The sequence below is a fragment of the Erpetoichthys calabaricus genome, chromosome 8 (assembly GCF_900747795.2).
Source record: "Erpetoichthys calabaricus chromosome 8, fErpCal1.3, whole genome shotgun sequence".
In the NCBI taxonomy this organism is placed as follows: domain Eukaryota; kingdom Metazoa; phylum Chordata; class Cladistia; order Polypteriformes; family Polypteridae; genus Erpetoichthys; species Erpetoichthys calabaricus.
Window position 1 is genome coordinate 158999775 of NC_041401.2, and position 144179 is coordinate 159143953.

The 144179-nt window shown below is 38.8% G+C and overlaps 1 protein-coding gene across 3 annotated transcripts; it reads left to right on the forward strand.

Moving 5' to 3' along the window:
- Positions 1–16608: 16608 nt before the first annotated feature.
- sf3b1 (splicing factor 3b, subunit 1) lies at positions 16609–100980 on the forward strand. 3 transcript variants are annotated; one of them, XM_051931048.1, is made up of 25 exons: positions 16609–16704; positions 33896–34068; positions 35549–35650; positions 36281–36395; positions 39226–39309; positions 48721–48899; positions 63024–63264; positions 66871–67083; positions 68302–68423; positions 69008–69205; positions 69312–69413; positions 70793–70972; positions 71206–71292; positions 71466–71736; positions 73413–73558; positions 75562–75708; positions 75893–76018; positions 76154–76375; positions 76789–76971; positions 77947–78058; positions 88161–88281; positions 93546–93677; positions 95359–95631; positions 99545–99761; positions 100463–100980. In XM_051931048.1, exons 1-25 carry the CDS (start codon positions 16677–16679, stop codon positions 100619–100621), a joined length of 3933 nt encoding a protein of 1310 aa, XP_051787008.1. In that variant the 5' UTR covers positions 16609–16676; the 3' UTR covers positions 100622–100980. The 3 variants fall into 3 exon arrangements, with proteins under 3 accessions (XP_051787008.1, XP_051787010.1, XP_051787009.1); XM_051931049.1 differs by lacking the exons at positions 16609–16704; positions 33896–34068; positions 35549–35650; positions 36281–36395 and adding an exon at positions 36412–38902; XM_051931050.1 differs by lacking the exons at positions 48721–48899; positions 63024–63264; positions 66871–67083; ... (15 more) ...; positions 99545–99761; positions 100463–100980 and having other exon boundaries at positions 38061–39305.
- Positions 100981–144179: the final 43199 nt, after the last annotated feature.

A 144179-nucleotide genomic window follows, 5' to 3' on the forward strand; every position in this document is an offset into this window, starting at 1 on the left:
CTCTCATACACACACGTGCACACACACACAATGTGGTTACTTAAATATATACAAGATAGGATCTAAAATCCATGGAACAGAACTGTCTTACATAGATTTTTCTGTGTGTTGCCACTCTGTAATTTGAGAATTCAGTCTGGCAATATGGTGCAGCCTTAGTTTGTGGAAGACAGACACAACTAAAGACATGAGCATAAAATGATGGTTGTCAATTTCAAACTGTGTTTCCTCAATGAGCTCCTTGAGAAAAAACACATCATCTGAACCAATCTCAGCCCGAACAAACTGATTGATCAAATATACACTGATAGCTTGCCCTAATGTCGACTGTCGGATAACACGCTCAGCTACTTTGACCACCTTGACTGTATCCTCAGAAGAAATCATCACACCTCTTTTGTTTTTTTAATGTGAGCAAGTGGTAGCTTTGATCATATGATGCCGGGACAGCATCTGTTACCAAACTAGCACGGCACACATCACAGGACAGCTTTCTCAAAATCCTGTCTAAGGGCTACCTCCCACTGCTTCCTGAGGTGGATTTCTTTGGGAAACATTCAAAGTTTGAGAAATGTTAACAGCTAACAACAATCTACATAGTTAGTGACTAAATACGTTTAGCCAAAACGTTGTTTGGAGGCTCACTTGAGCACTTAAGGGAATAGCTTTGCTAGCTCAGCCTAGCGTAGCTAAAGTTAAGATTATAAAACAGGATTTTCTAATGGCCAAATATTACCAAAACAAATGTTCAGCTTTACCTATGAAATGTAATTCCTGTGATCTGATTTGGAGCGTACAGCGGTTTGTACAATCCCAAGCAGCACATGCGTGAGGTATCTTTATCCATTACTTCCATCCACAGCAGTGCCACTCGCAATATGGCGGCGACATTGACGTACGATGCTTCTGGTAATGAGGTGTCTAGTAATTCTATGTCTATGCCTGATAACACTCAACTGCAACTCTACAGAGGCATCTTACGTGTTTGGAAAATGGAAATTGCAGTGGCACAACGACATCCACCCCTTTACAATACCCCTTAAACATCACAGTTAATCTCTTTCATTAGATATGGGTGTATGCCAACTTTGCCAGTTCTTTTGACCTGCGGGCACCTAAGTTGGGACCGGCAAAACTTAACTGCTATGTATCAACAACATATGGCTTTCTATTACTGTTGAAAAAGTAACTGCTTTGCACAAAGAATGTGAATAAGTAGTTGTCTGGAAGCGAATAAGTAGCCAAGCGAATAAGGAGCTGCGAATAGCAGCCAACTTTAGCGTCCTTACTCTGTTGTCGTATTTAGTTTTTAAATAATGATGTCATGTATTTTTGTTACTTTTCACAAGTGTAGAAGAAGAATGTTCTCCTCAGCACCATGTATTTTGTGTGTTTAGTAAATTAGAATTTTTATAATAACTATTTTTCTAACTTGCCAGTAAGAGACGCTTTGGCTTATGAACTAACAAAAATATGTTATTCCAGGGTTCAGGAGAAATAGTGTCCACATGAATAAAATCTAAGCTGTTTCTTGTTTTCCCTTTCTCAGAGTGAATGTTTCAGGGACAAGGTCACAAGGCTGCAGAAAGTACATGTAGTTTATGCAAAGGCGTCTCTCCTGTGCTTAGCTTTGAAAACACAGATAATGCTTAGCTCAACAGACATATTGTTTAACTTTACTGTTTTGATAAGGATGTTCTTTCTGTCTTATTAATCATGAGATGCTGAAGTATAAAAAACCCCTCCTGGCTTTTGATCAGGGTTCAATTGAGCTTTGCGGCAACAAGTTATGCTCTTTTGAATCTCTACTTACTGTGACTCCGAATGAATAAACAAGAGAATTGAGAAAAAACATTATCTGCCTGCTTTTCAGTGTGCCTTTTTTGTCCACACAAGTTTATTTAATTTCACAAAATGTCCAATAATGAAACTACATTATATTATCAATCTGTTGATTTTCACTTGACTTATTGTGCTTATTTTTGTAAGCTACAGGGGCAAAGTTAACTAAACTAATATTTTGTAAACTGGCAACTTAAGAAGGGGTTTAAGAAACGCGCGAAAATGTAATTTGTACATTATGTTCAGTACTCGATAAGATGTATTATTTTCGTGAAATGCACCCCAGCATGGTGTTGATTTTTGAAATCGGCCTCAATCCCACTAGAATTTAATACTGCTCCTGGCCATGAGCATCGCTAGCTTTAACACTTAGCCCTCTGTACCGATAGTCATCCATCCATCCATTCTCTTCCGCTTATCCGAGGTCGGGTCGTGGGGGCAGCAGCTTGAGCAGAAATGCCCAGACTTCCCTCTCCCCGGCCACTACATCTAGCTCTTCTGGGGGAATCCCGAGGCGTTCCCAGGCCAGCCGAGAGACATAGTCCCTCCAGCGTGTCCTGGGTCTTCCCCTGGGCCTCCTCCCGGTTAGACATGCCCGGAACACCTCACCAGGGAGGCGTCCAGGAGGCATCCTGATCAGATGCTCGAGCCACCTCATCTGACTCCTCTCGATGCGGAGGAACAGCGGCTCTACTCTGAGCCCCTCCCGGATGACTGAGCTTCACCTTTTTCACCACGACAAACCGATGCAGAGCCCGTATTACTGCGGATGCCGCACCGATCCGCCTGTCGATCTCACGCTCCATTCTTCCCTCACTCGTGAACAAGATCCCGGGATACTTGAACTCCTCCACTTGGGGCAGGATCTCGCTACCAACCCTGAGAGGGCACTCCACCCTTTTCCGGCTGAGGACCATGGTCTCGGATTTGGAGGTGCTGATTCCCATCCCAGCCGCTTCACACTCAGCTGCGAACCGATCCAGAGAGAGCTGAAGATCACGGCCTGATGAAGCAAACAGGACAACATCATCTGCAAAAAGCAGTGACCCAATCCTGAGTCCACCAAACCGGACCCCCTCAACGCCCTGGCTGCGCCTAGAAATTCTGTCCATAAAAGTTATGAACAGAATTGGTGACAAAGCAGCCCTGGCAGAGTCCAACTCTTACTGGAAACGGGTTTGACTTACTGCCGGCAATGCGGACCATGCTCTGGCACTGATCGTACAGGGACCGAACAGCCCTTATCAGGGAGTCCGGTACCCCATACTCTCGGAGTATCCCCCACAGGATTCCCCGAGGGACACGGTCGAATGCCTTTTCCAAGTCCACAAAACACATGTAGACTGGTTGGGCAAACTCCCATGCACCCTCCAGGACCCTGCTAAGGGTGCAGAGCTGGTCCACTGTTCCGCGACCAGGACAAAAACCACACTGTTCCTCCTGAGTTCCTCCGAGGCTCGACTATCCGATGGACCCTCCTCTCCAGAACCCCTTAATAGACTTTTCCAGGGAGGCTGAGGAGTGTGATCCCTCTGTAGTTGGAACACACCCTCCGGTCCCCCTTCTTAAAGAGGGGGACCACCACCCTGGTCTACCAATCCAGAGGCACTGTCCCTGATGTCCATGCGATGTTGCAGAGACGTGTCAACCAAGACAGCTCTACAACATCCAGAGCCTTGAGGAACTCCAGGTGTATCTCATCCACCCCTGGGGCCCTGCCACCAAGGAGTTTTTTGACCACCTCAGTGACCTCAGTCCCAGAGATGGGGGAGCCCACCTCCGAGTCCCCAGGCTCTGCTTCCTCATTGGAAGGCATGTTAGTGGGATTGAGGAGGTCTTCGAAGTACTCCCCCCACCGACCCACAACGTCCCGAGTCGAGGTCAGCAGCGCACCATCCCCACCATATACAGTGTTGACACTGCACTGCTTCCCCCTCCTGAGACGCCGGACAGTGGACCAGAATCTCCTCGAAGCCGTCCGAAAGTCGTTCTCCATGGCCTCCCCAAACTCCTCCCACGCCCGAGTTTTTGCCTCAGCAACCACCAAAGCCGCATTCCGCTTGGCTTGCCGGTACCTATCAGCTGCCTCCAGAGTTCCACAGGACAAAAGGGTCCTGTAGGACTCCTTCTTCAGCTTGACGGCATCCCTCACCGCTGGTGTCCACCAACAGGTTCGGGGATTGCCGCCACGACAGTCACGGACCACCTTAAGGCCATAGCTCCGGTCAGCCACCTCAACAATAGAGGCACGGAACATGTCCCATTCAGATTCAATGTCCCCCACCTCCCTCGGGATGTGGTCGAAGTTCTGCCGGAGGTGGGAGTTGAAGCTACTTCTGACAGGGGGCTCTGCCAGACACAGACCCTTACAACATGTTTGGGCCTACCAGGCCTGACTGGCATTCTCGCCCACCATCGAAGCCAACTCACCACCAGGTGGTGATCAGTTGACAGCTCCGCCCCTCTCTTCACTCGAGTGTCCAAGACATGTGGCCGCAAGTCCGACGACACGACCACAAAGTCGATCATCGAACTGAGGCCTAGGGTGTCCTGGTGCCAAGTGCACATATAAACACCCCTATGCTTGAACATGGTGTTCGTTATGGACAATCTGTGACGAGCACAGAAGTCCAATAACAAAACACCACTCGGGTTCAGATCGGGTGGGCCATTCATCCCAATCACGCCCTTCCAGGTCTCACTGTCATTGCCCACGTGAGCATTGAAGTCTCCCAGCAGTACGAAGGAGCCCCCAGAAAGTATGCCCTCTAGCACCCCCTCCAGGGACTCCAAAAAGGGTGGGTACTCCAAACTGCTGTTCGGTGCATATGCACAAACAACAATTAGGACCCGTCCCCCCACCCGAAGGCGGAGGGAGGCTACCCTCTCGTCCACTGGGGTAAACCCCAATGAACAGGCTCCAAGTCGGGGCGCAATAAATATACCCACACCCGCTCGGCGCCTCTCACCGGTGGCAACTCCAGAGTGGTAGAGAGTCCAGCCCCTCTCAAGGAGATTGGTTCCAGAATCCAAGCTGTGCGTCGAGGTGAGTCCGACTATATCTAGCCGGAACCTCTCGACCTCACGCACTAGCTCAGGCTCCTTCCCCTTCAGAGAAGTGACATTCCATGTCCCAAGAGCCAGCTTCTGTAGCCGAGGATCAGACCGCCATGGTCTCCGCCCAACTCACACTGCACCCGTCCTCCTTGGCCCCTCCCATAGGTGGTGGGCCCATGGGAAGGGGGACCCACGTTGCCATTTCGGGCTGTGCCCGGCCAAGTCCCATGGGTGCAGGCCCAGCCACCAGGCGCTCGCCATCAAGCCACACTTCCAGGCCTGGCTCCAGAAGGGGGCCCCGGTGACCCGTGTCCGGGCAAGGGAAAACGCCGCCCAAAGTTTTCATTCATCATAGAAGGTTTGTTTAACCGCTCTTTGTCTCATCGCTCACCTAGGGCCAATTTGCCTTGGGTGGCCCTACCAGGAGCATAAAGCCCCAGACAACAGAGCTCCTAGGATCATTGGGACACGCAAACCCCTCCACCACGATAAGGTGGGGGTTAAAGGAGGGGACCGATAGTCATACAATTATATTTGTTAGATGTGGAAAAGCGTGCCCCCTTGAGGTTTCACACAGTTAAGTTTCCACATAGGTGTTCGCGCATTCGTCCATGCAAGTCAGAATGTAGAAGGGTGCAAGGGGATATGTCGATCTGTCATCCCGACAAAATTCCATCCCGTTTCACCTCGCATTTTTATGGGCCTGCAAAATGTTCAGTACTGCTTCCGATCGCAATCCCGCTACCCTCTTTAAAGCACTTGAACTTGGCACATAGCATAAAGCCTGGCTTATACTGCGGCACAAAGCACAAGCACAACACATTTATACTTGTTGTGACCCATTTGATCGGCAAATTGAATTGAGAGCCTCTTTGTGAATTTGTGAATAAGTGACAGTTTAGTCAATGTCGCATAACAATGTTAAAGCAGATGATGTGAGTGTTTGCTGACGGAAGAAAAGTTGTGCCTTGTTTTACTGACTTTAAGAGGATGGAATATCATTCAAAAAAGATTTGATATTTGGTTAGGTGAAATTTATTTTTGAGTGGAAGAATATTTGGTAACACTTTAGGTACTGCAAAAATAATTTCATTACTCATTTATTTTTATCAAACAAGACCTTAATAAACACTGTTTTGGGTCTTCATAACACTTACAAAGCATAATTTATTCATCTCTGTAATGTGACCTACTAACAGAACTTCACTTTGGAGTGGTCTGTCACTGAGACACACTTCATTTGATATTACATATTTAGTGTAAGACCTGTGCATCCATCCTTCATATTAACAAAGAATTTTACCATCATGTAAATATGCCACACCGAACAGAGATGAATAACCAATGATGTCCAAAAGACGCCTTTGTTATGGTCTTGTTACATAAGAGTAAATGAATAATAGATAATTTTTGCAATACATAACTAAAGTGTTACTGAAGAACTTTATCCAAAGCTGAGGGGTTGTCAAGATTGGTGCATACAGCAATGGTTTTAGATGTCCTAAAACCAATAATTAAGTAGGCTAAAAGGATGATGTATGATTTCATTTGAAAAAAAAGCCTCATTATTTGAACAAATTTATCCCATGTAATTCATATAGTCAAGATGGACTGAATACATTTGATTTTGAAACTTTTAATACCATATTTATGATTAGATGGATTCAGAACTAGATTAAATAAAAAGACAAATTATGGTAACTTATCCCAAAATCTTGTTTCTCAAAAAAGTGTGTGGCATTGAATTTCTCCTCAGGTTCAATTTTGATGTTAACAAATTCCTCATTTACATATCTTACTTCCATAGGCAAATCTTGATTTCCTGGTTGATTGCAATGAAACAAAATTTGTCCTTACAAAGATATTGGATACACAAATAAAACACTTTTTTTTAGCAACTGGTTTAAAAGTGAAAATTTCTCCATAGCACAATTGTTTCATAATGATGACTATCAACTTACCTATTCAGAATTTTAAGAGAAATATGGACTTCCAATATCAACTAAAGAATATGCAATTACATTTGGCACCATACCTTATGGACTTATTAAATTATTACAAAATGTAACCATTTATTGTGGATTTAAAGCTAAATGTTGATTTTAGTCTGATGGTGGAAGGTATGACCTCTTCTTCTTCTTTCAACTGCTCCCGTTTGGAGTTGCCACAATGGATCATCTCTTTCCATATCTTCCTGTCCTCTGCATCTTGTCCTGTTACACCAATCACCTGTATGTCCTCTCCTTTTCCCAATATATCCAGTATCTCTCCTTTGCACATGTCCAAAGCAATGCAATCTTGTGTCTCTGACTTAAAGACAAAAATTACGAAATATACAATCTCCTCAGGAAAAAACTTCTGGCTTTCTCAGTTTCAAGATATTAATTGGAATGAAACCTGTAATATCTCAAGAATGTATTATATTACCAATAAAAATCAAGAGGTTTCTCTTAAAAATATTCATTGTATTTAAACTTTTAACCAGGTGCTAGTATGATCTTAAAAATATATTGACTTAACTGGTGTATTTTGTAACTTTGAGAAAGAAAGTATTATTGCTTTATTTTCTGGATGTATTTACAATGCGTTTGGTGTGCTCTTCAGTCTTTCTTTAAGATGACTACTGGTGTTAATATATCATTAAAGGATAAAGATGTTTTGCTCTTTTATAATGGCAAAGTGGAATATAAAAATTGGTATATTGACATGGAGACTGAGACATATTGAGCACATGGAACGGAAGTGAAGCAACTAAGAGTATTTGTGTTTTCTGTGGAGTGAGAGTTAATTTAAAAAAATATTTTGCTTCTAAAAACTTTGTGTTTTTGGTTGCTGCTAAGGAGGTGTGCTGGAATTTTTAAAGCTTTTTTCCCCTTTAGATGAGGTTTTTGCTTTTTTTTCACCTACACAGAAGCAAAAGCAGCTGAGTGTTTGGGGGACCATTTGGAATTGTTTCTTATACTTGTACTTATTCTTGTTATTTGTATTCAAACTAGCATTGCCAAGGGGACAGTATGCAGCAGTAGGTGTCACAGGCATCTCTGCAAGAAATAACTAGCATCATAGTGATGAATAGTTAGTTATAAGTAACAGAAACAATGATTCCTTAGTGGCAAAAAAAGGCAACGGCTGACTTTAAAGTGATAAAGACAAGGGCTCAGTGTCACATAGGCAGGTGGCCAGTGTTAAGATACCGGTCAGGCACAAGGTAAAGGGTGCACACTGTCCAGGGGTATTAACCCCAGGGATGAGTATAACATAGAGGGATACACATTTTATAGGAAGGATAGAGAGAACAGAAAAGGAGGTGGGGTTGGTGTTTATGTCAAACAGAATTTAAATGCAAGTCCTTTGCAGTTGGACAATAAGCCCTATCTTATTGAGGACATGTAACTTCGCCTGGATAGCATTTGGAATGAGGTCTTATTTTAGGAGTGTGTTATAGTCCAACTAATGCAGACAGTAATTTCAATGCATATCTTTATAGTAATATTAAAATATCAAGTTTACTGGAGGATATTATAGTCATGGTGGACTTTAACTACCTAACTGTTAACTGGGATAACATTGCAAATAGCACAGCATGAAAACAGGAGTTATTAGAAGTAATCAGTGACTGTTTTTTAACACATTATGTTAAAACATCAATGCGGGTTGAAGCCTGTCTTGATTTGGTACTTTGTAATAATCAGGAGATAACTGAAGGTGTATAGTTGATTGAACCATTAGGCTCAAGTGACCATTATATAATACAGTTCTCAGTATTTTGGAAGAGCACAAATGCAAAAATTAAAACTGTTAAGTTTAACTTTGGTAGGGCAAATTTTGAGCATATGTAGCAAAGTCTAAAGAGGAATCATAGGGTGTATGAGAACATGAGGGAAACCATTAAGAAACCATTAAGAAGGATATTAGTGAGGCTAAAAGGCAGTATGAGAGGAATATAGCAGATAAGGCAAAAGATGACCCAAAGAGATCTTTTCAGTATTTAAGTAGTAAAAGAACAGTCAAGGAGGAGGAGAAGTGAATTAGGAATAGTAAAGGGGAATTAAAAAATACAGACAATGAAATAGCAGATGCTCAAAATTTGTATTTTTCTGAGGTTTTCACATGTGAGAAAGTACAGTATATAACCTCTCAGTGGTAAAAAGGACTACCAAGGATGTACTGAGGGATTTGGAAATTGAAGAGGGAGAAGTACTGCTGAGATTAAATAATCTGAAAACAAACAAATTTCCAGGACCAGACAATATTTACCCTGAAGTTCTTGAGGTTAGTGAGTACATATAATAAAGTATCTATCTATCTATCTATCTATCTATCTATCTATCTATCTATCTATCTATCTATCTATCTATCTATCTATCTATCTATCTATCTATCTATCTATCTATCTATCTATCTATCTATCTATAAACCCTTGAAGCATATTTTAGGAAGTCACTGTGCACTGTGGAAATTCTGATGAACTGGAAAATGGCAAATATTATTCTGTTAAATAAAAAGGGCAGATCCAAGAAACTTCAGGCCAGTAATCTTAACATGCATCACAGGAAAATTAAAGGAAGGAATTATTAAGGATAAGATTGAGCAACACATGGCAAGAGCAGGAATTTTACTGAACTGCCAGCATGGGCTCAGAAGTGGGTGATCATGTTTTACCAACATGCTGGAATTCTATGAGGAAGCAACAAAAGGGTATGATCAAAGTGGACCATATGATATTATTTATCTGGACTTTCAGAAAGCATTTGACAAGGTAACACATGAGAGGTTGGGTATCAAACTAAAAGAAGTGGGAGTTCGGGGTGATGTTTGTAGATGAGTGTAATATTGGCTCAGACACAGGAAGCAGAGGGTTGTTGTGTGAGGAACCTCATCAGAATTGGCTGATGTTAAGAGTGTTGTGCCACAAGGGTCTGTGTCAGGGCCGCTGCTATTTTTAAGATATATAAATAATTTGGATAGGAATATACAGTAAATAACAAGCTGGTTATGTCTGCAGATGATACCATGATAGGTGCATTGTCAGATAATCTGTAATCCATTGAATCATTACAGAGGGACTTGGACTGCATACAGGCTTGGGATTATTTGTGGCAGATGAAATGTAATGTCAGTAAATGAAAGTATTACATGTAGGAAGTAAAATTGTTAGGTTTGAATACACAATGGGAGGTCTGAAAATAAAATCGAAAATGTACACTTTATGAGAAGGATTTAGGAGTTGTAATGGACTCTACATTATCAACTTCTAGACACTGTTCAGAAGCTATTACGATAGCTAACAGAATGTTAGGTTATATAGCATGATGAGTAGAGTACAAGTCCAAGGAGGTTATGCTATAGCTTTACAATGCACTGGTGAGGCCTCATCTGGAGAACTGTGTACAGTTTTGATCTCCAGGCTTTAAAAAGTACATAGCAGCACTAGAAAAGGTCCAGAGAAGAGTAACTAGGCTGATTCCAAATGAATAAAAGTATTCTGAAATATAAGTAAAAATAAACAAAGCTGCATGAAATGTTAGCATAAATAAATAAATGTGTCACAAAATATTTGATTTATATTTTTGATATTTCTTTAATTTTGTCAGTAATATTCTTTCAACTGCATCATGAAATATGGCTTAAAATAAATCTGTCACTTTTCACTTCTCAAAGTTGACAAGGTGGGCTCTAGCACATATTGTGTTTGGTTGGTGATCTGACTTCTGTAGTTTGCTCATGCCTAATTCATTGTGTCTGTATGGGAGATGGAAGTAAATGAGACAGCGCACAAATTAATTAGAAAAATGCTTACTACTGCTGATGAAATGGATTCTGCTGAAGTTATCATACATTTCAGAGAGAAAATTGAAGATTTATCAGAAGAAATAACAATGTTGACTGCCCTTTTAGACTATGATATTGATTAAACTATTTTTTAAAACATCAAAGAACTGGTGGAAAAGACTAGACTACACACCAGTTCAGGTGACAAAGTTACCTGCCCTGGATGCCCATCCTTTGACATTCCAACTGAGTAAAAAAAAACAGTTACTTTTATGCAGTTTAAAAGTACTGCATAAAAAATGTCATGACACATTTATTTATTTATTTGTGCTCACACTTCATGACATTTTTATTTATTTATGCACACATTTCATGCAGTTTTTATGTATTTGTGCATTTATTTATTCATTTAATTTTGTCCATAATATTCCTCCATAGAAAAATGCTTTGTCAATAAATAAATAAAAACAAACAATAAAATAAATAAATAAGCAAACTATTGTAAAGCATTGAATCTCAACTTCAATTTATTTGCACCTTTTAATGTTATTTGTGTGTAACATTTAGAAAATATTCCTATATTTTCACAGTTTTTATGTTTTACATTTTTTAATTGGAATTTTTCAGAATATTACATTGAGGCGGAGAGGTGGCTCTGAGGCTAGGGATCTGCACTGGCAATTGGTAGGTTGCCGGTTCGAATCCCGTAAATGCCAAAAAGGGACTCTGCTCTGTTGGGCCCTTAAGCAAGGCCCTTAACCTGCAATTGCTGAGGGCTTTGAGTAGTGAGAAAAGCGCTATATAAGTGCAAAGAATTATTATATTATATTTACTAAAAATAAAAAATCTCTCTATTATAAAAAAAATATCTTGGAAGGGAGACAAGGGAGATGAGACATGATCTTCTCAGAAGACAATTTGACAACCCGCAAGAGACACTTTTAACGTCACGTCAGACAAGGCAGTGAGACATTTAAAACAAGTTCACGGACATCTAACCTAGCAGTTGTTGGAACACATGATACATACGTGATGGACAGGTTGACAGACAAGATTAGACAGGAATCCCTGTGGACTATGCTGTTTGCTGATGACATTGTGATCTGTAGCGATAGTAGGGAACAGGTTGAGGAGACCCTAGAGAGGTGAAGATATGCTCTAGAGAGGAGAGGAATGAAGGTCAGCAGGAACAAGACAGAATACATGTGTGTGAATGAAAAGGAGGTCAGTGGAATGGTGAGGATGCAAGGAGTAGCGTTGGCAAAGGTGGATGAGTTTAAATACTTGGGATCAACAGTACAGAGTAATGGGGATTGTGGAAGAGAGGTGAAAAAGAGAGAGTAGGCATGGTGGAATGGGTGGAGAAGAGTGTCAGGAGTGATTTGTGACAGATGGCTATCAGCAAGAGTGAAAGGGAAGGTCTACAGGACGGTAGTGAGACCAGCTATGTTCTATGGTTTGGTGACAGTGGCACTGACCAGAAATCAGGAATCAGAGCTGGAGGTAGAAGAGTTAAAGATGCTAAGATTTGCATTGGGTGTGACAAGGATGGATAGGATTAGAAATGAGTACATTAGAGGGTCAGCTCAAGTTGGATGGTTGGGAGACACAGTCAGGGAGGCGAGATTGCGTTGGTTTGAATATGTGCAGAGGAGAGATGCTGAGTATATTGGGAGAAGGATGCTAAAGATAGAGCTGCCAGGGAAGAGGAAATGAGGAAGGCCTAAGAGAAGGTTTATGGATGTGGTGAGAGAGGACATGCAGGTGATGTGTGTAACAGAACAAGATGCAGAGGACAGAAAGATATGGAAGAAGATGATCCGCTGTGGCGACCCCTAACGGGAGCAGCCAAAAAAAGAAGACAGAAGAAGACTAATTAAACATTGATGTCATTACAAAGTAAATACTTTATGTGAAAGCCTAACATTTAGTGTCCTTATCAAGGAGATATGATGACTTAAATGTGCAGTCCATTTAGTCTGCAGCTAGAGCTACAGTCCTCAGTATGTAAAGGTTGAGAATCCCTGGTTTATTGGGTGCATTAGCAGAAAAAGGAAAAGGTCTAGAAATGTAGCCAATGTGTCTGAAACTGCTTGATTGTTTTTTTCTTGGAAAGAATTAAACCTCACAACCATGTGGATTTAACATTAGCAGAGAATAATTGGCTAGGCCATGTCTGAGAGGAAGGCTAATATGGCAATCTTAAGTGCAAGCAACAAAACACAGAAACAAAAATCCAACATTAGTGATTTATGGATCAGTTAGAAAGTAAATAAGGGATGTAACTATTCAGCAAGGGTCTTCATTTTACAAAGAAGCTGTTTTTTCCTTTGCCTTTTTTCTGTTTCTTGTTCTGCAGATTTGTACATTATACTGCTTTATGCAGGCAACTAAAAAATAGTGTGCTTTGCCTTATTCTGTTGATTTGCTATATTTGGACTGGCAAAACTGACTGAGATCTTTTAGAGCACAGATCTCAGATGACCCTGCACTCTTAAAAATAATGGTTCTTTATTGGCATTTTATGGTTCTTTACTGGGTTGTGTGGTTCCTCGTGGAACCATTGCTTGATGATTGCTTGAAAGTACCATTTCATTCTGGAGAGGGTTCTTTGCATATGAAGTTGGACCTCTGTGCTTTAAAAAAATCTTATATGTAGAAAAAAACAATAAATAAAGGTGCTTTCTAGAAACATCATGTTCCCCTATGGCATCTCTCTGAAGAACCACTCTGGCACCTTTATTTTTAAGAGTATATACTTGGACCCACAGAGCTTATACTTAAAAAGTATGACTACATTTTTTGAGAAATTTGATTAAATGCCGAAAGAATAAGTAGACACTTCTGATATTTATTGCTATACAACAGAAAATTCCCTGGCTAGCAGTAGATAGATAGATAGATAGATAGATAGATAGATAGATAGATAGATAGATAGATAGATAGATAGATAGATACTTTATTAATTCCAATGGGAAATTCACATTTTCCAGCAGCAGCATACTGATACAATAAATAATATTAAATTAAAGAATGATAGTAATGCAGGTGAAAAAAAGACAATAACTTTGTATAATGTTAAATGTTAACGTTTACCCCCCTGGGTGGAATTGAAGAGTCGCATAGTTTGGGGGAGGAACGATCTCCTCAATCTGTCAGTGGAGCAGGACAGTGACAGCAGTCTGTCGCTGAAGCTGCTGTTCTGTCTGGAGATGATACTATTTAGTGGATGCAGTGGATTCTCCATAATTGATAGGAGCCTGCTGAGCGTCCTTCGCTCTGCCACAGATGTGAAACTGTCTAGCTCCGTGCCTACAATAGAGCCTGCCTTCCTCACCAGTTTGTCTAGGCGTGAGGCGTCTTTCCTCTTAATGCTGCCTCCCCAGCACACCACCGCGTAGAAGAGGGCGCTCGCCACAACTGTCTGATAGAACATCTGCAGCATCTTATTGCAGATGTTGAAGGACGCCAGCCTTCTAAGGAAGTATAGTCGGCTCTGTCCTTTCTTGCACAGCGCATCAGTATTGGCAGTCCAGTCTAATTTATCATCCAGCTGCACTCCCAGATATTTATAGGTCTGCACCATCTGCACACAGTCACCTCTGATGATCACGGGGTCAATGAGGGGTCTGGGCCTCCTAAAATCCACCACCAGCTCCTTGGTTTTGCTGGTGTTCAGTTGTAGGTGGTTTGAGTCGCACCATTTAACAAAGTCATTGATTAGGTCCCTGTACTCATCCTCCAGCCCATTCCTGATGCAGCCCACGATAGCAGTGTCATCAGCGAACTTTTGCACATGGCAGGACTCCGAGTTGTATTGGAAGTCCGATGTATATAGGCTGAACAGGACCGGAGAAAGTACAGTCCCTTGTGGCGCTCCTGTGTTGCTGACCACAATGTCAGACGTGCAGTTCCCAAGACGCACATACTGAGGTCTGTCTTTAAGATAGTCCACGATCCATGCCACTAGGTATGAATCTAATCTCATCTCTGTCAGCTTGTCCCTAAGGAGCAGAGGTTGGATTGTGCTGAAGGCGCTAGAGAAGTCTAGAAACATAATTCTTACAGCATCACTGCCTCTGTCCAAGTGAGAGAGGGATCGGTGTAGCATATAGATGATGACATCCTCCGCTCCCACCTTCTCCTGATATGCAAACTGCAGAGGGTCAAGGGCGTGTTGAACCTGTGGCCTAAGGTGGTGAAGCAGCAGCCTCTCCATGGTCATCATCACATGTGATGTCAGAGCGACAGGCCGAAAGTCATTCAGCTCACTAGGATGTGATACCTTTGGGACTGGGGTGATACAAGATGTTTTCCAAAGCCTCGGGACTCTCCCCTGTTCCAGGCTCAGGTTGAAGATGCGCTGTAGAGGACCCCCCAGCTCCGATGCACAGACTTTCAGCAGTCGTGGCGATACTCCATCTGGACCGGCTGCTTTGCTGGCACGAAGTCTCCTCAGCTCTCTGCTCACTTGCGCTGTTGTAATTATGGGTGGGGATGTCTCTCCTATGCTGGTATCAGCAGAAGGATGTGTGGAAGGTGCAGTACTCTGAGGTGAGAGTGAGAGTGGGTTAGGGTGGTCAAACCTGTTAAAGAAGTTGTTCATTTGGTTTGCTCTCTTCACGTCTCTCTCGATGGTGGTACCCCGCTTCGAGCTGCAGCCAGTGATGATCTTCATCCCATCCCATACTTCCTTCATGCTGTTATTCTGCAACTTCTGCTCCAGGTTTCTCCTGTACTGCTCCTTCGCCGCCCTGAGCTGGACTCGGAGTTCCTTCTGCACATGCTTGAGCTCATGCTGATCACCGTCTTTAAAAGCCCTTTTCTTCTAGTTCAAAAGGCCCTTGATGTAATGCAACATCACAGGAAAGAAAATACTTTGTGACATCTGGTGAGAAAACACATAAGTTCTCTCTTGCCACCAAATGCTGCCATAACAAAGCCGGTGCCGTGGCAAGCCTCCAACCAAAGATGTATCTTCCATTTAAGACCTGAGAGACCATCCTTCAGCATTAAAGCATGGAGCTCTAAGTTTATGAGAAAAAAAAAAAAAATCACAAGTGATGTATCCAGTGATGTATCCACTACTTTCCACAATCATAGTGAATCGATTTTTTTTGTTTTGCCCTACATGTCGCATATTGCTGTACAATGTTACAAATAAACTTCAGTGTATGAACAATGCAAACTCTTAAAATATTTTTAACCTAAAGGAATTAACTATTAGTTAAAATCTACATGGGTGGTACGGTGGCGCAGTGGGTAGCACTGCTGCCTCGCAGTTAGGAGACCTGGGTTTGGTTCCCGGGTCCTACCTGCGTGGAGTTTGCATGTTCTCCCCGTGTCTGTGTGGGTTTCCTCCCACAGTCCAAAGACATGCAGATTAGGTGCATTGGCGATTCTAAATTGTCCCTAGTGTGTGCTTGGTGTGTCTGTGTGCCATGTGGTGAGCTGGAGCCCTGCCCTGGGTTTGTTTCCTGCCTTGCGCCCTGTGTTGGCTGGGATTGGCTCCAGCAGACCCCCGTGACCCTGTGTTCGGATTCAACGGGTTGGAAAATGGATGGATGGATGGATGGGTTGGATGATGGATAGATAAAATCTACATTTCTTTTGTTGCTTTATGGGGGGTAGACTATCACAGTATTGTCCGTTTTTGTCTTGCGTCTGATAAAGCCGTGGTGAGGCACCAATCTCCGCGACCCTGACCCTTAACTAATATTGAACGGTGTAGACAATAAATACATATATAGATAAAATATATGTTTTATAAATTATTCAATTATATATATATGTATATATATAAAAGCGGGTATCAAAAATATGTGGATTGATGGATGTATACTTTTTACAGGCTCCAAAGTAATCGGCCAATCTCCTTCACTGTAAACGTATCTCGTACGCATATCGAAGTGCGCGCACGCGCAAGGAAATTTCACAGTGAGCGGAAGTTTCGTGCTTCAGGCCTTCCGGTTAGGAGTGCGCCGTAGGCATCGAGACAGAAGAACATGGCGAAGATTGCCAAAACACACGAAGGTAGTAAAATGTTGTTAATATTTCTCTTTTGATTTTCAGTTTAATGACTTGGTGATAATAGCAACTCTTTAACAAAACAGCAATTTCGAAATCCTTGTTTGCATTTAAGTACTACTTGGTATTTGGCTGAGTCGACTTTGTTTCTTTATTGAAAGCAGATAATGGCGTCTAACATTGATCTCGAATGTTAATTATCCTTTGAACCGGGAGCGTTTGCAATATTTAACAGATATCTACCGCTTCTAGTGTATGTTCACCACAGAAATAAATTTTGATTAAAAGTAATTGTTCACTTTACATAATTATCCTCAAGGAGTGTATACATCAGGTGCGCACCTATTTATTGAGAGGGTAAATTTCGCAGGCACCACGGTGGCTTTACAACATACTACTGCTGTAATAAAAGCAATGTTTACAGTTGTAAGGCCTATTTGTAAGAACCTTAACATGGCTTTTATCTTTTGAACTTATTTTATCGATTGCTTTATTTCCTTTGACTGTAGATGTTTTCCGAGAAGGTTTTTAGATTTTTTTGTGGGATGTAGATCGGATATTTCCGAATAATAAATACAGTATATACAGTACATCTTTACAAAGGATGCAGAACGCCGTTTTTTAAACACTTGGATGTTGCAGTATTTTAAAATTCCAACAAGGTGGCTGTTTGTGATATACCAGAAACATAGTGTCTGGCAAAAGACGCTTTTATCACCGGTATTGGCCATTTAGGTGTTTTAAACAGCTCTGCATCACACACACACATATTTACTGTATAGAGAGAAGGAGTGGTATACGCATGATTGGGATTTTGGAGGAGAATGCAAGAGGTGTTTCTAAGAAAGTGGTGCTCCATTAAGGTTCAGGGCTGACTTCACGACCGTTTCAAGTATTCTGTAGTTTTGAGCCTAACACGTGCTGTGGCCGGATGCAGATTTCAACATGCATTTATGAAGTCCGAGGAACTATATATTGTTGGACTTTCTTGATGTGTTGTTTTTCCGTTAAGCATAGTGATGGTGATTACAAGAAATGTATTGCAGTTGAATCTCCAGATCATTTGGTCGATGTAGATATACAGTACTGTATTAATAGATTATATCTTGAACCTTTGAAGCCTGTGACAATGTTTTTGGTGGCACCTCATTATCAGCAGGCAAGGTTTTTTTTTGGGGGGGGGGTAAGGTCTCTTGTTGTGTATGGTTGTGTTACTTGCAAATTTCATGATGCAGGACTGGCTGTGCCAGGCTACATAGTCATGGATTAACAGGAAGAATAGTAGGGAACACAACATGATGTGCCTCTGAGGATCAGTGTGGAGCAAGTTGGTGCTGCCTGTTTGCACATGCATGTCTGTCATTTATGTGTAAGGTGGCTCTGAGCCTCTACCCTACGTCCGTTACAGTCAGACTAGATGGGATTATTGTATTAACAGCTGAACTTTAGTGTACAAGTAATACTTTGGCTAGGCAGATTTTATTATCCAGGTGTGCTAGAATGTTAGGAAGTGCAAGGAATGTGATATTTACTGACTTGTGTACAGCTATTAGACTTGATTTTGTAATACACAAAGGTACAGTCCAAACTGTTATCAAATACGACTTAAAATGTGGCCTTTCATCACAGTGGAAGCGAGTTCCTCTTGAAAGCGAGCGACTCTCCACTCTAGTGTTTAGATCTGGATGGTGTATGTGCCCAAAAAAGAAGTCTAACTGTATTCTTGTACCATTGCTCGCATACTAAAGTGTCAGCAGGCGTTTTTTGTGGCATTACACCTGTAATTTGTGAGCATGCCCTTGTCGATCAAACCGAGGAAGCTCTGCAGTTTACTTGTGACTTTACACTGTAGGAAGATAAGTACAGTAAATCAAGGTAAATAACATTCGATCTGGCTTTTATATAAGTACCATATAAATGTTGCTTATGTAAAGACCATCACAAACGGGAGTTTGCACAATATGTTGGTGAGCTCTGTAAGCCGTGCTGTTTCTTTGAAGTACAAGTGTGGGGCAGACTGACTGGCAGGATAATGCTGGACCTCGTCCTGCATCGAAACGATGCTATCTTTTGCCTTTACGTCTGGTGCAGCTGCGTTGTTCTTATATGTGGGTGGATGCTATTTGCGGCGAAGGCTTCTGTTCTTTCTCCGATCTGAGTTCAACTCTGTTATAGCTCGTCTTTTATTTGAAAACAGCAGTGTCAGATCAGGACGAGTGTGAACGCGACTGAGAGAATAAAAGTGAATTAAAAAAAATGCTAACCTTTACAAGTACCATACATTTACACCAGCTGTTACAGTCTCAAATCAAATGTATGTTTTTATTGTATAATAGTAACAATAAGAGCAGCTCACTACTCAAAATGTAAAGTTTGGGATGTGGGAAGGCTCGAACCCATGACCTTTTGAATAGGAGTCAGTAGTTCTTACAGCTGTTCTACCAAAGAAGTCATGACAACAAGCCACACTAACACGATTTCTTTTTCTTCGGTTATAGGCTTGAATAAAAGCACACTTTTTTTGTTATATTTGTACCTTTTGTGAAAGTGCTTATTTGATATTTGGACTTCAGTCTTCACACATTATACATTTCATGTCAAAATTTTGTCTTTAGTTCTAGAACAGGAAAAAAAAAACTGTGTTCAACATTTCTTGCATTTCCTGTCATCCTACACTTGCATAGATCTTTGTAGACACGGAACACAAGTGAAATGCATGTGTTCCAAATAACAATATGTTTTTTAGATATACCGATCTGGGTACCTGACTCCCTGATAAACAAGGCTTCTTTTGGGAGATGTTTTTGCCGTTTCTGCAGTGGTGGGGGTTGGTGTAGCAGGCTGCTTGGGCATATCAACCCATTTACACGACAAAAGACACTGAATGGAGATGTGCGAGCTGATTTAAGGTGGCCCGGATTTACGAGTTTTTTCGTAAGTTTTGGTAATTCTAGTGTTAAAATGTGAAATGTCACAATAGGAGATTACTGACCTCTAAAACATTTGTAACATATGATCATTGGCACATTATTGCAGCCGTCATGGAAAGGGAAATGGAATTTATTTGTTTCTGTTTTCAATACGCCTGGCTTAATAAGGATATTAACATAACTGCAAGATGTGCATGACCTCCATGAGTAGGATAAAGTTTGTCAAGGATATATTGAAGGTGAATTTAGCAACTTCAGCATATACTAAATGATAGTAGGTTCTGAAAATGAAAGGTCGAGTGCATGATATACTATTTGGTGAGCACTATCTCTTCAATTTTTTGCCTGGCAAATAATGAGTAACTATACAAAATTCATTTAAAAGTGAGTCATGGTTTATTTGAGTTAAATTTTTGTAGGCTATTTGGGAACACAATACTTGTGCATTAGATTAATTATATGGAATGATTTATTTACTACTTGTCTAAACCGATTTATTTCTCTTAGTGATAATGTAATTTATGCAAAAAATAATTATTGCATTCGAACTTAAGTTAAACATAAATCAACCGCTGTAAGATTTTGTTTATGTGAGTGCAATGTGCTGAATGTCATGAACCACAACTATGATGAAAATGCTTGCATAGGCAATAAACAGTCTAAACCTGCAGGAAATATCAGTGACTGATTTTTTTCTCTTTCACTCATGTTAATATAGGGAAAAGTTTTTCCACCAGTGGTGGAAGCAGCACACTCTACCAGTTACAGTATCTATTGAAGCATTCTAGGAGTTTATTTGCTGATTGTGCACATTTTAATCATTATAAAACAGCAGACTGTTTAAATTATCTTCACTGAAATTTCACTTGTGTTCATCAGAGAGCTTAATTTTATTAGTTTTTGTTCCTGACAGCATTTTGACATGAACAAGTTTTGAGTAGAATTTAGGCTATACATTACCATATTAGTATTGGTAGGCAATACCTGTATAATATTGTTTTTATTGTAGGTACACTGGACAGTAGATGTGCACAAAGAATTAGATTTTCCGCTTGATTTGTTTGAGTTCTGGGTGTTCACATTTATTTAATATCTTTTTTCAAGTTACAGTGTATCAGTGATGAGCAGTGTGCCACTTTCTATTTAGTGTTACAGAAAGCTGTATGAAAGGTACAAGAGGGAGAGCAGACTCTTCTTACCAACATCGATGGGCTCATGCTGTCAACTTTTGACCTCTCAGTCCATCTGTTTCAGTGAAGTTAAAGAAGTAGAAAGAGTGGATTATCCAGCATTGGGGTTCAAAGAAATCTGTGCCTCTTCCTCTTTTCCATCACACACCTACTTAGTGCTGCAGTCATTACACAACAGCGGTGTCTAGTGGTGGGACATTTATTAGGAGATTGTGACATTAGGGTGACCATACATCTTCTGTTTCCTGTACATGTCCTCTTTTTGATTCTTAAAATATGAGTCTGGCTGGGTTTTATGGTATTCCTAAAGTTGTCTGTGATTGTGTTTTTCATTACTCAGGCTGTGTAAACAAACATAGGCCAACATATTTTGTTTCATATACTGTACAGTATGTTGTGACTGTTGCAGAGGACATTGTGATGTTTCAGAGTTATGAATCATAATAGATCAATGTGCATTTGCCTTGATAAAGGAGATCTTCTCTGAATCCGAAATAGACCGAAAATTTTCCTTGTGCTTGCAGCAAAAGAGAAGCAATAATTAATGGATTTATTGTGTTTAGTTGCAAGAGCTCTTAAAGCACTTGAACATACATCTTACTGTGATGCTGCAATTGATTGTAACAGTTAAGAACGTAAAAAAAAAAAGTTAATTTTGAAAGAACAGTTTTTCCCTTTTGTCATATGGAAGAGAAATATTAATCCTGAAACTTTAAAAATGTAATAAGTTTTTGAAGAACCAAGAAATACAAATTAAAATACATTTGCGATTAGAAAGATTAATAATAACATTTATGTCTTTGGCTAGATTCTTGACCACAAAATGTCTCCCAGTTTTTGCTTATATAATATATATTGTCACGCTTGGGTCACAGAATTGCACAAAAAACAGAGGAGGCTGAAGAGACTGGAATTTTATTCAAACACTGCAAACAAACATTTGTCTCTTTAAAAGGTTTTAAACGTGCTCCTTGACAGGATAGAGCTGACACTTCCGTTTCTCAATTAAAAGTAAGCACAGGTATCTTCTTCTTCGAAGGAGTATGTGTCAGGAGCAGGAAAAGTCTGAGAGAGAGAGAAGGAGAAGCAAATCAATCAATTTCAAACTGACAGAAGCCCGTACAAGCTTTTTAAGTAAGCAGAGTACCGCGTGAGAGGCATATTATGCGACAGAGCCGCCAGAAAGGTAAGGAGGAATGTGAAGGTAGTCTGTCAACGTTTTTCAGGGGTTTTCCCAGCAGCGTCTGTAACCTCTGGAGGTGCGATCAGTTCCGCAGCTCACTATATATATATATATATATATATATATATATATATATATATATATATATATAGTACTGTACAAAAGTTTTAGGTAGGTGAGAAAAAATGCTGTAAACAAAGAGTGCTTTCAGAAATATAAATAATGATTGTTTATTGTTATCAATTTACAAAATGCAAAGTGAGCAAACAAAAGAAAAATCTAAATCAAATCAATATTTGGTGTTACTACCTTTTGCCTTCAAACCAGCATCAATTCTTATAGATACACTTGCACAAAGTCAGAGATTTTGTAGGATTATAGTCAGGTGTATTATCAACCAGTTATACCAAACAGGTGCTAATGATCATCAATGTCACACGTAGGTTGAAACACAGTCATTAACTGAAACAGAAACAGCTGTGTAGGAGGCTTAAAACTGGGTGAGGAACAGCCAAACTCTGCTACCAAGGTGAGGTTGTGGAAGACAGTTTCATGTCATAGCAAGATTGAGCACAGCAACAAAACACAAGGTAGTTATACTACATCAGCAAGGTCTCTCCCAGACAAAGATTTCAAAGCAGACTGGGGTTTCAAGGTGTGCTGTTCAAGCTCTTTTGAAGAAGCACAAAAAACGGGCAACGTTGAGGATCGTAGACGCAGTGGTCAGCCAAGGAAACTTAGTGCAGCAGATGAAAGACACATCAAGCTTATTACCCTTCGAAATCGGAAGATGTCTAGCAGTGCCATCAGCTTAGAACTGGCAGAAACCAGTGGGACCCAGGTACACCCATCTATTGTCCGGAGAAGTCTGGCCAGAAGTGGTCTTCATGGAAGAGCTGCAGCCAAAAAGCCATACCTCCGACGTGGAAACAAGGCTAAGTGACTCAAGTATGCATGAAAACATAGGAACTGGGGTGCAGAAAAATGGCATCAGGTCCTCTGGACTGAGGATTCAAAATTTGAAATATTTGGTTGTAGCAGAAGGCAGTTTTTTCGTCGAAGGGCTGGAGAGCGGTACAATAATGAGTGTCTGCAGGCAATAGTGAAGCATGGTGGAGGTTCCTTGAACGTTTGGGGCTGTATTTCTGCAAATGGAGTTGGAGATTTGGTCAGGATTAATGGTGTTCTCAATGCTGAGAGATACAGGCAGATACTTATCCATCATGCAATACCATCAGGGAGGCGTATGATTGGCCCCAAATGTATTCTGCAGCAGGACAACGACCCCAAACATACAGCCAAAGTCATTAAGGACTATCTTCGGCATAAAGAAGAACAAGAAGTCCTGGAAGTGATAGTATGGCCCCCACAGAGCCCTGATCTCAACATCATTAAGTGTGTCTGGGATTACATGAAGAGACAGAAGGATGTGAGGAAGTCTACATTCACAGAAGATCTGTGGTTAGTTCTCCAAGATGTTTGGAACAACCTACTAGCCGAGTTCCTTCAAAAACTGTGTGCAAGTGTACCTAGAAGAATTGATGCTGTTTTGAAGGCAAAGGGTGGTCACACCAAATATTGATTTGATTTAGATTTTTCTTTTGTTCATTCACTGCATTTTGTTGATTGATGAAAATAAATGATTAACAGTTCCATTTTTGAAAGCATTCTTTGTTTACAGCATTTTTTCACACCTGCCTAAAACTTTTGCACAGTACTGTATATACAAGTATAAATAAATTTCTCAATCTTAAAAAAAAAAAAAAAAATGCAAGGTCCACTTTATCTTGCCTCCTTCCACCTGCAATGAACATAAAAACCTATTTCCTAGCTGTGATTCTTTTTCTTCACCAAGGTCCAGAAGATTAATGTCCCAGCCAATTGTTCATTTAAGCTGAAGTATTACGTGTTTACATATTTAACAAAAAACTTGTGCTAAATTATGGATTGTTGATCATTTATTTGGATAAACTTATAAAAAAAATACTTTTATTGGCGATGCAAAAACAGAATGCAGGTAACTTGACTTGTTTTTTTAAATCTCATTGTTTTCTTGTCAGTCTGTGTAAAATTGTATGTCAGCTGAGATGGCTAAAATAAGTGTAAATTCATTTGTGATGTGTGCAGGTTGGGTGTCCTGTGAAGGTGATCAATCTTTGACTATGATGCAGACATGTTAACCATGGAGGCACGCCAACTTTGGTTATATGTACAGGCAGTCCCCAGTTTACATACGAATTAGGGACTGTAGGTTTGTACTTAAGTTGAATTTGTATGTAAGTCGGAACAGGTACATTATTTTAACAAATGCTATTGTTGACCGACTGTAACCAAGTGCTCTGCCAATTAATGATGGAGTTTCACCTCTTTCTGACCTTTTTATTATTTTTACTTTATTTTCAAAGGTGATGGTTTTTCTCTTCTTTACTATATCATCAGCACTTGCATCAGATTTGTGTTTCAGAGACATTGTTGAAGGGTGAAGACAGAAGGTTAAGACGAGCTCTTCTGCACAGCACTGTACAGCTATCACAGCAGGAAGGCACCAGTCGTCAACACGTCTGATGTATAGGGTGGTCCAGATCTAATTATGCAATTTTCATTACGCTATAACTTATTCAGTTTATTACATAGAAAATCACCCGAAAAATCGCAGACCATCGAGAATTGTGCAAATTGACGACATGGAGAATCGTCTTCGCTCCAAGCTGGAATCGTCCCTGCATAAATCAATGTCATCCAGACGATCTGGATCTGCATAATTAGATCTGGACCACCCTGTACTGACAAGAGACAACTTCCTGCTATGTGCATAACAGTACAAGCAGGCTTGCAATTGAGAATGAATGGGGGCAGCGAGGGGCGGTTCATCACCAGCCCACCTCATATTCACCTCCACTACAGTATGCTGCCTGCAGCATACGCAACACCATCGCCCCCATTCAACACGCAGCCATCCGAGGCACACTGCAATGCTACCCCCTGCTGCCCCGTTCAGCCACAACTGGATCACCGCTTGCAGCATTACCAGCCGCACACCTAGAACAAACGGGGCAGCCGTGTGTGGTGGGCGGGCAGTGAAACCGCTTGCCGCCGGGAGCCACCCGAAGGACACTACACTGTGCGAGCAGCGAAATCTCAATTTCTTAGTTCTGGCGCCGCCGAGAGTGGCAGCCTTTTCAGCAGCTCTGTGTATGACTGTATGTGTACTTTTGTACTTTTATTTTTCTATTTTTATTTATTGATCACTTGTGAATTTCCCCTTGGGATTAATAAAGTATCCTATCTATCTATCTAGCTATCTAGCTAGCTAGCTAGCTCCCCTCCAGCCACCACTTACAGCGTCCGCAGGCCGAAGATGACGGAGTGCCAGTTACTGAGGCGCATGTGTCGCAGCTGCGGCCCCGTTCGTATGTCGTAGGTTGGATGTCCGTAACTTGGGGACTACCTATAGTGTATGCTAGTCAATCATTCCAAAATGTACATTAAATACAAATAATTTAGAGAAAGAAGACAAACTAAAGAGAGGATAGCAAACCTGCATCATCATACACTGAAATGAAACTCTCCTGATATCTCTCCCCTCTTATAAAATTGAAGCATATTATTGTATGCTCTGAGCATGTGTGTCAACTTCTGTAGAGCTGCTTGATGAAACCTGCTGATTCTGTAGCATGTGAAGTAGAACATAATCTATAAATGCAACTTATTATTACTTGTGCTCTTCCAGTAATTAGGTAATACAAATTATTCTCACAGAGCTGTGTGTGCTGTAAACAACTAATAATTGAAATGATACTCAACGATTATTCACCCTCCATGATGATTTTTTCCCAGTTAAAATTGTTTCTGCACAATGCAGTGTAACGTCAAGCAAAATGACACTTTTTATTGATTAACTAAAAATATTTCAATATGCAATCTTTTGAGGCAGCACAAGCTTGCATATTGTAATCTTTCTAGTTAGCCAATAAAAAGGAATCATTTTGCTTGACTTCTCATTGCATCCATAATGGCTAACATGTACAACACCCTAGTATTTCTGCCCAATGAAAAAAAGTCCATCACACACTCACGAGTTATTTATTGGTATATTGTGGTTTGTTTGAAGTTAAAAAAACAGTGAAATATGGCTGAACTAACTGGAGATTCAAATGATGTAACTACAGTAATCAACTCAATTTCACACAATTCAAATGGATCATGAGTGTAAAAATAAGTTAAAAATGAGTTCTATTCTGCTTGTCTAGGCAACTCAATTTCAAAATGCATGGTGAATGCTCATGTTTTCACGATGCAGACAGGTTTGTTGATGATAATGACCCCAACTAGCCATCCAAAAGTTTGAAAAGACCACGATTAATATGCAAAAACAGCTATAAAATACCACAATGATGTATAGCATGGCTGGAGTACTTCTTCTTTCGGCTGCTCCCATTAGGGGTTGCCACAGAGGATCATCCAAAATTGTTGTCTGCATATTGATAGATGAAATTAGTTCAAGGTAAAACAACTGATCATCTAGTTTTGAATGTCACTTTGTTGCTTTTGAATGAGACTTTTTTTTTTCAATCTTTTTGATTTATATTCAGTTATTTTTCACAAATGTCACCTTGCAACAGATTCATACTGAAATGCGGCACTGACTGCAGTCTTTTTTTCATGTGCAGTCAGAAATCTGTTTTCGTTATTTATTTATTTGATATAAATAATGCAAGAATCTTGTGCTCTGAATCTGTGTGAACTTGATGCTTTGTACCTTTTATAAGAGAGAAGCATTATGGGAGGTACCAGAATTTGTGTTTTTTTTTTTTTTTCGTCCTTTGTCTCTTTTTTTCCTCTGTGGTTATGAATAGTGTGTGCAATTAGCAACCACATTTGAAACCAGCGGTCTCTCTTATTTGTGTCCCCATTTGAAATTGAAACAGTGTGGCTATATTAAAATGTTTTTGGTTAAATTAAACAGATGGCTCTTTATGGAGAGCCATGTGCATCGGGTTTAGTATTTTTATTTAACTTTTAGTATTTTTTCATTTGTTGGTCTTTGAGACAATAGTACATCATCTCTGCATACCAGGGCTTGAATTTCATGCGCGAGCAAAAGAGGGAATCTCTTCCAATCCCATACCCACAACCAACCCCCAAACTACACCTCCCTCCAATGTAAATTTAAGCATAGCATTTATAAAGAAAGAATGTTATTGACTACCTGATTTATCTTGACATGTGCATGTAAAAAATGCAATTAATAACGTTTTTAGTACATTAAGTGGAAAACAAGTACTGGTTAATTAAAATTAACACTAAAAATAAAAATTTAAAAAGTTTCAAGGTATTTTGGGGTATTTTTGTTTACAAAAACACTTTTTTGTCAAACTTGAGGATATTACACAAGCTAAGGATGCCTCACTTGAATAACTTATTTTCCAATTGAGGCTCAGTCAGTTCCTTGAATGGCAAGTGTATCTCATTAACTAAAGCTGGGCTCGGCCATCTATGATTATGTAGGCACTAGTGAGAAGAAAGCTATAAAGGCTTTGAGGCAATCCAGATCAGTGCCTAAGTACATTATGGTTCTGAACCTGTGCATTGTATGACTAAATATTTATGGTATTATTCACATAAAAGTAATAAGTATTAATTTGTGAAATCATACTTGAAACACAAATGTTCTGTAGCATTATGAAGCGGATTTGGAAGCAGTTGAAAATTATATGCAAGAGCATACACTGTATTATATATTATTATGCAAACATATATTGCACATACATTGTGTTTGCCCCCATCATGATGTCAGATTGGGCAGTAAGACTGGCCATACATGTCAATGTCTTGAAATGCCAAAAGGTCTGTGCCAGCCTTTAAACCATTTGTTACACACAGTCTGAGCTGCCTCATTCATCAGATTTTCAAGGACAAGGGATGCCATGCATGACCCCAAAAGCAAGCCTGAGTGTTTATGCATTGAATGTAACCACAGACATCTGTATTAAAATCATCTCAAAAACCAGGCCAGACTTGACAAATTTTGTAACAAATAGAGATGTTACAAAAACCATTACTTCGGTACCAAGGTTCCGAAAATGTAACTGTACCATCTTTTTTACAGTATTGGTTGTACTGTACTTTTGTGACTGCAAGTGAATTTCCCCTTGGGATTAATAAAGTATCTATCTATCTAAATTACTTTGAAAGGCACAATTAAACAGTACATGATAAAAACTGAGTAAAAAAGTACATATAAAAATTGCTCACAGTTTCGTTTTTACAGCACTGCATCAACACATGTTGAAAAGAAAAAGAGAAGAAGACCTGTCTGGAAATGCTTTGTGTTTGCATGGGAAATGTTTCATGCTTGTTATTTATTTAAACAAAAAAACAAGTAAACATGTAAAATACACACACACTGGCTTGTGTTAGTGCCACATTTACCCCATTATGGAATTCAGAAAATGATTTGTGCATGCTTAAAACGTGAAATAACATTACCATTTAAATGAGGTGTAATTGTTTAACTTTTATTCTCTTACATTTGTAAGAGGTGAAAAGATACCGAGAGTAATCACTTTTAATAGAACCCTGCAGTCTGGATAAATGAACAGAGGCTTTGTATTCATTCTCTGATTGTAATGAGCATTTTTACAAATGTCCTTCAGTTCAAGCTAGGGTTGTGCAACATTGGCACAAAAATATATCTCGTTATTTTCTGGGACTTGGACAATAATAGTAGACAGTATTTTGCATTTTTTAAAAATGTGTTTGTGAAAGCCTTCTTGATCTTGATAATAAGAAATTTTTTGTAGTTTACTAATGAGATAAATGGAAACAACCGTTCAAACAGGTCTTGTTTATTTACTTAAAACTGAAGTAAAATAACGCAAAAACATTAAAATCACCAAAGTGTTTCTGAGATCAAACAGTACAAGTATGAGTAAACCATTTCAAAGTGGTCTATAGGATTTACGCAAAAGACTAACAAAATGTTACAATGAGAGCATGTTAAACAGAGACAACTGTTAATAACAGCAAGATATAAATCCAAAGGGAATAAAATACTAATCATACATAATTGAACTATAGGGCATGAATATTATAGTCTGGATAAACTGCTTTGCTGTAATGTGAATTGTGCAGCATACAAGCAAGAACAAAAATCTAACATACTATACTATAGTGTAAAAATCCAGAGTTCAATCAAATATGGCACAGGAAAAACACTACAGCATTTGTAAACAAGTCCGGTCATATATTGCACAAAGATACAAAAAAAAAAAAAAAACCTGTAACATTTTAAAACCTATTACGAACTTCAAGTTCTGTGCAATATCAGATAATAAAAATAAAACATAAAATTCCACAGAGGAAACTTCAAGTTGTGTGTCAAGAAAGACCAGTCTCTTCATGGCATCTGGCTTCAGATCAGCACAGTTACATGTTACATCATTTCCTCCGGTGCTGTAAGTCCTCTCATAAGATTTGCTTGAGGCAGGGATGCACAGGTATTTTTTTGTTTTTGCAAGTTTCCCCAATTTGGGGAAATGTGCTTCTTGTGTTTTCCAGCAGTCAAATGAATTTACATCACACAATCAAGTAGCTTTTGATGTGTTTTTCAATGGCAATATGCAGGGACTCACCTCCTCTGAATTTTTTTTTTTTTTTTAATATAAGTATTCACCAAAAGACTTTTTTCCTTTGTGACATCACCTGCTCCAACTTATGCAGCTATAGGGGTAGGATGGAGCTGGCGAGGAGGTGGTTATCTGCAAGTGTTCTAAATAATGAAAGAAAAAATGTGCTTTAGAATTGAGGACCCCATGCCAAGACAGCTTGTGAAATAAAATGCATACAATAGGCATATTTTTCTTACGGAAATAAAAATAATCCTATCAAGCAAATTACATAATTTGTTTGAACAGATTAATAATTCATAGTTCAAACTTTTTTTTTTATATTATAAACCTGACTCCTTTGGGGCTCCGTACTAGATAAATTTTTCTTAAATTGCCTTTTACAGTGTGTATGTGTTTCTGCTTGTACCTTGAGTGATTTAGACTGGTCATGGACAGCTGACTCCTGAAGCTTTTTGTACTCTTCATATTCTGTGCAGTGGTTAGTTCGCAGATGGTTAGAGAAGTTAATTGTCAAGCTGTGTTTAACGGTAACCGATTTCTGATATAGTTTGCGGATTTCCATCTTTTGAGCAACATCAATCTTTTCAAAGCCAAACCACCTCCATGCGAGTGATGATGATCCACATTTTGCAATTAAGTCTAACAACATAGATTGTGTGCTGTCATTAAAACAATTAATACATTATTGTAGATGATACATATCACATACTAAATGTTAAAGCATCTGTCCAGGTTGATGTCGCAGGTCCTGGAGGAGGACCTTACACATGCCCATAATTACACATATGCCAAACATTCCATTGAGAAGTGGTCTGCTGTTCTTTTTTCCTATTTGATTGTCTGCCCCCCTCTTCAAAATTGACAAATAAAATTTCTCCAAACTCTGGTCTACATCATTTGCATTTCACACCCAAAAATAGCCTGCTAACTACCGCTGTGATGGTCCCAGCTAAATATAAGTGCTACTCAAAAGGGGGTTAATTACAAATTTCAAAATCCACTACATAATAAAACACTAAGGTCTATGTGTGTGTCCAGTCCCTCAGAACAGTCTGATTTGTCAAGTTTTGACTGTGTTGTGATTGGTCAGTTTGGCTTTGGTGATGTGATTGTGAAACTAAAGGAGTAGCATTAATGGATGGGAAGTATTAAAGTGGACAGGGTGCAAACAAGGCTCCCAGAAAAGACAGTTTGTGAAGCAGGCTTTATGGAATTGACAGAGGTAGATCACGTCAAAAGAACTTCAGAAGCTTTTTTTTTTCCCCTTTAGTCCTTTCAAAACTTTTTAAACTAAACTCCTGCATAACAAGACTCAGGCTTTACGGAATTGACCGAGGTAGATCCCATCAAAAGAGCTTCAGAAACTTTTTTTCCCCATTAATCCTTTAAAAAACTTTTTTAACTAAGTTCCTGCATAACCAGACTCATAGAAGTCTTTACTATATTAAAGTGTACTTTTATTATTAAACTATAGACGACAGGTGTTAATTGTTCATTTTTTAACCAAATGAAATTCTGTTGGCTTACTGTCCAGTGACCATAAAAATACTAAAATATAAGTAAAATTTTCTTAAAATGCATACTAATAAACTATGTACAAATACATTTATCCATAATACATATGGTGTAAAAACATAAAATGATTCTCGTAATTACAAGCTATCATGTTTAGTTTTTTCTATAATATACCTATCTGAAACACGCCTATCCATCTTACTAACTGAAGGTTGTAAACCGGATATGGGCGCATCGAGGCGCACTGCCGCACTGCACAGAAAACACAGAAACGAGAAGGTTGTAAACCGGATGTCACGCGCACTGCAACGAGCCCGCCACCTGTAAACTAGACTTGCTCTAATCCACTGTGCCAGTAATGTAGATCATAATGGTCATTCAGTTTGGCGACCGCCCCAGAGTCAAACGCAGCGGCGTCCACAGAGAAAACAAAAACAAGAGGATTCAGCTCATATGTGAATCACATTACACTATTACAGTACGGAATCCCCAGACGTCCAAACTACACGGCGTAAACCGGATATGGACGCAGGGTGCAGGGCTGAACTTGCTGTGCTCCACTCTGCCAGCAGTCGGTGTCAGCAAAGGCAACGGAATCACGTCTCCACAAAACGAGACCGCTTTACTACAGATATGCGTATGTAATTAAATATTTCCCCAGACGCACCCACCCTCCATGATATGTCATCCATCCAGATATCGGACGGCAACAGAAAGTTGCCATTCTTGGATTTCCGATTCGCTGGCGAATCGCGGGCTTACTAGTTGTTTACTAAGAAGCAGTTTCAAATTTGTCTTTTTTTCCCCAATTGAAAACGTAAGCTGCTGCATATAAAAGAAGCTCGCTATCCAGACTCAAATATTGTCCATTTTAATTGAAAAGACGTAATTAGAAGGTGTGAAGATGCTGAATGCAGCTCCAAGGGAACGTGGCCGCTCCTCTGAAACCCCCCTCTTAAACAGTGATTCAGTGGGAAACATACACAATTTTTTATCTCCTCTTTCCTAGATCAGCTGCAGGCTTGCTGCTGCTGCCATGCCACGTGAACTGCATCTCGCACAGGGCTTCAAACATTTAAAGGCCTGTACTGCAGCTGTCCTTTGGTCTCACTGCCTTGTCTATCTTCCCCAGGCATCCTCTGCTTTATTCTTTATGCTTTATTATGCTGTTTACGAATAAAGTTTCTGTTTCTTGAAAACCCTGAATAAATCTGTGCAACTGTGTGACCCAAGCATGACAAAGGTCTGAATGCATTTAAGTAGCTTTTCTTGCTGCTTGTAAGATGACTTCTATGATTCTTTTTTATTTCTCAGTTTTACTCCACTTTCTTCAATGTAAAGGTTAACATTACAGTCATCTCCTCCTCTCTTGTAAAAGAAGCCTTGACTTGCTTTGTTTACTTTACAGGAAGTTCACTGCAAAAAAAAAAAAGTTGGGAGTTGCATTAATTACCAGAATACGTCACATAAAGGGGCACTTCAACTAAATTACCATAAAGCAGGAGCTGAATCACAGACATGGGCGGCACGGTGGCGCAGTGGGTAGCGCTGCTGCCTCGCAGTTAGGAGACCTGGGGACCTGGGTTCGCTTCCCGGGTCCTCTCTGCGTGGAGTTTGCATGTTCTCCCCGTGTCTGCGTGGGTTTCCTCCGGGCGCTCCGGTTTCCTCCCACAGTCCAAAGACATGCAGGTTAGGTGGATTGGCGATTCTAAATTGGCCCTAGTGTGTACTTGGTGTGTGGGTGTGTTAGTGTGTGTCCTGCGGTGGGCTGGCACCCTGCCCGGGATTGGTTCCTGCCTTGTGCCCTGTGTTGGCTGGGATTGGCTCTTTTTTTTTGTGTGCCAGGGGCTTGTTGAATCGTCCTCTTTGTGTGTGTCCCGTCCGTTGCTTGTGTGGGGGTTGGAGGGTGTTTTGCTCGTGCAGCGCTGTGTGCATCGCCTGCGTTTGACTCCTTTTTTCTGTGCTCACTCCTTTTTTCTGTGGTCTTGTCCGCCTCTCGCGGCGCCTCATTTCTTGGTGCGCCTGCGCAGTACGTCTTTTTGCGGCTACGGCCCATGGCCGGATGTCCCTGCGTCCATCCGGTTTAGCATTCTCGGTTAGTAATATGGATTAGTATCCTGAAATAGCTGAACCATAACTAAAAGGTGTTATAAATTCCACATGGTGTGATTGAAATGTGTACAAATACCCTTAAAGTCTGCAATGTGCACTTTAATCATGTCTGAGTATTTGATCTGTATCCATACTGGTTTATGGGGGATTGGCCCTCTTCAAAGTCCAAGGATGCAATCGTAAACGGTTTTAGAGATGGGGTTTCTTTGTGATTGTTTGTTACCGAAGGTAACGGAGTGCTCCGTCCTGTCTCTTTTGCAACCAAGTTATGAACCTTTTTGAAGAAAACAAATGAGTTTAGATCTGTGAATTTGATCATGTAACAGCAGGGTCAATAATAATGATGACCACAAAATGTATATGTTTGGGCTCCTAGTAATATGATTATGCTGTTAAACAAGTCATGTTATGCCTTAGAGTTAAAATCTGTAGGCTATTTTATTGTATTGTTTTTACTGTAAATAGTGAATTAACTATATTTTTGACTTTGTAGGCCACAATATTTTCTGTGCCTAGTCCTAGCACTGATTATTTGTATTCTTATCATAGTCGACAAAGGTTGTCTTATAGAAGCATTTATGCTTATCTGTGTTTGATAAGTCGTTTCAGTCTACCCTATGCCTTTTTTCCCCCTAGACATTGAAGCTCAGATCCTTGAAATCCAGGGTAAAAAAGCAGCTCTCCAAGAAGGTGGAGATGGCGGAGTTGGTCTGGACTCTACAGGCTACTATGACCAAGAAATCTATGGGGGTAGTGACAGTCGATTTGCTGGCTATGTGACCTCAATTGCTGCAAATGAACAAGAGGATGTGAGTTTAAACACAAGTTTTTTTGGTTTTTTTTTAATACAGTGTGTAGTTAAAGATTGTTAATCTGGGTGAAGAGTTTATAAACATTTGACAATTTCATTATTGAAAACGGCATATAAAATTTTAATTTAGTATCAGCAACGGTACTGCCACTGTACTTAACCAGAATATTTATATAAGCATGAGATCTTGTGCAGGCAGTAAGATAGTCCATATTTTTAATATAATTTTTGATTGAAAAATATCAGTTGACATCCGTTGCATGTTTCATATCTACCTGGGATATTCAATTAGTGTTAAATTTCTGCACATTTTAATGCAGTACTTGTTCTTTTTTATGATGTTTTTGGTACTAGGGTTTTGTATCAGGTTAGCCATTATGAATGTAGTTAGAAGTCAAGCAAAATGACACCTTTTATTGGCTAACTAAAAAGATTACAATATGCTGGTTTTCGAGGCAACTCAGGCCCCTTTTTCATGTAAGATTACTCCGAGAAACATTTTAATGTAATTTTCAAACCGCTTAATTTTTCGCAGTATGTTAAATATTTGGTCTGTGTTCATTTTTTTAACATAGTACATTTTCAGTTTATAAATTTATAGCTCAATACACAATTACAGATATAATTAATAAAAAAAGGTAATCATCCATCCATTCATCCATCTGATATGGTGGAGGAAAAGTCTATGCTGGGCACAAAGCAGATACTTGTCCTGGATGGGATGGCAGTTGATTGCAGGGATCCATCAGTGAAGTTTAATTGGGCAACTCCTAAATTAACTTTTTTTTTTTTTAAATAAATGATCTAAACTTACCAGAGAGTATTTCTTGCTAATTTATGCTCTCTAGCTTTTGCAGAAATACTAAAGTTGTAATGCTATAAAAAGTACTGTTGTGCTCCTGTACTGTTGTAATTTCCCAGTTTGAATTCATAGTCACTCAGTGAGAGAATGATATAATTAAAAAAAAAAAAAATTTCCATACATGAAGCACGGCCATTTCTATAAACAGGTTTGTCAGCTTATTAATGAATAAATGGTACAAATGAACTGATTCCACTAAATAATGGGGTTGTTTTTAATTATTATATTGATTTTTGGTTTGCAAGCTACCTTTAACAAAAGTGGAAATATAAACACGGCCGAATGGAGGCATATTTAGGAGAGATCAGAGATCATGCATATTAAATATGAGACTGATAAGTAGACATTTTAATTTTCGCTTTTATGAACAGTGATTTAAGCTCTTCTGTTATACAATTCATCTCTGGAAACAAACGTCTTTAGGGCCAGTTTGCAGACATCAGTTATCTTTTAAATGATCTTTCTGACTTTATTTTTATAAATTTGTGTTTACAAATGGATTGATTGCAATGGTACTGTAATGGATAATTTATCAGAATATTTGGTCATTTTTATATTTCCCTGATGTATGTGTGTGTGTGATTTTTATAAATTCTTTTCATTTTCTTCTCAATAGGATGACGATGAAGACTCCTCTACTAGTTTACTGGGGCAGAAGAAACCGGGCTACCATGCTCCTGTGGCATTACTTAATGATATCCCTCAGTCATCAGAACAAGTAATAAGTTTTTTCCATTCTGTACAGTATAGGTTGAGTCTTGCAAGATGATAGGCTTGTGCTAGAATTGGTGTGTTGTATATTTAATCTCTCTGGTACTATTTTTGAGATTCATCCAAGTAAATATACATGACTATTGGTTTAATAGTCCTGAAAATCTGTAATTATGAATTGAAATGATAACCTCCACCTTTCATACTGACTTTTAAATATGTCTGTTTAAAAAAAATTGATGTTTTTCTTGTGTTCTGTTGATGCATACTTTTAAGATTCAGTTAGTGTAGAAAGCTGACTTATCTTTGATTATCATATTCATGGTATTAAGGAGTAACTATTGAAATTGTTTCAAAAGTTGGATGATCTACTGCATAAATTTACAGTTGCCAAATTGATAAGTGTGGAATCTTATGCCAGATTATTACTATAAGATAGCACACAGTGTGGTACAGAGTTATTTGCAATACTTTGTTGATATTTTGTCCTACTACATTGTGACTTTCAAAGTTGTTATGGCTTCTTTGTTTTCATTATAAGACTGATTCTTAGTACTCAGTTTTGACAAACGTATCTTTTCAGGTAAATTTTTAATCTGCTATTGTTAAATGTGCTACTCTTTTCTCTTGTCCACAGTATGATCCCTTTGCAGAGCACCGTCCACAGAAGATTGCTGAGCGTGAAGATGAGTACAAAGCCCGTCGACGGCAGATGATCATTTCACCTGAACGCCTCGATCCATTTGCAGATGGTAAATATGATCTCTAGCAAAAGTCTCCATACTTTTCTGTTTATAGCATTGGTCAAACCATCAGTGATCTGTCTTTGTCACTATGAACACTTTACTTAGTTCATTGACTGTATCCAGTGAGATTTGCACGTCTTGTATTAAAGGTAGTTCATTTAGTTGAAAGTCAAGATGATAATTGGGCAGATGCATGTGTTTTTAAAATAAACTGATATCTTTGCCATTGTAAATGTATAAACTTAGTTTTTGGGAAACTTGAATTCATTCTCTTTTTCAGTCAGGTCTAAGCTCTTGGAAAGGTATAGATGCAGTTCACAGTGGTAATAGACAGTTTTCCCCACTTTTATTTCGTGAAACTGCGATTCTAAATTTGTAGGTGCTGAGTATGTTAAGTGTTAACCATTTATTCTGCCGTAGGTTTTAAAGCTTGTTACAGGGAAAAATATACTTGTCTTATATTAATGTTTTCCCTATGGATATGTGCTGTCAGCTTGATGTATGTTTATTTAGTAAGGTTGATTTGCCTGTCATTTATACACAGGGCAACCTTTTGTACATGGTGGCTTTAAAGCCATGTATGGTGTCAAGTGTCTAGTTATACATGCCATTAAGGAAAACCCATATAGTTTGCGACTCGGGCCATTACTAAAATTTTGTGTTCTTAGCTGAAATCAGCTTATATCAAACATTTGAAATAGATTGCATGCAAACCTTACATAAATAGGCTGGAAGATCAGTCATATGTTTGGAGATGAAGGTGATTTTCATCTCTAGCTGTAAAAAATGCTGAGAAACTATGCATACTGCTGTATTACTTACTGATATAGCAGTTGAATCTTTTAATTTATATTGGCTTCTGTTATTTGTGCAATCAATCAAGTATTCATCAGGTACTAAATGTTGTTTAAAAATGTGGGAATTAAAAGTACATTTTTCCCTGTTTACCACTGATTTTCAAATTTGGAAACAATTTCCTACTACAGAACATTTTTGATGTAGTGGTGTTCTAGACTATGTTGGAACATTATGTTGCAGAATTTGTTTCCCTGAGCTTGTCTTGTAAATACAGTTGTAAAGAGCAGTTTGCAATGCTACTTTTCCATAGATTGTTAATTTCCCTCAGAAAGGTGAAGTTCAGCCTTTAGACTGTTACAGAATATGTACAAATTTGTCTCTCTCATTTAAATGTCAGTGAGAGGCAAGTTAGTTCATGCTGTGTTTTCTTAATGAAAAACGATTGAGATTTGTTTTTACTTTCCACCTTTTTACCTTCTTTTGACAGATATATTTTGTTATATCTGTAATAACTTACGCTAGTAGGTCATATAGTTGAAAGAAACATTCCTGTGTTCTGTTGATGACTTTTTAACATTCTAGTTGCATTAAAAAGAAATCGGCACCTGCAAAATGTTTTAAGTGGGTTCAAGGACTGTAAAACATTGCCTGACACAATTCTGTCATTCTAAAGGTTGAACAATGAAAGAAGTTGCAGTTGTATGCAGCCATATTCTTGAGCTCAGAGTAAGATCTATAAAACCTGCATGAAGCTGACTGGGTAATAATTATAGGAAACTCAATTCTGTAATACAAACAAGAACTGTAATACAAGCAATTGTGTACCACAATTCCACAGGCCCATACTAACTGTCCTTAATTTCTCTCCTACAGCAGTACTGCTATGCCAGTCCTGTCTGCATTCTTAAGGGTGCAGCTCAACACATCCTGTGTAGGTTATGGTGAACACAAAAACTTTCTTCCAAAGGAAGTGCTTTCCCAATTGTTAAGGGGCCACAGCTTTAGTGGCATGGTTTACAATGGTGTGTGTTGGGGGGTGGGGGTTGTGGGATGGATTGTTGACAACTTAATGTACATGCAGCAGCTACACATCTATCTTTGTAGCCCATCATTTTCTGTAGGAAAAGCCATTTAATAATGGCTTGTTTAGAAGTACCAACACACATAGTCATCAAGCAGATCTGACTTTTGAACCATCTGAAATATTTATGTATTTTCCAATAGACACTTAACACTTAGTTATAATTAACTCAGATGGTGTTTTTTTAAATAAATGTTTTCTTATATTTTAGTATTTATTGGATTAAAATAACTTTTGAGTATGCTTAATTTAACTTAATTGAACTTTTATGTTTAAATATTAAATCATCTGCTAAAAATATTTCCACTTCATACCCAGAAACATTTTAATTCTCTAAATCAATTTTTAATGCTTTAACTTATTTCTTTATACAGAAATGTATTTTTCATTACACTTCACTTAACTATATAGCTCAAAACTACTTTAAAGAAACCTCCCAGGAATATTTGAAGTGTTTACCTGTTTATGGATAAGACACTGAACGCATTTTCTTTAGTAACGTGATAGAAGGTATGCTGTGTTTTTGAGTTCAAACCCTTTCTAAAGTGTTACTAATGGTAAAGAGATAATTTTCTAGGCTGCTTTTCTGCCGGTTGAAGTCAGACACTGATGAAGGACACCAGGCTCAAAAAGTGTACGTATTCCGGAGAGCTCTGCCTAGGACTCCAGCGCAGATGATGGCTTTTACCTCTGTTTAACTACTCTAATACATGAACATTTGAATTGTACTTGTGTATTTAAATTTTTATTTTTATGAGACCAGATTTTTTTTTAACAAAGACAATTATTGTTAGTTTTAAGTCATGAGTTTTTAAGTAAATGTAAATATTAGTTAATTTAATGTACTAATATTTTACATCCTGCCAAGTGCTGCTTTAAAAGTCTTAAGATGTGATGTGATTTGGTCTTTGTGGCAGTACTGAGATTCCCCTGTTTTGTTCGTGCTCTTTTCCACAGGAGGGAAAACTCCAGATCCTAAACTTCAAGCCAGAACCTATATGGATGTCATGCGTGAACAGCACCTAACAAAGGAAGAGGCAAGTTTTTAAAAATTTACTTGCACTACACTTTGATGCAATACTCTAATTTCTTCATCCTACATCTTCATTGTATGTGTCTCTTGGGTTATTAGGAGTATCATGTAAGTGTGAATGATGCACTCGTCGCTTAACAATAATTAACTCCTCTTAAACAGCATATTTGTTAGAATGTCTAACATTTTGCCATTTTTATAGTTGAGTAGTCAGTTGATTAGTACTTTATCAGTTTATGAAATCTTACAAATTACAAGAGTTTTATTCACATGTTCAAAACAGACAAATTTATCCTTATCTTTCAAATAGCATAGCATATGTTTGTATACTGATAGCCATGTACAAGAATTATGTTTTTATGAAATTTTTAGCACCCATCACATTAAACTCATCAGATGTAATTTACTCCACAGCACATGTAGTAATAAAAACATTTTGCTAATTTATAATGCTTAATAACACACTTCCCACTTCCATTTGTGAAACAGGTAATTCTTCTGCATTTCTATACAGTCATGGTGTGTTTATATGCTATCAGACAGGCAGTAAGACCAAGTCTGCAAGTTGGAAATTCTATGTGAACATTCTAGTTGGACAGTTGGTGTAAACAGTGTAACCTAAATTCTCACAGTTGTGATGTTACGATCGCCTTTCACCTTAATTTGCCAGAAATGCTAGATTTGAATTGGTTAAATTGTATTTTGAGTGAAGTAATAAACATTTAATATGTTTAGTTTGGTCTTAATTTTCACAAAAAGTAGTTTATCTTGAATTGTTTTTTTACAGACTAATAAATCAACAGCGATCTCATGATTCTCCGAATAGTCAGACCAGAAATTCATATGAACACATTGAAATGGGAAGGTAAAACATCATAACTCAGAGCTTCACATACTCTAATAGCACGTGAACACAGCATCAGTCTTGCCATTCAGTCCATTTACACTTGGGGAGATCATGCAAACTAGGCAGAACCAGAGCAGGTAGCAATCAAACCTCAGGTCATGGTGCTGTGTAATAGAAACTGTAGTTTTGTGCTACCACACAGTTAACTTTGAAACATCTATATAAAATAACCTGATTAAAGCTAAATGTACAGTGCATCCGGAAAGTATTCACAGCGCATCACTTTTTCCACATTTTGTTATGTTACAGCCTTATTCCAAAATGGATTAAATTCATTTTTTTCCTCAGAATTCTGCACACAACACCCCATAATGACAACGTGAAAAAAGTTTACTTGAGGATTTTGCAAATTTATTAAAAATAAAAAAACTGAGAAATCACATGTACATAAGTATTCACAGCCTTTGCTCAATACTTTGTCGATGCACCTTTGACAGCAATTACAGCCTCAAGTCTTTTTGAATATGATGCCACAAGCTTGGCACACCTATCCTTGGCCAGTTTCGCCCATTCCTCTTTGCAGCACCTCTCAAGCTCCATCAGGTTGGATGGGAAGCGTCAGTGCACAGCCATTTTACGATCTCTCCAGAGATGTTCAATCGGATTGAAGTCTGGGCTCTGGCTGGGCCACTCAAGGACATTCACAGAGTTGTCCTGAAGCCACTCCTTTGATATCTTGGCTGTGTGTTTAGGGTCGTTGTCCTGCTGAAAGATGAACCGACGCCCCAGTCTGAGGTCAAGAGCGCTCTGGAGCAGGTTTTCATCCAGGATGTCTCTGTACATTGCTGCAGTCATCTTTCCCTTTATCCTGACTAGTCTCCCAGTTCCTGCCGCTGAAAAACATCCCCACAGCATGATGCTGCCACCACCATGCTTCACTGTAGGGATGGTGCCAGGTTTCCTCCAAACGTGACCCCTGGCATTCACACCAAAGAGCTCAATCTTTGTCTCATCAGACCAGAGAATTTTCTTTCTCATGGTCTGAAAGTCCTTCAGGTACCTTTTGGCAAACTCCAGGCGGGCTGCCATGTGCCTTTTACTAAGGAGTGGCTTCCATCTGGCCACTCTACCATTCAGGCCTGATTGGTGGCTTGCTGCAGAGATGGTTGTCCTTCTGGAAGGTTCTCCTCTCTCCACAGAGGACCTTTGGAGCTCTGACAGAGTGACCATCGGGTTCTTGGTCACCTCCCTGACTAAGGCCCTTCTCCCCTGATCGCTCAGTTTAGATGGCCAGCCAGCTCTAGGAAGAGTCCTGTTGGTTTCGAACTACTTCCACTTACAGATGATGGAGGCAATTGTGCTCTTTGGGACCTTCAAAGCATCAGAAATTTTTCTGTAACCTTCCCCAGATATGTGCCTCGAGACAATCCTGTCTCGGAGGTCTACAGACAATTCCTTTGACTTCATGCTTGGTTTGTGCTCTAACATGAACTGTCAACTGTGGGACCTTATATAGACAGGTGTGTGCCTTTCCAAATCATGTCCAATCAACTGAATTTACCACAGGTGGACTCCAATTAAGCTGCAGAAACATCTCAAGGATGAACAGGGGAAACAGGATGCACCTGAGCTCAATTTTGAGCTTCACGGCAAAGGCTGTGAATACTTATGTACATGTGCTTTCTCAATTTTTTTATTTTTAATAAATTTGCAAAAACCTCAAGTAAACTTTTCTCATGTTGTCATTATGGGGTGTTGTGTGTAGAATTCTGAGGAAAAAAATGAATTTAATGCATTTTGGAATAAGGCTGTAACATAACAAAATGTGGAAGAAGTGATGCGCTGTGAATACTTTCCGGATACACTGTATATGTGTAATATTGGCTCGGTTTATACCTTTTGATTCCATGGTTTGGATCTGTTTAACCTGGAACAGCAATGATACTGTCATTGCTAAATAAATTATTTTTATTTATTTGATAAGTTCATAAATGTTAATAAAACAGTAGTTAGCTACTGTGCCCTATCCGCAAAATAAGAAAATTGGGGATCTTTGTTCAGTCTGTGCTGATTTGATGACTAGGTGTTACTTTTTAATTGTTATGGCTATAATAATTATTATTAATGTGGGATTTAAGAAACAGACTTTTTTTAATTAGTGATATTTCAGGGCTTAACTCATCAGAAGAAAAGTCTCCGATATTTATAGCTACATACTATCATACGACTGTGGTGTAGTTTTTATATGCCGACTCCTCAAATTCCTAGTGTACAAAGGTTATGCTTCACTCTCCTATCTGAATATTCACTGAATTTGAAGCCATGGTGGTTAATCAAGGTGTTTAGTTCCTTTTTATTGAGGTTGGGTTAACGTTGTGATTTGTGGTTGATGCATTCTACAGAACAAGTTATCAAAAAGTGTTCAAGCTTTGCTGGTGGTTCTTGAAAGAAAACTGACTGATAGTTAAAAATGACCAATGAAATCCACAGAATAATCCAGCTAATGACAAGGAGTTGATGCTTGTTCTTTGTGGTGACAGCCAGCCAAGATAAAACAAAAAAAACTGAAAATTTTTAAGTGTAACAGTAATAGCTGTAACAAAAATGTAACTGAGTTAAGCACATTTTTTGTTTCAAATAATACTTGAGTAAAAGTAAAATTTTTTAGGGTGTTCTCACACTGGCAATATATTCTGTGCCTGAGTATGTTTGTCCGCATTTAACCCTGCAAAGTTTAGTTTGTTTGACTAGTGTGATCACTTTGTGCTCGGCCAACCGTACCTGGTCTGCTGCCTAAGCACAGAAAACAGACATGACGTCAATGATGCGACAAGTCAGATAGTGCAATTCTCATTTCATTCATTACCATTTGAGTTTAAAACAGGCTTTTATTCTCAAGTAAGAAAATCTGCAAATTCCTCCCTTAACATCATTTGTCTCCGTAAAAGTCTTGTATGTGCATCATGATTAACAGCAAAATGCTGCGCCACACACTCAATAAATCTGTAGAAGGGTAGAGAGTAGAGGTAGAGGGTAGTGCCCTACACTATTCCAAAATAACCACAAAATAAGTAAAATCATTTTGACATGCATGTTGTTACTCCGTGTTCGGATCTTGTTTTGGCGTTACCCGAAGTCGCATGGTCATGATGAAAGCGTGCCCCTGCCCAGAATATTAAGCACAGTGTGAGTGCAGGCCACTAAACCAAAATTGTCAAACAAAACTGCTTGTTTAATATGCTTTTGTTATATCACTAAGCCAAATATCCTCCATCCTCCCCCAGTACAATAGCAAAACCTTCTTTTGTAAGGTAATTTATTTCTCATTGATATTGTTTTTAGTGCCATTTGAAGTGGATGCTGACACAGATGCCTACTTCAACCCCATGCATAGTTTTAGAATAGTCATAAACAATGGGGCTCTGCCCCCTGCTCGCTTCGCTCGCCTACCCCCATTTTGAACGCGTGCCCGCTGGGCAGCCACGTGTGAGGATGACGCACGTTTAATACGGAGCGTTCACCCGTGTCACTCTGGGGCCCCCCACTGTTAATACGGAGCTCCGTCTGTACTATTATGCGTTGCATTGTGGACTACTGCGGACCCCGTAGTGTTTCCCGTTTCAGTTTGTATCTCGGTCAGTTGAGCTTATGTTTTTGAAGCTTTTGAATTCCGGTCTTCATTATCTGTAACCTGCTGTCCATGTGTTTGGCCCCCTCGTTTAACCTGTTTATGACGTTTTACTTTGCTTTCTACTCTGTCTTTCATTTCTGATCTCGCTTTATTCTGCTTTTGTTTCAGTGACACCTGGTCCGTGGTGAATATATTTTCCCTTTTTCGAGTACTAATTTTCATTTGTTTGCGATAATGTGATGTTTATCGTACTGTTAATAATGCATCACTGTAATGTGATTCACCTATGCTGTATAGTTTGGACGTGTGAGGATGACGTATGTTTAATACGGAGCGTTAGCCCGTGTCACTCTGGGTCTCCCCACTGTTACTACGAAGCTCTTTCCGAACTATTATGCGGTGCATTGTGGAGCACTGCGGACTCTGTAGTGTTTCCCGTTTCACTTCGTATCTCATTTAGTCGAGCTCTTTCTTTTTGGAGCAGTGCCTGCCTGGTCTGCGGCATTTCAGACACACGCTGTAGGCGCCTGCTTTCATTAATTATATCCAGGCAGGCGCGTGTTTGTATCTCGGTCACTTGAGCTGTGTCGTGTTGAATCCGTGCCTGCTTTGCCTACGCAGTTTGAGACGCGCGTTGTAGGCGTCCACGTTCATTAGATCTGTCCACGCGGGCTCGGTGTCGAAGCTGTGTTAGTTGTTGAGCTGTTTGGTTTTGAAGCGGAGACAGTTTTGCTTCCGCGGTTTCAGACGCGTGTCCGTGTCATCTCGGGTTTGATGTATGAACCTTTGTGGACTCCGTAGTGTGTCCCGTTTCACTCTGGGGCGGGGCGTTGACTCCTCTTGTTTTACTATGTCTCCTCCTGCGCCTTCACCACGCATTAGTGCCACTCACAATATGGCGGCGACGCCTGCGCCTTCCGTATTATGTCGGTTTTTACCATGCTGTGTAGGCGCCTTTGACTTTTGTACTTTACCGCGCCTTCCGACGCACGATGTAGGCACCTGCACCTTCCGGGTCCGCCTCCGCTGTGTGGTGTGGACGTTTAATTGTCGTTGTTTCTGCCTTTATATTCTGTATCTCGGTGTGCATGTGTTTCGTGCCTAGGTTTTTTTGAAGCTGTTGCATTCCAGTTTTCATCATCTGTAACCCGCTCTCCATGTGTTCGTCCCCGTTCTTTAATCCCTTTATAAAGTTTTACTTTGTTTCCTACTCTGTGTTTTATTTCTGACCTCACTTTATCCTGCTTGTGGCATGTCAGACGGTTCGTAGTCTCTCTCGTTTTACTCTGGGGAGGGGGGCTTTGTTCTGTAACCTGCTCTCCATGTGTTTGTCCCTGTTCTTTAACCTCTTTATGACGTTGTACTTTGTTTCCTTCTCTGACGGTTCGTAGTCTCTCCCGTTTTGCTCTGGTGCTTTGGGGGTGGGGGGCTTTGTGTGGCACCTGCGCACGTACGTAGTCTCTCCCGTTTCACTCTGGGGGTGGGGGGCTTTGTGTGGCACATGCGCACTATGTCTTTTGCGTCCACGGGCAGGTCCCTGCGTCCATATCCGGTTTATCATTCTCGTTTAGTAATATGGATGACTTCTCTGGCAAAAGCTTTTGACATTCACGTCTGCTGGGGCTTTCTACTTACTCTAAAATGGAGGATGCTCCTTTGTGCCCCTAAAACACATTTAAAATAGCTGTGACATCAGGAGCCAGAAAAGAACGCAGAGGTTTTGATTGTGGTCACATAAGTCACTAAAATATTAAATTAAAAAATTACTGTAAGCATTCACAATTTACAGGAATGTGGATACTTAACATTTGGAAAGGTGTTCTGGTAGGAACACAGAGAAAAAACTAAGAATAAACAGTTAGGTTGTTTACTGTTTTGATTTTTATAAAAGATGTTTATGCCGATTTTTCCAAACATTGCTTCTAAAACCTATCAGTAGCCTACCATTGTGCTTGTAAGCACAAAAAGCTGTAAGCAGCATTTTTGGTGCCTGCAGTGGTTAAAGCAGCAAGTGATCACTTATGTCCACTATAAAGAGAGATATATACTAGATATGTGTATGTGAGTGTGTGTGTGTGTGTGTGTATATAATATAATATATACAGTGGGTACGGAAAGTATTCAGACCCCCTTCAATTTTTCACTCTTTGTCATATTGCAGCCATTTGCTAAAATCATTTAAATTAATTTTTTCCCTCATTAATGTACACACAGCACCCCATATTGACAGATAAAAAAAAGAATTTTTGAAATTGTTGCAGATTTATTAAAAAAGAAAAACTAAAATATCACATGGTCCTAAGTATTCAGACCCTTTGCTCAGTATTTAGTAGAAGCACCCTTTTGAGCTAATACAGCCATGAGTCTTCTTGGGAAAGATGCAACAAGTTTTTCACACCTGGATTTGGGGATCCTCTGCCATTCCTCCTTGCAGATCCTCTCCAGTTCTGTCAGGTTGGATGGTAAACGTTGGTGGACAGCCGTTTTTAGGTCTCTCCAGAGATGCTCAATTGGGCTTAAGTCAGGGCTCTGGCTGGGCCATTCAAGAACAGTCACAGAGTTGTTGTGAAGCCACTCCGTCGTTATTTTAGCTGTGTGCTTAGGGTCATTGTCTTGTTGGAAGGTAAACCTTCGGCCCAGTCTGAGGTCCTTAGCACTCTGTAGAAGGTTTTTGTCCAGGATATCCCTGTACTTGGCCGCATTCATCTTTCCCTCGATTGCAACCAGTCGTCCTGTCCCTGCAGCTGAAAAACACCCCCACAGCATGATGCTGCCACCGCCATGCTTCACTGTGGGGACTGTATTGGACAAGTGATGAGCAGTGCCTGGTTGTCTCCACACATACCTCAGTGCAAGACACATGACAGCCCGCATGGAGTTTGCTAAAAGACACCTGAAGGACTCTGAGATGGTGAGAAATAAGATTCTCTGGTCTGATGAGATCAAGATAGAACTTTTTGGCCTTAATTCTAAGCGGTAAGGGGGTCTGAATACTTTCCATACCCACTGTATATAGATATAGATATATAGATATATATAATATATATTGCATAGTTTTACTGTCAAATAAAGCAAAGAGTACGCGACATGTGTTTTGTCCTCATTTGGGCTCATCAGGTGTACACACTCTACTGCTCCCCTCTCGTGGAATCGAACCTTGGACATCAGCGTCAGAGACAAAGTTCCTTTACACTGCGCCACGGCGTGTAGTTCGTTTATTTGACAGCCTGTAGGTCCGAAGTAATTACATTCATTGCATTCGTAGTCTGAGTCTCGACGACCTGAATTGTGTGGGTGGTTACCTACCAGGTAACGCTTGTGGTTGGTCTGCCATTCGGCAGGCATCCGCCACGGTGCCCTCTTTCAGTTTTTCGAGAAGCAGATCATGGAATGTTGCATAGTTTTACTGTCAAATAAAGCAAAGAGTACGTGACACGTGTTTCGCCCTCATTTGGGCTCATCAGGTCAATGGCAGACCAACCACAAGCGTTACTTGGATGTTTGCTAAATGGCAGACCAACCACAAGCATTACCTGGTAGGTAACCACCCACACAATTCAGGTTGTCGAGACTCAGACTACGAATACAATGAATATATATATACACTAATCATTTAGCTGTTACAATAACGGGCGCTAGAACAGTAGTGCATAAACATTAGTAGGAACAGTCTATATTAAATGGCAAGGGACTCTGACCTCATTCTTTTTGTTGGTCGTATTTTTCTTTCTTTCAGCCTTTCTTTTGTTGTTGATTACTTGCTGAGCTGACCGTTCTTCGTGGGCTGCCACTGTGTATTGTGTGTCTTTAATTTTCTGTGACAGTAATACTGTCTTGTACGGCTCTACTCAATAAGGGCGCGCACAAAAAGGCAAGCTTCAAAAGGGTGACCTCACTTGAGCGCGGCGAATAAAGGCGTTCGTAGGTAATTTAGTTGAAATGGCTCTGGAATATGTGAAGAGCAACAAAGGTGCAGATCTTTATTTACGGGCACCTTTATTCGCTGCGCCCAATTGAGGTCGCCCTTTTGAGGCTCGCCTTTTTGTGCGCGCCCTTATTGAAGGATGCCTGTGCGTGCCCTTATTGAAGGATACCGTCTTGTACGTCCGCTGGCTTGTATGTCCGTAATATACCTTTAATTTTCTCTGGCGGTAATACAGGCGTGCGCATCAGTAATATGCCTTTAATCTCCTCTGACAGTAATACTGGCTTGTATGTGGCTGTAATATGCGTCACTGTATTGTGTACCTTTAATTTCCTCTCGCAGTAATACTGGTTTGTATTTCCGTAAAACGCCTCTAACTTTCTCTGACAGTAATATCGCGCATCGCACCGTGCCCCGCGCTTGCGCACTTCACCAGAAGACACCCACACACGGACACCTGGATGCACATAGGGATTTTATATATATATATATATATATATATATAGATATATATAGATAGATAATATATATATATATAGATATATATATAGATAGATAATATATATATATAGAAAGAGAGTTTGTGTGTGTGTGAGATAAATATTGTACTTGCCATACTGAGTGCCAAATCTGACCAAAAACTGCTATTTTTTAGTGTGCTGGGGTTTAGATACTAATTTTTTTTTATTTTTTAATTTCCTGAACTTTTATTTTTAATCTTGAGATCCTCTAAAATTTTAAATCGTATTTCTCTCACATCCCTCCCTGTGACCATGCAAATGTGGAAAAGCTATCAAGAGTGGGTAATTACACAGCTGCTGGTAGGAAAACATAAGCAAGTGTGACAAGACACAACAACGTTGACATCTGTTAAGCCTGACGAATGTATTTACAGTGTATTGATAAAGTGAATTTTATAGTGACCAAAAGTAAAAACAAAATGGTGTCATCGTTGCAAACTGTGTTTCTGATCCCGATCCAGCTTTAACATTTTATTTGTTTATTTTAACAGAAAGAAATACGTCAGCAACTGGCCGAAAAAGCTAAATCCGGTGATCTTAAAGCTGTTAATGGGTCAGCAGTATCCCAAGCCGCAGCAGCTAAACGCAAACGTCGATGGGATCAAACTGCTGAGCAGACACCTGGCAGTGCTAATGCTACTCCCAAAAAAGTGTCCAGTTGGGATCAGGCAGATGTGAGTTATGTTTAATTTTACTTATGGTTGAATCCAAGGGTAAGATGTCATGTGTGCATGTTCAGGGGTTTGTTTTTTGGGGGTTAGGGGGTTTGATGTAAATGATTTTACTGTTTAACTGTGATATCTTAGATTGTTAAATAATTACATTTTAAATTGTATTTGACAGTTGAAGTGTAGAACTTGGTTAGGAAATTATTTTTTAACACTTTTAGGATCACCTGCCGTGCTGCTGCCGTTAATCATGTGCGGTCATTGCACCAGTAGATGGAGTTTGTCCGCCGACAGGTTATTTTAGATAAATGTACTTTTCCAAATTTTGTTTGTTTTTTCACAATAGTGTAATTTTAGGGATGCTCCGATCAGGTGTGTTGTTTTTTAATGCCGATACAGATCAGATTTCACATTACTATATCAATTAATTCTGATACCAATTAATTTTTTTTCCCTCCTCTGTCCCTTTAAAAAAACGTTTTACACTAAGCTCCTGCATAACCAGACACAGAAGTGTTATGTACTATATTTAGTTGTTAACTTTAGTATTTTTATAATTAAACTGTAGACTACAGGTGTTAACTTTTCGTTTTCTGTTAATGAAATGAAATTATGTAGATGTATTGTTCAGTGACCATAAAAATTCTAAATTAAATAATTTTTTAAAAATACATACTTTAACTAAAACAATATGTACAAATAATATTTATCCAAAAAGGAAATGCTTTTCATTATTACAAGCTGTCATATTGTTTATTGTTTTTCTGTAATATACTTATCTGAAGTTAAAAAAAAAAAAAGTTTTCACCATATCTCTAACCCCCCCAAAAAATCAATACTTAAATGTAAATTAGGGAAGCTCATAACCACTCAATGAAAAAAAATATGGGATAACTGCTATCCTGTATGTACGAGAAAATAATCTGTATGTGCGGGATGTTTTCACGTACATATGAAATGAAGCTAGATCAATAAAATGACAAGAGTGTGCTTTGGGGATACCTAATTACAACTTTACCAAGGTCACAGCATGTCGGTTTGACCTCACTTTTATCTCTTGTAACATGACAATGTATAAAAGCATGTGTTTTTATTTATTAATGGAGTGTGGGATACTAAATGTTTACAGTTATCAGTTTGCACACTCATACTGAGCCGCTGAGGGGACAAGTTTGCACAAGTTATGAAAGAAATTCATATTTCCCATATTGATTGCTTGTGAAATTTACCCAATCCAATGCAGGTACACTAATTTAATTCTCTGGTAAACGGGGCACACTTGCTTATGTACACTGATGGCCTGTGATATTTAACATGGATTTTTTGGATTTCTATAAAGAGTTAAATCCAATTGAGCCTCTTCAGTTCTCACCATATTCTGACACGTTTTAACCTTGTTAAAAAGCCAAACTTGAATATATTAGTCAAATCTACTGGCCAGCCTGGCATACTGGGTCATCCGTCGCACTGTGCAAAGCAAACTAACATGTTTAAAGGGCACAACAGAGAGCTGAATCACATTAAGTTAAATTGCAGGTTATACTTACTTAGCCCAAACATAGGTACAATCGGGAAATGCATTGACTAACTTGGCCTGTTATAGTTTTTATGGTGATGCGGAAAAGAAGACACCTTCTTTCAGTTGAAAAATATATATATTTATTCTCACACCATTATTTGATATAGGCAATTAAGTGCTGTTTAAATGTAAATAAACATGCACTTGAAAGTTTTAATCACTTTAAATCATTAATTGCTCCAAAGATTTTTGCTGTTAAAATATACATTTACTTTTTTATACAGGTGTTTTTTTCTTCTGCATTTCAACTAGACATTCATAATTCCTGAGGTGTAATTATAAATATGGATTACCATTTTAATTAGTACTTGTGCTGTATGATGCACAGCAAGAAGTAATAAACACAATACAAATCTTTAAAAAAATCCTATTGTTTACTAAGCAGTAATTTCAAATTCATCTTTTTTTTTCCCTTGTTCTAATTAAAAGTGTAAACTGCTGCATTTTAAACAAGTTTGCTGTCCAAGCTCATGCAGTGTCCGTTGTAATTTAAAGGACAAAATTAAAGTCTGAATTCCTTAAGGTAGCTTTTCTTACTGTTTGTCTAGTTGCACAGGACAACTTCTGTGATTAATTTTCTTTAGTTTATTACTCCACATTCTTTTATGTAAAAGCTAATATACCCATTGCCTCTCGTTCACTTGTAAAACAAGCTTTCACTCTCTGCTCTTGTTTACACAGCAGGAAGTTTGCTGCAAAAGAAAGACACATGCTGACTCACCAGCCATAATACCTTTCGTAATGCAAAACTGTAACTAAATTGGCATAAAGCTTAGAAAAACCGGCTGAAAATATCGTTTTGTTTTGTGAACAGCCTTTTTATCAATCATCGATAGCCTTTTTTTTCTTTTTTTGTGAGAATTGGCCGATTCGTTTGGCTCTCATTTGATCATAGCATCCCTATGTATTCCAACTAATTAATTTTTCAAACCATTCCCTTTCCATGCTTACTGTCCAAACTAAGACGAGCAGTTTCTCATTTTAATTAAAGGACAAAATAAAAAGGTATGAATTAATTAAAGTAGCTTTTCTTGCCATTTGTCTAACAGCAAAGTGCGACTTCTCAGATTCCTTTTTGTCAGTGTGTTACTCCACTTTATATAATGTAAATGCAAATATTCTAATCATGTTTTGCTCATTGGTAAAACATGTAGCTCTTTGTTTACACTACCGGAACTTTGATCAACTCTTTTAGGGCTAATTTTTTTTTTTTTGTTTCTTTTCTCCCATGGCTGAATATTTTTCCAAAACTAACATTTTTTAAAAAAGAACACAAAGCAATTGTTTAACATATCAAATCAACAAAAAATATTTACTTTTGACAAATGTTACTGTCTTGCATGTTGTATGAGCCAGCATACTATATGATTTCACATACATATCACATACATTTTACACAGCAAAGTCTGATCTCACTCAAAGCAGCCGATTTCAGTCATTGCCACATTACACTGCGTAAAATATGTGTTGCTTTGGTGCCTACTTTTCAATTGTTTGTTGCTGCACTTTCTCACATATATTGTTAGTGTGTACTGTAGAGAGACCGTGTTGTCACCTCTTTTCGTCTTCATCCTGTCTGGCTTCAACTGTGAAGCCATGCATCTCCTGTTCACCCTGACAGTGCCACAAGCTCCAATTCCACTGCTCTGTAGCTCCTTGAACAATTCTGGGCATGTATAAAAATTGTCCAGATGTATACAACATGACCCAAATGTTCATAGCCCTGAAGCAGCTCCAGCACAACCTGACTTGTCAAGGGACAGTTCTCTCTTTGAAAGAAATACTTTCTTGTATATGTAATTACTTTCAGGCAGAAACCAATGTTTGTTTCTGCCAGTACAAAATTCTTTATGCCATACTTTATGGGCTTGTCTGGCATATATTTTCAGAAAAAAGGCACCCCTTTTATTTTATCATAGATTCATGCACAGACAAATCACGGCCAGGCTGATAAAATTGTTTTATGTTGATTCCACGATGTCAAGCAGGGGCTGAACTTTATGCATGGCGTTATAGCCTGGCTCACCCCTCGGGATTTGCTTCTGTTATTATAGAAGTGAATAAAACTTTGCAGCATCACGTACCTATCATCACGCTGCATAACCTATCCAAAGCCACAAGGGGACAAAGCACGTTTGGACCAATGCTCCCTGAAGTTATATCACCAGTTCTGTCCCATCTCTATTTGTAATGCCACAACGCCCTTCATCTCGTCTTTTGTTGTGGGTTTCCACTTTGAAAAACGAGAATGCGATGCAAGTGCAGCCCGTGATTCAAAAAATTGCTCTGCCTACCTGTTTGTCTCGTCTGACAGTAGCTGAACAGCAGCATCAGGAGAGAGCAGCCTGAAGTAGTCCAGCAGCTGGTGATCTGTCGTGTCCAACACCAAGCCATGCTGTCTTGTGAAGTCCAGTAGCCAGTTCGTCTCCCACGGGTCAATGTCTGGGTATTCCTCCTACGCGAACCTTGCCGTAGGTGCTTCGGCTGCGCGAATGCGCTCAGCTTGCAGCCGATCAGCTGGCGCGGCATCGGCTGGTGTCCGATTACCTGATGCCGGCTTCTCACTCTCTTGCTCGATCTCCTGATTACTGTCAATAAAATCCGATTCTGAAAAATCAGAGTCCGACTCAGCGATAATGCGCAAAACATCGTCTGCAAAGTGTTTTCTTTTCTGCACTCGCTTCGAAGACATGTCGATGCCATCTTGCTTTTGTTTTACATTTCGCAACTCACGCACACACAAGGATTAGTTGCCGAGTTAACGAGTCTAGAATTCCTCCAAGCACAGAGGGAATGCCTGTGACGTGACAGTGAGTTTTGTCGCCATTAACAGCTGATTGTCTCCCTCTATCCCTGGATGTCGACTTTTGTCGACATTCTCCCTCAACCCCTCCTGTCGACAAAAGTCGACATCCGCCCTAAAAGAGGTTTTTTTTTTTTTTTTTTTTTTAAAGACTAGTGCTGGCAGAATTACATTATTGCCAGTGTTAGATTTACATTTTGAAATGTACAATATGTTATATTAAGGGACTAAACTTCTTCACTCCTCAGTTACTTGAGCTGCCATGGCATGTATATGACAGTACCAAACATGTAGCACAACGTAAAGGTAATTTTCTCAGCCATTCGACGTAGAGGAAGCCAGAATATGTGCAGAAACACCATATGAAAGTAAACAAACACCATAGACAACTCGGTTGCAGTATGCCAACCTTGAAAATTCACACCAATTTGATCAGTTAAATGCCATGATGCTTTTATACTCCAAAAGTCAGGGTTGGGGCATATGGAATACTGGATAAGTGAACTCAGTGTTATGCCTACTAATTATATTGTGTTGTGTTGTGATTTTTTTTTTTTTTTTTAACCTTTTGCTGCATCATAGTACTGATATGTTATCCATTGTCCTTTGCGATCAGTAAACTATTTTTTTGAGAAAGAGTTTGGGTTACTTTGTGAAAATTAAACAGTTAAAGTTGTGACTTTATGTAAGATGAAGTCTGTGTTTTCTTCTTTGAGCTGTATATTTGTTTTCTTAAAATGCCCCTTGTGCACAATACACTGTAAAATAATATAATATTAAAACTTTTTGGTGTCAAATATTCTCCCAGTTCTTGGAAATATTCAGCAAAATGTTTGTAAAAAAATCCATATCGAGATAAATCATGATTATCGGAGAATGGGTTTATATTGATTTATATTTCTGTTCCGTGTTCCTCTAGTTTTGTTTAGCAGATATTTGTTGGATATAAAAGGCTCAGCACAAAAATATCTACCCTAAGTTCTTGTCAATAAGCCGCGGCTTATCTAAGGAAAAAAGTTGTGAAAATGAAAAAATAGAATATCGGCTTATACATAAGTCCGGCTTATACATCCATCGCGGGGGTTGCGTTCCAGAGCCACCCGCGAAATAAGAATATCCGCGAAGTAGAAACCATATGTTTATATGGTTATTTTTATATTGTCATGCTTGGGTCACAGATTTGCGCAGAAACACAGGAGGTTGTAGAGAGACAGGAACGTTATTCAAACACTGCAAACAAACATTTGTCTCTTTTTCAAAAGTTTAAACTGTGCTCCATGACAAGACAGAGATGACAGTTCTGTCTCACAATTAAAAGAATGCAAACATATCTTCCTTTTCAAAGGAGTGCAAAGCAAGCAGTCAAAAAAAAAATCAATAGGGTTTTTTGGCTTTTAAGTATGCGAAGCACCGCCAGTACAAAGCTGTTGAAGGCGGCAGCTCACACCCCCTCTGTCAGGAGCAGGAAGAGAGAGAGAGAGAGAGACAGAGAAAAAAAAATCAATACGTGCCCTTTGAGCTTTTAAGTATGCGAAGCTCCGTGCAGCATTTCTTTCAGGAAGCAGCTGCACACAGCCCCCCTGCTCACACCCCCCTACGTCAGCGCAAGAGAGAGAGAGAGAGAGAGAGAGAGAGAGAAAGTAAGCTGGATAGCTTCTCAGCCATCTGCCAATAGCGTCCCTTGTATGAAATCAACTGGGCAAACCAACTGAGGAAGCATGTACCAGAAATTAAAAGACCCATTGTCCGCAGAAATCCGCGATATATATTTAAATATGCTTACATATAAAATCACAATTTAAATGACCGCTACGCGCTCGTGTTGACTCGGCGACGCCCAGAGCAGAAAGAACGCGCTCCGGCCGCTCCAACCGCGCCATGCGGGGAGTGAGAGAGACGGCAATATCTCACACTCTCTCCCCCCTTAACCCTTTAACCGCCAACTCCCTAAATATTCCCCACGCCAGGCGAAATCTGAACAATTTTCGTTTTTTTACTTTTTTAATTTTTTTTTACATTTTTTACATTTATTCAAGCAGTATTGACCACTAAATGTTGTGCAAGTTGGCAGTGTATACACGAAATCTATAAATGTAACCTGAATTCTCAGCTAAGCAAAACATCTTGATACCAAACCGTGCCCTTTTCAATGGTAGATACTGTCGAAACTGTAAGCGGCCCTTCCATGACAATAAACTTTCATCAACTGCAACTGACGGTCCTGGCATGTAGGGCAACTGAAATGCTTCAAATAAATGATCAATCAAAGGACGTAGCTTGAACAAGTGGTCGCGGTTTGAATCTTTCTTATCTGGCTCGTTTCTGTTGTCATTCAAATGAAAGAATTTCAGCAGCAAAGAGAATCGGTTACGTGTCATGACAGCTGCAAAAATAGGTGTTGCATACATAGGATCTGTAGACCAGTACATCTCAATATCTGGTTTTCTGATTATTCCCATCAACATCAAAATCCCAATGAATTTTTTCATTTCGTTTTCATCAGTGTCAAACCAAGCACGAACACGGGAATGTGGAGGTAAATTGGGATTTTTCTCAATAAACTGTGCTGCATACAGATTTGTCTGATGAACAAAAAGTCTGATCAAATCAGGTGACACAAACAGCTCATAAAACTGCTCAGCAGTGTAATTGTTTACATCAACAATAAAGCCACACGTTCCCTCAAACGAATGCAGAAAAGGTAGTTCACCACGGGCAGCAGCCCAGCTGAGATGCTGGGGATACACCCACTCAGCGCCGTCATCCGATGCGTCTTCATTCACAGTATCATGCAGCGCACGTTGCTGCTCATCACTGTCGCTAAAATCTTCTTCAGAACTGCTACAATCATGATCAGAACTGTCCAAAATCGCCTGCAAAGCCTCACTTGAAGTCAGATTACGTTTCGCCATATTCACAGCTGTTACATGCGAATCACGTCACATGACCGGCCAAAACAGCCACAGACTTGTCGAAATACAACGTAGTAATAATACCCACGCCAAACCGTCAGTTATACTACTTGCCAGGCATTCATATAACCACAGGCAAATGTGCCGGATAATTCCGGCAGTATGGCGTTAGCAATAAAACAACGGTGCCGGATATATCCGGCAGAGGGCGGTTAAGGGGTTAAAGAAATTAAATGGGCGCGAGTGAGACCACTGACCTCCCTCCCTTCTATTAGTTATAGGTTATAGTACGTTCGGCTTATCCATGAGTCCGGCTTATCTATGATACGATTTTATTTTAAAAATTCGTATGATTTTTGGTCTCCGGCTAATACATGAGTCCGGCTTATAGACAAGAACTTAGGGTAATTATTTTCTGTGTACTGAATATGAATGTGCATATTGCTTTGATATTGTGCTGTCTTATTTTCATTTATTCTTTTGACATTTTTGAACCCTAAATTTAATCAGAGGATGAGTATTTGTATCTGAAATTTAACAGAAAAATAAAAATACGTTTAAGAACTTTCTCGTTGTATTAGTAAATTTTACTTTTCATTGATTAATGGATTATATCTGAAAAATCTACAGCATCCTTACTCAGTGTCTTGTGCCTGTAAGTTTATTTGTACTGGCAAAAATAACTGACTTCAGTATTCGGAAAACCACCTCTTGTTTCATCTATCTAGTAGACATCATTTGCTAATAATGGATCAGAAATCAGTTGATTTTAGATTTGTTTTAATTACCATCAGAAGATGCTTTACATAGCAGAAACTCGAATCATTCAAAGTTACATGTAAAAGATGTGTTTTTGCTATTTGCTTAATTGTTACCACAGTACACTGATCAGTCATCATTTGTAGCTGTCTAAAAGTCTGCTGATGTTGTACACATTTCTAAACTGTAATGTGCTGAATTTGGTTAGGATAATATTCATATACAAAGTGAAGAACAGCTTGATCATTTTTCAAAAATCTGTTTACATTAGTAAACAAAATTACTCGGCCTACACTTTGTTTTTACTAGAGCACAAAGTCTTCCAGCATTCTCCAATTTTTCAAAACATAGCTAGATAAGGTAATTAGTCCCTGGATTTGTGGTGTTAAATAAAAAAAAAAAATGTTCCAAATCATTGGACCCAATAGTATCCATGATTGAAACTTATATCAATGAGTATACGCATTATTCATCAAGTCCAGCACTTTTAGAGACTCTTACCCCTTCATCAGGGCGAGACAAACTGGGACCAAAAGATATACTTTGGATTCCTTATGTCTCATTAAAGTTTATACATTATACAATATGCATATATGCTGTGGATGGGATACTCACAATAAAGCGTTACCAACAGTTGAAAATTCTAAAACACTCCTAAGGCAAGTAGTCTTCATTTTTACTTCTAAAAGACACATGGCCTCTATTAAAACAGCACTAAAAAGAAAAATGTTCAGGTGTGCTAATAATCTCAAATTAATAGGCGTTTCTTAACTCTTTTAGGGCTAATTTTTTTTTTGTTTCTTTTCTCCCAGGGCTGAATATTTTTCCAAAAACTTTTTTTAAAAAAAGAACACAAAACAATTGTTTAACATATCAAATCAACAAAAAATATTTATTTTTGATTAATATAACTTTTGCATTTTGTATGAGCCTGCATACTATATAATTTAACATATTATTATTTCACATACTGTACATGTTACAAAGCAAAGTCCTGCAAAGTATGATATCGCTCAAAGCAGCCAATTGCATGCATTGCCACGTTGCACTGCTTACAATACGTGTTGCACTGGTGCCTCTTTTTCAGTTGTCTGTTGCTGCACACAACACAGTCAGGCTTGTACTTTTTGTCCTCATATGTTGCAGGAAAGTGGCGCTCAGTCAGCCTGTCTGGCACTGCTCTTTGTGCTGACCTTCCTTGCTTTGCCAAAGGCACTCCAACATATTCTGCCAGCAAGCTGTCAACCACCTTCCTGTGGAAATCTGCCACAGTCATAGTGCTGTCACTGTTTGCTTGCTTGAATAGTAGATATCCATTTGTGAGTGCAATCTCACGCATGCGATTGTACACAGTGTGGTACCACTTGGTGGACTTATGGCCATAAGCATATGACCCCAGCATCTGATCCAGTCGATCAACTCCAGCCATCTTACAACTGTATTCCTCAAGTGCAACGGGCTTGTCCAGCTTCATACCTTCTGGGTTTCCCTTTGAACAAATTACTTTCTCACATAAGTTGTTGGTGTGAACTGTAGTAAGACAAGTCACCCGTTTGACATCATGCCATGCCAATGCCACCAAGTTATCCACCCGCATGAAAACAGGATTGTCGCCTCTTTTCAACTTCAGCCTGTCTGGCTTCAACTGTAAAGGCATGTGTCTTCTGTTCACCCTCACTGTGCCACAAGCTCCAATTCCCCTGCTCTGTAGCTCCATGAAAAATTCGGCTGATGTATAAAAATTGTCCATGTGCACAACATGTCCCAAATGTTCCTAGCCATGAGGCAGCTCCAGCACAACCTGACTTGTCAAAGGACAGTTCTCTGTTTGAAAAAGAATGCTTTCCAGTATAAGTAATTACTTTCAGGCAGAAACCAGTGTTTGCTTCTGCCAGTACAAAATCCTTTATGCCATACTTGGTGGGCTTGTCTGGCATATATTGTCGGAAAAAAAGCCGTCCCTTATATTTTATCATTGATTCATCCACAGACAAATCACGGCCAGGCTGATAAAATTGTTTATATGTTGGCTGCACTTTACACATGGGGTTATAGCCTGGCTCACCCCTTGGGATTTGCTTCTGGTTATCACAAAAGTGAATGAAGCTTTGCAGCAGCACGTACCTATCACGCAGCATAACCTGTCCAAAGCCACCAGGTGACAAAGTACGTTTGGATCATTGCTCCCTGAAATTATATTGCCAGTCCAGTCCCATCTCTATCTGCAATGCCACAAAGCCCTTCATCTCGTCTTTTGTTGTAGGTTTCCACTTCGAAAAACGAGAATGCAGAGCAAGCGCATCCCGCGATTCAAAAAATTGCTCTGCATACCTGTTTGTCTCGTCAGATATCAGCTGAAAAACTGCCTCAGGAAAAAACAGATTGAAATAGTCCAGCGGCTTGTAATCCGTTGTGTCCAGCAGCAAGCCGTGCCTTCTTGTGAAGTCCGGTAGCCAGTTTGGCTCCCATGGATCAATTTCTGGGTATTCCTCCCATGCGAACCTTGCCGTAGGTGCACCGGCAGCACGAATGCGCTCAGCTGCCAGCCGAGCAGCTGGGGCGGCATCGGCTGGTCTCTGATTGGCTGATGCCGACTCCTCAACCTCTTCCTCGATCTCCTGATCACTGTCAATGAAATCTGACTCTGAAAAATCAGAGTCCGACTCTGCGATAATGCGCAAAATGTCATCTGCTGAGTATTTTCTTTTCTGCACTCGCTTCGCTCCCTCGTGAGATGTTGATGCCATCTTGCCTTTGTTTCTATTTGTTTACATATTGCAACTCACACACACTTAAGGATCAGTTGCTGAGTCAACGAGTCTAACATTCCTCCAAGCAGAGAGGGAATGCCTGTGATGTGACAGTGAGTTTTGTCGCCATTAACAGCTGATTGTCGCCCTCTGTCCCTGGATGTCGACTTTTGTCGACATTCGCCCTCAACCCCTCCTGTCGACAAAAGTTGACATCCGCCCTAAAAGAGTTAAGACCACTTAACCTGAGGAGTGCTATACAGTATCTTCAAATAAGTGAGAACAAAAATCCCAGCACAGCATATATTTTCTAACTTAATGTCAATGAAAAACATCAAAGACCAAATAATCATTAATCAAAAAAACATGAAATTGTACCAAACCAGTTGCAATTACATCCTACTCTGCTGGGCCCTTGAGCAAAATCCTTAACCTGTAATTGCTCCAGGGGTGCTGTACAATGGCTGACCCAGCGCTCTGACACCAAGGGGTATGCGAAAACTAACAAATTCCTAATACAAGAAATTGTATAAGGCGAAATAAAGAACAAAAAAAAAATTCAAAACAAAGAATACCATTTTTGAAAATTGACTTTGCTGTTTTTTGCTTTGACTTTTTTATGTAATTGTAGCTGGTTTGCTACAATTTGATGGTTTCTGATTAAGAATAATAACATTACCACAGATTTACTAGAAAATGCATAGTTTATTTTTTAAGGTATATTTTTAGGGTTGGGCGGTATGACCAAAATTCTATATCACGGTATTTTTCGAAATTATCCCGGTTTCACGGTATTTTTTACCCCCATTTATGAGTGGATGCTAACCACATTTTCCACTGCAATTACTGCAGTAGACTTGCTAAGAATAACCTAATCCACTGTCATGAGCATTGTACAAAGAAATTTTTTAAAGTGCACACAAGTATTAATGCAGGTTTGCATGGCCCCATAAAGTGATTTTTCAAGGGGGTGGCACTAATGAAGAGAAGGAATCACATTGCATGACAGATGCAGTCAAAATATAGAACCTTTTTTATTGAACAAATTTTGCAAACAACTTAAACTATAATTTTGACAACATATTTTCAACCATCCAAAGAGGCATTTAGACTTAGTAAAATATCCAGAGGGGCTTGTCAAAAGTTGTATTGCACTGAACATGTCTCCTCCGCACTAAGAGGAGGCTCAGGCAGCGATCACCATACAGAATCCATTCACTTCATGATATTTCTGCTCTCTGAAAATTTAGAATGCTAAGATAAATAATAGATATTTTCATGATGAAATGCATTAAAGCAGGTATTAAACATGCACGGTAGTGAGGCGATAGTGCTGCTCCCTCGCAGTAAGGGGTCCCCAGGTGTATGTACAATGTAGAGAACTTTATGGCAGGTGTGACGAGGCTCGAAAAAACTGGATATATGAATGGGTATCACAAAGGTTTAACTTAAATACTGTATTGTGTAAACGCTGGGTTTGTGATCTGGTGGTCGGAGACACGAACACAGAATTCAATGGATGTTATTCTGAGTAGGCTTTCTTTATTGCACTCGTGCTGTCTGTCTGACATACCAAAACCCCAGTTCCTATCATCCCTTTTTCTTTCTCCACATAACCAATCACCACACGATAAACGTCTTTGTGAAATTAAAACTAGTTATAAACTTAGCCCACAGAGTGTTCAGAACTTTAAAAATATCTTCGTTATGCATGTTCAATTATGCCATCCATTCAGGGTTGCGCCCATCCCAGTAAGCATTGTGTGTGAAGCAGGAGCAAATCCTGAACGCCAGCACATCGCAGGGTGAATATGAGCAAAACATACACCAGCCAGGGTCAATATAGCATAACAAAACCCCACATCCTACATGACTTTGAAAGGAAACTGAAGCATACCGAGTAAACCCACCAGAAAAACATGAAAATTCAAGGCAGGGTACACCCGAGACACCCTTGCTGCGAGGCAGCAGTGCAACCTCCACACCGCCGTGCCCCCACATGATTAATACATGCTTTAATGCATTTCATCATGAAAATGATAAAGTATTTATCTCAGCATTCTGAATGTTCAGAGAGCAGGAATATCACAAAGTGAATGTATTGTGTGTGGCGATCGCTGCGGCGCCTCCTCAGTACAAGAGGAAGTCAGTTTAAGAAGCACGTACTGATTTAACATGGCTCGGGGAACACTTAACACAAACCATTTAATGTGCTGTATACCTTAAGACGGGGTTTGAGAAAATCTAGTAAATTAAATACTCATTTTACGATTAAGTTCAGTTTACGATGTTCTACTTTAATGACAAATTACGAGAATAAAGTCAACATGTCAACTTTAATCTTGACATAAATGGCGAGAATAAAGTAGAAATGTCCAGAATAAAGTCAACATGTCGACTTTATTCTTGTTGTAAGCGTCGAGATTAAAGTCAACATGTCGTCACACTGTTACACAGTACCCAGGTACATTACACTGTATTGAAAACAAATAAAACAAGTACAACTTGGCTTGCAGTATTATCTAGTAGTATAGAGACAGTATTTACACATTTGAACATAATGGTCCACAGCCGACCTTTTAAAACGAAAGTATCTCCAGGCAACAGACGTTACTCCTTTTTTTCGGCAAAAGTTCTGCTGTGTCGTCATGTTCAACTTTATCGTCAGCTACAGCTTCAGTTTCGGAATGTGCTCTGTCCATTTTCACCGCGCAATACCTACACTACCTATTTAGCGGTGTAGCAGTGAAAAAGGTCCCCACTTGGAACAGTTTCCCGCTGTGCCACGTTCCGAACGTCATTTAGGCAATTTAAACCGGTGTTGCGGTATAAGAAAAATCCATATCCTAACAAAAATAATAAACGGTTTTCGGTATGGACCGGTACACCGCCCAGCACTATATATAGTCCAAAAATGTTGAAAGTTATTCCTGCTGTGTAAATTTGGTTATACTAGGTATAGTATCCTTAGCTTTGTGGGTGATACACATCAGCGACACACTTCTTACTAACACATTGAGTATACAGTATTTAAAAAAAAAAAAAAAAAAACCCTTGGCATTAATTTGCTTGTGCCAAGTTTGTATATTGAAAATGATTTATAACTTTGAGGTATCTAACAATTTATACAAAGTGTCCCAATCATTTGTCTTTTTATAATTTTTTGTTTATTTCAAAAAATAATTTTTCCCATAACCTTGCTGAGAATTAATTTTTTTAACTTGAAAATAGAGAGTTACTGTCTGCATGTGCTGGTTTCAAAAGTTCATACAATATTCAGTGGGAAATCAAAATGTGAAAAAATAGAATAAATTAAATGTTTTGCAGACTCCAGGGCATACACCGTCACAAAGCCGTTGGGATGAGACTCCTGGAAGAGCAAAAGGCAGTGAGACACCAGGGGCCACACCCAGTACACGCATGTGGGATCCAACACCCAGTCACACTCCAGCTGGTGCAGCTACACCTGGCAGAGGTGATACACCTGGGCATGCTACCCCTGGACATGGAGGTGCAACATCCAGTGTTCGAAAGAATCGCTGGGATGAGACTCCCAAGACAGAAAGAGGTCAGTTTTTGTAAATAGCTCCGCACAATAAAGCTTGTGCTATTTTATATGCATGTTGTAGCCTAGTTGATGTTTAACGATACTGTGGTTTTGTACAGTTAAGTAACTCTTTTTTTTTTTGTTTCAGGTTTATGAGATTATCACAGTATTTGTGGATAGAATGTATTTTATATGCCTATTTTCAAATCGTTTCTTTTATGAGTTATAAAAGTGGTGAATTAAATGATTATTATAATTAAGGCTTTCTTCTTGTTTGTTTCCAACTAGATACATTTTAACCACGATATTAAATTTAAGTAACATATGTAATTTGTTTCAGCATGTCTAGTATGTAGTTTGTTAAAATACAGTATGTGTAGTTGTTACAGTCAATTCCTAGCCTTCCCAGTGAACTGCAAAAAAATGTGTGTTTGCGTATATACTGTATGTACACACAGACACATTTATATACATACACACAAAGTTCCCTAAAAAAGTATTTCGTCCCAATCTTTTTTTTTTTTTTTTTTTTTTTTTTTTATACACAAATGATTGTAACAGCCTGAGATTTTTATTAGTACATTATATCAAGCACTCTTTTTCATAGTGCTGCTCAAAATAGAGTTTAAGAGCATACGCTGATGTTGCTGCACCTACCACATGACAAACCACCTCAGGATCCCAGATTAGGACTCGAGTGCAGCCATTCAATGGGTGATACCTCAGTACCACACTAGTTCAGATGGAATGGGACAGTGTAATGTATTTTATGGTGGCTGCCACCAACTCCCAAATTTTCCCTGCAGGTTGGAGGGCCTACTTACAGAGCTAGATGCAGGTTAACGTCATACCCAGGGTGGAGTAATTGCAGGTTAAGGGCCTTAATCAAGGGCCCAATGGAGTGGAATCACTTCTGGCATTTATAGGATTTGAACCAGCAACCTTCCAATTGCAGATCCCTGGCTTCAGAGCTACCACTCCAACCATTCAAAATTGAAAGAAAATTAAAAAGCCCTTAAAAAATTAAAGTCCAGAAACTGAAATGTCAGCATTTTGTATTCATCAATCCAGTATTCAGTACTTATTTGAATGACATTTTGCAGCTATTACATGAAATAGTCTTCTTTAGACTAGTCTCCTGTTAATTCTGCAGAGTGATGAATTAATTTGCCCTTTCCTCCTTGCAAAATTGTTTAACCTGTGCAAGCTTAGTAGTGGGGTTTAGGTCAGGACTCTGTCTGGGCTAATCAGGGGGATTCATCGTCTTTGTTGCTGTGGCATTTTCCTTTGGGTCATTGTTCAGTTGAAAGATAACCTTTATCCTCAGTTTAAGCTTTCTGGCAGGGTGAGAAGGGTTTTCCTTCAGGATCTGTTTGTTTTGTGTAGTATTAATATTCATTTCAATCCTGACTAGATTATCATTCCCTGCTGCTGAAAAGCATCCATCAAAACATGATTCTGCCATAGACACTTGGTGATGTGCAGTGTTAGATTTATGCCAAACATGCTGTAACACATAGTATTCAAACCACATTGTTCAACTTTAGTCTTGTAAAACCAAAAGAATTTCTACCATGTCTTTGTAGTATTTTACAAGTCACATTTTACTCATTGTGTACCAAGAAGGGCATGGGTATATATAGCAACTTCCTGTTAATATATGACATGCCTTATTGAAACAATAATATTTCAGCAGTAACATTAAGTTTATTGGATTCACAAAAAATATGCAATATGCAGCATAACAAAATTAGACAGGTGCATAAATTTGGGCACCCCAACAGAGATATTACATCAATCCTTAGTTGAGCCGACTTTTGCAAATATAACAGCCTCTAGACGCCTCCTATAGCCTTTGATGAGTGTCTGGATTCTGGATGGAGGTATTTTTGACCATTCTTCCATACAAAATCTCTCCAGTTCAGTTCAAATTGATGGCTGCCGAGCATGGACAGCCTTCTTCAAATCATCCCATAGATTTTCGATGATATTCAAGTCAGGGGGCTGAGACGGCCATTCCAGAACATTGTACTTCTCCCTCTGCATGAATGCCTTTGTAGATTTCGATCTGTGTTTTGGGTCATTGTCTTGTTGGAATATCCAACCCCTGCATAACTTCAAATTTGTGACTGATATTTGAACATTATCCTGAAGAATTTGATGATATTGGGTTGAATTCATCAGACCCTTGATGTTAACAAGGGCCCCAGTCCCTGAACTAGCCACACAACCCCACAGCATGATGGAACCTCCACCACATTTGACAGTAGGTTGCAGGTGGTGTTCTTCCACCATGCAAAGCACTTTTTGTTATGACCAAATAACTCAATTTTTGTCTCATCAGTCCAAAGCACTTTGCTCCAAAATGAATCTGACTTGTCTAAATGAGCATTTGCATACAACAAGCAACTCTGTTTGTGGCGTGAGTGCAGAAAGGGCTTCTTCCTCATCACCCTGCCATACAGATGTTCTTTGTGCAAATTGCGCTGAATTGTAGAATGATGTACAGATACACCATCTGCAGCAGGATATTCTTGCAGGTCTTTGAAGGTGATCTGTGTGTTGTCTGTAACCATTCTCACAATCCTGCGCATATGCCACTCGTGTATTTTTCTTGGCCTGCCAGACCTGGGTTTAACAGCAACTGTGCCTGTGGCCTTCCATTTCCTGATTATATTCCTTACAGTTGAAACTAACAGTTTAAACCTCTGAGATAGCTTTTTGTAGCCTTCCTCTAAACCATGATACTGAATAATCTTTGTTTTCAGATTTTTTGAGAGTTGCTTTCAGGATTCCATGCCATCTCTCTTCAGAGGAGAGTCAAAAGGAAGCACAACTTGCAACTGACCACCTTAAATACCTTTTTTCATGATTGGACACACCTGTCTATGAAGTTCAAGGCTTAATGAGCTAATCCAACCAATTTGGTGTTGCAAGTAATCAGTATTGAGCAGTTACATGCATTCAAATCAGCAAAATTACAAGGGTACCCACATTTTTGCACAGCCAGTTTTTCACATTTGATTTAACTTCATGCAACTAAATAGTGCTTCAGTAAAAATCTTTGATCGGAAAACACCCCAGTACTCAGATGTTCCTAGGAAATGAAAGACATAGCACTGTTGTGTTTTTTGTTGAAAGTAAATAATTATACAGGCCGGGAGGGAGGTAGGTAGGTAGGCAGGTAGGTAGGTATTTCCCCAGCACCTTTTGCGTTGGACTTGTGATGATATTCAGATGCAAATGTCTTCATTTCTTTCTGTGCTGCTGTTGGCAGTACAGCTGTTATTTTTAAGATATATAGTTTTCTGCTACTTTCATGTGAAGTACTACACGTAAACCTGGCATTGCCTTACCAATGGATCAGCATTGAGGAGTTAGGTGCAACAAAAATTTTTTTACTGTTTGTTCTCTATTGATCTTTGTTGTATGGTTTCATGGTCCAATTCTGAAAGAGATAACGACAAGTGGCTAGAGTGGTGTGGGTGTGGTGCCATGTCTGGCTGATTTAGGCAAAATGTATTGTTTAGGTATTAATTTGGCACATTTATAGTACAGTTTTGGTATTCCTTTTGAAAATGCAATTTCGTCATTTTGTAATCTTGCTGTACTTTTTGTACATTTCAGAGACGCCTGGTCATGGCAGTGGTTGGGCAGAGACCCCTCGTACAGATCGTGGAGGTGACTCTATTGGGGAAACACCAACTCCTGGAGCCAGTAAAAGGAAATCTAGATGGGATGAAACTCCAGCAAGTCAAATTGGCTCATCTACTCCACTCCTTACTCCTGGAAAGACTCCAATTGGAACCCCAGCAATGAACATGTCCACACCTACACCAGGTAAAAGGATTTATTACCTTAAGCTAGAAATGCTGCCAGAAGTTGATCTTTTTCTAAAGTGTAGTTCTTTTTAATTACAATCTGGTTTTAAACTTGTTAGTGGGAGATTTTGTGGTGAAGGTTTTGCCTATAAATGTGAATGTTAAAATTAATTGAGTACAAGCTAAAAAGACTGATTAGGTTTAGGCATCATGTTTCTTTTGCAAGTGTAGTATTGGTGAAATATACAGGGTAGGCCAAAAAGAAGTATCACATTTCAAACGTTTATTCTACAAAAACACTACAAGATAAAATAAGTTTCATTACGACATAAGAAATGGTATACAAAATAGATTTTTTTTTTTACTGTGTTTTAAAAATGGTGTCTTCAAGGTGGTGGCCATCATTAGTTTTACTGTGCACTCTTTTGAACAATTTCTGAAAGCTTGCATGACTCGTTTGGCCAGTTCAAGGGGAATAGCGACACTTTTGTGGTGGATAGTGTTCTTGAGGGCTTAAAGGTTTTGAGGTTGGTGTGTGCATACTTTCGACTTGAGATAGACCAACAAGAAGAAGTCGCACAAAGTGAGATCAGGTGAAGGCCATCAGACATTGCTGCTCAGGGATATCAGCATCACTGGAAACATCTCTTACAAACTTACTGCATCACTGTGTATATTACTGTAGATTCTTTTGAAATTTATTATTTTCTGTCTTTCTAATGTTATTGTTGGTTTTATTTGCCAAATTATTAGTGTATTTTTAAAAGAGTTAATTTTAACAACTTTGGCTTTAGAACAGAATCCGTGAAAAGTACTCTTGTAACATGGGGAGACATTGATTTGCAATAATAAGATGGGCATTAATAATTTAGTATGGAAATGTTAACGTACTTTGCCCATGTTACTCTTTTAGTTGATGAAAACATATAGTACTTAATTTAGTCTGTAATTTGCATTATCTAGAATAAAGGATTAAAGTGAGTGCAAGTTTCCAAGGTTTGTACCTTGTTTTTTCTGACTATTCAGAGAAAACAGTATAGAAATTGTGCTCTTAGCTGACTTTTAACTGTGAATGTCCTTTTTTTCTGTTTTAATTAACTCATGGCCATAAGTAATTCTCTGCATCATTCTGAGATGAACATTTTGCCGAATTTTTATTGCAGCAGCTTTGTAACTATGATAATACCTACAACTGGCTTAAATTGGACAGAATATTTATATAAATATTCTTTTTCAGGTCACTTAATGAGCATGACCCCAGAGCAATTACAAGCCTGGCGGTGGGAGCGAGAGATTGATGAAAGAAATCGACCTCTTACAGATGAGGAGCTTGATGCAATGTTTCCAGAAGGCTATAAGGTATACCTTTTGTTAAACAAACAACTAGCAGTTTGAGCACATGTTAAAAATTTTAAAAGAGAATTTTTCAGATTTAAGAAGATTGTTATTTATACTATTGTATCGTCGTCATGTATTTATGTTAATTTAATAAACTTAGTTCAATAAATATGGAGTGGTTGTAGTCATATGAACTAAATCTGTTATGATATATTTTTTCCACATATTTAACTAATTTTTAATTCTAAACACTATGTGCTATATCCAGCTGTGTTGTAGCCTAGATCGTTTAGTCATATGCAGCCATTACTGTTTGAGCCTTAAATGCAATGTTTCCCACCTGTACAGTAATACCTTCTTCCATGAATTTAAATGAAGTTCAGTCTCTGCAGATCCTGAAATAATTTTTAATCATTTTTCTTTGTTGCTGTTAAGATTGGCCTCCATCTTTTTGGTTTGAAATGGAATATTATCTATTTTTCTGCATCCGCCATTAAGGATCTTCACATGCCTGTATATTTGTATCAGAAACAGATTGTTTTATATTTGTTAACCTGCATTTGAAGCTCTTTTTTTAATATATATATATTGTACTCTTGGTATAGGTTTTGCCACCTCCTGCAGGCTATGTCCCTATCCGCACACCAGCTCGTAAACTTACTGCCACACCAACCCCTATTGGAGGAATGACTGGCTTTCACATGCAGACAGAAGACCGTTCCATGAAGACTTTAAATGACCAACCCTCTGGCAATCTGCCTTTCCTTAAACCTGATGATATCCAGTACTTCGACAAGTTATTGGTAAGTAATAAAAATCAAATAAACGCTTTCAAATTTTTTAGATTTTTCTTTAATGGTAGTAATTTTAAATCTATTTTAAAATTCAATTTTATTTGTCTCTTATTAGGTAGAAGTTGATGAATCTACTCTTAGCCCAGAGGAACAGAAGGAGAGGAAGATAATGAAGTTGCTTTTGAAAATTAAGAATGGGACTCCTCCAATGAGAAAGGTTTTCTTTTTGTTTTAATTTTCCTGTGTATAATAAAAATTGAAAATGGAGTGTTAAATCTTTCTTTGTAAATTTTGTTGGAAAATCTGGTTTAATTTTAAGTAGTGATTACACGTGTTGATTACTAATAATTTGTGAAACACTGGTAAATCTCTCACTACATATGCTAATCCTTACCTGCTTCTTTATTGTTTAAAGTTGTGCCTTTAGGCCCTAATTTGAGGGAAACTTAAAGGAATATTCCACCCAAAAATTATATTTTTCAACTATATTATTTATGCATGTAGTTTTTGGTGCTGGCGAAAGAAAACTTTTAATCTCATGTTTTCATGCAGAATGGTGATAACACATGTTCTGATATAATAGGGGTCTGTAGTGACCAGCATGAGGACAGAAGCAAACAAAATCAAAAGTTCAAGAAAAAAATCTCATGTTACTTGTGTCACATAATCCACATGTCAACTCATCCAGTCTTATGCTTGCAATGTCCGAAACAAATGTATTTCTATGAGTATATTGTTAATTGAACCTCTTCTGGAAAACCCTCTTGTAAATGAACATGGGGCATGTCCAGATGTGCCCATGCTGGTCTTCCAACAATGCGTTGACTCTTCTCTAGACAACTTCTTCTCTGTTGAAATGTTGTAATTAGTAATTTCCTGCAAGTGATGTCAGTGTAACCACACTGCACATTTTTGCTGTGAGGCAACTTAATGGTGCAGAAAAAAATGAAACCATTCTCTGTGTTGTGGCACTTGTGCACACTTTTAGTTTGGTCACATGGAACATGGCAGTTTTAAGGTTTCTAATTCGATTCTTTTCCTGCAATTCCACAAGATATTTAGGTAGGTAACAGTCTCATCTTTGGCAGTATTGATAATTTGAGATATTGTGGCAAAGTTTTTACAGTAAATTCTAAGTCTGCATTAGCATGGTTCATGGCATGAAGATTAAGTAGCTGATTTTAAAGTAGCATTGTAAAATTATAAAATCTTTTTAATCATTTTGTATGCTACTTTTGTAGGGTTGGGGGAGCACATTAGAATTTCCCCCAAAACAAAAAAAATAGTATACAAACCCTTGCCCTGATTTTTTTTTTTGTGTCAACAATCAATTAGGTTTTTATATAGTGTGACTTAAGTGAATGCACCTGTTTCATTCACATAATTTGTATCATTTAAAATACCTTAGAAAAAGTATGCATTGAAAATGGTGAGTGTAATATGTTTATATTAAAATATCCGTATAATTCTACAGTAGAGTTTGGAAGTTTAAGTTTTAAATATCTTTCTTTTCTGAAAATGACAGTGTAAAACAGTTATTGGCAGAACTTAATGTGTTCCAACTTTAAACCAATATTTTTTCCATTAAATTTTCAGGCAGCTCTTCGTCAGATTACTGATAAAGCCAGGGAATTTGGGGCAGGACCCTTGTTTAATCAGATTCTGCCCCTGCTGATGTCACCCACTTTGGAAGATCAGGAGCGTCATCTTCTAGTAAAGGTCATTGACAGGATATTGTACAAACTTGATGACTTGGTCCGACCCTATGTACATAAGGTATGGTGGTGTTTTTTTAATTAAATAAAATGGGCTTATTTTCAAAACTGAAGAATACCAATATGCAGGGCTTTAAGGACTATATATACATAGTAAATCTTTTGCATTACTTCACAAAACATTTTAAACTAGAATAATGTACAGTAATAGTATTTTATCCTATGTTATTATGTAAAATTAAATATCAATTGAGTGCTTAAACAGAATATAAACATTTTTCTCTTACTTGCCAGATTCTTGTCGTTATTGAGCCATTGTTGATTGATGAAGATTACTATGCTAGAGTGGAAGGCAGAGAAATTATTTCCAACTTGGCAAAGGTGGGTCTACATGACATTTTCTTCCCCAAATAATTTAGATTGCTAATTTGTTTGTAATATGTTAAGGGTCGTAATATGTTTGCATTATGCACTTGAAACTGATATTTTTCAGTAATGGCATACCTAAATTGAGTATTGCTCATGAGTCTTGTTTTGTGTATCTATAATTTTAGGCTGCTGGCTTGGCCACAATGATCTCAACTATGCGTCCAGATATTGACAACATGGACGAGTATGTGAGAAACACAACCGCCCGTGCCTTTGCTGTTGTGGCATCTGCCCTTGGCATTCCATCACTTTTACCCTTCCTCAAGGCTGTATGTAAAAGCAAAAAGTCCTGGCAAGCAAGACACACTGGCATTAAAATTGTCCAGCAGATTGCCATCCTGATGGGCTGTGCCATCTTGCCTCATCTTCGGAGTCTTGTTGAAATCATTGAACATGGTATGATTTTGTGTTTATTTTTTTATTTAAATTTCATGAAAGTTGTGTATATTGTGCTCTTAAATTATTGAATCTTGGATATACTGTAGTTAGTAAACTCATACAAGCAACATGGCAGTTGCTGAGTGCTGTATGATGTACTTAATGGATGACCATTACTAAAGCTGTATCTGTTTAGTAAGCCTGAAATGTAAATAAAGTAAGAGTCAAATTGAAATGGGATTTTAAGGTACTTGCATAATAAACTGGTCCTTTTCATATTCGGGACGACTGAAATGAAAAACAAGCACCAGAATGTAGAAGCCAGCAGACCCAGACAGAGAACTGATCATGCATAATCATATTTGTTTCAGAATGTAGTCAAAATAAAGGGAATGAAACAGCCATGTCATTTGTCAAAAGTTGCTGTTCACATTACATACTAAATACCCAACCTCAACTTAAAACATTTTTTTTTTTTACTTGAGCACAAAAACATCCATCATCATTACTTGAGCGCAAAGGATTCCAACATACTAGACATTTATCAAAATATAGGCAGGTCATGCAAACAATCCTTAATTAAACGTTGTAGGTAACAAAGTTCAGATGGCCAGTATTCAATATAGCCATAGTATCCACATTGGCTATTAGGACGTTGTGTTTCAGGCCTCTACCCTTTTGTCAAGGCCTAACAAACTGGGAACTAAAGATAACATTTCACATCTCATTACATAATCCATATAAGTACTGTACATGCTCTGAAAGCGGTATTCACAATAAAACCTTACTGAAAAGTGCAAGATTTTGAGACACTTCTCAAGCAAAGTGTTTATATTTTTGATTACTGATGGACCTCTTCCCTATGTAAAGAGCACACTGTTATTAATAATGTTTTTGTCCAATACATTAATTAAATTAGGAGCTCGTTAAGACGACATAGCCTGAGCAGTGTAGTACAATATTGTAAATTAAATTAACACCCATAATCCCAAAAAATCATATTAAATATATTCTAATATGAACTCTCATGTTTATCTTTAAAAATTATGGAAACGGTCAAAGACTGGTTAACCAATTAATCAAAATATCAAATTATACCAAACCAGCTGCAGTTGTATAAATATGCACTTGTCAACATTTTTTGTTCAAAATAATGGAAAGACAGAATAAGAAAGGGTTATAAATTTGAAGTAACAGAATTATAAAAGCAGGTGCAAATGTGAGTCCTTTTAAATTGATGGCTAGTTAGCATCTGTTTCAACTGTTTTAAAAAAGGCTGACAATTAGTACTTAATACAGAGTGGTTTCATAAATACCAAGTTGATGTTATATCTTCTGTGTCCTGCTCTGTCAATGTTAGCTAAGTTTGAAAAGCAAATTTCACCATCCTTTTCCCTCAGAAAATTGAAGGCTTGTCTTCTTGAGGGATAATGCATTTTTTCACTACACATAGTTCAGACGTTTTAAGACAGCATTCTCAGAAGGACTGAAGCTATTCTGAATGCTAATGATTAGGTCTTTCATATTAATATATTGGTAGATGTTTCCTTTATTGTGTACAACATCTGTATCAGCTACCTATATGTCTTTTGTCAAATCTGAATTTTGCCCAAGGATTGTTGCACCACTAGTTATAAGTAAATGTGTTCTGTAAAGCTGACTCTACTAAAGTTTACTGTTTCATTTTATTTCAGGTTTAGTGGATGAGCAGCAAAAAGTCCGTACTATTAGTGCCCTTGCTATAGCTGCTTTGGCGGAGGCTGCTACACCTTACGGCATTGAGTCATTTGATTCTGTCCTCAAGCCTCTCTGGAAGGGTATTAGGCAGCACAGAGGCAAGGTGAGACAGTAGCTTCTCTTTTATGTTTAATTTTCTTGATTGTTTTGCAGACCTTTTATGTGTTTCTGTTCTTTTCTGCCTTAAGCAGGTGTTTGGAAATGTGGTTTACGCTTTTTTTTCCAGTTGATCATAATTTTTCTCTGTTAGGGGCAGTCAAAAAGTTTCCATATTGTGATTTAATGGGAGAGTGAGAGATCAGATTATGCACATTGTTGTGGAGGGCAGAGCAAGCACGTCTGTAGACCAGTTACAACAGGTCTGGATTGGTTTTCGACATGTAGCATTGTTTTAATTACCTTTTTGAGTTAGACATGTGCATAGTCATTTGGCGCAATGTTGCAATTTTTGAACAACGTGCTAAAATCAAGTTCATGTGCAAATTAGTAATAAAGGTAGCTTGATAATAAAAGATGTTGTTCTCAAATGCTCTTAATGCAATTGAAGGTTATGGAGCAGAAGCATATAGTGATAGCATTAAGGACAGGGCTGACTCCACACTAAGTAGTCCATTTTAGGGCCCATTTAGTCATTCAGTTAACTTAAGTGGATATTGGGGAAGTGGGATTAAAAGTGGAGTACCTGGAGAAAAAGCCTTTTGAGACACAAATACAACTTGCAACCTCCACATGGATTTGTGAGACTGGAGCAATTAACCTTTGTTCAAAATAGTAATACTAGTTTCCTAATGGTCTTTTTTAAAAAGAAACCACCCCAGTCCTTTCTGTCCCCAAATACCAAATAATTGCAGACCTCTTGACATGCTAGTAAAGTAGAATGTCTTTTCAGCCAAGCTGACTGTTTTGTAGTAATTTGTTCACTAATAGCTTTCTTATCAAGACTTTGTACAAGCCTAACGTGTCGTAATAAAAAGGTTGAACAGCGTAAATAAGATCTTAAATATCTGAAAGTTGGATAGTAATGAGAGGAAAACCAAAATTGGTTCTCTGCTTGAATCTGAGGCTTTCTTTCAAGCCAGTGTTGTATAAGAAGCCAGGCTTTGTCTTTGATTAAACCTGTCTAATAACCTGATTTCTCTATTAAGTGTTCAATGAGATTTATTGCTAACATACATTATGCTATCTTTATGAAGTCACTTTTGTTCATATTGCCAAAGTTCTAAACCTATTTTTGTTCAACCTACAAAGAGATGCAAATGCTTCATATGTTGAGGGAACAAACAATTCTGTTTGCAATAGCTCAACATCATTCAAATAAAAAAATATAGAAAACTGAATATTGAAATGTGCTTTAGACACTTCAGAAACCTTATCACCCTGCACACACCATATTTTAGCACACTTGTGGTTAACAACCGTTAACAGATCCATAAGCAGATTCTAGATGTTACATGAATTACACATGATAGCCCAGTAGGTGCAAGTCTTAATTTTGACAAAACTTTCTTCTACTGTTTTGTGCCCTAACTTCAGGGATATCCGAGTTACGATTTTGCTGCCTTCTCTTAAAGTCAGTGATGCTTATTTGTTAAAACTCTTCATTTGAAACAATTATTTTTAGCATGCTAGATTTTATTTAGCCCAACTGAATTAACAAGAAGAGATTTCTCACAGGCATCCAAGGTGGAGATTTTTTTACCTAATGTAACTTTGATCCAGTTGGACATCAAAGCATATGAAACTTTAAAAACAACCTGCTCTGTTGAGCACAGTAACAGTCCTTAGTAGAACAGAATTGCAAACAGAGAAATTGTCCCCTAACCGTTACAGTGTGTGCTACTGCTATTTTGTTTTTTACATTAAATATACACATTTTGCAAACTAAGTGCGGGAACAAATTGACCTTAGGAAGTTCTTCAGTGTTGGATTTTCATTTTTATTATTTGGTAAGGAATAATCCATTTGAAATTATTCAATAGTTTAGCGTTTTATCAAACCTTCATTGATTAAACTAAGTCAGTTTAATTGAATATTGTGTAACTTGGAGTTGTGTTTTCCCATTTTTCTCCTTTAGACATTTCAGTAGTTTTCCTTTTTAATCTACAGGGTCTTGCTGCTTTCCTCAAAGCAATTGGTTATCTTATACCCTTGATGGATGCTGAATATGCAAACTACTATACTAGAGAAGTGATGTTAATCTTGATTAGAGAATTCCAATCTCCTGATGAAGAGATGAAAAAGATTGTTCTTAAAGTGAGTATCTGTGGTTGGTGTATTTTGTTGCATGAAAAGTATCTCATATTTTGTAAAAAATGCATATTTAAAAGACTAGCTGCCAATTAAAAATATCTAAGTGTTAATACAAGAGATTGGCTTGACTTCAGTATCTTATGTTAATTTATATTTTAACATTATATTAACTTAATTTATCTTTTAGGTGGTTAAACAGTGCTGTGGGACTGATGGTGTAGAAGCAAACTACATCAAGACTGAAATCCTGCCACCTTTCTTCAAACATTTCTGGCAGCATAGAATGGCCCTGGATCGGAGGAATTATAGACAAGTACTTTAAAACATCTTACAGTTTGACAAACTGATTTAATATATCCTGTATATTCTGTTGTATGTTCTTATGCATGTAATATCAAAGAATTAAAGTGTGTTTTTTTCTGTTTACCTGATCTTTGTTTTCAAATAGTTGGTGGATACGACAGTGGAATTGGCAAATAAGGTTGGGGCTGCAGAAATCATCTCTCGCATTGTGGATGATTTGAAAGATGAGGCTGAACAGTACCGTAAAATGGTGATGGAAACTATTGAAAAGATCATGGGAAATCTTGGGGCAGCAGATATTGATCACAAACTGGAGGAGCAACTTATTGACGGCATTCTGTATGCTTTCCAGGAACAGACCACTGAGGTATATTGTTAAATCAGTGATGATAGTACATTTGACTTGAAAGGTTAACATTTTAGCATTTGAATTTACATAATAGCATTTGAATTATCTTCTTTGAAGTTTAGGTATATATTTGCTTTGAAGCTTGGAGAAAAGTGCATAAGAAATATCAACATTAAAAAAAAAAAAAAAATTCTAAGTCAACTCAAATTCCAAAGTGCCAGTCCCATTTTTTGTGGTTTGACTGTATTTGGAAAGTACATGTATGTATTTTTATACACAAGGTGCTGATTAAAACTTAGATTGAGGTAGAGTTTAAAAAGCACACACACAAATTGTTTTTAATATATTAAGCATTTTTTGAAAAACATCTTTAATTCAGAGTAACTCTTCATTAAATGTGTTTATTATTTTATCCTTTTTGACATTTTCAGGACTCTGTGATGTTAAATGGTTTTGGTACGGTTGTCAATGCCTTGGGAAAAAGAGTTAAGCCATATCTCCCTCAGATCTGTGGTACAGTTTTGTGGCGACTTAACAACAAGTCTGCGAAAGTCAGACAGCAAGCAGCAGATCTTATATCTAGAACTGCAGTGGTCATGAAGACATGTCAAGAGGTATTTTTCTTTTGTGCATTCCTATAAGTGTCTAGCATGGGCATTACTGTTCCTTTGCCGTCTTGTAATGTTCAAGTATTTTTCTGGTACAATTTTTTATAGACTTGGGGCAAAAAGAAGTATTTGTAGTAAACCATGTCAATTTTGGCATGAAAAAGGACTATAATTTTGTCTTTATTTTTGACACTATCAGAATATAGAAATAAATATCAGAATATTATTTTCTGAATTTTTTGGAATAAATTGTGCCATAATCTTAATGAGTTAAAGCCTTTGAGCAAAGGAACTAATACTATGCTATGTTATAGCTGTGATATAAGACCAGATTACAAAGAGCATGGTTTACAGAGGAAAAAAAAGACAGGTTTCTTCTGCTGTTTAAATGTGGTACAATACTTAGAAGTCTTGTGAAGTGGGGCACTCTGCTGTAATGTAAAAATTAACTAAATGTGGTACTTTAATAAACAGCAGGGTATTTAGGACGGTGACCAAGGCTTTGGATGATTCTTGTCTTCCTGTCACAGTATGGTTCTTAGCAAGTCATTTACCCTTCCTGTTCTCTGTTTAAAAATACCTACAAAGTATGTAGTCAATTACAATGCAGCATGAAAGTCAATTTGAGTAAAGTGGACAGTTCAAACAAAACTGCTACAAGGAAAATTTAATTATGCCTTAATAGTTTTTGTACAGTTACTTCACTTGATGTATTAATTGTGTGAAGTTTTTGAGATTGTTTTTAGGATTTCATTTTGTATTAACACTGAAGGACAGAAGGTTCTTTTCAAAGTTTATTAATCCATGCCTCATTACCGTTTATTGAAGGTAGGGCTCTTGTTTCTGAATCCACAGGCTGGAGTTTATACTCATAACAACTTGTTTTCCAGTGTCATTTTATTACTGTTTCTTGAAGAATTTTCAGGTTTATTTAATAGTAATTTAATGTGTTTTAACTTTTTTTTTTTTTTTTTACCAAAGGAAAAACTGATGGGTCACTTGGGTGTGGTTTTGTACGAGTACCTTGGAGAAGAGTACCCAGAGGTGCTGGGTAGTATACTGGGTGCCCTGAAGGCCATTGTCAATGTCATTGGTATGTTTTCTTGTGTATTTCATAAACCATTAAAAATTGGAGTACAATATTCTTTTTTTTTTTTTTAATATTTTTATTTTATTAATTTTCATTGTAATCATTCCATACAAACAGATCAATTTATAACCCAGCAAATTTGAAGACAAATCAAACCCCACCCCTGAGAAGGAGAGCTTAGCTAAAGGAAAATTGCTTTAAGCTTTTTAATAAGGCAACATTAGACAAAAGAAGGGGAGAAGTAAATATCTATATTAAAATAATATTGATTAAATCCTGCCAAGTTTTGAAAAAATTTTGTACAGATCCTCTAACTGAAAATTTGATTTTTCCCAATTTCAAATAATATAAAACATCAGTTTCCCACTGACTTATAAGAGGAGAATTAGGATTCTTCCAATTTAACAAAATAAGTCTGCGTGCCAAGAGTGTAGTGAATGCAATCACCGTTTGTTTGTCCTTCTCCAATTCAAGTCCATCTGGAAGGACACCAAACACAGCTGTTAGTGGGTTAGGAGGGATTGTGATACTAAGGCTGTCTGAGAGGCACTTAAAAATTTTTGTCCAAAATGATGTTAGTTTGGTGCAGGCCCAGAACAAGTGACCCAGTGAGGCAGGAGCTTGGTTGCAGCGCTCGCAGGTTGGATCCTGGCCTGGAAACATTTTGGACAGTTTTAAGCGAGACAGATGAGCTCGATATATAATTTTTAGTTGAATAATTCTATGCTTTGCGCATATAGAACTCGAGTGAATTCTCTGCTTTGCTACCTTCCACTCCTTTTCTGATATATTGATTAAGAGATCTTCTTCCCAATGTCCTCTTGGATCTTTGAAAGGTAGGGACTCTAATAAGATTTTATATATTGCGGAAATAGTGTTTGTTTCCTCGGAATTGAGCAGTATTTTTTCCAGCATTGTGGAGGGTGCAAGGTGGGGGAAATCGGACAATTTCTGTTTAACAAAATTTCTAATTTAAAGATAGTAAAAGAAATGTGTAGCTGGGAGGTTAAATTTTGAACGTAATTGTTCAAAAGATGTAAATATGTTGTCTATATAAAGATCTCTGAGCATTTTAATCCCAAAACTTTTCCAGGTATTAAAAAACTGGATATACTTGCGAAGGTTGAAAGAGGTGGTTCCCTTGCAGAGGTGCCACTGATAAAAGATTTTCCATCTTAAAATGCTTCCTAATTTGGTTCCATATTCTGAGTGAGTAAAGCACGATTGGGTTATTAGTATATTTGCGATAACTTTCATTTATTGGAGAGCAGAGCAGGGAATATAAAGAAGTACTACAGGATTTTACTTCTATTGCAGACCAAGCCTGTGTATGTGCATTTATTTGTGTCCAGGTTTTTATGGCTTGTATGTTTGCTGCCCAGTAATAAAACTGAAAATTTGGTAAAGCCATGCCACCTTCTGTCTGAGGTCTTTGTAGGGTCGCTCTTCGGATACGTGGGTGTTTTGAGTTCCAAATGAATGAGGTTATTATTGAATCTAACTGTTTAAAAAACGATTTATTGATATATATTGAAATGTTTTGAAATAAAAAGAGAAGTTTAGGAAGGATATTCATCTTAACGATGTTAATTCTTCCGGCTAGAGTGAGATGAAGGGTTGACCATCTATGCAAGTCTTGCTTAATTTTTTCCATACAGACGCCAAAATTTTGTTGATAAAGAGCTTTATGTTTACTTGTGATATTTACCCCTAGGTATTTCAACTGATCTGCTATGGTAAAAGGTAGGGTGTCTAATTTATTATTATATGCTTGTGAGTTCACTGGAAAGAGTATACTTTTATTCAGATTAATTCTAAGACCAGATATCTTTTGAAATTCTGTTAGTGCTGTTAAAACAGCAGGGACAGTGTTTTCTGGGTCCGATATATATAAGACCATATCATCTGCATATAAAGAAATTTTCTGTTCCAGTCCTTCTCTGACAATCCCCTTTATCTGATGAGAATTTCGGCAGTGAACCGCCAGTGGTTCAATAGCGATTGCAAACAACAGTGGCGACAAGGGACATCCTTGTCTGGTACCACGTTCTAGTTTAAAGTAGTCTGAGCAAATTTTATTAATACAAACTGAAACTTCTGGACTGGTATACAGTAGTTTAATCCAAGCACAAATATTCGGGCCAAACCCAAATTTCTCCAATGCAGTGAAAAGGTAATTCCATTCGATCATGTCAAATGCCTTTTCTGCGTCTAATGATAGTAATATCTCTGGGGTGTTTGATTTTGGTGGTGAATATATAACATTAAACAAGCGTCGGAGATTTGAAGATAGATGTCGGCCTTTAATAAATCCAGTTTGATCTTGTGATATTACCGAGGGCAGCACTTTCTCCATCCTTCTAGCTAGGATTTTTGAGAGTATCTTAACATCATTATTCAGGAGTGAAATTGGTCTATATGATGCACATTGTAACAAGTCCTTATTTTGTTTAGGAAAGACGGTGATTAATGCTTGTTGAAATGTTTGAGGTAGTATTTGGTGGTCTTTAGCTTCTGTAAATGTTACCAATAAGAGTGGAGCTAGCTGAGTGGAGAATTTCTTATAAAACTCTACGGGGTAACCATCAGGGCCTGATGATTTCCCGCTTTGTAGTGACTTTATAGCGTATAGTAATTCTGTTAGCGTTAGAGGTTTATCTAGTTCCTCAGCACTTAAAGCATCTATTTGTGGTATTTGTGAATTATCCAGAAATGCATTAGATTGCGTGTTGTCTTCTTTGGGCTCAGTGGAATATAAAGACTTATAGTAATCTCTAAATGTGTGCATTATTTTATTATGGTCGATGATTTCTTCTCCATTCTTGTTGGTGATTACTGGTATTGCATTGTGAACTTCTTGTTTATGAATTTGTTGAGCTAAAAGCTTATTAGCTTTTTCTCCGTGTTCATAGTAATGCTGTCTAGACTTATAAATAAGTTGTTCAGTTTCTTTAGTTGTTAAGATGTTAAGTTCTGTATGCAGGGCCTGCCTTTTCCTGTGAAGAGCTTCACTTGGACGCCTGGCTTGTTCTTCATCTATTCTAGTAATTTCATTTCTTAGCTCTGACACTTTCTTGGTTTCTAATTTATTTCTATGGGAAAGATATGAAATAATCTGGCCTCTTAGGAAGGCCTTTAGAGTTTCCCAGAGTGTTCCTGCAGAAACCTCTGTAGACGTGTTTGTCTCTAGGAAGAAGCTGATTTGTTTGGATATAAATTCTGTGCAGTTCTCGTCTGCCAATAAAAGAGGGTTAAGACGCCATCTGCGAGGTGAGTACGAGGGACTTATTGATTTTAGCTCCAAGACTAGAGGGGCATGGTCAGAGATAACAATTGTGTCATATTTGCATGATTTAATTGTAGGCAGGAAATTATTATCTATAAAAAATAATCAATTCTTGAGTAGCTATAATGCACTGGTGAGTAGAACGAATATGTTCTTGAGTTTGGGTTAAGAAACCTCCAGGGGTCTCATAAGTTGTGATCATTTAAAAACTGTGTAATTATCTTTGCAGTATTAGATGTCGTCCCCCCTGTCACGGGAGTCCTATCTAAGAGTGGATTTAAAACACAATTAAAGTCCCCAGCCATTATAATTTTATGAGTGTTCACATTGGGAATGGATGCAAATAGATTTTGCATGAATTCCTTATCATCAACATTGGGTGCATAAACATTTATCAAAATCATTTTACTGTTATATAAGTTGCCCATGACCATCACATATCTCCCTTCAGGGTCCGACACTACCTCTGATGCTACAAATGGAACTGTTCTATGTATGAGAATTCCCACCCCTCTAGTTTTCTTTATAAAGCTAGAATGGAACATTTGGCCAGTCCAGTCTTTTTGTAATCTGAACTGATCCTTGGTTAGTAAGTGGGTCTCCTGTAGAAATACTATTTTAGCGTTTAAGCCTGTTAGGTGAGAGCATACTTTCTTTCTCTTTAATTCGTGATTCAGGCCTTTAACATTCCAGCTCACAAAGTTAACTGTCCCATCATGGAGACATTGATTCTGAGTTTTTAATGTCATTTTATAGTTTTAATTGGTAATATGGCAGTTTTAATCTTAGTTTCAAGATTCCCCAGGAGTTGTTGCATGTTAGCCTGTTGCTGCATTGATATTTATAATTATAAGGATTATAAGAATAGATTAAATATAACCTGCTCTCCTTCTCTCCCCCCCTTTTTCCCCCCACCCCCCCCATTTTGCCTCCCCACATGAGGCTAGACCCCACTTCGCGATGTTCCAGTCCTCTGACATACGAAGAGACAGAGCACGTCCAAAACAAAACAAACCCCACCCTGCAGCGGCGTTACAGAATTAAAACAGAGATATCTTTTACAGTTAAATCCTTAATACTATCTGCCAAAAATGTTCTCATTAACAATATTTAAGCTTGAAATAATCTTCAGCGCTTTTAAGTTAAGATATTAAGATTAAAAAAAAAAAAGAAAAAAAAGAAACAACCCTGGGAATGATTTTAAAAACTAGTCTAGGATAAACCTGGTAATTCATACTGTAATAGTATAATGGTAATTGTATAAATAGTAGAACAAGCATTAAACCAAGGGTATGAAGTTAAACAGTCTACTTTAAGGTATAGTAAAATAAAAAAAATAAATAAAATAAAAAAAAAATAAAAAAAAAGGAATAAAAAAAATAAATAAATAAAACGAATCCTTGGTTTCGTCCGTTTATAGGAGATGGACGTCTGAAGCAGAGCTCCGCTAGCAGCGGCTTTATTTTCCCACGTATTTCATATTATTTAGAGGTATCCTGTATTTAACCCGACCAAGGAACTTCCACTACAATATACAAGCATGAGTAACAAGAAGAAAAGTCAGAAAGAACCGGAAAAGAAACTTAAAACTGCATCGAAGTCCGGACAGACTTCCGGCCTGAGTGCAAGTGTAAGGTATGGCATCACGGAGACTGACCTAGAACAGGCAGAAGAGTGCGCAGAATTCCTGGGACCCCGCTCCATTGTATCGTCTCCAGTCGAGAGTGAAAATGGGAGCGAAGGCGCAAGTGATACAGGTCGCGAGGGATCGCCGATTTCTGAGGATCATTCGAGACTAGAAAGGGCTCTGCAGGACGTGCTCTCATCTACTCATCGCGAGCCTGTAACAGGAGCTGCATTTTCACTTGCGGAGCACGAAAGCAGAAGCGAACTGTCCGAACTGAAAGAGATGATCGCTACACAGAAAGATGATCGCTACACAGTCCACTGCCATAGTTACGGCCATGAAGGAGCTTAAGAAAGATAACACAAATGATCTTAAGGTGGCCACTGAGCTCAAGAAGGATAACAAAGATAAGGAAACGCGTCTATTTGAACGTTTCGACGTGAACTTTAAAGGCATGTTGGAGAAATTAGTGGAACACATTGAAGAAACTAACTCCAAACTGAAAAGGCTTGATCATATTAATGACGTTTCAGATCAGCTGGAAGACGTTAAGCAGGGACTCACGGCTCGAGTGGAAACAGCGGAACAAATGGCATCTAACGCCGATGAAAAAGCCACAGCTGCGAACTCGGAATACAAAAAACTTGGAGACAGACTTGCAGCCCTGGAGGATGGGTGCAGAAGAAATAATATAAGAATTGAGGGTATACCTGAGAAACGAGAAAGCTCAAGCCCAGTGAAATTTGCAGTAGAATTACTGTCTAAAATAATTGGAGATGACTTTAAACTCGACAATGAGATAGCCACGGCTTATCGCACAAAGATACCAAGCGCCTTTAAATCTAGGTCTTTTATTGTCCGCTTCGAACGACTAAGATGTAAGCTTGATGTGATGGCACTTCTCAGACACAAGCAAGAGATTATATTCGAAAATAATCTTATTCGTATTTTTCCCGACTTCTCACCATCAACAGCTGCAAAACACAGATCCTACAACGACATTAAAAGGAGGCTACGGGAAGCCGATATCAAATACAGCCTCTTGTATCCTGCCAAACTGAAAGTGGAAGTTCAAGATGGACATTATATCTTCTTCAGCAAAGAAGAAGCTGAAAAAGAATTAAAGAAGCTGTTTCCGACACTTTTTTGAAAGTTAATTAAAATTAAAGAGCTGTATTCTATCAAGGCATGGGAAGAACCTATGATCTGATCGCTGGATCCATGTTTAAAGAGACTGGTATTATAATTATACATCTTATTTTCTTTTTTTTTTTTTTTTTTTTTTTTTTTAGCTGGACTTTATATGTTTATGTTTTAATCAGAGTTATAGACGTGAGTGTGAAAATGTGGAAGTGATTAAAGTAGGAGTACAATATTCTGTTGGATGTAGAAATGTAATATTTTGTGTGGTGGTCTGTAATTATATGTTTAGAATATATTCCAAAAAGGAAGTCTCAGATTAGGCATTCTTACAGGGATTCAACATTCCAGGCTTATGTCCTGACCTTTTATTTTTCCCTAGAAATGTAATATGTAAACTCTTTAGTTTTTTCATCTGCTGACACTCAAATGGTTACTATTTGAATGAAGTTTTGACTAATACTACTTTTGTACTGAACTGAAAGCGATCTCTGTATCAAATGTAGAATAGTTGTATAGCAAATATAATGGCTTTGAAAATCAGTCTGTGGATCAAGAAAACCCCAAGTTTTTATTAAGCGTACTTTTAAATACCTAATATTTTTTAAGAATTTAAGTTTAATGAATAATTTAGAATTTTGGAAACACAGCATTAAAAGATTTTATTAGATATAAATCTTTTAAAGCTACGTTTTTTCTTTTCTAGATTTATGTGTTTATCACATTAAAAGTTATTAGTTTAATTCTGACTTCTATAACAATGGTGCACTATGCCTTATAAATTAAGTTTGTATTACATCAGATGATTTACTTTTTAACTGAACTGTATTGCGCACTTACAAGGGCAACTAAGCTTATAAAGAAGTAGTCCATTTCTGTGTAATCTGTTAATATATAGTATTAGTGTTATCATTATCAAGAATATTTAATTTATTTAGAATATCTAATACGTGTCATCCAAAGTAAATACATAGTGCATTTATAGTTGCAAATGAACCATTCTGTCAAAGTAAAGACAGAAATTACATCTTAATATCATGTTGGATAGAAACTGCCTTTCTAGTTGACAAAATGTGTTATACAGTTCACCTGTAGTACTAGGGTGTTGTACCGTGTTAGCCTTTATGAATGTAGAGAAAAGCCAAGCAAAATGACATCTTTTATTGGCTAACTAAAAAGATTACAATATGCAAGCTTTCAAGGCAACTCAGGCCCCTTCTTCAGGCAAGATGTAATCTTGTAATCTTGAACTTAACAGTACACCTGTTAATTTTTTGTACCTTATTGTCAGTTTATGCCTGTAGTGTTTTGATGTCTGGAGAGGACACTTTCAATATCTCGTGTAGACAAGAAATAGTCACTTTCTAATCCTGTTTGTGGATTTGTGCTTTTTAGAACTATTTCTTTTCAACAAGTGCAGGACTGCAAAATTAATCATATATTAATCACAATTATAATTATGACTGCCTTGTTATACTAATTGTGGAAGGTGACTTATAGGTCGTGGCTTTGTGTGGCGCCTGCGCACGTGCGTAGTCTCTCTCGTTTCACATGGGGGGGGGGGGGCTTTGTGTGGCACTTGCGCACTATGTCTTTTGCGTCCACGGGCAGGTCCCTGCGTCCATATCCGGTTTACCATTCTCGTTTATTTTCAACATTTTACAATTTTAAGTGGTGGTGATTTCTGGTTTTTCAGAAGTAACATTTATTTTGAGAACAAAAAATCGGGGAAGTTTATTTTTCAAATATTTTAGTATCATCAGTTATTTACTGTATTAAAGTCACACAGAGTTTCTAATATGTTTGCCGTATCTTTATTGTTGAAATGGTTAAACATAAATTTTTAAATATTTTAACAAATCCAGCATTTAACAATTACATATTAATAATTTTAAAGTGCTTTATTGCAAAATGGAGGTTTTACTGTAATGTGTGTAAACAGAATGCAGTATACGCAGTTAGCAGGACAAAGTGCATATTGTACTGTTAATTAAAATTAATAATCACAATTATTAATTTTGTCATAATCGTGCCAGTCTAATGCAATGTTGTCAACATGACGAAAGTGTTAAACTTATCAACCTAGAATTCAGGGAATTTTAAGGAGAACTTAAATAAAATGTTTTACTTAATGAAGAAGTGAGATATTGCTGATTTCTATTGTTAATGTACTTTATGTATTGGAAACATTTTACAAAATGTTGCAGCTTGAGATATGAGTTGCCTTGTATCAATTTAAATGTGGTAATTTTTTAAGTGAGATGCAGCAGTTCATATAACCAGGAATCATAATTAAATAATCATGTAAAGGCTTATCAGTTTAATTTGTGTCCTAATGGAAAGTGTTAAGCAAGATGTTATCAACTCAACATGTTTTTTAAATGAAGAATTAACATTGTTTAAATGTAGTAATGTGTAAAATTATTAACTGAAAACTGAGTTTGCAGCCAAATTTTGTGTTTTTGCTGTGCAAAAAAGTTTGTGAAACAAGTGCAGTTTCAATTCCACTGATATTCATGCTATTGGCACAAGAAGTAAGGCATTTAGCTCCTGTCTGTAAGGTTGTTCATGCATTAATTATACATGCATATGCTTGTCATGTAGTATTTAAAACAAAAAAAAAAAAAAAATCTAGTTTTCGGGAATATGGAGGTGGGGTCTGCCATGTTATAATGCCGGACTCATATCCTGTCACTTGAGACATTTCCTGAGCAGTATTTTGTGGTTGTTCCTGAAGTATGTATTACAATGCTTGCAGTCTTGGTAGTCACAATCCTAAAGACACATCGGAAGCAGAAAAAAAAAAATCTTGAGCTCAACGACACATGAAATTTGCTTATCCTTGAACAGGATAAAACTGTTGCTAAGAAATGTGGGTTGTAGTGAAGGTAGCAACTTTTTGTTTAGGAAATAAAGCAGCATGTCACATGCACTGCATTCCTTCTAAATAAAATTGATTTTACCAGTGTGTGAGGGATTACATTCGTTACACACCTTCAGAAAAGAGCACAGGTAAACATGAATGTGTGAATTAAGCTTTAGAAAGCAATGTATTTTGTTTTCCACTCTACACTCTACATTAGGTGACTAGTTCACCTCGGCATCATATATTGTACATATCTTTCTGGCCTTGATGTATTCGGAGTGGTGCTCTCATTGGGAGAATTGTTGTTAGATGCCTCTGTCACTTGTTCATGTTTTGCCAGTGTCCAGCACTCAGCCTGTACTGGAATAAAGGCTTATTTGTCAAGTGCATTTACATTTGCTTTGCAATTGCTTTTATCCAAAGCAACTTACAAAAGAAGTCAATGTAATTGAGTAATATTAGTCTGGGGACTGTTTGGGAACTATTTTTACAGTAGTTTTGGACTCCCAAGTAATCCGTATCATCTAATGTTTAGGGGGTAATATTGAAAGAATCAATAGTGTTTAATGAACTGTCTGTCATGGTAACATATGATCCTCTGCTGGCATGTCCACTTATGCTTAGCTGAAATAATCCTAGTTTAGTTCCTATAATAAAATAGAAAAAAAAAACTTCTATACCAGTAAACATTCAAACAACATATGAGCTTATTAACTATGAAAAATCTTATTCTTAACATAATAAAACAATCTATAAATCTCCTTTATTCACAGCTATGTAAGATTTTGTCCTGTTATTAACAATAGTTAATACCTTATTTTCGGCAGCTCAAGTTCACTGTCCTTGTCTTTTTTTTGCCGATACCCCCTCCCCCCACACACACGCAACATGTAGCCTAAAAAGCTGCTGCTTATGAGAAGTGTACTGAGTGCTGTTAATCATTTTTTCAGATGTACTCAATAAAAAGCTTCCTGTGTCAAACATCTTTCTGCTGTTTTAGGCCTAGACTTTGTAGTTCTATTAAGCCTGCAACTATTCAATACTTGTGTAGTGTAAGTAGGAACAAGAATAGAGACAATTGGATTGTGTTCAATCCTGATGGATTTATCTAATCTTTTTAATGGTAAAGCATTCTTTTCAAATTGCAGCATTTTCATTGTAAAAATTACTGTTTTATTTTCCAAAGGTATGCATAAGATGACTCCACCAATAAAGGACTTGCTACCCAGATTAACTCCCATTCTAAAGAATAGGCATGAGAAGGTTCAAGAAAATTGCATTGATCTAGTTGGAAGAATTGCTGACAGGTAATTATTTTTTTTTTTAGTTTTGCTTTATTGAATATGCATATGTTGTATTTACAGTAGTTCATTATGTGGTTAATGTAATGTTCATTAAAAAGCTAAAAATTACTTGAAAGCAAACAAACCTTGGTGAAGCAAGTTTTGAGAGAAAATGGATTGAGCTATGATTATTACAGGTGGTTTGTTGAGTCCTGTTGATTTCAGTGTTGCATAAATGTTTGAATTTTTCTGTGATATTCTTGCATTGCAATGACATGAAATTTGGTAAAAATACTCTTGTAGTATGTGGGCTGTTGGCTATGAGTGCATATATTATAATACACACACAAACAGTACAATATTTTGCGCGTATGTGTTTTTCCTTTATTGGTAGCTGCCAACTGATTTGCACAATTTTTATACCAGTTGGTAGTAGGGATGTCAACAATATTAACATTTTTGTGTTTGATACCAATAACAATAAAATATCATGATATTCAGTACCACAGAAACAGAAATTCCATTCAGTTTTTTTTTGTTAAAGGTTAAAAGTGAACAATATTGTGTAGCAGAATTTTGTTATTTAAATACTGTTAGTAATGCATGGTAATGGTGTATGCATCAAATAATTACCCAATTATTTTAATACACTTTTGGAATTCATAGCTATCAACGTGAAATGCAGGGCTTGAATTTTAATTTGTGGTGGACTTGGTGATTCAACCAGTAATGCAACAAATGGTGGGAATTTTATAATCACAGAGATGTTGCAGCATAGTTTATAAAGTATAATTGCATCATTTAGATTTTTTTTTTTTATTATTCTGATATAGTTCATTAATCCCCAAGTGAAGACTGTCTTTTTGCATGACCTTTGGGTAGTGCAGTGTCTGCCCTTTGTACAGTGCCCCAGGATCAATTTTCAGGTTAAGGGACTTGCTTGAGGGCCCAACAGAGTAGAATCCTACCATGTACAAGAATAATATTTAACAGATGAGTCAAATTGATTCAGATTTCAAATGTTGCAAAATACTAGTGCTTTAATTTTCCAGATCTGTACCTTCTTTTTTTAACATTTGTTCATACTAATTTACTCAGAAGTTGTGAAACCTACTTTCTTGTGCTGTTTTTAAAGTACCTTGTAAGGCTATTAAGACTTTATTGCTTAGCCTGTGTAAAAATCCAGAGTTTAAACATTAACCTGCAGTATAACTTGTGGACTACATTACATTTGCCAGTGTACCTTTCATATACTATGACGTGAATATTATGTTCGTCACATTTTTGGGGGTTATACTAATAAACGTTACTCTGGATTGAAAAAGCATATAAATGACACAAATATAGCGCCTGCTATGTGTATTAAACAATACATATAGTATATAGTGTTATAGTGTTACCTAGAATGAATGCAAAGGCTCTGTTCCTTGTTAGGGGTTGTGTAGGACCTGATATTAAAAAACAATTCATCTTTCCATTGTTCCGTCTCTTCTTACATCTTTATGACTCTGCAACTTGAGTGATTAAAACTCTGCTCACTCACATTATAGTGCTCTCCAAGCATGCACAAACCTGTTTCTGAACTAACTTGATAATGGGGTAAAATCAATAACAAAAGCCTGTGTGTCTTTTTTTTGTTGTTGTTTTTTTTTTTTTTAAATAATAATTAAAAGAAAAGAATAACACAATTCCTACAATTGTCTGCTGAACACAAAATATTTCCAGACATGACCTTGGCCATTTTTCTTTTCATGTTTTGATGCAGTGATGTATCTTCACTAAGCCATTTTTGCAAATAAGTAGCTAGCTGAATAAATAGGTAACTTCAGCCGTGCGTTTTTTTTCTCACTTATTATTGTGCCTTTCACTGATTTAATTTGGTACTACCCATACAGTAAAAAAAATTTCAGAATTTTGGTATCAACCTAATGCCAAAGTACTGGTTCATGTGACATCCTTATCCATATTACGAAACGAGAATGGTAAACCGGATATGGACGCAGGGACCTGCCCGTGGACGCAAAAGCCAAACCCCCCAGAGTGAAACGGGAGAGACTACGCACGTGCGCAGGCGCCACACAAAGCCCCCCCCTCCCCCCCAAACACCAGAGCAAAACGGGAGAGACTACGAACTGTCAGAGTAGGAAACAAAGTAGAACGTCATAAAGAAGTTAAAGAACAGGGACACACACATGGAGAGCAGGTTACAGAACAAAGCCCCCCTCCCCAGAGTAAAACGAGAAAGACTACGAACCGTCTGACATGCCGCAAGCAGGATAAAGCGAGGTCAGAAATAAAACACAGAATAGGAAACAAAGTAAAACTTTATAAAGAGATTAAAGAACGGGGACGAACACATGGAGAGCGGGTTACAGATGATGAAAACTAGAATGCAACAGCTTCAAAAAAACCTAGGCACGAAACACATGCACACCGAGATACAGAATATAAAGGCAGAAACAACGACAGTTAAACGTCCACACCACACAGCGGAGGCGGACCCGGAAGGTGTGGTAAAGTACAAAAGGCAAAGGCACCTACACAGCATGGTAAAAACCGACATAATACGGAAGGCGCAGGCGTCGCCGCCATATTGTGAGTGGCACTAATGCGTGGTGAAAGCGCAGGAGGAGACATAGTAAAACAAGAGGAGTCAACGCCCCGCCCCAGAGTGAAACGGGACACACTACGGAGTCCACAAAGGTTCATACATCAAACCCGAGATGGTACGGACACGCGTCTGAAACCGCGGAAGCAAAACTGTCTCGGCTCCAAAACCAAACAGCTCAACAACTAACACAGCTTCGACACCGAGCCCGCGTGGACAGATCTAATGAACGTGAACGCCTACAACGCGCGTCTCAAACTGCGTAGGCAAAGCAGGCACGGATTCAACACGACACAGCTCAAGTGACCGAGACACAAACACGCGCCTGCCTGGATATAATTAATGAACGCAGGCGCCTACAACGTGCGTCTGAAATGCCGCAGACCAGGCAGGCACTGCTCCAAAAAGAAAGAGCTCGACTAAACGAGATACGAAGTGGAACGGGAAACACTACAGAGTCCGCAGTGCTCCACAATGCACCGCATAATAGTTCGGAAAGAGCTTCGTAGTAACAGTGGGGAGACCCAGAGTGACACGGGCTAACGCTCCGTATTAAACATACGTCATCCTCACACGTCCAAACTATACAGCATAGGTGAATCACATTACAGTGATGCATTATTAACAGTACGATAAACATCACAGTATCGTAAACAAATGAAAATTAGTACTCGAAAAAGGGAAAATATATTCACCACGGACCAGGTGTCATTGAAACAAAAGCAGAATAAAGCGAGATCAGAAATGAAAGACAGAGTAGAAAGCAAAGTAAAACGTCATAAACAGGTTAAACGAGGGGGCCAAACACATGGACAGCAGGTTACAGATAATGAAGACCGGAATTCAAGTTTCAAAAACAAAAGCTCGACTGACCGAGATACAAACTGAAACGGGAAACACTACGGGGTCCGCAGTAGTCCACAATGCATCGCATAATAGTACGGACGGAGCTCCGTATTAACAGTGGGGGGGCCCCAGAGTGACACGGGCGAACACTCTGTATTAAACGTGCGTCATCCTCACACGTGGCTGCCCAGCGGGCACGGATTCAAAACGCTGGGGGTAGGCGAGCGAAGCGAGCAGGGGGCGGAGCCCCCTTGTCTGATAGAAACTAAGATGATCTCCTTTTGCAAATATAATAGCCTGTAGATGCCTCCTGTACTTCTCCCTCTGCATGAATGACTTTGTAGATTTTGAACTGTGTTTTGGGTCATTGTCTTGTTGGAATATCCAACCCCTGCGTAACTTCAACTTTGTGACTGATGCTTGAACATTTTCCTGAAGAATTTGTTGATATTGGGTTGAATTCATCCAACGGTCGACTTTAACAAGGGCCCCAGTCCCTGAACTAGTCACACAGCCCCACAGCATGAAGGAAATTTGACAGTAGGTAGCAAGTGTTTTTCTTGGAATATGGTGTTGTTCTTCCACCATGCAAAGCGCTTTTTGTTATGACCAAATAACTCAATTTTTGTCTCATCAGTCAAGAGCACTTTGTTCCAAAATGAATCTGGCTTGTCTAAATGAGCATTTGCATACAACAAGCAACTCTGTTTGTGGCGTGAGTGCAGAAAGGGCTTCTTTCTCATCACCCTGCCATACAGATGTTCTTTGTGCAAATTGCGCTGAATTGTAGAACAATGTACAGATACACCATCTGCAGCAAGATGTTCTTGCAGGTCTTTGGAGGTGATATGTGGGTTTTCTGTAACCATTCTCACAATCCTGCGCATATGCCGCTCCTATATTTTTTTTGGCCTGTCAGACCTGGGTTTAACAGCAACTGTGCCTGAGGCCTTCCATTTCCTGATTACATTCCTTACAGTTGAAACTGACAGTTTAAACCTCTGAGATAGCTTTTTGTAGCCTTCCCCTAAACCATGATACTGAATAATCTTTGTTTTCAAAACTTTTGAGAGTTGCTTTGAGGATCCCATGCTGTCACTCTTCAGAGGAGCGTCAAAGGGAAGGACAACTTGCAGTTGACCACCTTAAATACCTTTTTTCATGATTGGACACACCTGTCTATGAAGTTCAAGACTTAACGAGCTAATCCAACCAATTTGGTGTTGCAAGTAATCAGTATTGAGCAGTTACATGCATTCAAATCAGCAAAATTACAAGGGTACCCACATTTTTGCACAGCCAGTTTTTCACATTTAATTTCATACAAATTAAAAAATCAAATTAAATACTACTTCACTAAAAATCTTTGTTCAGAAAACACCCCAGTACTCCGATGTTCCTAGGAAATGAAAGACCATACCACTTTCATCTTTTTTGTTGAAGGTAGAGTAAATTATTATGGAGGCTGATAGGGGTTCCCAAAGTTTTTCATATGACTGTATATCTCCCTGCACTGTAAAATCAGTGCACTGCCTGAAAAGCTGATTTTGGACCCATTTTCTACTAAAGAAAAGCATGGGGCAACATGTGTTTGATAACTAAAATATGTTAACAGTGATGACCAGATTATAGTCCAGTGAGATTTAAAGTTTTAGCTCTCATGTTGTCCTCGTAAACATCATTTGTTCCTTGTTTGTAGGTTGCAGCCTTGCCAAGCATTTTTTAAAGACATTGTGCATTTGTAGGCCACTCCTGCATTTTGGTCTGAAAATTAGTACCACTTCTTACATTGAGAGAGTGTGGTATTAATTGTTTCTGACTTTTTTTCCCTCAGAGGAGCAGAGTATGTCTCAGCCAGGGAGTGGATGCGAATCTGCTTTGAACTCCTGGAACTGCTGAAAGCTCATAAAAAGGCAATTAGAAGAGCAACTGTGAATACATTTGGTTACATTGCGAAAGCTATTGGGTAAGTAGTAACCATATAATTCCCTGGCACTGTTTTTCATGTATGTGTATTAATAATGTAAATCATTTTCATTTTATTTCTGTCTGGCGTGAGATGTTTATTTGAATCTGTGCAAAAGTGCTAAATTTATAATTAGCTGTTTTTTGGCGGTTTTCTGATTTAGCAGTTCTACAGATTGCCAGACTGTGGTGTAAAGAAATATTAATATAGACAGTTTTTTCTTTTAATATTTTTTCAGTATTTTTTAAATTAGCTGTATAAATTATTTAGTATTTTACTTTAGTTTTCCTCACGATTTCCCAAGTTCTTGCAAATTATTTTAGCAGGCAAGTATAAATTTGCCAGTGTAGGAAATTGTGGCTGCGTGGCTGAGGGTGTCATTGTAATTGTCTGGGACCCTGTATAGTAATATTTCTGCTTTCTGCCCAATATTATCAGGATAGGTATTATTTTCCAGTACTGAAATGAATGAGCTGGCAGACATTTATTTTATCATTGTCCATTTTTATTTTAAATGAGATTTGTTTTTATTTACCAAGATTGTTAAAAGCAAAATTGAAAAAAAATAGTTTACATATTACTGCCTTGATGAAAAAGTAAGTAATATATTTATCCACTATACGTAGCTTTGTCAAACAGGTTTTTATGATAACACTGAACATCTGTGTGGCACTATGTAAATGTTTAGAGGAACTAGAATTCACAATTTGTAAAATACATTTCTAGGACTGAATAATTATGTAATTACTGTATATATGATTATATACTTCCTATGTGTAACTTTTTGCAGTATTCTTCATTAAATCCTAGAGTAGCTTTATGTATGTGGAGTAAGAGAATCAATCTCGCTAATTATAGTTTTATGATGTCTGCATATTTCATTTGTTAAGCCTTATATGCATTTTAACGTAACTTGCCTCTTGTATTTCTAACTTGGGCGATACTGACTTATTGTGAAATTTCCATCTAACCTTATATTAAATTTTATTTCACAGTATATGCTCTAGCTTATCTGGGTGGGCTTTCCTTCTGACATTCTCAAAGATTTGCAGGTTTGATTGATTGATGATTGTGAATTGGCCTGTGAGACAATGGGCAAATACCTGAGTCGGCCCTGCAGTGAACTGACATCCTGTTCGGGGCAATTTTGTGCCTTGTGCTTAGTGCTGCTAGGATAAGTGCTGTATCCCTGAATTGGATTAAGCAAGTTTGAGAATGGCATGTTATAAGTAAACCGAGATTTTTTTCTCCTTGCCAGTCTGGCTTATTTTGTTTTCAGTTTGTGCAACTTTTTAATTCTTAAGTTGTACCCAACTATAGAGGATTAGTGAGTTGTTATAATCCTACCAGATGATCCTCTGATTATCAATCAACAAAAAGAAATTAATTTAGATTAAGGAATTGATTGACACTTTTCCAGAATCTCCCAGTAAAAGGTTGTAGTGTGATTGATTTATGAATTGATATTTTCATTATGACAGCTGGAGTCATTAGCACAACTTTGGCATTCATCTGCCAGACTGTGTGTGAATATTTATGCTAATATTTGTTTGGCACAGAGCAATTCAATTTTGACCTCTGATAGACATTTTGAATTACTTTGCTAGTTGGTCATAATTTTAATTGTATACAATCATGGCTATGTTTAATACTATTTTCTTTTTTTCTTTTTTTTTTTTAGCCCTCATGATGTTCTGGCAACATTACTGAATAATCTGAAGGTCCAGGAAAGACAAAATCGTGTTTGTACTACTGTTGCTATTGCAATAGTGGCAGAGACTTGTTCACCTTTTACTGTTCTACCAGCACTTATGAATGAATATAGAGTCCCAGAACTTAATGTTCAGAATGGTGTGCTGAAGTCACTATCTTTCCTGTTTGAGTACATTGGAGAAATGGGCAAGGATTATATTTATGCTGTCACGCCACTGTTGGAGGATGCACTGATGGACAGGTATATAGTAGATGTTTTTCAGACTTTTTGGTGTACTAAAAATTACATTGCAGTTTTCTTTTAAATATCATTGCTAATTTTTCATTTTTGATTATATGACTCACTTTCCAAATGTATGCTATTATAAAAAGATATGTGGTGTATTTGTGTATGTATACATGTGTACAGTATTATGTATATATTCAGTGCCTGTCTGCCTTCACTTTTCCACATTTTGCCATGTTGCAGCCCTATGCTAAAATCATTTAAAATATTTTTCTCCTTAGTCAAATAACAGTTAATACCCCAGAATAACAATACAAAAACAGAGTTTTAGGAATTTCTGCAAAAGTATTAAAAGTAAAAAAACTGAATTATCACATTAATGCAAGTGTTCAGACCCTTTACTGTGATAGTTGAAATTTGAATTTACTGATTGAAACTATAGTCTTCTTCAAAGTACAGTACACCCCCAAAATTCACAGGGGTTACATTCCTAGAACACCCGTGAATTGTGAAAAAACACGAATTTTGGATGTGGTTTAAAAAAATGCCTATTTTTATAGTTTAAACCCTAAATATGCCCTCAAAATACTTTAACTTCAAACTCAGCTTAATACATTACCTAAAAATAAAGAGTGCAAAGGTAAACCCGTATACTGTACAGTACTGTACTGATATGTCACCCGCAGTGCTAGAATGTAAAATAGGATGTTACCGCTGTATGTACCGTAATTCATGCAAGTGTTTTTTCATTGCCAGAAGCCTTAGAAGGTGCAGGGCGTTTCGGCGGCATCTTCGGGCTTTAACCCTTAAACTGCCACATACTTGGGGTTTAATGCATCCCTGGATGCCAAATACTCTTTTCCTGCACTTTTTAAATAAACGTCACAATTCACAAAGAAAAGTGAAATTTTAACGGAACACTTTTTTTTTTCATACAAAGAGCATCACAATTACTGCTAATGAACTGTAAAAACTATTTAAAAAACTACTGGAACAATATGTAGAAGGTGCAACTGACGCTATGGATGAAATTCAGTAAATCACTGAGCCAACTGCGCTTGAATTGGCTGCACGCAAGCACACAGAGGTAAGCGCTGACGCTGGCAAGCTAGTCTAGTACAGCGGCTCAGTCCCAGGGACAGTGAGGCTTGTGTCACAGAATTGCACAGAAACACAGGAGATTGTAGGACAGGAACTTTATTCAAACACTTCAGACAAACATGTCTCTTTCAGAAGTAAAACGAGCTCAGTATGCAGTTAGTTCTTGATTTAAAGAATAGACAAACATCATAGGGGAGAACAACAGGAACGGGACCCCTTACAAGGAGCAGAGGATGTCTGGGAGAGGAGAGAGAAACAGAGCAATCAGCCAGAAAGGATGGGGTGCTGTTCATGCTTTTAAGTAAGCATAGTGTCGCACAAGAAGCATATTACGCGACAGAGTAGCCGCAAGTAAGTCCAGCAAGTAAGGGAGCAATGTAACGGGATGGAATGGGACCCCTTACAAGGAGCAGAGGATGTCTGGGAGAGGAGAGAGAAACAGAGCAATCAGCCAGAAAGGATGGGGTGCTGTTCAGGCTTTTAAGTAAGCGTAGTGTCGCACAAGAAGCATATTACGCGACAGAACAGCCGCAAGTAAGTCCAGCAAGTAAGGGAGCAATGTAAAGGTAGTCTATCAGCATTTTTTAAGAGAGTTTTTTGAGGAGTGTCCATGACTTCTAGGAGTGTTTTCAACCCCCCTGCTCACAAGGGGGCTGGCTGTGGTCATGAGCTGGCTTCTCAACGAATGTACGGCACTGACTGATCAGCTCCTGCGTGTTCGCAAATGGCACTGGGAAACGACTATAGCCAGTTGTGGTGTTTTAAGGGTTAAGAGGAACAAAACGGAAGCCATGAGAACACTCAGCTGGAGATGCATCACAGTCAATCAGCAGCAAGGTGAAATGAATAACGCCGTAGCGGTTTGGTGGCACTAAGATTTACACCGTTGAGAAGACGGTGATTTATTTATTTTTATGGTGTAGATTCCAGGAATGCACCCAGCCTTGGCCCGACCCACACGCACTCACAGAGACAAAAATGAAGCAAACCAGTAATCAAACAGCAAATAAAAAATGTAATGAAAACAAATGAAATAAATGAAAACAACAATGCCACCCCTGTTCCCCTTACGGCAATTACACATTAAATACAACAAAGCACAAACAAAACACACACAGTAAATCATGAAAATGTCAACAGATGAAATGTAATGATGAGAATAGAGGGTCCAGACATCTGCACATTGAATGGGAATGTAAAGATAGACCTACTGCTAGTTCATGAAATGGTGAAGACGGGTTCAGGAGCGTTCCTTTATTCGCAGGATAGGCATGAATCCACTTACAGTCCTCATGTACACAGGCATACGGCAGACAATCCAAACACGAAACGTATAAGTACAGGTAACCCAACAGAAGGCAGACAGACAGGAACTTGAAACACAAATTACAAAAACTTTTTTATTTGCTTTTGGTCACCGGCCCCCATTTTAAAAGCCGCACTGACATCCTATGACCCCAACAGCCCCAGTGCCCCTGAACGGACTGCTGGGAGTTGCAGTTTCAAATTCTATTGGCTACTTTCACCATCCCAAGCCGCGTTTTCCTCTACAGTTGCTTCTGTTCTCTCTACAGTACAGTAATTCCACGAAAAAAGCCATAAAAATTGCGGATATTTGCGGTTTCCGCTAACAATTATTAGACAGATTTTAAGGAAAAATCCGTGAATGACTGAGGCCGCGAGCTCTGAACCGCGACTTCGCAGGGATCTACTGTACTGTCCATATGAAAGAATGCACTTGTCCCAACAGTTTTCCCACTGGTGGAAACATTTTTGGAATTGCTGAAGAGGAACGTTATCTAATGCCTGCAGCGATGTTTCTTTGAATTCCTTCGCGGCACAGAAACTCTTTCCTTTGAGTTCTTTTTTCATATGCGGGACCAAGAAAGTCACACAGAGCAAGATCAGGCAAAGGTGGCAAGAACTCCAAGACACACAAAGTCAATTCAAAAATCTCTTCAGTAGTCCGTCGATGATCTTCGCAAATTGCATTGCAAACATTTTAAAGATTTTCGTCATTCCTAATTGTGGAAGGTAGGCCCGATCTTGGTTGGTCTTCAAGTTACATTCCCCCTCGTTTGAAATGTGAAAACCATTTACAGACCTGTGTTTTACTTAAAGCTTCCTCTTTAAAAGCAGTTTCAAGCATCACTACAGTCTAAGGAGCTATTTTCCCCAAGAGAAAACAAAATTGAACACAAACTTGTTGTTCTTTATGATCACCCATCACAAAAATCACACAACACGCTTAATAAGCACCAAGAAAACTGACATGGAATTCAGTACAAACAATATAAAGCAACATCACTTGGCAGACTGCCACAGAATACTTTTAAGTATGCTACACCTAGCGGTGAAATTCACAACTAAGTCTAGATTGCGTGCCAGGGATGGATTCTGGCTATTTTTGGGCACTCCCTCCTACATCTGTACAGTCATATACAGTCATCAGCATACAGTATAACTTCATGGTGAAGAAATCAGTAAATCATTTAGAGCGAAAGAAATTAAAAAATTAAAAGGTGTAATCCCAGTAATTTTGTGCACTCTACCATTAGTTCCTTTTGGAGTCTTTGAACAGAAAGTATAATGAAAATCGCAGTTCTATTGTTTTTAGTTCATGAGCCAGCAAAATTGGCAAAAAAATTACAGAAGACAATTAGCCGTAAAAGTGAAATTAAAGTTGTGGATATCTTGTGCTCCTGGTTAATATTCTAATATTAATATAGTTTGAATTGAAAGATGGACAGTACATACAAGGCATGCAAAATAATTTTAATTGAGACATTCCTTTTTTTTAAAATTCATTTTATATTTGCTTTCACAGGGATTTGGTGCACAGACAGACTGCAAGTGCAGTGGTTCAGCACATGTCTCTTGGAGTCTATGGGTTTGGTTGTGAAGACTCTCTGAATCACTTGCTAAACTATGTGTGGCCGAATGTTTTTGAAACATCGCCCCATGTCATTCAGGCTGTCATGGGAGCATTAGAAGGTTTACGAGTTGCAATTGGACCTTGTCGTATGTTACAGTACTGCCTCCAGGTATGTAGTAAAAGAGAAACACATTTATGTGTAGCTTCAAATGTTTACAATATACTTGTAGAATGCTTTTAAAAACTTGATCTTAATGTTGGGACTAAAGTAGGTACATTTCAGAGTAAATCATGATGGACTACATACTATAAGAACACTAGAACAATGTTTTCTAGTGATAAGTATTTGATTTCCATTTCATTTTCCTCCAGCCATATAGCCTTAAATGCAAAAGTGATGCCGTTCTTTGTTGCATGTTTTTTTGCAATGGGTGTTTGGAAATGCCTTTACGCAAGTTGATATAGTCATAGTTTGTTAATCATGACCATGATTATTAAACAGCTACTTGTATATTTTGGCCTGTAACTAATACTCTGAAACAGGTTCCATGTAATCTTGATATAGGTTTAAATTGCAAAATGACAATTGGTTTTTCTACCCTGATCTTTTTCAAATCCAGTGCATGTATTTTGCATACTTTGAATCTGTGCCTGATATTCGCTTTTGGAATTCTATACATTGTATCCGGCCACTCTGGTGGTATACATTAATTATTAATCTAATATTTGCATTTATGTGACATCAATGTAAGTTTTTCCGTTGCTGATCTTAAATGATTAATGGATAAAATAATCAATTTAGGGACTACATTGACAACACTGTTCAGATTCTTATCAGGCTATAATAATTTCCTTACTTTTGTTTTTTAGGGTTTATTTCATCCAGCAAGAAAAGTGAGGGATGTTTATTGGAAGATCTACAACTCTATTTACATTGGTTCACAAGATGCTCTGATTGCACATTATCCACGTGTATATAATGATGAAAAGAACACCTACATTCGTTATGAGCTGGAGTACTGCTTATAACCATTTCCTTTGACCAAGACATCTTTCTTTTTTATTGTCTTTAAATCATTTTATAGGATTACAGGTCCTTTTTTTGCTTTGAATCTGTTTCTTGTGGCAGATGGTAGGCAGCCATTGTAATTGTTTTACAAATGTGTACAGTAAGAGTCAATAGTTTTTGGAAATACACTTGATTTCTTAACAGAAACAGTGAAGAGCGTGCAAGTAATGTTATCTCACATAAATGGTGAGCATTAGAAGTATACTTGTTAATGTTCTATGGAGCAAATCTGTATTATGACCATCTTTTATTAAGGTTAATATTCCATTTATTGTGCTAATGGGATGTTTATTTGACAATAAACATTTGTGTATAAAAATTTGGATTGTAATATTTAATTGTTATTGTGTGTAAGAGATCAAATATTTGCTTTCCTGTAAATAAGAGTGTGCATTAATGTGTAAAGGTGTTGCATTTCATAGAGGTGTGCCATTTCCCTGTGGATTTTAACCTAGAACAGAATAATCTGTATTGCATCATTAAATCAAGTAGTTTTATTATTGTAAAAATATTTTCAATTTTAGCCAGGTCTGTCATTGTTCAAAAGTTAACTAAAACAAACTTAGATTCTTCAACAGCTTCCTTGAATGTAGAGCTCTCCACAATGTCAAGACCTTTTTTTTTTTTTTTTTTTTTTTTTCCTTTCAGGTTTTATAATATTTAAGAATTTCTTTCTGTATTTTTGGCTATTTGCATCCTTGAATAAGCATAATGATTACATGGATCATAAAAATGTGTAGCAGATCAAAATAAAAGAAACACTAAATAATTACCGCCATGTGAGAGAAGAGGTTTTGACAACTCTTGAAAATATATTTTATTGTAACTTTTCATGCAGAGAGGAAAATCTGTGAGAAAAGGTTAAAAAAAAGTGTAATGCTATACTTAATACTAAAAACATAGTACCAAAAGCATCACTTATGATTTCTAGTGTTACATGACAAAGAATATATTGAAGTTGATAGATTAAATTTCCCCAAAAATTACCCAGGTTTTTGCACAGCCTGCAAAAAATTATTCTTGCGCATGGCAGGCTTTTGGAAATATAAAACATTTTGTTAAATTCCTGTGGTTTTGCACATATACAAAGCCTGAAGTTAAGTGAACTGAAGTACCTTTGTGTTGGAAGTAGATGTATAATGCTTACACTTTAGTATGATTTCAGTTTCATCTGTTTATCCCATTTGTATCTAGATGAAATAATAGGCTTAATTGACGAATATGGAATCAGATTTAATTGCTGTGCATAGCAGATGAATTAACACCAAGATCCTCATAAATTAACTTACATGTCCTAAGGGAGGGCGATGCCCTGACTTCCTAACCACTGTTCTCATAGTCCCATAAATTTAAAATGAAGGAAGTTACCAGAACACAACAAGGTGTGAGGCTGGAAAAGTAGTCCTGTCTGTCTACCTCTGTCTCAGCTCATGGACAAAAGGACTTCAGACTTACCAATGCAGAATCTCCTAGCCAAACGTAGTATTTTAGGGTGTGCATGTCTTAAAGGCAAGATGAAGGGTCTCTTCTGTTATCCATAGTTATGCCCATAAACATTAGATTGCAGTATGATAAAGGGTACATTTAAAAATAAATGTACAGTTGCATTTAATTGTTCCATGATTTATCTTTTTAGAAAACAAAAAATGAATCTGTTACAAGTTAATTGGTTTGTGTGGTCCGTGCAGTAGCCATTTTTAGGGCTATTGCTGTTTTTAAGATTCTGTAGACAGCTGCAATTTTTCATTGGGTAGATGTGAGCCTGTGATGTGAAGTAGGCCATAATAACAGTGAACAGGCATTACGAAGGTGAATAGAAAACCACTGTAAAAAGACAAGCTGAGTGCATAGGTTGTGTTCACTAATCAAGTAACTGGGGACAGGAATGTAAATGTTAGCTTTATAAATTGCTGTTACTGAAATCAATGCTAAAAGACCAGCTATAATGGTTATGTGTACGTCTTTTTAGATTCCTGCAGTTCAGTTACATCTGTCAGAACTGCCTCAAAAATGGATTCTTATGAGGGGTGTTCAATAATTTACCTGAGCTTTAAAGAAAATCAGTAAGAATGTTGTGACAGGTCTCCAGGTTACTCCTGACAGTTGTGCCCGAGTGCGAGTCTAACATTCCAAAAGACAGGAGGTCAGGAGAGTCCTTGTGTGAATCAAGTAAGCTTCTTTACAACAAAGCACTGGTTCACATGTCACATCAGTCACCGGCTGCCATCCAAGAATGTGGGTTCCAGCATCTGAACTGTCCACCCTACAGTCCTGGCCTAGCTCCCACAAATCCTTTCCTGTTCCAAGTTTTGGAGAAATCTCTGTATGGACAGCGGTTTTCAAGTGATGAAGACGTCAAGGCAGCTGTGAAATCCTGGCTTGAATGCCAAACGGATTTTTTTTCAAAGGGGTTAGTCATTGCAGGAAAAGTAGATGAAGTATATCGAACAATCGGGGGATTAAACAGAAAAAATCCTAAATTGCTTGAAAACTCCTACTGAGGTAGAGAAATTATTGAATCCCCCTTGTTATTTTATTTCCTTAAATGCATAAATGTAGTGTCTTATGTGGATAATGTAGTTCTTTATGGTTTAATGTTGTACATTATATGTCTGCAATATTTTTGTTATTTGTTTAACAATTATTTAACCTTTGTTCACTGTGCCTGGTAGTTAGTTAAATTGAGCCTTATCTCTATATGTACAGTTTGTTCCACAAGTATTTGGACAGTTCCACATTCTTCATACTTTTTGGCTCTACTCCACCTCAATGGATTTGAAATTAAGCAATCATTATGTGGTTGAAGTTTTAGACCTGCAGCTTTATTTTAAGGGGTTTACCAAAAATATTTGTATGCACCGTTTAGGAATTGTAGCCATTTTCTACATGGCCACTGACCAATTTTTCCAGGGGTGCAAAAGTATATGAACACTTAGCTGACAAGCTGTTCCATAACCAGAAGGGAGCAATTTATTTATTACTTCATTAACTATTAAGCAGGTAAAAGGTCTGGAGTTGATTCCATGTGTGCATTTGGATGCTCTTGCTGTGAACTCTAAATATGAGGTCAAACGAGCTGTCCTTGCAGGTAAAAACAATCCATCACTAGGCTGAGAAAACAAAATTAACCTCATAGAGAAATAGTAGGAATACGATTTGTGGTCAAAGCACAATATGATTGAAGTTTGGTGACATTATACAGTAGAAACAAGAAAATTGGCCTGTTTTTTTTTGTTTTTGTCAGTATTTTGTAATATGCTAGCTTACATGCTTTCTACTTTTCTGAGAGAGTGCTTTAAGCAAATGAAAGGTGCAGCAGAAGTGATTGATGATAATATGAATAGTACCAATGGGACAGATGGACAACTGAAGATGTGGTGGAGTCCTGGACATGTAAAATGGAAAGAGAAAATTTGGCGAAACTCAGTGGTTAGCAAGTGCTGTGTTTTACTGTCGACTACCGCCACTGTTGGATGTAAACCAGCTTGCATCTTGGACCCTCGTTCCACTCTATCAACCCCCCAATCCCTGTTTGCAGCACTGAAAATCAACTCTTCCTTCCTTTGCTCTTCGATCAAGGAACAAATGTCAGTCTTAGATAGTGGGGCTCGAATTTCTAATGCGGAAGCCACAAAAGGTGTGTTACAATGTGTAGGCTAATGCTCTGTGCCCCTCAGTCTTCAGGTTAAAAATGTCAGTGTAGCACACAGGACACCAGTAAGCCCCAGACCCCATCACGATCACACAATACAGTCCTGTGTTCAAGTACAGGATGGCTTATTAACCACAATACCTCCAACAAAGTCACAAAGGACAGGATCTCTCTCTTCACAATCACCTCTCCTCTCTCCACTGCCCTCCTCCAGTCGAGTGTTGCTCTCTGCCCTCCCAGCTTGTGCGGTCCCTAATATTGAGGACCTGGGCGTACTTGCAGTACCAGGGCTGCTATGCCTTGGACGTACTTCCGAATCATACTGAAGTCCAATATATTAAGGCGTGCATCTCCCTGCAGCGCCCCCTTGTGGCACCCATGGACCCTAGCAGGGCTGTGCTGCTGGAAAATACCTCCCAGCATTACCTGCTGGTTCCTGGATAGGTGCTGATGTGGAGGGCTTGCTGCCACCTAGTGCCTGGTTGGGGGGAATAAACGCTACTCAAAAATGGTCCTTCTGGCCAGGGAAGATACTGGAAATATGTCCAGTCATGATGCCTGTCCATTTGTCCAGGGCCTCCCATTCAGGTAAGAAATCAAGAAATCTCCTCTGCCTGCGCTGTCCAGGGTATGGCCCCTTTCCCTTCTTTGACTGGGATGTCTGACTGACCTCTTGAAAGCCTCACGTCCGGGCAAGGAACCATCCGCATTCCTGGTCGGGATTCCTGTCTAACCCGTGTGCCACCTACAATATGTAGCTTCACTTCAAACACTGTTTTGTATTTACATTCACATCTGTGGACTTTAAAGGGGATCTACATATAACTAACGCAAACACAAAAAGAAATACTGTACTTGAGCAAACATCTAATTTTGAGAATACATTTATATTTTGCATAATTCCTACTGATTACCTGCTTCAATTCAAAAGAGCTAATTGTGTTTTGCAATGACCATCAACAGAAGCCAAGTCACTTGGAAATGCAGACAAAAAAAGGAATTGATTTAATACAGGAATATTTGAGTCCTGGACAAATGTAAGCAGCCGGACTGACCTAATAATATTATTACTATTTATTATTGGACTGATGCCTTTATCCAAGGTGACTTACAACATGGGCGGCACGGTGGTACAGTGGGTAGAACTACTGCCTCGCAGTTAGGAGACCTGAAGACCTGGGTTTGCTTCCCAGGTCCTCCCTGCGTGGAGTTTGCATGTTCTCCCCGTGTCTGTGTGGGTTTTCTCCGGGCACTCCATTTTCCTCCCACAGTCCAAAGACATGCAGGTTAGGTGGATTGGCGATTCTAAATTGGCCCTAGTGTGTGCTTGGTGTGTGTGTGTCCTGCGGTGGGTTGGCACCCTGCCCAGGATTGGTTCCTGTGTTGGCTGGGATTGGCTCCAACAGACCCCCGTGACCCTGTGTTCGGTTTCAGCGGGTTGGAAAATGGATGGATGGATGGACTTACAACATCTGAGATGCAATTGGTTACATTTCTTTTGTTTTTCCAATTGGAGCTCAGGCGTGTGAAGTGGCCCTACTCATTTTCCTGTTTTTTACATTCATACATTTTCACATTCAAATCCACACGTTTTATACTTGAGACACCTAGAGAGAGCAATCCACATTTTTCTAACCCAAAACTTGGAGGTGCTGATCCTCATCACTGGCGCTTCACACTCTGCAGCAAATTGCTTAGAGCATGTGCCAACGTTCACCATCAGATGAGGTAGAGAGGACAACATGTGAGTGAAACAGCGATACCCACCCCTGCCCTGCCAACTGGACACCCTTAGCTGCACCTAGATATCCTGTGCAAGAAAACCACAAACAGAAGAGTTAACATAACAGACACCATTGATGCTTAAAGTTCAGTGACACTTAACTGCAACTACATCATCATAGTGCTCGAGTTGCATTTAGGAAACAACGTTCTCTCCTAACCCCAAATCCCCCCTTCATCCCTCCCCATTTCTGTTGATTTACTGCAAGTTTGAAGGAAAAAAGCACAAGTCAGATAGTGGAATCAGTACATCACAGAACTTTAAGACATGGGGGGGCCTGCAGCCCACCCAGGGAGAATGCCAATTCATATTAAACATCTTCAGAGAATGCTGACGTCTGAGATGAAGCGTCATTATTTCTTCAGTATATGCTGCATGTTTTAAAGGTTTGTTAAATGATTTGCTATGGGCTGCACAAGAGTTTAAAGCTCACATGGACACGTGCCCTGAAGCAGTGTGTAAGTGTGCCCTACGGTGGGCAGGTACCAAAGCCAAGATTGGTTCTTACTAGCAGCCAGGCATTAGCAGGTTTTTGGAACTGATGAACCCCAAAGTAGGAATGCCAAGCAATATTATCTGTTGATGACAAGCCTGATTAATTGCTTGTTTCTTCTTGGCAGCTCATGAAAGAAGCAAATATGCTGGCTTCACACGCAGCTGGTGTCCATACTACCGGACTTTTTAAACGTAAGCCATCTCAGTCCACACTGGAGTGTTCGCATCGTTGAATCTCCGCCCACACTGAAGTGCCCGAACGCGCATATGACAGTGGCCTTTGCCTACACTGGGCATGCGCACATTGGGACCGTGCAGCTAAAAAAAAAAACAGTCCTGTGAAAATCCTATTTCTGTGTGCTTCGTGCACACGTGTAAAGCATTCAAAAGTATCGGCGCACGTACAACTCAGAATAGAAAAAAAAGAAATTCAGTTACAACGCTAGTATTATCGGTTTTAAATTTGATATGCAGTTTTTAAAATTTGATAACGAGCTTTGGAAACTTAATTTCAAAAAAGAGAGTTTAATGCTAATATGGTACGCCATAATCCATAATCCATTTTCCTAGTTGTGAAATTTGATATCAGGCTGATAAAATTTAATATCCAGCTTTTGAGATTTGATATTACACTTTTAAATTTTGATATCGAGCTTTTGAAATTTGATATCAATTTTTTAAAATTTAATGCCATGCTTTTGAAATTTGATATCGACATCCTCATACTTGATGTCACAGTTTAAAAGCTCGATATCAAATTTTAAAAGTGTGATACAGTATTAGATTTTATAAGCCGGATATCAAATTTCATAAACGTAATATCAAAATGACAAAATGTGATGTGAGAGTTTAAAATGCATAAATAGTATATTAGCATTTTAAGCTCTCATATGCGTGGTAACGGGAGGTCTGCGGCAGGTGGGGGAGTTGTTAACAAATAAATAACTCTAATTGTTGTACTCGCGTTTATGAATGAGGGCGTGGTACCGTGGCGAGAGCGGACGGCCCTGCACTTAGTGCGCAGGTGCAGTATCGCTCGGCCTTCACCTAGATTGGTGTCGGGAGCTGCTGACTGTGGTTGCTGTGCCACGTCCTCATTTTAAAAGGGAAGTGTGAGTGCAGGAGGGGAGAAAAAAGACAGATCGGAGGATTGAGAGGGAAACAGACTGGCCGGTGACCGAGAGTCAAGAAACACGACGGAGGTTAAAAGGAAAAGGAAGACAAACAGGCAGGTTCGTGGGAGCTGGAGGCCGTGAAAGGGCCACTCCTACTGCGCGTTTTTCCTTGGGGAGCGGCTCTTCCAGGAGAGGCGTGTCTGGCTCGTTGGGTTGCCCCGTTGATGCCGAAGGAAGGGCGGTCGGGAACGGAGCTTCAAAATGAAAGTTGACAGCACCTGTCGGCGTGCGTCTCCTCCGCCGGGTTTGAAGGAAAGCATTGGGGCTCACTGTTTGTTATGGGCTGTGTCTGGTTTTTAACCTCCTTGTTTTTGATGGATTTCTAAATGAACTGTTTTTACCCTTCACCAGCACCTTTTTATTTTTACGTTATTTATTGCTTCATTTTGGAGCAACTGCACTGTTCATTTGATTGTTTTTAATAAAAGCACAGTTCACTTTTGCATCTCCTCCTTGCAATGCATTGTGCGTTTTTCCTCATCAGGTCGCATGGTGTTGTGTTCAAACAAAAGTCGGAGAGTGGAGCCAACCGGCATTGTCACAATATCAAATTTCAAAAGCACAATATCAAAAGGCAAAAATGTAAGTTTAAAATTCATACATGAAGCATTTAAGTTATCACATTTCAGAAGTGATATCAAATTTCAAAAATGCAGTATCCCATTTTATAAGTGTGCTATCAAATTTTAATGCTGATATCAAATTCTAAAACTCATATCAACATTTTAAAAGCAGATATCAAAAGGATTAAATGTTAAAATGGCATGTCATGTTTAAGAACATTTGTAAAACTAACACATTTGACGAAATAAATAAATGGGTGTGTGCCTTCGTGTCTCTCTCTGTCTGTCTGTCTTATAATTGTCAGCACAGTTGCATTCAACACCCATCCACTTTAAGTGCCTTAATTTCGCTGTGGAATGCGCTTTTCCTTACTGAACAGATTAAGTAATAAAGGCAGAAAATGTTGACTGAATTATTTACAGTCTGATTTTCACAGAGCTGTGACTTTTTCTGTATAACGGTATTGACGCCAGCCATGGGATTTATTGCAAAACTGACTGGTAAGTAATTTGCTTTTTATGCATGTATGCAGCATTCAAATTTTACCAGTTGCAATTTAGATGTACATGGGTACTCGCCACAAGTGCCATGGAAAGCAACTCTTTTATGCCTGTTACGTTGGATTATGGTTTTCTTCTGTGAAGGGTACGCAATCAGTGAATAAAGCCGTTGTAATAGGATATAGTCTGGGAAGAGCCATAAAATTAACACAAACCACTCCGAGTGTGATTAGAGTTTCGAAAACCCACATTTATGCTCGTCCAAACTGATACTTCTTTTTCAGAAGTGTTTGGCTTTAGGGATCATTTTTTAAAAGCCTTCATTTTCAGGGGTCAAATGACAGGGTAGCAAAAATGTACAGACATATGTTTTTAAATGAAAACGAATTAAGTGTGTACAGGGCTTCATTCTGGACCAACTTGCAAGAAGACTGCACTTCCTAGCTTAGGTTCCATCAAACTGCAAGTTCTGTGCTTGCTTAATGCATTTCAGAGCAGAGAATGACTGGAATAACCTCACTGAGAACCAGTCAGGTAATGGTTTTGTGACAATCTGCCAGTGCTAGAAATGATCATGGGTCAAGATGCAAAGGGTCATTATGTTGTGAGTTCTTGAGCAGATAGAAAAGGCCCACTCTTCAGCCAAATGAAACATTTCTTCTTTAACCAAATTTTGAACGAACTGCCTTCTGACATGCAGGTGTCACCAAAGACTGAGCTGCACACAGTGGCCTTTACTGTGCCTGCTTCAGGTTCTGTAATTCTGTGACCCTTTGACCCATAAGAGGTGACTGCTGCTTTCCAGAGGATGTCTGCTAATTGTGCTCTGCTAAGAGCATCTACCAGTTTCTTCCAGCTCAGACATTTTCTGCTTTCTATTTTAAGGTAAGACCACGATTTGGCCTTTGCTGTTTTGCAGGTCCTGTGGAGTTCCTGCAGTAAAATTGTATTTTATTTTGAAACTAGCAAAATACCCGCGCTTCGCAGCGAAGTAGTGTGTTAAAGAGGTTATGTAAACATATACATATATATACATATCTACATATACATATATATATACAGTAATCCCTCGCTATATCGCGCTTCGCCTTTCACGGCTTCACTCCATTGCGGATTTTATATGTAAGCATATTTAAATATATATCGCGGATTTTTCGCGGGTTTCTGCGGACAATGGGTCTTTTAATTTCTGGTACATGCTTCCTCAGTTGGTTTGCCCAGTTGATTTCATACAAGGGACGCTATTGGCAGATGGCTGAGAAGCTACCCAGCTTACTTTTCTCTTTCTCTTGCGCTGACTTTCTCTGATCCTGACGTAGGGGGATTGAGCAGGGGGGCTGTTCGCACACCTAGACCATACGGACGCTCATCTAAAAATGCTGAAAGATTATCTTCACGTTGCTATCTTTTGTGCAGCTGCTTCCTGAAACGACATGCTGCACAGTGCTTCGCATACTTAAAAGCTCGAAGGGCACGTATTGATTTTTCACTGTTTTGTTTTTCTCTGTCTCTCTCTCTCTCTCTCTCTGTCTCTCGGTCGCTCTGTGTCTCTCTCTCTCTCTCTCTCTCTCTCTGTCCCTGCTCCTGACGGAGGGGGTGTGAGCTGCAGCCTTCAACAGCTTTGTGCCGCGGTGCTTCGCATACTTAAAAGCAAACAGCCCTATTGATTTGTTTGCTTTCCTGTGTCTTTCTGACAGACTCTGCTCCTGACGCGCACTCCTTTGAAGAGGAAAATATGTTTGCATTCTTTTAATTGTGAGACGGAACTGTCATCTCTGCCTTGTCATGGAGCACAGTTTAAACTTTTGAAAAAGAGACAAATGTTTGTTTGCAGTGTTTGAATAACGTTCCTGTCTCTCTACAACCTCCTGCGTTTCTGCGCAAATCTGTGACCCAAGCATGACAATATAAAAATAACCATATAAACATATGGTTTCTACTTCGCGGATTGTCTTATTTCGCGGGTGGCTCTGGAACGCAACCCCCGCGATGGAGGAGGGATTACTGTATATACATATACACATCCACATATATATACATATATATATATATATATATACACATATCAACATATATATACACATACATATACACACATACATAAACACACACATATACATATATACATACATACATAGTGCGTTGTAACACGGGCAGTGATTGTTACATGGGAGGGAGACGACAAATCACAGCTTGCCGCTTTCTAATCGGGCCTGTGATTGGTGCTTTGACGGATGCCCAGATCCCACAGTATGTCCCCTTAGGAGAGGCGTTAGGCGAGTGTAATTGAATAGCGGTGCTGCAAGTTTAGCTTTACACCTGTTTTTAAGGCTTATTGACTGAAAGGGGCTTTCATGAAAAAACTTAGGGCTTTGCTACAGGATACACCCTCCACAAGTTAAGGAAGTAATAATAAAGGTATATATTTCTGTTTTATTTAAACCTTTTAAGTTTGTATGCGGGCAGTATGGTGGTGCAGTGAAAGGTGCCAGTTAGGAGACCCAGGTTCGCTTCCCTGCGTGGAGTTTGAATGTTCTCCCCGTGTCTGTCTGGGTTTCCTCCGGGTACTCCGGTTTCCTCCCACAGTCCAAAGACATGCAGGTTAAGTGCATTGGTGATTCTAAATTGTCCCTGGTTTGTGGGTGTGTGTGGGTGTGTGCGCCCTGCGGTGGGCTGGCACCTTGCTCGGGGTTTGTTTCCTGCCTTGTGCCCTGTGTTGGCAGGGATTGGCTCATGTATTTAGGATATAGCGGGTTGGATAATGGTTGGATGGACATTTGTATGCATAGCCCCATTTGCCCGTTTTCGGTTTTTTTTTCATTCTTCAGTAATATTTCAGCAAACCCGGAGCTTGTCAGTTCAAATCCTGGTACTGACACCACTGTGTGACCCTGAGGAAGTCACTTCACCTGCCTGTGCTGCAAAAAACCAAAGTAATGTAACAAATTGTACCTTAGATGTTGCAAGTTGCTGGAATAAAGGCATAAGTCAAATAGATAAATATGTATTATACACATAGGAACTATTCATTTATTTTCAGTTAAGTCATCTGCAGCAAACCTTTATAAATGAGGGTTTCTCCTTCATTGAGGTTTTCTCTTGGAGAGCTTTTTTCATTTCATTGAAAATTAAAGCAGCAGCTGCCAAAATATGTAGCTTTCTTATTAATTTTTCAACATTGTGTAAAATAACTATAAAGTAACATAAAAGGTTTAAATACTCGTTATCCTTTTACACTAAAATATTACTAAAGAGATACAAAAAAAGTAAAATGCATATGTTGTTTTTCTTTAAGAAGATTAAATATTACTGAAGAAAAAAAAAAACCTAAAACAGCCAAATGGGGCTATGCATACGAACTTAAAAGGTTTAAATAAAACAGAAATATATACATTTTATTTTTACTTCCTTAACTTGTGGAGGGTGTATCTTGTAGCAAAGCCCTAAGTTTTTTCATGAAAGCCCGTTTCAGTCAATAAGTCTTAAAAAGAGGTGTAAAGATATTGACAATAAGCTACGCAAACCCACCAAGACATGCAATCGTTTAAATCAAGGCACATTTCTATATGTATTGTAAGCATACAATACAACTGATAATATGTTGCGCTTATTTATCTGGTGTACCGACATTTTTGCGCGTTTAACGGCTGAAATCTAACGTGGTTTGTGCCCTTCAGAATGAAAACAGTTTGCATTTACCTTTTTAATAAAAAGCGAGCTTTTAAGACTGAGAAATCACTCCATAAATGCACACGTTTAATTCTTTATCACTTCAAACAACTGAACTATCCAGAACATTTCAGGCATACATCCAGCATTCAAACTATGTATAAAAAGCACAACTGTTAAAGGAATTCAGCATTTCTTAATTGAAAATGTTACTTTAATCCTCAACATGTCTCAATGAGTCGTTCTGGTGGTTTTACTTGACATTTTGATATTCTGGTTAATTGTGTTTGCAGTTGAGATGTTCTTTCCTGATTTATACTTGTTTTCTCGTTAATATTTGTTTCGCTGGTGTTAGTGTTCTGATTAGAGGTTATTGGTCCTTTGATGTCTTGACGGTTTCTTCTTAGAACAGCTCCTATTACGCAATTCCATCACATACTGGTCTATTGTTTCTCCGCTTTTCTGGAAACATGTAAAAAAACTTGTGCCGCTCAAACGTCACATTGCGCTTTGGGTTGCAATACGTTTCGAATTTTTCAACTATTTTGTTCAATTTCATATTGTCTCTATCTTCTTCAAACTGAAAATTGTTATACACCTCTAGCGCCTTTTCGCCAATTACATGTAGAAGCATAGACGCTTTCATTTTTTCACTTTTCCTATCTGCTTCAATCGCAGCAAGATACAACTCGAATCTCTGTTTAAATCTTTTCCAATTTTCAGCTACATTTCCCTTTAACTGGAGATTTGGTGGGGGCTGTAATCCTAACATATTTTTTTTTCTCTTTTGCTAGAACGTCTTAGCGGTTTCTGATCACGTTTTTGGGTTACTCACAGACACGCGACTCGTTCAAAAGCTGAACCTCTTCTTCAGATTCCTCTTCCAATCCGCCACTTCTGACACCATGTAGTGATCTTGTTAGGTTCGTAGTTTAATCAATACACAGGATTGAAAGATATAATAACTTTTTAATAGACAGACTTTAGAGACATTTACTGTACAAGTTACTAATCGTTCTTTAGTTCACGCCCATTCTCCTACTTGCATCGGCATTCACAGGCATTACTAATCATTCTGTAAGTATACCTTAATAGACCTTACTAGTCAATTATCATTACAAAATCCAAAGTGGTTTGTGCCCTTCAGAATGAAAACAGTTAGCATTTACCTTTTTAATAAAAGGCGAGCTTTTAAACCTGAGAAATCACCCCGTAAATGCACACGTTTAATTGCACATGTGTTAATATGTATGCTTACACAGTATTAAAAGACACTCAAAAATTAACATCATTTACCTTTGTTCCCACGTTTGATAAAAGGCGAGCTTTTAAGCCTGAGAAATCACCCCGTAAATGCACACGTTTAATTGCACATGTGTTAATATGTATGCTTACATAGTATTAAAAGACACTCAAAAATTAACGTCATTTACCTTCGTTCCCGCGTTTGACTCGTGCTGTAAATCTCTTCCTTGTTTTTAGTTCAAGTGATTACGTAGGAGGTGTGATGACGCGATACGTGACTCCGCCTCCTCCATTAGAGTATATGGACAAAAAACAGGTTCCAGTTATGACCATTACACGTAGAATTTCGAAATGAAACCTGCCTAACTTTTGTAAGTAAGGTGTAAGGAATGAGCCTGACAAATTTCAGCCTTCCACCTACACGGGAAGTTGGAGAATTAGTGATGAGTGAGTCAGTCAGTCAGTCAGTCAGTCAGTCAGTCAGTGAGTCAGTGAAGGCTTTGCCTTTTATTAATTAGTATAGACTAGGCCGAATAATTGTTTGGAGCCTAGCCATTCTTTGTGTTGCCACAAGGGTTCTCTCCATGCTTTCATCCCAAACACTATACTGACTCTGGTAGCAGTGTGTTTGGGCAGGCATCTCCTTTAAAGATCTTCAGATCTGTGGACTTTCACCATATACTGCCGGGTCTACTTCTTCCCATTTTAAAATTGTTTTGCTTCCTTAGCTTGGAGGCAAAATACATGATGATCTGCTATACTGGATGAAATTCTTCTTCTGATATGGATTTTTCCTTTTACTGATATGCTAAAAATATTGGAAAACTCAAACATGTTTAAACATAAACAATAAGAAATAGTACAAGCAAAAGGAAATGGGAAATGTGACTTTGTGTTGGTGTATATGTGCCTGAAATGTAAAGCCTTTGCGTATGGGCTTGTATTAGACCTGTGTGTCACAAGTGAGACTTCACCTTTGAGAGTATTACCCAGAGTGCAGTATGTTTTCACCTGTTTGTTGAGTTGATGTAAACAGGATGGATGAACAGAAAAAAGTCATGTCTACTGCTATTGCCTCATCCACATACTATCAGAAATTTTTGGAGCTACAACATTTCACCTTCCTGTTTCAGTGCATTCATGTGAATTTCCAAGAAGGGACCATCTTGATAGCTCTGTGATTCAGGGGCTCTGCTGAACAGCCAATTGGATTGTACATTTATGTCTCTGGTTTACTCGACAGTTGTCGGATAACTCTCTCACAACCCTAATCTAACAATAGCGTGACCAGAGGTATGGTGTAACATTACTCAACAGAGAGGAGACCTGGAGGTTTGCAGCTGGACTCTGTTGCAATTTCCAGTCAGACCTTTTTGACAAATGCAAAGTCGTGGTTGACTTGTCATTTGGTCTACCAAGTAAAGCAATTAAAGAGAATTTTTTTTTGTGAAAATAAATAGCAAACTCAACATATTTAATGTGTACGTCTTTACTTGATCCACTGATTTAAACACTAAAATGGCATCTAACATACTTAATTATATATATTTTTTATTTTATTTAGTTGGCTAAGGCGAAAGGTCAGCGTTCCACCAGAACTTGGATAATTCGGGTAGTTTTCTCAGAATTGTTCGACTTGAAGCCACAAGCTCATGGGGTATTCATATGAAATTTCTGACTCAGAAACTTGAATTTACCGTCTATCCAGTGCTTAATATGTGCCGGAGCTGAGCTTCAATTCTGAGCCCTCCAACTACACTGTGGGACCCCAACATCTACATGAAACACCTAACAGTTATGCCTGTATTTTGGTTGGGTAATGTGAAGAAGAAAGTTACATGAAAGTTGAGAGAAACTGAACAGAAGCATGGTGATGGGGATGAAGATGCATCAGATGAGGTTCAGGGGAGTGAAAACTCCAATACGAGTGTACTGCACAGTATAGATGGCAGAACAATTTAAGATGGCAAAATAGCCAAGTGAAATACTAATTGATGTGTGCGAGTGCATGTGTAAACATTTCTGATTTCTTGTATTTATTAAGCAGATGTAGTACTTCAATACTGGCAGCCCCACTTTGTGGTGCCCAAATTACTGTTTTTCGTTGCACCACCATTTCACTCCTGGGTAGTCACTGTGAGCTCCAGCATCTGATCATTTACAGTTTAAGCTCTGCATCTTTCCAGTAGTAGGTGAATGGGAGCAAGTGAGTGAGAGAGAAAGAAAACAGAGCTGTAATTTTATCACTTCAGGAGAGGCGAAGGCCTATAGTTGAATTGATTTAAGTAGCAGCTAATTAACAAGTGTTTCGCCAAATAAGCATAGTGTCTTTGTTAGCAATGTATTTGTTATAAAATAAGATTTAGTCTTAAAAGTACATAGAAATACATTATACCAGTTTATACCAAAACCATTTGAATGTTTAGCTACACCATGATATGTATTTTAGGCCTTACAGCCCCACTCCCAGATCGACTCTTTTTGGAATGATTACAACGTCTCAAAAGTCATTCCCTCCCACGGATAGTCCATGCCTGCCATGCCTTCATCTAAGATGGTTTGTTGCTTCGAATATGTGCAGATTAACTAATTATCTTCATTCTGTGGCTACCCCTGTCCTTAAGAAGCAAGTAGAGGCAAGTTGGCATATTGCTGGTGTCACACACGTGTGTTTTGGAGACAACAAAAGGGCTTGAATACATGTAATTCCATGCCAGACCAGGGGGTGGCAAAGTGCACTAATTTTCCCTCTCGATCTTTTGCAGACCAGTCTAGGAAAATCCCGCCCGGCTCTGGGGCAGCCAATGACGTCCCTTTCAGTTCCGGTGCTGATGACATCACTTCCTTTTCTGGCCTTTAAAGCCGCCATATTGCCTGAAGAGAATCAGTTCTGTTTTGGATTCAGTTGAATGCACATGTCTTTGCAATTTAGTTCGTTCTGCAGCCGTAAACAATTATACGGGTGGCTGCCCCAAACATTCGCAATGTCTAATGGTCATTATTGTGACACTGGTTACTTCACAAACTAATCTACTAGTTGTGGTGTGGCCATCAGGAGCAGATGTAAGGAAAGAACACTTGACAACTGTTAACCAAGGGTTTCAGTCCTCCATGGATGGATAGTTCAACTTCTTTATTTACAAAAATCGGTAATGTTGTATTCTTCACTATCTGTTTTGGTATAGTGCCTAGAGATCGACAGCAATCTGCATAGAAAGTTCTTTCATCTCCATCTTATGTCTGCCGCTTCTCACATGTGTGCATGTCCTTTTTCACACTCCAGTTGTTTGATTGCCTCAGTAATCAGAGATCAGGAACATGGCCATTGGAATCTAGGTTGCCATACTGCCACCAGTTGATTTTGTTATGCACGAGTGGCATCATAGAAATTCTCTATTCTAACTATGATGGAGTAGGAAACATGGGAAACACACAACTAATAAACCACACACACCAAAACAGTCAAATGAGGTAGACTTGAGACCTGAGGTACAGGCAACCAGCAAGGCATAGAACAATGTAATTGAGTTATCATTACCACTTCTCACCGCGTTAGTGACATCAAGCTTTTGCCTTCTGCCCATTTGTTTTATCATGTTAAAGTGTTCACAAAAGGTACTTGAATCTTTAAGGTTCTTTTAAATTGATGGCAAAGTTAATACTGAAAATGCCTAAATTATTAGCTTAAATTTTCATGTACACCTCACAATACTTTAACATTCACTCATCACTCATTCTCATCACAAATGGCCGATGCTGGCTACCTCAGCTTCTATACCTTAGCAAGAGCCAGAAATCGCATCACTCATGAGCTGCACTTCTGTTGGGATGTCCAAATCACTTCCCTGAAAAAGTTGCATTTACAAACTACCTTAGCAAAGGCCAGGAGCTGATTTAAGAGCTTCTATTGTGCTGTGATGCACGGGCTTGTTGCTTTGCTCAGAGAATCGTCACCTTTGAAAAGGCTGCACAAACCAAACACATTAGCAGTGTGGCCATGGCTGGCTACCTTGGCTTCAATATCTTAGCAGGGGCCAGAGAGACTCCTATATCCTTTGACATCCCATATTCTACTTTTGAAAGAGCTAAAGAAATAACAAATCACTCGAACAAGCCCAGCTCACTATTACATTCACCACTGGTGCAGATGGTATTGATAAACAAGGCAAATTTCAGTGAGATAATATTCACACTTTAATCTTTATGTTTATATGTAGAGGAGTCAAAAGTAGAAGAAACCATACAACCTGAAAAATTCAGTGTCTATAAAAGCAAGATTTGCTTCAGTATAAATGAGAAAGATGTACTTGTAATATAACAAGTCCATTCTTTTTAACCTGAATGAGGTGTTCTTTAAAAGTTTGCATGGTGGAGCCCTTTCCTTTGTTGGGATGCATTTTCATTTTATAGGTGTCATTGTCTTTTCGTCCTCGGACAGCATGATGTTTCAGTGTGGCTTCAGGACTGTCTACCTCATCTCCCTCTCATAAGAGTGCTACATTCTCATATTAAAAACTGTGCGCCATCTGTCTCTCTCAAAACCATATAGTGTCTACCTCTCTCAAAATCTGCAGCATCTGCCGCTCTTGAAAGCCATAGAGTGTCTACATCAAATCAATAGCTGTGCTTTCTTTTATACTAGGGGGCTCCGCCCCCTGCTCGCTTCGCTCGCCAACCCCTGGTGTTGGGAATGACAAAAAGCGTGATGTATGAATGAGATATAGAATAGTGTGACGGTGTAGATGATGCAAATAGAAAGCAAACAATAAAGTGTGTGGCACAGTGTAAAGGTTTATTTGAAAATTTCTTTGTATACGCCGTTTAAGTGTAAAAGGTAATTCCAGCTCAGAACTTGTAAGGTCATTTAAGATGGTTATTGTTGTGATCAGAGTCAAGTTTGTCAGAGCTTAGAAAGAGTTGTGTCTCTCCAGGAAGTAATGGAATGACTTGGGTATTAATGTTTTCCATATTAATATTTTTTGGACATAATATAGTGCGTTGTGTTAAAAGGGGCATTTGGTCTAATGAGATTGCTGTTCGAAATGTCTCTGTAACTAAGTTGTCGCAGATAAAGGCTTGAGGAATTGTAATAATATGTGCCTGAAGTCCAGCTGTATTGGTGAGTGTACCATCTCTCAGTTGTAATAAGCAATTGTTATGATCTGGTTCTGGACATCGTATCTTTTTTACTAACTGTATCTTTTGAAAGCAATGCCAATTGTCTGCGTATTTTAAGGTGCACTGAACAATAGCTGAGTGCATGGAATCTGGAAGAATAGCTAATCACTGTCTAAAATCTCCTCCTCATAAAAGTACCTTTCCTTCAAATCGAATATTATTATTCATAAACGTTTGTAGAAGTTTATGAATGGTGTTGAGTAAGTGACTTCATGCCATTGAACATTCATCAATAAACAACATTTTTTCAAGACGGATGTCACGTGCAGTGCCACCGTTAATGTTCATAGTGGATACCGATTTGTAGGATTTAATGTAGTTGATAAAGATTTCACTTTCAGGTACATCGTCAGTTATAAGCCTCTGTAGATATTCAGTATATGAATGTAAAGAAGGCAGTCTAATTTGACCCTTTTGACAACAACGTGTAAATGTATAACTTGTATTTCCAGTTGTTTCTTCAGGGAAGTGAACTGAATGACAATGATTGCAAATGACATTCATTAATTGGAATGAATTTTACTGGTGTATGTTTTTCTTGTGCCGTTTGAGAGGCGCGTTGTTGCATGTGTAGTATTTGGGACGTGTTGTTTTGGAGCTGTAATCGATTTGCCTGTGCTGTGTGAGAAGCCCGTTGTAGCCTTCCTTGCCATTAACGTATGTCTGAGACGGGAGGTGTTTCGTTTTCAATCCGTGCCTGTTGCGATGCAGCACTTTGATTGATAGTTTGCGTCATGTGGATCTAAGATGTAGATTTGTGCATATTTGCGTTGTTGATTTGTTTCAGGGTGCACTGTTCCAATGCGATGCAGTATTTGTGCACATATGCGAAAGTAGTATGGGCCATTGCCTTTTGGTGGCCTGATATTTACTCCTGTAGATGCAAAAGCAAATGAACTATTGTAGGATCTAATGCAGTTCATAAAGTTTTTACTTTTAGGTACATCGTTAGTTAGAAGCTTTAGTTGAGCTTTGCGTTTTTGGAGTCGAGACATTTTTTCTTTTAGAAATATGGATAAGTAATAAGGAGTATTGCACTCACTGTTAATATGGAGCCTTTTCTGCGGTTGAACGGTTAATAGTGCCTTATTGTAATGAGATCCACCTATGCTACATAGCCGTCTATCTTGTTGTTTCTTTCGTTTTCGTGTGTTTGTTCCTGTTATCCTTTCCTTTTTGTTTTGTACCCGTGACCGTGTATTCATGACTTGTTTCTTTCTCAGCATGCGAAATATGGATAAGTAATAAGAAGGATCGCAGTCACTGTTAATATGTTTCCTTTTCTGCAGTTGAACGGTTAATAGTGCTTTATTGTAAGGAGATCCACCAATGCTGACACCTATGCTGTCTAGTGTGAAGGTGCTGACGTTCACTTTAGAATATGTGGCTTTGGGTGTCACTTCTTATGGATGTGTGTGTGTGTGTGGGGGGGGGGTTGAGGATTGTTGTCGCGCGAGCGTCTTCTTTCTTTTTGTGTTCCTGTGTCTTGTTGAATCCCCCTCTTTGTGTGTGTCCCGTCCCTTGCTTGTAGGGTCTGTGGGGTGGTTTTGTGTTCTTTTTTTTGTGTTCCATGGGCTTGTTGAATCCCCCTCTTGGTGTGTGTCCCGTCCGGTGCCTGTAGGGGGGGGGTGCCTTGCCTCTTTTTTTTTTTTTTTTTTTTTTTTTTTTTGGGTCTAGTTTCGTGTGCAATGTGTTTCGTGCTTTGCTTGCATTTGAATACTTTTTTATGTGCCGTTTCCTTTTTTCGGTGCTCTTTGCGCCTCATTTCTCAATTTTTCCTGTGCTCACTCCTTTTTTCTGTGGTCTTGTCCGCCTCTCGTGGCCCCTCATCCGCCTCTCTCGCCCTCTTCTATCCGCCTTTCTCGGCTCCTCAGCCGACCCTCGCGGACTCTTTTTGTGCCTGCGCAGTACGTCTTTTTGCAGCTACGGCCCATTGCCGGATGTGCCTGCGTCCATCATCCGGTTTAGCATTCTCGGTTAGTAATATGGATCATACAGTGATATTGTGAGAGACAGCCCAGACAGACACTGTTGTCCACAACACACGGTTTATTTACAGTTCTGTTTACAATATTAAAGTCCCGCACAGCACACAGTGCTCCAGCACCAAGCACCCTTTTTGTTCCTGGGCCTCTCAATGGTCCTCTTCAGGCCGCCTTCTCTTCTCACTTCGAAGCCTTGTCCTCCGCTTCTCGACTGTAGGAAGGCGGCCCCTTTTATAATCACCTGGATGTGCTCCAGGTGCTCACTGATGTAATTCTGGCGGCACTTCTTGGTGTGGCAGAAGTGCCGCATGAACACCCAGAAGCACTCCGGGCGTCCCTGGAAGGTCCTCCCTCCACCTTCCCAGGTGTGGTGGAAGTGCAGCTCTCCCGGGCTCTATGAGGCTTGTGGCCCAGGGGACGTACAGATTGCCTCCTGGTCCTTTCATGCATCCCGGCTGGGTCTGAGCCCCAGCCTCCTGCTACAATATCTATTGTAGTAAGTGGTAGCAGTCAAAAAATTGAATGATTGCAAATTTCCCTTGGTCTTTCTATTTGTCAACCTGAAGTTGTTTTAAGCTAATTATGAGGTACAAGTTAAATAACAAAGTCTGTAACTGCATTTGTCGAGAGTTTCCAAATACTTCAAAACAGTTCAATATACAGCTACCAGAAAGGTTTCAGCAATTATTATGAATCGTGTTCCAGACTCCACAGCCAGAGTGTCTTTGTTTTAAAGGTTTTAGTTAAATTCAAAATATACAATTCACAGAAAGTTGATCAAAGAAACAAAAAAAGAGAAAAAAACGTATTCTATCATACATAATAATAATAATTTACAAACTGAAACACACTGACAAAAGTAATAGAATTCAACAAAAACAAAATAGAAAAATAAACGAGAATATTAAACAAAACGAACAACATAAACACAGTTAACAGATAAGCACCAGGGACCTTGTGTATAAAACTTACTTAGACTTGGATACAAGTGTAAGCCATTTCTTACACAAAAATCGGGATTTATAAAACGTGAATGTGGTGTGGAAATTGGCTCAAAGTTACAAAAAGTTTTGAACATCTGTAAGTCTTACTCCACTGTTTTTGGTGTTAGCATTTTAGCAATGATGAAGTGAAAAGAATATGTGAAGTAAGCCTGCTGGGAGAGCTATTGAAAAAAGTGGATACATTTAAATATCTACGATCAGTGGTAGCCTGAGATGGAAAATTAGATGCAGAAATAGCCCACAGAGTGCCTTGTTGATGGAACAAGTGGAAGAAGGTATCAGGTGTATTGTATGATCAAAGAATTAAGGCAAAGAAAGGTAAGGTTTTTAAGGCAAAGGCAAGACCAACAATCGTGTATGGAGCTCAGACATGGGTAGGAAAAAGAAGTGCAGGGGAAGATGTTATATGTGGCAGAAATGAGAATACTGAGATGTATGTGTGGCATTACAAAAAAAGGACAAAATAAGAAATGAAACATTCAGAGGTACAATAAAAGTGGGAGAGGTAAGAAAGTACAGGAAAGTAGGTTGAAATGGTATGAACATGTGATGAGGCACGACAGTTAATATGTGGTCACAAGAGTGATGGGAGTGGAAGTCCAGGGGAAGAGAAAAGGAGGGAGGCCAACATAGAGGTGGGTTAAAGTAAAAGAAAATCTGAAGGAAAATGTCTTGACTGGCAAGGATGTGGAGGAGCCAGATGTATTGAGAAGGTTGATCAAGTAAATCAACCCCACATAAAAGTAGGAAAAGATGAAGAGGGACAAGAAGAAGAAGTGATCAGAAAATCTCATTTCATTGTGTATTTAAATGACGTGTCAGTCACGCTCTGATGTACTTGAAGTAATTAGATAGATAGATAGATAGATAGATAGATAGATAGATAGATAGATAGATAGATAGATAGATAGATAGATAGATAGATAGATAGATAGATAGATAGATAGATACTTTATTAATCCCATTCTTCAGCAGCAGCATACTGATACAATAAATAATATTAAATTAAAGAATGATAATAATGCAGGTGAAAAACAGACAATAACTTTGTATAATGTTAAATGTTAACGTTTATCCCGGGTGAAATTGAAGAGTCGCATAGTTTGGGGGAGGAACAATCTCCTCAGTCTGTCAGTGGAGCAGGACAGTGATAACAGTCTGTCGCTGAAGCTGCTCTTCTGTCTGGAGATGATACTATTTAGTGGATGCAGTGGATTCTCTATAATTGATAGGAGCCTGCTGAGCGCCCTTCGCTCTGCCACAGATGTTAAACTGTCCAGCTCCATGCCAACAATAGAGCCTGCCTTCCTCACCAGTTTGTCCAGACGTGAGGCGTCTTTCTTCTTAATGCTGCCTCCCCAGCACACCACCGCGTAGAAGAGGGCGCTCGCCACAACTGTCTGATAGAACATCTGCAGCATCTTATTGCAGATGTTGAAGGAGGCCAGCCTTCTAAGGAAGTATAGTCGGCTCTGTCCTTTCTTGCACAAAAGATCAGTATTGTATCATTGTATAATTATATCACTGGTAATCTCCATGTTCTCTCAAAACAGCTGTCTTCAACATTGTTAGTAACATCCAATGCATACCTTTAATGTTAATTGCTTTAGTGCGTAGCCAGTCTATTTTCTTTATAAGAAAAAGGTGCGCTATGTGTTGTAGGATATAACTAGCAATGGCAGCATTAGCTATTTTGAAGGCTATTGCTAATAGATAGCTATACAAGGAACACGTTTTCACAGATTGCGATGATTTTTTGACTCATGATGATAAATGGCTTCAAAACCAATTTAGACTTTCTTAGCTGTTCTCGTGAAGTTATGTGCTTAACTGGAACCTACATTAGACCATCATGGACAAATCTTTCAATCCCTGTTCCCTTGCAAGTTTTATGAACCATAGGGTTTTTGGTGATTGGTGCATTTCAGTGGGAACTGGCTGACCAGTCAAGAATCTTGCAGTCACCCTGAGCCACAGCATGCCATCAGTACAGGATGGTCTACTTGCTACTCAGATACATGCAATACTCTTATGGTTAGGGTGAGCAGGCTGGGATCAAAAAGCAATCTGCAGCAATTACCTGTTTTCATAATGTAATTGTCACAATTTACTGTACACATTTCACAATAAAAGTACCATCACAGAATAAATTTGTAAACGGAAATCACTTACACTCTATTAGTATACAACAAATATGTGATGCTCAAATGTGTCTAATGTTACTGTGTGGCTCAATCAACAATTCCTTGATTTTATCAAATAGTGTGGAAGCAGACTTCAGGGTCGTATTCTGTGTGATGGCTGGCTTCTTGGTAATTTAGCCTAATTGATAGGATTACACTTAATTTTTCTACATTATAAACAACTTGTATAATCTTTCTTTCAGGTGATCTATAATAATAAAAGGCAAAGCCCTCACTGACTCACTCACTCACTCACTCACTCACTGACTGACTGACTCACTCAACACTAATTCTCCAACTTCCCGTGTAGGTGGAAGGCTGAAATTTGGCAGGCTCATTCCTTACAGCTTACTTACAAAAGTTAGGCAGGTTTCATTTCGAAATTCAAAGCGTAATGGTCATAACTGGAACATATTTTTTGTCCATACACTGTAATGGAGGAGGCGGAGTCACGTATCGCGTCATCACGCCTCCTACGTAATCACGTGAACTAAAAACAAGGAAGACATTTACAGCACGAGTCACACGCGGGAACGAAGGTAAATGACGTTAATTTTTGACTGTCTTTTAATACTGTGTAAGCATACATATTAACACATGTGCAATTAAACGTGTGCATTTACGGGGTGATTTCTCAGGCTTAAAAGCTCACCTTTTATCAAACGCGGGAAGAAAGGTAACTGACGTTGTTCACTGTCTTTTAATACTGTGTAACCATACATATTAACACATGTCCAATTAAACGTGTGCATTTACGGGGTGATTTCTCAGGCTTAAAAGCTCGCCTTTTACTAAAAAGGTAAATGCAAAACTATTTTCAATCAGTTTATTGAAACGCTCCCGTTAAGGATTGCAATAACATATTCGCGAGATAAAAGAACGAAGTAGGGGGAAATGGAGGAACAGCCGCAAACAGCGAAGAGAAAAAAATTAATTAAACAATTGAGAACGGAGCGAGTTAAGCATACAAGCATGTTCATAAGGGAAACAAAGCACGGTGTAAAACGTAAGTTTAAATTAAGTTTATAGAAACGCTCCCGCTGCGGATTGCAATAACATATTCGCGAGATAAAAGTTTAATGAGAAGACACGAGGTATAAACGAACCACACGCCGTGGCGCAACGTTAGGGGCAACAGTTTCAACCATTCTATGATCTGCTTCTCGCAACTGAAAGACGGCACATGGCGGATGTTAGCCGAATTGCTGACCGCAACGTTAGGGGCTTCAACTATGGTGCTGACGCCACATCTCAGTGCCAACACTTTGCAGACTGTACTTAAAAGACACGCCCTCCTCACTGGACAGTTAAAAACACCAATCAAACTAATGATGACATCAAGTATTACCCAATCAAAAGTAGGAAAGGAGGCATCTTCATAAAATGCGTGTGGGATGATTTGCATGAGACGCTGCTTTAAAAAAAAAATGATATAAAAAATACGGGATAAATCCCGGCCAGTATTGATTCAAAACGGGACGCGCAATTTCATTCTCAAACGCGGCACGATTCCGTATTTTAAAGGACGGGTGGCAACCCTACAGTGCCAGGTAACCACCCATACAATCAGATTGTGATTCAGACTAGGAATGCAATGAATGTAATTACCCCGATCTACATACAAGGCGAAAGTCTTGCAACATTCAAAGATGATGGTTTGTGATAAGTACACCATACAACATAAAAGAGCTTATGAAGCCTTGAACCGAAAAAAGCAAGATCTCAGAGATCGTAAAAAAAAAAATAGGAGGTAATGTCGTTTTACTCGCTGTAGATTTTAGTCAAACATTACCAGTTATTCCACGAGGGAGACCAGCAGATGAACTCAACGCGTGTTTAAAATCCATGCTTCTCCCACGCTCGGTTATATGTCGTGTGTTCTCGGGTAGGTGCACCAAAAAATGTATACATTTAAGCATGTAATGGGCAAACAAAAAATGAGGTATACCCGAAGGCACAGCAGTAGTACTTAATGTAACTTTACTTCTTAAATGTTAATGTTTTACTGTTTAATAATTTATACGCTTCTTATATGTTGTTCAAATTCTTTTATCAAAATACCACTGACAGCGCAATGCACGATAACATGGAGTGAATACACCATACGCATCCACCCACGGCTGCCCTGCTGTGCGCAGATAGGAGTTGATTCTACAATAAAATAAAATAAAGATAAAAAGAGTAAAACAATCATCACCCATAAAGCGTGTGTGTGTGTATATATGTGTATATATATATGTTGATATGTGGATGTGTATATGTATATATATTTATATATATATATGTAGATATGTATATATATGTGTATATGTATATGTATATATATATGTTTATATGTGTGTGTGTGTATTTTATATATATAAAACACAGCAACACTCTTAACAATGACAACACAATTACATTGACAATCATGTTACGTTATTTTTAAAATGTTTTCTTTTTTTTTCATAACCTCTTTAACACACTACTTCTCCGCTGCGAAGCGCGGGTATTTTGCTAGTAGTGAATATAGTACAAGAGAGGAGGTATTATGAAAGGCACTTCAGCACCTGACTACTTCTAGGATGGACCACTGGTTCATTAAAAGGTAGATGGTGGTGTTTGGACTTTTCCAGAACATTTTGCTGCATCCTTGTGGAGTATTGCACAGCATAGCACAAAAACATGGATGGCCTCAGGTCATTAATATAATGGTGGATGTTGTCTGTTTTATGTTAAGAGACTTGCATAACATTGACATTTACAAGTTCAAATGATTTTATTTTCTTACATGTTCAGTAAGAACGTTCTTAATATCCCGCAGCATCAATTCACAGGGCCATCTTAACACATGGGCATGCTAGGCAGTTGCCCCGAGACCCCAGGAGCATAGGGGCCGCATGCTAATCTATGTATGTTGTGACTTGCTGAGTGGTTGTGTAGGTAGGGCCCCAGTGCACTGCTTTACCCGGGAGCCTATAGTGCTGTTAAGACGGCCCTGTCAATTCACGCTGGGTAATGGCGGTGGTCTCGGCCCTGTGTAATGGCACATTGCTGTTGCTCTCTCCTGTCAGCTGCTCCCACTCTTATATTTTCCTTTATTCATGACTCTCGCAGCAAACCCAGAAAAAGAATGTTTTTGCAGTTCTCCACTTCAGTCAGTAATACTTCAGGTTTCATTTTCTGCCTTTTTTCTCTGTTCTTCCATAGTTTGCAGTAAACAAGGGCATATTTATATGGTAATTAACATGGATATTCAATAAAGGCACCTTTACACCATGTATGATTGCTGGCAGGCTAGGATAGGGAGAGGATAAAAGCGCATGATGAGTGCATAGTTTTTAGTAAAGGAGCTTGGCATTGCACATGGAGTACATATACAGTGATCCCTCGCTATATCATGCTTTGACTTTTGCGGCTTCACTCTATCGCGATTTTTTCTCATACACGCTTACGTTACTACGCATGCGCTTTCTGAGAACTTTTATCTAAGCCCCACGATGGCTCCTAAACGTGCTGCTTTCTCTAAGCCTTCTGACAATAAAACTAAGCGCCGGAGGAAGATGCTTACTATCCAGGAGAAGGTGAAACTCTTGGATATGATCAAAGATGGCAATACCCTACAAAAGCCTCCTCACGCATATGAAAAGACAGCGCCAGCAACTGCCTATCAAGATGTTCTTCAGCCACGCACCCAGACACCCACTGCCTACTCCTAGTACTCCTTCAGCGGAAGAACACAATGACGCACCTGCTGAAGATACTGCACCACCTGAAGACTCTCCTACTGAGGTCGTGCCTTCATAGGTTAGTGGTTGTGTGTAAGAACTCTGTGTGTGTGTGTGTAATTAAATGTACAGTACAATAATCAAGACTCTATATAAAAGCGGTTGGGATTGTCCTTCCGTCCCATGAGTGCAAAGCGTAGCGGTATTCCGCTTATCACAGACTTACTACTTGCGGCTTGCAGTACAAAGTGACGCGATGTGAGCAGAGGTCTGGTGCTCCCATCGTTCCCTTGCTTTTGTGCGCGATGCGCTGGAAAAATAGACAAAATTATGTCTCTGGAAATAATGTTGATGGAGTACAAATGCCTCACCGTGTAGTAAATATCAGGGGAGATGGTGCTTACTTATTCTCATCTATAGTTTATTTAGTGTATGAAACTCTGTCTTTAGCGGTACAGATTCGGGCTGACATTGTACAACTTTGGATAGGCACTCGAGGGAATAAAAAAACTTAGGTTTTCGGGAGATGTTATGAATGGGCACTTTGATGTTCTCATTCCCTACACTTACATGCCTGATGTACACATGGAGCGCACACAAATTGAGGATAAAAGTCGGTCGCCTTAAAAGGCGGGTGAGCCTAGTAATAATATGATATTTGTAACGTCTAATATGTCTTATTTTCTCTTATTTTGTCTAATATATTGGGTAATACGAGTGTAATGGTGACTAAAGGGTGTTATTTCATGTCAAGAGGGCTCTAATAATGTTAAAAAACGTATTTAGAAGGTCGTAAACAGATTTTCTATACTCTAACTGCGAAAATATTCGATTTATAAATAAAGAATCCTACTTCGCGAAAATTCATTTATCACGGTAGAGTCTGGAACGGATTAACCGTGATAAACGAGGGTTCACTGTAGTTTTATATTCAACCATGTTTACCTTTTGAGTGCAAGCAAAAATTTAATATAGAATCTAAGCAAGGTTTTATTGATGAAGCCTCAGGCTACTAGTATCACATTTACCTGTCTTCTCACATTCACTTCCTTAGCGTCAGGAAGAATGAACCAAAAATGCTACATTTTTTTCGACAAGAAAAAATGTTATTATGTACAACAGAAACATGTTGTAAGGTTTCTAAACCCTTTTGGGACTCCCCCCAATAGGACGACACGCTGAAGAGCGTCCCGAAGCGCCATCGCAGCGTCTGTGGAAGACAGCCTATCAGTTGCCAGGGCAACCGCAGTCTCCCAGCGCTGTAGAGGCTCACGGCAAAAGTAAATCCAAGCCGATCACGTTCACACTATAAGTGCCTGTCGTCGATGGGTGATTCAACGAACATTATAAATGCAGGGAACAGTAATACTTGTTCTCTGTAATTGCCTTTACTACACTATCGGCACACAGACTTATTCTGCTAAATTGGAAGAATCCTAACTCTCCTCTTTTAAGTCAGTGGGTAATTGATGTTTTATATTATTTGAAACTGGAAAAAATCAAAATCTCACTTAGAGGATCTGTGCAGAACTTTTTCAAAACCTGGCAGGATCTAATCAATAATATTTTAGAATAAGCTTTTAAAGCACTGAGGAAGCAGATTCTCTCCCCATTTCTTTTTCTTCTCCATTTATCTTTATTCCCTTATTAATTAATCTATTTACTTATTTTTACCAGCTTTAAGTTTTACTCTGCTGCCCATACTCTCTTTCTCAGGGGCGGGGATTGATTTGTGTTCAGTCCTATTTTTGTAAAATGGATCTATTCGTATGGAATGTTGTGTGATTTCAATAAAATAAATAAAATTTTAAAAAAAAGTATTACTTGGCCCTGACCCTGCCTGACTGCTGTGTCTGTCTGTGTATAGGAGAGCGGCAGATCCCGCTACAATAAACAGCCGTGCTGTTCCTGCTTCAAGCTGAATAAAGCTGGTTTTGCTAAAGTACTGAGACTCAGCCTCATGTTTTGGGGTGCAGGACAGGGACTCACACGTCACAATCTAAATATCAAAACGTCAACATGAACAATGTAGGAAGGGGATGTCTAGTGTCCACTGCCATACTGATGCAAATTTAATACAGGTCTTTCCTGTGATGTGTTTTGAGACAGTCACTAACACACAGCCCAACATCGCAATCTGAGCAGTAGAAATGTTTTTCTTTGCACACTTTTCTTATTTTGTTTTTCTGAGGGGATCGAATATCAGTGCCTGATCCTCACGATTGACATGCCCTTTGTGTTATTGTAGACTACCACAGTACACGGCTTAATGACATCCACATTTCGCCTGACAGGGACATTGACAATTGCCACATTGTGAAAAGTGCTTATGGAGCTACCGTCTTTCTTGTTCTTGCACTTGATCACAATTATTTTTTCTCATGCAGCTACTGCACCACGCTGAAGCTTCATGCGACCAAATTCACTAGGCATATCACAGCAGTTTGTTCATGCAGTACCATATCATGCATCAGTTTCAGTTTCTGTGTCAACATCTGATGAACAACTCATATTGTCATCACTTTTGCTTAGTTTGTGCAATGACTCAGATTCAATTTGTTCTAAAACTGCCTTTACAGCTTTTCGTTTGCCATTGTGCCACCCCATTTGTAACTATTTATGAGTAACATAAAATGGTAGAATTCAGACATATTTATAATTATTCATGTTTTTTTTTAAATAAAAAGTTATTATTTCATCTACTATGTGGCAGCAGAATGCTGTCATGAGAGTTATTTGTGCTTAAAACTATAAAATGTATCATTATACGTCACCCCACGCCTGACTCATGGTTAACCATAATTAAATATAATTCTGAGCCTGAGACTCACTCAGAGTTAACACCAAAGAGATTAAGCTTTCTTCTGGGTCCAGGTTTGTTGATTGATCACTGGCATGAAGAGAAGACCTTACTTTATTAAAGAGCATTACCAGAGGAAAATGTCACAAAGGGAAACTAGGCACACTTGTTCTATTTAAATACTACAATGCAAGACTGAAGGAGAGCAGAGTGTCAAAGTGCATTCACTCATTTTGAAATTGTTCAGACATTATGGATTAGCACTCAGCTTGAGTGAAAGTACCTTGTGTAGACAAAGAGGGCAAGCATGGATAAGTATCCCATTGCACTTGTGACATACAGCAAGTAGACAAAGTACATTACAGTTGCTTGGCAATGACAATTACATCCCACTTGCCAGAGGCCCACTTTGATGTGCAAATGACACTTCAACAACCTGGCATTTATCCATCTGGTGCTCCGTGTTACATTTCTAGAGCCTCTCATGATCTGGTTGTGTGGCTTATATTTTTTACTGTTTTCGTTAGGTTTGAATTATTATTTTTCATGGTTTTTTGGGTGCTGCTGCGTTGCAGTAAGGAAAACAGCGTTCATGTCCTAGGTCCTTCCTGCATGAAGTTAGTATGTTTTCCCAGTGTCTGCATGGGTTCCCTCTGGGTCCTGGCCTGCTGTATGTTCATTTTGGTCATTTCTGGCTTTAAACAGTGTCCCTCGGGGTGGTTAAGCTACCTAATAAGGGTTACTTATGCACAATAACTTGTAGTCTCTACAACTAAATCATTGATAACTCCAAATTAATGCATCTTAAGGTACGTATTTTAGCAGTGAAACTCGCATCCTGCTCTTCGCATTTCCATCAGACGTGATAACTCAGAATGAACTTCTTTCACGAGTGCCTCTTGCCATGCTGGATATTGAGGCATCATATCTCTGTGGTCTTGGTCAACTCATGATTCATTTATTTTGAGACAAAATAGCTTTTGCAGACCTCAGTTTTTCACATGTTCTATGCTTTTTGTTGTAGGAATTATGTCATTGTATTGTGCCAGGCAATATTTTCACGATTGACTCATGCAAAGTTTTATAAATGATGTCCCAGGTAAAATCACCATAAAAAGAAAAAAGTCATTTATCTAGAAATGACTGTCTTAAAGACAGACCTCAGTATGTGCGTCTCGGGAACTGCACGTCTGACATTGTGGTCAGCAACACAGGAGCGCCACAGGGGACTGTACTTTCTCCGGTCCTGTTCAGCCTATATACATCGGACTTCCAATATAACTCGGAGTCCTGCCACATGCAAAAGTTCGCTGATGACACTGCTATCGTGGACTGCATCAGGAGTGGGCAGGAGAAGGAGTATAGGGACCTAATCAATGACTTTGTTAAATGGTGCGACTCAAACCACATACACCTGAACACCAGCAAAACCAAGGAGCTGGTGGTGGATTTTAGGAGGCCCAGACCCATCATGGACCCCATGATCATCAGAGGTGACTGTGTGCAGAGGGTACAGACCTATAAATACCTGGGAGTGCAGCTGGATGATAAATTGGACTGGACTGCCAATACTGATGCTCTGTGTAAGAAAGGACAGAGCCGGTTATACTTCCTTAGAAGGCTGGCGTCCTTCAACATCTGCAATAAGATGCTGCAGATGTTCTATCAGACGGTTGTGGCGAGTGCCCTCTTCTACGCGGTGGTGTGCTGGGGAGGCAGCATTAAGAAGAAGGACGCCTCACGCCTGGACAAACTGGTGAGGAAGGCAGGCTCTATTGTTGGCATGGAGCTGGACAGTTGGACATCTGTGGCAGAGCGATGGGCGCTGAGCAGGTTCCTGTCAATCATGGAGAATCCACTGCATCCACTAAATAGTATCATCTCCAGACAGAAGAGCAGCTTCAGCGACAGACTGCCGTCACTGTCCTGCTCCACTGACAGACTGAGGAGATCGTTCCTCCCCCACACTATGCAACTCTTCAATACCTCCCTTTGGGGGGTTGGGGGTAAATGTTAACATTATTCAAAGTTGTTGTCTGTTTTTACCTGCATTTTTATTACTCTTTAATTTAATATTGTTTTTTGTATCAGTATGCTGCTGCTGGAGTATGTGAATTTCCCCTTGGGATTAATAAAGTATCTATCTATCTATCTATCTATCTATCTATCTATCTATCTATCTATCTATCTATCTATCTATCTATCTATCTATCTATCTATCTATCTATCTATCTATCTATCTATCTATCTATCTATCTATCCATCTATCCATCTATCTATCTATCTATCTATCTATCTATCTATCTATCTATCTATCTATGAATGTATGGGAATTATATAAGCATGGAGAAAACAAATACATGCTCAGTATTTATGTTATACTGAAAACAACATCACAGCTGCGAAAGATAGATAGATAGATAGATAGATAGATAGATAGATAGATAGATAGATAGATAGATAGATAGATAGATAGATAGATAGATAGATAGATAGATAGAACTATATATTATAAAGAGACAGATATATGAAGATTTTTATTACAGGCAGACAGACAGATTGATGTATACTGTATATTGATATAGATAGACTTTATCCATATTACTAACCGAGAATGCTAAACCGGATGATGGACGCAGGCACATCCGGCAATGGGCCGTAGCTGCAAAAAGACGTACTGCGCAGGCGCAAAAAGAGTCCGCGAGGGTCGGCTGAGGAGCCGAGAAAGGCGGATAGAAGAGGGCGAGAGAGGCGGATGAGGGGCCGCGAGAGGCGGACAAGACCACAGAAAAAAGGAGTGAGCACAGGAAAAATTGAGAAATGATGCACAAAGAGCACCGAAAAAAGGAAACGGCACATAAAAAAGTATTCAAACGCAAGCAAAGCACGAAACACATTGCACACGAAACTAGACCCAAAAAAAAAAAAAAAAAAAAAAAAAAAGAGGCTCGCGCACAACAGCAAGGCACCCCCCCCCCCTACAGGCACCGGACGGGACACACACCAAGAGGGGGATTCAACAAGACCATGGAACACAAAAAAAAGAACACAAAACCACCCCACAGACCCTACAAGCAAGGGACGGGACACACACAAAGAGGGGGATTCAACAAGACACAGGAACACAAAAAGAAAGAAGACGCTCGCGCGACAACAATCCTCAAAAAACACACACACACATCCATAAGAAGTGACACCCAAAGCCACATATTCTAAAGTGAACATCGACACCTTCACACTAGACAGCATAGGTGTCAGCATTGGTGGATCTCCTTACAATAAAGCACTATTAACCGTTCAACTGCAGAAAAGGAAACATATTAACAGTGACTGCGATCCTTCTTATTACTTATCCATATTTCGCATGCTGAGAAAGAAACAAGTCATGAATACACGGTCACGGGTACAAAACGAAAAGGAAAGGATAACAGGAACAAACACACGAAAACGAAAGAAACAACAAAATAGACGGCTATGCAGCATAGGTGGATCTCATTACAATAAGGCACTATTAACCGTTCAACCGCAGAAAAGGCTCCGTATTAACAGTGAGTGCAATACTCCTTATTACTTATCCATATTTCTAAAAGAAAAAATGTCTCGACTCCAAAAACGCAAAGCTCAACTAAAGCTTCTAACTAACGATGTACCTAAAAGTAAAAACTTTATGAACTGCATTAGATCCTACAATGGTTCATTTGCTTTTGCATATACCGGAGTAAATATCAGGCCACCAAAAGGCAATGGCCCATACTACTTTCGCATATGTGCACAAATACTGCATCGCATTGGAACAGTGCACCCTGAAACAAATCAACAACGCAAATATGCACAAATCTACATCCTAGATCCACATGACGCAAACTATCAATCAAAGTGCTGCATCGCAACAGGCACGGATTCAAAACGAAACACCTCCCGTCTCAGACATACGTTAACGGCAAGGAAGGCTACAACGGGCGTCTCACACAGCACAGGCAAATCGATTACAGCTCCAAAACAACACGTCCCAAATACTACACATGCAACAACGCGCCTCTCAAACGGCACAAGAAAAACATACACCAGTAAAATTCATTCGGATTAATGAATGTCATTTGCAATCATTGTCATTCAGTTCACTTCCCTGAAGAAACAACTGGAAATACAAGTTATACATTTACACGTTGTTGTCAAAAGGGTCAAATTAGACTGCCTTCTTTACATTCATATACTGAATATCTACAGAGGCTTATAACTGACGATGTACCTGAAAGTGAAATCTTTATCAACTACATTAGATCCTACAAATCGGTATTCACTATGAACATTAACGGTGGCACTGCACGTGACATCCGTCTTGAAAAAATGTTGTTTATTGATGAATGTTCAATGGCATGAAGTCACTTACTCAACACCATTCATAAACTTCTACAAACGTTTATGAATAATAATATTCGATTTGAAGGAAAGGTACTTTTATGAGGAGGAGATTTTAGACAGTGATTAGCTATTCTTCCAGATTCCATGCACTCAGCTATTGTTCAGTGCACCTTAAAATACGCAGACAATTGGCATTGCTTTCAAAAGATACAGTTAGTAAAAAAGATACGATGTCCAGAACCAGATCATAACAATTGCTTATTACAACTGAGAGATGGTACACTCACCAATACAGCTGGACTTCAGGCACATATTATTACAATTCCTCAAGCCTTTATCTGCGACAACTTAGTTACAGAGACATTTCGAACAGCAATCTCATTAGACCAAATGCCCCTTTTAACACAACGCACTATATTATGTCCAAAAAATATTAATATGGAAAACATTAATACCCAAGTCATTCCATTACTTCCTGGAGAGACACAACTCTTTCTAAGCTCTGACAAACTTGACTCTGATCACAACAATAACCATCTTAAATGACCTTACAAGTTCTGAGCTGGAATTACCTTTTACACTTAAACGGCGTGTACAAAGAAATTTTCAAATAAACCTTTACACTGTGCCACACACTTTATTGTTTGCTTTCTATTTGCATCATCTACACCGTCACACTATTCTATATCTCATTCATACATCACGCTCTTTGTCATTCCCAACACCAGGGGTTGGCGAGCGAAGCGAGCAGGGGGCGGAGCCCCCTAGTTCATACAGAAATTAAAATGACTCATTTAAGAACTTCTGGCTTGCATACTAGGGTGATGCTGCTGTCAATAAGTCATTCACATTATCTGCACATTCTAATAATTCCGTATTTATCTGACATTATAAATTATTAGCAAAGCTGAATGCCTGCTCTCCATCCCGGTCAGAAGCAGCCATCAAATTTACCTTGTGACTTCAATTGAGATTTGAATTCTCCATCTACTACTTCTTTGAAAACTGTTATGTTGAAGAAATTTGAACTGCAATTAGTTACCGATTCTCCACAACCAATAGCTATTAACTGTTACCATTTTAGATCACTTGAATCTGCTCCAAATGTAACCTATTGAGCTACCACAAGCCCAGGGCTAGGACATGGTTTGGGTCTAACAGAAGTCCCACAAAGTAGTGACCATATCTTCCTCCAGTGGTTCCTGATGGCACCCACAGAACCCAACAGGGTTGAACTCTGGGACTCCAACTCCCATCATGACCTGTGAGTATCCAAAGGTGACCCGACGGTGCCCCTGTCCTATTAGGGAATACAGTACCCACATGCTGTTGTTTCCCCCAGTCCTTTCAGTGAACTGGTCTTTCTACTGGGTAAAGATTCACGTTCCTACCTGGTCAGAGATCCTGTCCTTCTGTTCTCTTTTATTGTGGAATCGCTCTCTGCAGCACTCACAATGGAAAAACTAAAAACATATAAACTCCTCCAACTTTCAAATTAGTTAACTAAGTCATTGAACACACATGAATGTTACACCATGCAAAATTGTTTGACTTGTTTGTTTGTCATCCATGTTCATGTTATACATATGATGTAAGGAAAAAAAATGAAAAGTTATAATAAAAGATGATTTTTATTTGCTTTAGACAAAACTCAAAACAATATGACTTTGGTAGACTCTTATGCATGGATGCTAACCACCCAAAAATAACAGGGTTGTTGTGATAGATGTGAGCAAGCAAACCACAGTAAATTAATGAAAGAATCTTCCTTGATGTCTTTAAAGGACCTGAAGTGCACACAATGAATTGGCATCAATGAGAAGGCACGTTACGAACAAACATTTTTAAGTGGAAATCAGTAAAATCTTTGCCATCACGCATGTTATGATGAACACATCTCACTGACACCAATGTGCAGAACGTGAACATTTGAAAAATGCATGTCTCTGCCTGTGCCTCAACTGCCTCCTTCTTTTAAAAACTCCTCTCTTTAAAGAAATACCCTCAGGTCAGCAAAAGTAATAAAAGAATAAAATGTCACATGGCATCCAGCCAGGAATTCCAGAGTCTCCTCAATTGAGGCTTTGCCCAGAACAGAAAAAATTTCAGCAAAACATAGTACATAAATCTGCACATACGTGTCTGTAAGGAAGGTGAAGATTGTTTCCTTTCTTTAGTTTTTTCACCCATAATTGCTATGATGGGTTACCCAGATCTCTTGATAATAATGGGCCAGAAAGTGGACAGCTGATAAAGTCCTGCCATCCTTAATTTGACATGTGGCTCATGCATACATTTAAATTCTTACAGCCATTCTGAAACCTGTTCAGAGCCGCAGAGGGGCACAGCATATCAGAGACAAGGCAGGAATGAGTCTTAGATGGAGTGCCAGGCAGAGGCTGAAGTGGAACCAAATCACTGGCGGTACTATTTTTATGGCAATACAATGGCATTCAATCAAAGACTTTAAAGTCCCCTGTGACGCTTCTAGCAGCAGAATGTGTCAAAACTTGATTAAACGGCAGTTTGGAGGCTTCCCCTATGAAGATTTGTTAAAAGGTGCAGTACAGTGAGACTTCGAACCTCATGATACACTAACAGTTATTCACAGAAGGGGGTGTCGCTCTGTGATGATTCACTAAAAAGTGCTGGTACTTACTGGAATGCTAAGAAAAGGGGATGGTACGCTGAAACTTTGATCGTCACAATAAAATTACAGTTAATTGAGGATGCGATTGGTTGAAACTTCAATCACTTGATTGAAGAGCAGGGGGAAGATTTTACTAAAACACAGGGCTACTCACCAGCATGCCAACAAAAATCGACAGTGTGGCGAAACTATGAGCAATGGGATACATCAAGAATCAATCGGAAAATGTGTCGGTACAGTTAAACATTAAAATGTTGTGATATGTTAGCAATTGATCACAGAAAAGTGTTCCTCCGTAAAGATTTCCAAAATGGCGCTGGTACTGTATGCTAAGAAAAGGCGCCAGTATGGTGAAACTTTGATCATTGTGATATAGCGACAGTTGATCAAGGAGTGATTGGGAAGATGGTACTATGAAGAACTGAGCGCCAGGATGCATCAACATTCAATTGAATAGCAGGGGCTGAGGGCTTCCCCCATGAAGAGTCCCTAAAAGGTATGGGAATGGTGAAACTGCGAATGTCACTATACACTAACATCACAGAGTGGAGGAGTTACCCTTGTCGGCTATAGGTGGTACTCCAGCTCCCCAAACCTGACACAAAGGGCTTAGACACAAGTATAAAATTAACAAGAGTTTTTATTGTGGTAAACTCTTCCCATGCCACAGCCACAAGTACAAATAAGCACAATAGCACACAGTAAGTCTGTCTGTCTCTCTCTCTCTGTCTCTGTCTCTCCCTGTCACTGCCTCCTCCACTCCTCTCTGCAATCTTCGTCCTCCTCCCCCCCAACTCTGGCTCCTGAAGATGTGGCAAGCAGCTCCTTTTATGTTATCCTGGCACCTATGGAACCCAACAGGGCTGAATCGGAGAACTATAATTTCCATGGTACCTCATGTGGCCATCTAGTGGTCAAGGGAATTTAATCTCCCCCCTGTTCTTCCCAGTTGAGGGCATCCTGGCTGTCTTTCACACCTTGTAAAGATTAACAAAAAGGTGCCAGTGCTCACTGATATGCTAATAAAAGGTGCTAGTGCCAGGCCATCACTTGAATGGGTGCCATTGTAGAGTTGTCCACAAACCTAACACACACATCTTTGCCATGTGGGAGGGAAATCAGTGTGAACAGTGACCTTGACAGGGTTCAAAGCTAGGTCAGTAGCCACTGCATTCCCAAGCCACACAATACCCCTAGACAATGACAGTTTAGCTTTTTTTTATCCAATTCATCCAGTATGATTTCAGCCTAACATTGGGATACTGTCCAGGGAGTCCATCAGGTCTGCAGCACTAGAGCTCCTGGGGCCTCCTTACATGGGCAAAGTTTAAAACGTGGCTGGAGTGCCTGGCTCCCCCAAAAAGATGCACTGTAACTTAAATGTCTTGAATAAAGGGGACTGCTTCCCCAACTTGTTATGGTGCAGTGATTCTGTGGTAGTACTGCTGCCTCACAGACTGGGGTTCACTTTCCAGGTGCTACCAGCATGCCACTTGTATGTAGGTCCAGGTAGGTTTGCTCCACTCCTCTCTGTGTGTGTGTGTGTGAGTGTGTGTGTGTGTTCACCCTGCAATGTGCTGGCGCCCAGTCCAGGGGTTGTTCCTTCCTATGCCTGTTGCTTGCTTGGATAGGCTTTATCTGCCTTGTGACCCTTCCCTGGTACAAGGGTTTAGAGGATGGATGGATCAACAAGTACTATAATCTGACATTCCCTAAACCTCTTTATCTTGTATGTCACCAGTCTTTAAAACAGGCAGAGAAACATTCTGTACACTTTCCATTACAGATTCAGATGTAGCTTTCAACTTGTAGATTTCGTATTCACCGTTTTTCTCTTTTTGCATGTGTGACAGCCACTCCTGTTGGCAAGCAGATCCTCAGTAGTCATCTCAAGCAATTGAAACCGTACAGCATGTGCCCGGCGCTTGTGCCTGTCAGTACAAACAGCGGCGTGGTGGTAGTCTGAGCAAACCCCCTTTACACGTTACATGTACCACTATGACAAATTATTTAAAAAACAAAAATATAATATGCGTCAGTTTGATGATGCACATAAATAATTGAAAATGCACAAACTTTGAAAACTTTCAAATCAGTTAATTAACCACCTGAATGCAGCAGAGTGTTACACTATGTGTACATTTTCTACCTTGTTAAAAAAAAAGAAAGCGCTTCATCTACCTCCATTACAATACATACACAAACAAACTTAAATAAGCAAAGCTTTCTGTTTTTTAATTACCATTAAAGGTTTTTGTGTACTTTTTTTTAATTTTGAACTTTTAAATGTGTTAATGGAAGTAACACTTACTTCATATTGCAAATGTATATTAAAAACCATTTACAATATTTGTTAGGGATGTGATTTGAATATGAAGCAGTACAGCATATGAAGCAAATGTCTTTTATTGTTTGTTTGTCAAACTCTGCACATGGCTCCTTGAAAAGAAGTAATGGGGGCTCCATTCTATGCCATTCCACTGACAAAATGAGCCCACTTCCAGAATCCTGTCCAGGCATTGCGCAGCCCCTTTAGATTTTGAGAAGAGTCCATTGAGGCTCTTTTTACCTTCACGAGGCACTGAGTGTTTCTGACTTAACAAAATATGTAAAAGAAAAAAAAAGAAAGAATTCATATCGACACGACATAAAACAAATTACAGAGCTACAGTAGTTAAGTACAAAATTACTAAGGTTATAATGACATACCTTAACTTGATCCCCAGCGTCAGGCATGCGTAATGACTTGTGCAAACTTGGTCGAACAAGTCTGAGATATTTAGTTCAACATGTACAATGGTCGGGAATGGCAGCTGCTTTATGAAAAACATGAGCCAGGAAATGTAGGGGGAGACAACTCTCTCCGGAATTGACTTTATTGAGGAATAATTTAGTAATCAGATCCCTTCTACAAGCCCAAAATTAAAATACTTAAAAGAAAAATACAAAACACCTAGTAACAAATGTTACTTCTCAGTCTGGCCTAGTTGGATGACATCATGCATGTCATGACGCTCACATAGCCAATTCATCACATGCATTTCATGCGTCCGTCTGTCCCCAACATCTAACTGATAGTGTGTGATGGCTAGAGAACTGAGAGATCGATAGAACTGCTAAACCAGGAATGAGAAATGGTACAACAGGCAGGGTTCAAAACGACTGAGTAACGTTCATGAACAGGATCAACCAAAACTGAAATTCTTCTTTAATTTCACACTGTTTTTAAGTCATGTCATTTTCTAATTGTTGAATCCAGACAAGGGTCGCGGGAGGTGTTGTAGCCTATCCCAGGTAGGACAGGGTGTAAGCCAGGAACAAGCTCTGGACAAGGTACCAGTCCATCACAGGGTGAACACACACACACACACACGCACACACGCACACACGCACACACTAGGGACAATATGACATCACCGATTTTCCTAACATACATGTCTTTGGACGTTGCGAGGAAATCAGAGCATGCAGAGGAAACCCATGCAGGCACTGGGAGATCAGGTAACCTCCATGCCGGGAGAACTCTGAACTGTTTTTAAGTCTTTCCTTTCATGTTATTTAAAGTTCAGATGAGGAACTGTTGAAGCCTCATAACATGACTAATTGACACATGCATACTGGCGCGAGTGCAACAGAAGATGACATAGCTACAAATGTGACATTCCAACAGTGTGACGCCATTAATCAGGGGTCCTCAATCACTGTCCTGGAGGGCTGCAGGTTTTTGCTCCAACCCAATTGCTTAACAAGAAGCCCTTATTGCTCAAGTAACACTTCTACTTCACTTTAGTTGTCTCGCTCGTTAAGATTTTAAACCCTTATTGCTTATTTTAGTCTTAAACAGCTGTGTTCTCAGTTTTTAATTGCTCCTAATTAGCAACAACATGCAAATGACAAAAGAGGCCAGCATTTCTCCATTTAGCTTGTTACAATTTATACCTGTGTGTACTTATCCTGCACTATTGGGTTTAATTAAATACTTGGAAGGAAAGTGAAGAGAAAAAAGTGAAGGACTGAGAATTACTCCTCCATTTTAGCCTTCAAATCATTTAGATGGTATCCTTAGAAAGGGGAAGAAAATCCAGGATATGAGAATTACCTGACATAGCAGAGTTAAAGCACTGACAAGCGATGAGATTAAATTATTGGCAAGAATTGCTTTTAAATTAAGCAACCGGGTTAGAACAAAAACCTGCAGCCACTGTGGCCCTCCGGGACTGTGATTGAGGACCCTGCCATAAATGATAGACAAATCTGAAAATATAAATATCAAAATTAAATTAATTTCAAGAAGACAAAACAAAAGCAATTTCCCAAAATATATCCCAAATATTCTGTAGATTATGATACCATCCATTAATTTTATAAACTTACTTTTACCAGTAGGTGGTGCTGTGGTTAGCACTATTGCTTAAAGATCCAACCATGCGCTGTCTCGATGGAATGTCCATTATTCTCTATGTCTGTGTGGGTTGTCTTCTAAATATCTCCACCATTGTCCCACATCTTCAAAGATGTACGTGTTTGGTAAACGGGTGATTCCAACATTTGCCCTAAGCGAGAGCGAGTGAGGGCGGCACGGTGGCACAGTGGGTAGCGCTGCTGCCTCGCAGTTGGGAGATCTGGGGACCTGGGTTCGCTTCCCGGGTCCTCCCTGCGTGGAGTTTGCATGTTCTCCCCGTGTCTGCGTGGGTTTCCTCTGGGCGCTCCGGTTTCCTCCCACAGTCCAAAGACATGCAGGTTAGGTGGATTGGCGATTCTAAATTGGCCCTAGTGTGTGCTTGGTGTGTGGGTGTGTTTGTGTGTGTCCTGCGGTGGGTTGGCACCCTGCCCGAGATTGGTTCCTGCCTTGTGCCCTGTGTTGGCTGGGATTGGCTTCAGCAGACCCCGTGACCCTGTAGTTAGGAATATAGCGGGCTGGAAAATGGATGGATGGATGGAGAGTGAGTGAGGTTGTGTGCTATACTGCTGTACATTGAGATGAAAAGTTTTTAAATGGAAAGGGACCAGAAAATGAAATATAGTCAAAAGCAAACAGTCAAGCATGGAAACCAGAAAGTGAAAATGTACTATCAACAAATCCAAACAAAATCCTAAGTCAAACTCAAAAGAAGAAGCTAATGTTGTTTTACCGGGAAACACCAAACAATATAAATTGCACACTCAGTTTTGTGGGAGCTTATCCACAATCTTGGATACCAGGAATTGAACTGGTCTAAATTTGAAACCACTGCCCCAGTGAGTCACAGGTCATGACCTATGAAACCACACCCCCTAACAACAGGCCATCACATTACTGCAACAAAATCATAAAATGGTAGCATCTGTGAAAAACAAAATGGCACCAGGAAAGCCGCAAAAATAATGAAACTTCTACAACAACAACAACAACATTTATTTATATAGCACGCTTTCATACAAACAATGTAGCTCAATGTGCTTTACAAAATGAAGAAAAAAGGAAAAAATAATATAAAGTAAGGCCCAATGGCCAGGGAGAACAGAAAAAACAAAAAAAAAAATGGAGCTGGAGAAAAAATCAAAATCTGCAGGGGTTCTGAGGCCACGAGACCACCCGGCCCCCTCTGGGCATTCTACCTAACATAAATGACCTCAATCAGTCGTCATGGTTTTCAGGCTTCACGTGGAAGAATTAGATGATGATAGTCATGTGGACCTCTGGCCTTCAATCCATCAATGTAGGTGCTCTGATCAGGTGATGGTGGTGCAGATCGCCACCCCAGAAAACCGGAAAAAGAACAGCAAAGAAAGTTGGGGTTAGAATGGATTATGGAGCCATGAAAAAATGATAATTAAATGCATAAACAGAATATCAGGGTTACACTAAAATGAAGCTATGAGAAAGCCATGCTAAAATAATGGGGTTTTAGCAGTTTTTTAAAATGCTCCATGATATTAGCCTGGCAAATTTCTATTGGTAAGTTATTTCAGATTTTAGGTGCTTAACAGCAGAAGGGTGCCTCACCACTTCTTTCAGGTTTAGCTCTTGGAATTATATGCAGACACTCATTTGAATATTTAAGGTTAATATTTTGAGAGTAAGGTGATAGACATTCTGAAATATAGGATGAAGCGAGATTATTTAAGGCTTTGTAAACCATAAACAGTATTTTAAAGTTAATTCTAAATGACACAGGTAACCAGTGTAGTAACATCAAAACTGGGGTGATGTGCTCCGATTTTCTTTTCCTAGTTAAGATTCTGGCTGCTGAATTCTGCACTCGTTGTAATCGATTGATGTCTTTTTTTGGTAGTCCTGAGAGGAGTGCATTACAGTAATCTAACCAACTAAAAACAAAAGCTTGAACTAATTTTTCAGCATCTTGCAAAGTTATAAGGGATCTAAATTTTGCTATATTTCTTAAGTGAAAAAATGCTGTCCTAGTAATCTGATTAATATGTGATTTAAAATTCAGGTCAGAGTCAATAGTTACCCCTAAATTCTTTACCTCTGTCTTGACTTTTAAGCCTAATGGATCAAGTTTATTTCTAATACCCTAGTTATATCAATTTTTGCCAATCACTAAGATTTTCGATTTCTCCTT

What these genes read in the sequence shown, in the direction of transcription:
- sf3b1 (XM_051931048.1), top strand. Translation starts at nt 16,677, where the DNA reads ATGGCGAAGATTGCCAAAACACACGAAG. An exon ending in TTAGGCAGCACAGAGGCAAG is followed by an intron (nt 73,559 to 75,561) that starts GTGAGACAGTAG and finishes TTTAATCTACAG; the next exon opens with GGTCTTGCTGCTTTCCTCAA. An exon ending in ATCGGAGGAATTATAGACAA is followed by an intron (nt 76,019 to 76,153) that starts GTACTTTAAAAC and finishes GTTTTCAAATAG; the next exon opens with TTGGTGGATACGACAGTGGA.